General features: G+C 50.0%; 2 protein-coding genes and 1 long non-coding RNA gene across 3 annotated transcripts; 2 read left to right on the top strand and 1 right to left on the bottom strand.

Moving 5' to 3' along the window:
- Positions 1–36,561: 36,561 nt before the first annotated feature.
- On the bottom strand, positions 36,562–38,777 carry LOC122391186. Its single transcript, XM_043384862.1, has 2 exons — positions 36,995–38,777; positions 36,562–36,572 (listed from the first exon to the last, which is right to left on the bottom strand). The coding sequence occupies exons 1-2, from the start codon at positions 38,775–38,777 to the stop codon at positions 36,562–36,564; spliced, it is 1,794 nt and encodes a 597-aa protein (XP_043240797.1).
- A 12,306-nt stretch (positions 38,778–51,083) lies between these two features.
- On the top strand, positions 51,084–107,180 carry LOC122391177 (LRR receptor-like serine/threonine-protein kinase HSL2). The gene is made up of 7 exons (XM_043384858.1): positions 51,084–51,240; positions 97,746–97,883; positions 102,278–102,487; positions 103,233–103,370; positions 103,808–104,504; positions 105,048–105,190; positions 105,485–107,180. The coding sequence occupies exons 3-7, from the start codon at positions 102,283–102,285 to the stop codon at positions 105,550–105,552; spliced, it is 1,251 nt and encodes a 416-aa protein (XP_043240793.1). The 5' UTR covers positions 51,084–51,240; positions 97,746–97,883; positions 102,278–102,282; the 3' UTR covers positions 105,553–107,180.
- Positions 107,181–119,674: 12,494 nt separating this feature from the next.
- LOC122391178 lies at positions 119,675–131,549 on the top strand. Its single transcript, XR_006258300.1, has 3 exons — positions 119,675–119,728; positions 122,526–122,663; positions 131,492–131,549. It is a non-coding gene; the product is annotated as an uncharacterized LOC122391178 (long non-coding RNA).
- Positions 131,550–144,179: the final 12,630 nt, after the last annotated feature.

The raw sequence follows: 144,179 nt of genomic DNA, 5'->3' as shown, positions 1-144,179 counted from the left end.
TTCCGCGTATCGCTGCGTGGCCCAGGAGCCGAGTTAGAAGGGGGGGGGGTGTTCAAACACCCCCCCCCCCCAGCAGGGCGTGGAAATCCAGGACCCCCAGCCGGGCGCGGGTTAACACCAGTTTCGCTGCGCTGAGCGGTGGCCGTCCCGTTTGTTGGATTCTACAGCTGGCTGGTGGAAAGCGTTACCGGCCGCCCGTCCACCGCCCGCGGGCCGGACCGAGCGGTCCCGCTGACCCTACCTGACCTGAGCCCGGCGCGATATGGGACAGGCAGACGGGGGTTCGGCTCAGCGAAGGCAGCGCCCACTGGTGCTGGGGACTTTTTTAATAGACCTACTGTACTGTAGGTAATGCTGCCTCCCTCATCCAGATAAGACGGAAGCCATAAGCCATGGTATTTGGGAAGCCGTAGAATGACAAGTCGTGTGGTGAATGGTGGGGCATTCCACGATAGATCGTACCAGGCCCGTCACCCTCATCTCTCAGATTTGAATGAAAATTGGTACAAGGGGTAATCATAGGCTCCAAAAACACCTGCCAAAATATCAGACTTCTCAGATGAAAACTTTTTGAGTTACATTGCATAATATTTTCTTAACTTCAGATTGTAAGGGTGAGTTTGATGAGCTATAACTCAAAAACGAGCTAAGCAAGCAACAAACGGTAAACAGCTTTGAATTAACGATGAATCAAAGATAAATACAGTATTTTTAAAATTGGAAAGAAAAGCTTTACATATTGAAAAAAGTCGTAGTATTTTTTTAAATTGTCTATAATGGCCCTTGGGACCAAAATTTTTGCCATTTTTATTTCTTCAAAATAAACCTCAGGTCCTTTAAAATCGACATGCAAAAAATTAGAAAGGTGTTTTTTCTATAAGTTCCTCATTTAAATGTATACAAAATGGGTTTCCGGGGGGTCGGTACGACCCCAGCTCGCCGTTTCGCCTCTAATGGAGCTAGAACCTTGCGGAAAAAACGAGCATGTGCGCCGTTACAAGATGCATCGAATGATACCAAATTTTAAGGACTCGGGTTCATTGGTGACCCCTGAGGTCATTTCAAGTGACCCAAAATTACGGGTCCGGTTTTTGATAGATAACTTCGCAACAAATGGTCGCAGAGCCGCGATTTTAGCATCTTTGTGTTTGCCTAGCTCCGGCGCGTCGAATGGTATACTGTTTGTTCTGATGAAGTCAGCTTAAGTCGCTGACCTCGGGTAAGCACACTGCCGTGTATTTGGCTCCGCGCCCCGACCGGGCGGCCCAGCCGGCAGCCAGCCCCCGGGCATCACGTGACCGCCCCGAGTCCGCGGCAAAGCCAACCAGCGCAGCGCTGGACTAACAGCGCCGCTACAGAGATGGTTAACAGTCGGGTCAGGCCACGAAGCTGAGTGAATGAGATCATATTGCACATCATTCGATTCGCAAGGTCTTCCCGAGTCCATTGGTAGCCTTCCCGTCTCTCTAGCTCAATTTGATCGAGAGTTATTGACGAAAAACTCTTATGACCCTAGTGACGTACGAATGACGTCACGCAAGGTCAACAACGCAAAAGTGAGGCAAAAATGACTTCAATTGAACTTTCAGTAACCAGTGATGTCACTAGGCAGCTTTACCACACCATTTGTAGGCTCTCTTCCAAAATCACAATTCGAGACCATTACGGTGACGCAAAATAAGTACATTTATAGAAAGAACACCTTCCTAATTTTTTGCATACTGCTTAAAAATGATCCAAATATGTTTTTAAGCAAATAAAAATTCAAAAAAAATTTGGTCCCAAAGGCATAAAAATGCAAATGAAAGGAAACTCGAGGTGTTACATATAAAAAATAGTATATATTTCAAAATTTTAAAAATGCATATTATTCTTTGTTTCAATGCAAGTTCAATGCCGTATAGCATTTGGCATTTGGATTATCCGTCTTAGAGTTACAGCCCGCCAAACTTGGGGCTGCAACGCAAGATCCAAAACATGTTATACACTATAACTCAAAAACCACTCGTCTGATAAGCCTGAAATTGTTACAGGAGGATTCAGAGCCCCTGATTACCCCTTAGACCAATTATCGTTAAAATCCGAGAGATGAGGGTGTCAAATTGGAAAAAAGTGGTACGATCTATCGTGGAATGCCCCTGGTGCTGGTCAATAATTTGGGCCTGCCATGGACGTAATATTTACGCTACAAAATTTATAACGATACAAAGTTGAAATAATTAGCTACACATAATAGCTGAACAAAATACTTAAGTGAAAAGGATTCAAAAGCTGTCAGATTGATCAATTGACATCATGAAAATATGTCTTATTTCGGAATATAATCTACTAATTTAATTGCGATTTTTATTTTATATGTCAAAAACCCATTATCATTTTATATGTTGAATATTCTGTTATGGAAAGTCGCCGTAATTTATGAAATTCACATCGTTTTGATAAAGTACATATTCACTCAGACACGGAATTATCACAGCATTGTAGCCACAAACAGTTTTCACTTTGTGTTTTCTACACCTGTAGGTAAGTGTACTATAATTGAGCTAGACAAATGCCTGACATTGGTTCAATCACCTTCCCAGCACAAATTACTACTATTCCAAGTCAACTTCGTGGTGCCATCATCAGGGTGGAGCCAGACACTGTCATCCTTCCGGCCGGAGTCGGTGACAGCGAGCTGACGGAGCTGCGGAGCTCACGGGAGACTGTGAAACGCCTGTCAGTCTCCGCCGCCGACCTCCCGCGACTGAGGGAGCGGCTGCCAGAGGGCCTCGAGTGCCTCAATGTCAGAGGTGAGATACCACGGATCATACATGCAATGCCGGTATAATGGACAATGCATATAGATAAACAAATGGACAGGGAGACGGCAAATGGACGAATCGATCAAATTCAGCCAACATCTTACAGCCTTGTTTGTGTTATATGGTATTGTTAGAGCGATGCGATGCATGCATTTGCATATAATGTGAGCATCAAGTGCATGCATGAAATATTATCGTAGCAATTATTGTAATTTGAAATGGTCAGATTGCAACCACTGCGAACCATATATTTATGTAGTCTACCAACCTGATCCGTTACTATACCTTGACTGGCTGCCCAGTGCCTAAGCCAATGTGCCTTGCAAAAATCGTAGGTAATACTTATGTTGCTCATATTTGAATATTTACGTATGTATGCTGTTGGTAAAAATATCGTTGTGCAGCCGCACGGCTGTGTCAGTGCTGGCTGTGTCAGTGTCTGACACTCTGGTGTCAGTAGTGCACCGGGGAGCTGGCGGCAGCTCTGTCCGACTGCAGTCAGCTGACACAGCTCTGTCCGACAGGGCCGGAGGTGACGGAGCCGAGGTGGCCGGGATGGTACGGGAGTGGTCTGTCAGTGTCGCTCCAGGGGGTGGCTGCCGACACCATCAGTTACCTGGCTGACCTGGGACGGACGGTCACACTACTGGAGATATACGGTGAGCAGCGGCAGCACGGACAGGCCGCTGATATACGAGCTCAGTGAGTGGCCGTCGCCCGTCACCGAGTAACGGTGTGGTGTTATGACTGGACGTGTACATAGTGATATACGTGTAGAGACAGGTAGGTACAACGTAAAACATTGTCCCATTATGATTTTTTTTTTTCTCGAAATAGTGGAGTTAGTGCACTTGATATAAATTCAGGCAGACATATTTATGAAACCCACGATATATATATGAAGTCTCATACCACATACACATTATAATGCTGTTGCCGTTCGCGAGAAAACAGATTTCATTAGCTGAACGCATTGCATATTTTGGTCGTAAAAGCAGGATTGTGCCATTATATTGAGATCCGATGGAAGTCTGCGAAGTGCGAGGTGATTGTATTTTTCCATTTTATCATGCATCAGCCTTGGCGTCTGCTACATCACCCCAGTCGGCTGATCCTGTCTGTATGTGTGTCTGTGTGTTTTCCAGACTGTCCTGATCTCACGGCCGGCAGCCTGGAGCCCCTCACCAGGTACCCTGAGCTGTGGGATCTCACCCTGTCCGGCGGCGTCCCTGACACCGTGAGCCTGGAGCCCCTCACCAGGTGCCCTAAGCTGCGGTATCTCACCCTGTCCGGCGGCGTCCCTGACACCGTGAGCCTGGAGCCCCTCACCAGGTGCCCTAAGCTGCAATATCTCACCCTGTCCGGCGGCGTCCCTGACACCGTGAGCCTGGAGCCCCTCACCAGGTGCACTGGGCTGGAGCGCCTATCAGTCTCCGCCGCCGACCTCCCGCGACTGAGGGGACAGCTGCCGGAGGGCCTCATACTCCTCAATGTTAGAGGTGAGATAACGCAGATCACACGTGTAATGCCTCTTATGCAAATTTACAACGGAGACGGGAAATGGCCGAACCATTCAGCCTCAACTAGCAGGTTTCATCGTTAATCGTGTCTATTACTCGTATTGTGGTGAGAGGGGGAAGGGGTTCAATGCATGCCCTTCGATAGTGTTCATGCTTGTGGCATATGCGTGGAATATTAGTGTAACGTCACGGGATGATTTAAAAGTTGAGGTACTAGCGATAGTTGCATTATCACAAGCAGCAAATTTCCGAAAAAACGTATTGAGTATTAATCGACGACTGACACTGACAGACTACACAGAGAGCTCGCTGACGACGAGTCTGAGCAGACTGACGGACTGACTGGCCGCGGCCCTGGCGCGGCGGTTATACAGAGTATAGGTGGCGCCACGATCGAAGGCGGCCAGCACGGGAATGCAGGCATTGGCCATTGCTACAATTAGTGAGCAGTTATTCCAATGCGGAATGAATATACAGGGCGTTGCAGGTAAATCCGACACTTGAAAAAAAAACGTGTTTATTCGAGTGCTATGCTCACGATGAAAAGTTGGGCAGTATGTTACATCTCTACACTGGCGGATCCAGACTTGCGTTTGGGGGGGGGGGGGGCCAACTCCTGCAAGTAACCAAACCTAGGGTACAGGGCCTCCTCTAACATACCCACTGGGTGGGCAAATGCCCACCCAGTCACCACAATTGCCCACCCAGTGGCGTCGATTTGCCCACCCAGTAGCAAATGCAAAAATCCTGGTCCGGCCGGACGTCCGGTACTACCTTTCTGGTCTTAAGCAAATTGGATGCTGTTTGAAGGTCAAAAAAAGTTTTCTGGTTGCCCGATATTCAGGGGCGTAGCCAGGATTTCCTCAAGGAGGGCGCCAACCGCACAGGGGCCCAAGATAACCCCCTCAAAATCCAAAAAGCCATCTGGTTGCATCCAATATTTTTTTGGAGGGGGCCCAAATAAATAGGAAAAAAATATTTATTAACAAAAATATTAGAACTTAGGGGGTAAGCAGTCCATGGGCCCTGTTAGATAGGCCCACGAATAGCTTCATAGAGTCGCCAGTCGGTTTTGAGGGCGGTCTGAGGGCCCGTAGGTCGGATGAGGGTTCTTCAGACCGTCAGAGGCCCCTACAGCGCATGAGAGCCTCGTAAGCCGTCTGAGGGTCACTCATATAAGCCGCCTAAGGGCCACTAAGACCGACAAAAGCCCTCCTTGCACTTGCAGAGGCCCAGTCATGCCGACGGAGGGCTCTCTTAGACAAACTAAGGACCCGTTCAGGGCATTTGAGGGCTTCCTCAAACCGATAGGGCCCCCTCAAATCGACAGTGGATCCGATCCGAGCTCCCTCAAACCGATATAGGGTCAGACCAACAGTCGGAACGCATTGATTCTGTTTACACACCGTTGGACCCAAGTTGGACCCATCCCATCCAACTGGCCCCCTGGTTTCAATAGGGCCCCAAGGCTCTAAAATTGGGGCTCTCTTGGCCAAAGTATAACTACTCAGCTGTGTCAAAGGATCTGCCGCAGGGGCCTTTATGTCGCCAAGGGCCCACTGTGTCAGCCAGGGGCCCCTATAGAATAAGGACCCCTGGCTTCCAGGGGGGGCATGGTCCCTTTGGCCCCCTCCTTGGCTCAGGCACGTACCCAGGATTTCGGCCAGGAGGGGGCCACCTGCTTTCGAAGGGGCCCCCCACAGTGTATAGGGCCCCCCAGGTTCCCCGGGGCCCCCGGGAGTCATGAAGAACCTTTTGATGGTGGGGGGGGGGGGCATAGTGGGTCCGGTCTCTCCTGCAGACGTAGGTGAGAAAACGCCACGTGTGTGGGAAAACGCAATTCAGTTCTTTACAACCTAATGTAGCATTTGGCTGTGATTTCTCGCGTTCAACTTCATCAAAGTCAATTAAAACGGTCTCTGTAACGGTCTAAGCCTTGAGAAAATGTGGAAAATTGGAAAGTAAAAATATTTTTGCTTGAGGAGTGTGCATGAAACGCACGGCATTTTATGAGCGAGCGCCTCAATTACTGAACATCCTCCAATTCCGGATATGTAGGTATATAATATAATAGTGGGGAGTAAATGTCTCGTTATCGGAATTCCACTATCTGGCAACTAGCCCTATGTAAACGCGGCTATTATATGTTTCACTAGGAAACGAGCGCAATTGTACTTTTAGCCAGAAAATAAATGCTTGGGTAATTCTGGGAGACTCTGTATTAATTGGAGGAATAGGACTTACGAGGAAATGCGATTGCAAATCGACCCACATCCCTGTGTTAGCCAATGACACCTTTGGGGCCAAGGTTGGGGGGTATTCAGTTTAGCCTTTTTGTTTTTTCTGTGATATCTCCGGCACCGTGAAAGATATTGGCTCTATGAGACTGTAAAGTCATATTTAAACCCAGGTATATTAATGATAATAAATCGTTTAGCGGACTGACTCTGGGTGTAAAGAAGCTATTTTTCCCTGTACTTCGACCTTTATTGACAGGTCTTCAAAGGGGCAATGCGATTCAAAAAAACAAACAATAATCATGCTATACTGCCATCCACGAAATTCTCAAAATGATCGATGCTAAAACACGTGACACAACTTACAGACAGTTCGTACTCCAGTAGGTCTACTTTTTCAAAACACTATCCCATATAGGGCTAAGCGAGAACTTTCCGACACCCTGATTCAGTGATGGGTTGCATAATCGAGTCTCGATGGCCTCCCTTACGACACGGCGGGACCATGTTGGCTCGACCGCCAGCGTGCTAGCCTGACCTGGGTCAAATGGTTGGCGACACTGGAGCCAGTGTTCAGCTAAAGGGGATGTGTCTGACCTCCCATGCTTTATGGCTGCTACGTGTTCTTTAAGTCGCATGCTTTTAGGACGCCCGACGGGCTGCGACGGAGCAGCAGAGACAGGAGCTGACCGATGGCGATAACCGAGCCCAACCGACCGCTGGGCGACCCGACCGGACAGATCCGGCCGTACCGGACGACCAGACAACCGAACGACCCCGTAGTACGTACATTAGCATCCCCTACGTCAAAGGAACCAGCGAAAGAATTGCTAGGATTTTAGCGCCCCACCAGATTCGGTTAGGATATAGCTCGAAGCCAACACTCAGGGACAAACTAGTTAAAGCCAAGGACGTACCACCAAAGGATTTGCAAAAAGGTGTCATTTACAAGACTACTTGTGATCATGGGTGTAGGAGCGCCAAAAATATTGGTGAAGGATGTCACCTGAACCTTCGGAGAGGGTGCAGGACCTTACCGCAGTGGAGGAGGGGGGGAATTTCGCCAACTCCTCCTGTTTTTTTTCTCGCAAATGTCTCACGCCATTATCATCTAATTAACGCCAACTTTTCAGTACATGCCTAAAATTGAATTTTTAGGTATCCAAGCATACCTCTGGATACCTACCAAAGGTATCCACTATCCAAGCATACCTTTGGAACCTGAAGGTATGCTCCACTGCTCTTTTTTCGTGACCAAAGTCTTACAACCCTTACAACTTTCCCACGAGTAAAAACAAGCCAATATATTTTGATAATCACGGCATTTACTGAGACACATTTACACTTTTACCAACTTCAGTACAGTTTTCGGCTTTACCTATCATTACGGAGCGAGCGAAGCGAGCGAAGTCTTTCCTTAGATTAACGGAAATTTCTGAGTATGAGCCGCCGGCCGTGGTCACGATTCTGCGACGCTTATATCTCAGCAACCACTTGACCGATTTACACGCGGTAATTTTTGTAGGGTAGCTTCATTCCTTCTACCAAGTATTGGACTATTCCCGATGCATGTGGCTGACCCCTTATGCACATGCCACGTGCAAAACGAAGAGGTGTCACTTTTGTAATTGTTGCAATATTTCGGTAACTACTTGGCCGATTGCGCTGAAAGTTGGCATGTAGGTAGGCACCCACTAGGCAATGCATATCCATGTGCCAGAGTTGGGGTGCTGCTGCACGTGCGCACGTGCAGGGGTCGATTCCAGATCTCGAGAATGGCTGGACCGATGGCGCTCAAATTTGGTACACAGTTAGGGACCGGTTAGTAGGGTGCCGTGCAAAAGTCAGTTCGGGCCCATTTTGCACGTGCGCACGTGCAGGGTGCCGCTTCCAGATCTCGAGAACGACTGGGCCGATTGTGCTCAAATTTGGCACATCGCTAGAGACCGGTTAGTAGGGTGCCGTGCACAAGTCAGCTGGAGGTACCCCGTCGAAATTTCGCACGTGCAAAGCTCACCCTCTCGCTCGCTCCGTTAGTCGCCCCAAAAGGCGTTATACTGGTTTATTAAATGGCGTGAATTGTGAAGAAGGTGGGCATAACACTTCATAACTGAAAGGATGGGGTAATTGGGTACCTGTTGCCGTTTTAGCCTTTTTGTTCATCCCATTCGGCATTGCTTTTCTTTTTTTAACATTAAATCGACCGTCGAACCCAATCGTTCTAGCATTGGTGAAGACCCTCACCTGCATTGCTCAAGATTGGTGAAGGATCCTTCACCAATCTAAAACTTTGGTGAAAGGTATTCTTCACCAAAGAGATACGTTGCTACACCTATGCTTGTGATTGTGGTGCCACGTATGTTGGCGAGACCGGGCGTCCTAAAAGCATGCGACTTAAAGAACACGTAGCAGCCATAAAGCATGGGAGGTCAGACACATCCCCTTTAGCTGAACACTGGCTCCAGTGTCGCCAACCATTTGACCCAGGTCAGGCTAGCACGCTGGCGGTCGAGCCAACATGGTCCCGCCGTGTCGTAAGGGAGGCCATCGAGATTCGATTATGCAACCCATCACTGAATCAGGGTGTCGGAAAGTTCTCGCTTAGCCCTATATGGGATAGTGTTTTGAAAAAGTAGACCTACTGGAGTACGAACTGTCTGTAAGTTGTGTCACGTGTTTTAGCATCGATCATTTTGAGAATTTCGTGGATGGCAGTAGGTATAGCATGATTATTGTTTGTTTTTGAATCGCATTGCCCCTTTGAAGACCTGTCAATAAAGGTCGAAGTACAGGGAAAAATAGCTTCTTTACACCCAGAGTCAGTCCGCTAAACGATTTATTATCAGATATTGGCTCCTTCAGATGAGTGCCTACTCCAGTCACTACTTATATCCAGTAGCCAGTAGCCACTCAGATGATTTGGTATCAATCAGGTGATAAGCGTACTTTCAGACGACCAGGGGCCCCCAGTCGACCAGGGGTTCCCAGGCGACCAGGTCCTCCAGATGACTAGGGGCCCCATTGCCCCAGGCGACCAGGGCCCTCCAGGCGACCAAGGGCCAATGCGATCAGGTCCCCAAAGCGATCAGGGGCCCCCAGGCGACCAGGGGGCCCCCATGCGACCAGGGGCCCCATGCGACCAGGCCCCCGGCTACCAGGGGCCCCCAGGCGACCAGGGGCCCTCTAGTTGACCAGCGGCCCTCAGGCGATCAGGGGCCCCCCAGGCGACCAGGGGATCCCAGGCTACCAGGGGCCCAAGGCGACCAGGGTCCCCCAGGCGACTAGGGGCGACCGGGGGCCCCAGGAAACCAGGGCCCCATGCGACCAGGCCCCCCGGCTACCAGGGGCCCCCTGGGCGACTAGGTACCCCCAGGCGATCAGGGGCCTCAATATCATGCAACCAGAGGCCCCCCATGCGACTAGGGCCTCCTAGGCCGACTAGGGGCCACAGACTATCAGGGGCCCATACGACGAGGCCCCCGGCTATCAGGGCCCCCTAGGCAACTAGGGGCCCCCAGTCGATCAGGGGCCTCATGCGACCAGAGGCCCCCATGCGACCAGGGCTCCCTAGGCGACTAGGGGCCACAGGCTATCAGGGGCCCCCATGAGACCAGGCCCCCGGCTACCAGAGGCCCCCTAGGCGACCAGGGGCCCAGGAAACTGGGGGCCCTTGGATGACTGCAGGGGCCCCTCGGGTACCCAGGGCACATAAATGAAACTTTAATATCAATTTTTCTTCCGAGTAAAAGACGTTTTATCCAGTGTTTAAAAAATATCCTGGGGCCTGAGGGGCCCCCTGAGCGCCTTCGGCGCTCAGGGGGGGCCTTAGCCCCCGTGGCCCCCCCCCTTGGGTACGTCACTGCCTTGGCTATGCCACTGCAGGTGAGAAACGTTCTTCCAGGCGACCAGGGGGCAGGGGCCAGGCGACCAGGCCCCCAGGCGACCAGGGGCCCCCAGGCGACTAGCCCTCAAGCGACCGGGGCCCCCTAGGCGACCAGGGGCCCCAGAAAACCGGGGGTCATCGGATGAGTGCAGGGGCCCATTGGGTCATCAGAAGGCCAGAGAAATGAAACTTCGATATCAATTTTCTTCCGAGTAAAAGACGTTTTATCCAGTGTTTGAAAAAAATATCCCGGGGCCTGAGGGGCTCTCCCATGGCGCGTTTTGCGCTCAAGGGAGGGGCCATTGCCCCCGTGGCCCCTCCCCCTTGGCTACGCCCCTGCCGATATTGTTATTCATGGACAAAGCCAGCTAAATCTCTAAATACGGCTGAGCTGAACAAATAAGCAAGAATCATTACCGGTTCGGGTAGCCTTTACTACAATGTATTATGTTAGTTAGCCCTCGCCCGATGAGGGGGGTTGATGCACCCCCCTAAGGTTTTTCACAAATAACGTAAAAACGGCGGCGCTCAAATTTCGCATACCCTCTGGGGCAACCTTTTGGCACTTGTCCTGAAAATTTCAGGTCTCTAGTCTTTTCAGGTCAGGTCACCAGGTCACAAACCCGGTACAAGGTCAGGGGAAAATTGGACTAACAGTTTAGCGGCAACCGAATGCCAGAGTTTTTCGTTGATAGCGTGAGTTCTATAGCACGTAGCGCTACCAAATTTAAGACACGACTTGGAGCATCTGTTTGTCACTTGGCCTTGGAGTTTTAGGTTCCAGTGACCCGAGGTCAGGTCACAAGGTCACAAAAACTGGTGCACTGTCAAAATAGCAAGAATACCGAATAAGAATACCTACCTACCACGCAGTTTGCAGAGGGCTGTAAATGTAACTCTGGAACGAATCGCTCGAGCATTGCTAACCATAAAACATACGACAAACGTTAACTTTGCAAACTATCATCTTATTTGCAATAACGGCACTGCTTATTTCGCCTCACCCCCGCCCCCCCCCCGGTAACAGGTTATGAAATTGGTTGAACCCCAAAACAGTGGCTGGATCCACCCTTGGGCAGGGGAGTAGCGAAAATTTTGCCCACCCAGTGAAAAATCCTTAGAGGAGGCCCTGCTAGGGTACCCCCAAATCCTGTTTTCTCATCGGATTTAGGCCACTTATTTTTTCGTCACAGCCCTGAAACGATAATTTTTTTAACTAAAAAAGAAAAAGAAAAAAGAAATGGCAGCCCACCCAACCCGAGCCTTATATTACTTTGAAAACACTTCAAATTGCTTTTGTCGACCAGTTAGACCGCTCCGGGTCGGCGCTTGGCGCAGCCTTCGCGGGCTGGAAGGTGTCGGTTGGACTCCCTGCCGTTCGGCCCCTGATCAAGCTAGAGCTCGCGGAAAAAACAAGCGTGTTGCCCGTGAGTGACGAGACGAAGCCTATGATACCCGATTTTAAGGTCCTTGGTCATTGGTTGACCTTCCAGGGCGGTGTTTCACGGTCGCGCTGACGCCTGACAGCCGCTGCCAGCGCATTCCGCGAGCTAAGGTCAACCTTCGGTAGTCTTGTGGGTTTGGCTTGTTGATGTCTCCATTGAAACCAAAAGTGTCATCAGTGCTGGCAGCGGCTGGTAGCGTGCCGTGAAACACCGCCCAGGTCAGATCACAGACCCAAAAGACGGGAAAATCAGGACATGTCAGAACCTCCTAAAGTAAGGCTGTAATAGTTTTGTTTTGTGCTGATCAAGAATTTCATGTTAGTTTGGATCATAGATGATGTCTTCATGCGTTTAGGCCATGTCGGGGTAGGTCAGGTCAGGTCAACCAGTAGGGGTACTTTACTTATGGGCGTCCGTATAGCAGGTGTCCACTACCACTGGCAGCTACATACGAGTACGTAACATGATACGAAGGCATCAAAACTACTTCGTAAATGTTCAAATGGTTGCTAAATGCTAAATTCAAAATCAGCTAAACGAAACTATCCTATGAAACATGTTAAACTCGGAAAAGTGCACCGAGGTCATCAAAGGTCAATGACCTGACTTGACCGTAAGGTGACATTGACATCCACCCTAATGCATGTGAGCAACATCATATCACATGTTTGAGCAGGGACCGCGGATTCAAATTATCGTAGGGTGTGCAAGATGTGGCGATTGGGCCCCCATCTCACGCCGGGCCCCTTCCAAAAAGTCAGCGCCGCCACTGCTCCGGAATAAGCCGGTTCTAAGGAAGCGGGGCGGGAAAACCTTCAAAATTGACGGTCGTAAGATGACTGAGCGAGCATCTTACGGTCAGGAGATGCATTAGCAGAGTAAATGCACATGCATGCATGCAACGTGATCCAAATCGATCTCCGATTTTCCCAAACAGGCCCCTAAAGGCTTACAGTGACCTTCAAGGGCCCCTACGGGCCTTAGAGAGCCCTTTTGCACAGTTGATGTTGGTACACTTCTTTTTATCATGGATTACATGAATTAGTTTAAAAATAAAACACGGCCGGCAGGATGTTTGGGCCCATCGATTTGGCCCCTATGACCTATGGGGGTCTGGCCTCCGGCCCCCTTAGCTTCCCCATTGCTCTACGGCCCACACGCTGGCTTTGGAGCCCCATAAAGGCCGCACGCCAGCTCCTGAGACCCAACGCCGGCAATTCTAAGGGTCACCGGCGCACCGCACACGGTCTTTGAAGGTCCCATAACGGCCTCTGGAATACCTCATGTACATAGAAATATGGATGCCCACGCCGCTTCTTGGGCCTCCACACCGGGCTCTTTGACACCGTTCGCCGGCTCCATGGGGTACCAACTACTACCAAGCAAGCTCGCCTGGAGGTCCCCCACCGTCTCTTGGCGCCCGAGTAGCCTCGATGCCTGAATAGGGCCCCGAGACATCGACCTTGGCCAAAAAGTGTTCGTGTAGGCCCTCAGAAACTGGTGTGAGCCCTGAGATTACTGTGTGGGCTACTCAGGCACTTTTGTCGGGTCATCATGCATCGATTTGAGTCCGAGCTAGTGAGGGTTATCAAAAGCATCCTTTAGCCCTGCGACTTCAGAGGTTGGTGTGAGATCCTAAAAAAGAAAGTGAGGGCACTCCGAGGCTTGCAAAGGGCTTTTCCTCGGAGGTCGGCCTTGGCCAAACGGCGTTCCTCAAACTGGTGTAGGGCGCTGAGATTACTGAATGTGACTCTCGAGTATTGGCATGGGGCCCTCCCTCAACTATCAGCACGGAGCCCTCAGGAGCCGGTAAGGGCTCCTCTGCGGCATGCATAAGCCATCCGATCTCAGAGGCCGGTGTGAGATCCTAAACAAGAGCTGAGTGCACTTAACCCGCGCCGGGCCGGTGCTCTGAGATTCCGCGCCGGGCCGGGGGGGGGGGGGTGTCTGAACACCCCCCCTTCTAACTCGGCTCCTGGGCCACGTAGCGACACGCGGTAAGCGGCAATCGAAAGAACGTCCAAAATAAGGACGAAAACACTTCGGTCATTTTTTGGGTCAGGTCAAAGGTCAGGTCACCAGAGGTCACCAAAGGTAAAATGTTGACTATTTCAACATTTTGGAAACTGCCAACGGCTATCTCGGGAACCGATAGAGCTACAGCGCCGCGGAAAAGCGCATTCGATAGCCCTTTTACAGGCCTTTCTGAGTAATGTTCTCAGATTTGACCTCAGGTCAACGGTTTAGCCTCCAGAGGACAAAAACTCCAAAAATAGCCGTTTTTACGAAAATCGGTTTTTCGGCGATAACTTTTCACTCAAAAGAGCCATGACATTACTTTTGCCAGCATCGTGTTCCTCTCGTCGAGACGCGTCGAATGAACTATAAGTTGACCTTGAAAGGTCAACTTGAAAATTTGACCTCAGGTCAAGGTCATGACCTGACCGGAAAAGGTCATGTTGCATATCAGTCGATCCGCAACGTCGAGCCGAACACATCTAAGGCGTTTTCAGCGCTCTAGGACGCATCTATCAGAAGTTATTAGCGAAAAACTGTTAGATTCTGTTCGTGACCTGAGATGACCTCGGGGACATAACGAGGGGTCACAGTTGCCATTTTCTGGTTCAGTGTGTCAATTTTACCTACATCTCGATGTTTGAGAGTGTCTAGAATGGCGTTCGTGCAAAACAGACGCTTTTCAATTTTCTCCCATTGACTTATAATGGAGAGGCCGCAAAATTGACCTGACCTTAGGTCACCGATATAAAAATTCCGAGATATACATTTTGTAGATACTGTTGCTCTAATCAATCGCTGAAAGTTTCAAGGCAATCGATCAATCGGTGTAGCTATGACGAGTATTCTTATTTTTTTCTGAGGTGAGGTCATTTGGCGTGACCTGGTGACCTGACCTAAGGCGACCTGGGTCTGAAATTTTCACAACATGTGCGGAAAAGATGTACGAACAGGTATGCCAAAAACGGCGGCGCTCCGCGCCGCCGTTTTTGAGATATCTGCGAAAAATCGCAGGGGGGGTGTTCAAACACCCCCCCCCGGCCCGGCGCGGGTTAAAAACCTGCGTAGGGCCCTCAGAGATCAGCTTTGACCAGACGGCGGTCGTGGACGCCCTTAGAAACTGACGTAGGGGCCGCCTCAGTCGGTTGGCCCTCTCACATCAGCCTGGGGATCTCAGGAATCGGCCTGGGGCCCTCAAGAGCCGGTTAGGGTCCTCGGAAAGTGGCATTATACCTTGAGATAGCTGTGTAAGGCCCTCGGATAACGGCTTGGGGCCCTCGGGCATCGGCCTGCGCCCCCGGGCATTGGCCAGAGGTCCTTGGATATCGGTCTGGGGCCCCTCAAGAGCCGGTGAGGGCCTTCAGAAACTGGTATGGGGCCCTGAGATAACTCTGTGGGCTTTCAAGTGCTGATGCAGGACCCTTAGGCATCGGCCCCTAGCGGGGTTAAGGAGGGCAGGGTGCAAGGGGCCCTCAAGAGCCGGTTAGGGCCCTCAGGAACTGGCGTGGATCCCTGAGCTAGCCATGTAGGTACTCAGACACCGGCGTGGGACCTTTAGACATCGACTTGGGGCCCTCGGGCATCGGTTTGGGCCCTCAAGAGCCGGTGGGAGCGCTGAAAAATGGCGTGGGTGGGGTTCTGAGATAACCCCTGAGATAACACTAGAACCTGTTCACGCCTTCAGGCACCGGTGCGGGACCATCAGGCTCGCGCTGGGGCCCTCGAGAATCGGCTTGGGACACTCAAGCGCCAGGGCCGCATGGGCCCCCACAACGAACTGTGGGTGTGCAAAAATAGGTGTTTGCACACCCTCAGGATTTTCAGGGTGTGCAATTGCACACCCTGCCCCCCGGAAACCGCGGTCCCTGTGTTTGAGCGTTTTAAACCACGAAAAGACTGTAAACGCGCGGATAATGTGAGCCGACATATACGCCGAATCGCGATTCCGGCCAAACATGGCCTCAAACATGGCCAAATAAATGGTGCGTTCGGAGAGGCACATTCCACGTGGAATCCGTTGAATATTCCATGCGCGCGGAATATTCCCGGAGATTGCCGCCGTTCAGAGAGATATGCCTCCGAACGCGGCACGGGGAATATTCCCGGGGACGGTGAATATTACATGCTCTCCGAACGCACGGATAGTCTCGAGAAATAGGCCACAGGTCAAAGGTCACTTGGGTCAGGGTCATGAAGTTTTCAGACTTTGTCAACATGAGAGTACGTAAGTTTCGTCGCGATCGGCTTCATGATAACTTACACGATAACTTCACACGTCGATCGAGAGGTAAAGTATGCAATAAGAACTTCTTGGGTGAAGACAAGACCAACACTTTTATCAAGCTCACATATTTTTAATGATACGGTATTATCTCTCTACCTACTACGCTACCTTCTCACATTCATTTTTCTTAAGTGTTTTTGGGGACCAAAATATATGTTGCCCCCCTTTCAGGCTTGGGGGGCATGACCCCGTGGCCCCCCTGGATCCGCTAGGCCGAAACTAACTAGGCCGTTTTCAAACGGTCTGATATTTCAGGTCATGGTTTGCAAACGGCCAGTGTTTTCAGGCTGTTTCATATGGCCTGACTGGACCAGGCCGTTTGCAAACGGACCAAATTTTCATATGGCCTGTAACATATATTCATATTTCAACATCTGTTGTAGCATCAAATGCTGATGAGGTGCACTCAAAAGCTGGAATTGGTCCTCGGATGCCGTAAGGACCCTTTTAAGAAATAAGTGACCCGACTGACCCCATAGAGATTGGCCTGAGCTCTGATCGAAATAAGTCTTTTACTGTTTCGCAGGAAGGGACAAAAAGGTCCCTCATATGCTTCTTGTGCAATTACCAAACAAAACAAGGTTTTTTCAACGCAAACTCAGTGAGTGTTCCTAAAAAATTTATTGCGCATATTCCGTGAATGAAAAATTGCCGGGTCATGTCAGGTCAGGCTGCCAGAGCAAGTTTATTAACTTGACAGTTGTCAGTTCAATCGATATGTATGCAATAAGACCTTCTCGGGTGACGACAAGACATGACGACACTTTATGAAGGCAGCTAGTAAACCCGGTAGTTTCTCCTTAGGCGCGGGAACCGGGGGGAGGGGCCAGTGGTGGCAGCTTGCCCCCCCCCCCCCCCAACTCTGGGGCCGTGCGGGCGGTTCCCCCACAACTTTCAGACGGAATACCGCCCTTTTTTGCCAATGTTTTCTTTTTTGTTGAAAAAGCCAAGGGATGAAAAATAAGTGGCCTAAAATCGGTGAGAAAACTAGATTTGGGGGGACCCTAGGCTGATCTCTATTATGGTGTGCCCCCCCCCCCCCAGTCTGAAAGTAGTTCCCGCGCCCCTGGCTTTCTCTACGCTATTGAATCACGCTGCTGATTCTAGTAGGTATAATCTACTACGCAACACCTTCTTACATTAATTTTTCTTCAAGCGTTTTGGGGGGGCCAAAAGATATGTTGGCCCCCCCTTTCAGGCTTTTGGGGGGGCCATGGCCCCGGTGGCCCCCCCCCCTGGATCCGCCAGTGCATCTCTATGATCAATTGCCTCCCCCAAAACACAAACACAGGATCGCCAACGGACGCCCCCACGTCTTCCAGCAAGACTCCGCCCCGGCGCACAAGGCCAGGACGACGCAGGCGTGGCTGCTCAACAACGTCCCTCACCACTGGTCGCCGGACTTGTGGCCGCCCTCCTCACCTGACTGCAACCCCCTCGATTATTTCTTCTGGGGCGTGATCGAGGCCAAGACCAACAAGCACGCACACAATACCGTCGACTCTCTCAAGGCCGCCATCGTGGCAGAGTTCGCCGCCGTAGACAAGGACACGGTCGCCAAGGCGTGCGAATCATTTCGCCCTCGGCTTGAGATGGTCGTCGCCGCCGACGGCGGTTACATCGAGTAGAAGTGCAGCATATGACTCGAACTGGTGCTGAATAAAATGCCAGGCCTGTGTGTGCAATATTCATACTTTCATAGCCGATTTCGTATTTTGCCTCTCAAGTGTCGGATTTATCTGCAACACCCTGTAGATATAGTGCAAACAATGAGAGTAGCATAAGTAGTTTCATAGACTACTGTATTATGCATATACTTATCGCATATACATATTATGTTCATATTCACATTCTACATATGACTGCTGGCGCTAAAAATTGCTGTGCGGCCGCTCGGCTATGTCAGTGTAGGCTGTGTCAGTGTCTGACACTCTGGTGTCAGTGGTGCAGCGGGGAGCTGGCGGCAGCTCTGTCCGACTGCAGCCAGCTGACACAGCTCTGTCCGACAGGGCCGGAGGTGACGGAGCCGAGGTGGCCGGGACGGTACGGGGGCGGTCTGTCAGTGTCGCTCCAGGGGGTGGCTGCCGACACCATCAGTTACCTGGCTGACCTGGGACGGACGGTCACACGACTGTATATATACGGTGAGCAGCGGCAGCACGGACAGGCCGCTGATATACGAGATCAGCGAATGGCGGACACCGAGTAACGGTGTGCCGTTGTCGGACCTTATGGAAACAGGTGTGATACATAGCCAATGTGCTTTGCGAAATAATGAAGCCAACTGAGCTCCAAAATGGAGGATGACTGTTCAATCAGTGACATATTCGTTGAGACTTAGTTATATATACACATAATGATTGTAATGCAATGTTCAATGCAGTTCAATGCATTGGCTGAACTGATTGCAGATCATTAGTAGGTACCACTCTTTATCATCGTCTACCGTATTCATAAAACCATGCGAATTGATAGCTGTTTCGTTTTGTTTTTCCATATATCAACATATATTTCTACCAACTGATCCTGTCTGTATGTGTGTCTGTGTATTTTCCAGACTGTCGTGATCTCACGGCCGGCAGTCTGGAGCCCCTCACCAGGTGCCCTGGGCTGTGGAATCTCACCCTGTCCGGCGGCGTCCCTGACGCCGTGCTGGACAGTCTCAGAGGCTGCCCCGAGCTGTGGGACCTTACACTGGGGGACCGCCAGCGGCCGGCAGAGACGGCCTTCACAGCAGCAGCGGTCACCAGGTCAGTCAGCAGACACTGGCGAGGGGTGTCCTGTCAGACACTGATACTGACACAGTGATACTGACACATACACACTGACACACTGACACTGACACACTGACACGCTGACACACTGACACTGACACACTGACACTCACACACTGACACTCACACACTGACACTGACACACTGACACTGACACAATGACACTGACACACTGACACTGACACAAACACACCGACACAGAAATACTGACACACTAACACTGACTCGTACGTCCGGCCGGCTGGTGCCGCTGTGTTTGTGTGTGACGGCTCTGCTGCTCTGCTCTGTTACAGACTGGTGAAGTCGTGTCGGACCCTGGAGTATCTGTACCTTCACTGCACGGCAGACACCACCCGGGCCGTGCTGACCGCCCTGAAGGAGGCGGACCTGCGGCGCAGTAATGGCTGGCCCCGTACCATCCGTCTCAGTGTCCCCGGTAGGTGAGAGGGCGCCGCGCGCCGCGCCTCTGACCAGTCAGTCCCTCACAACAGACGCTGCACGGCGCCACCGGCCTCTCAGACACACACACTCGACCACCGCCGCAGGCCATGTCACGGACGGTGATGTGACGCGTCACGGCCACCAGGGCCGATGGTGACGTCACGTCAGCCGTCTGTCCTGTGTGTGACGTCACTGGCCGGCGGTGTGTGGACATGGCTGTACCGCTGTCTGTGTGTCTGTCTGTGTGTGACGTGTCCACCTCAGACGTGTCTCTGCTCTGTCCACAGGGGAGCTGTACGATCAGCTGAAGAGCCAGCAAGGCGGTGGGGTCAAAGTGTATCCGTGGGAGGATTGATGCGCTGCACTACCGACCGTGCAGTGATGATCAGCACTCAGCAGAGGTCGAGCCAGTCGGCCGGGGCCGCCAGCTGACTGCTGCCGTGTGTGCTGCACCAGCCGGCACTGAGAGCGGCGCCGGTCAGCCGGCACACGGCCCCCGTGTCCGCTCTAGTGTAGTGATGTAGTCGTAGTAGTAATAGTGTAGATGTAGTAGTAGCACACGGATGTGATGTAGTGGGTAATTACCCGGCCGGGTATTGTGGGTAGTTTACTGGACGGATATGATCTAGTGGGTAATTACCGGGCGGGTATTGTGGGTAATTTGACGAGAGATATGACCTAGTGGGTAATTACCGGGCGGGTATTGTGGGTAATGGGACAGTGAAAAGTGATGTGATTGAGTGTAGTAACTGATCGTGACATTGTCATATTTTGTATATGGAACCCACATCTTAGCTTAGCTGTATAAATGGGGGCCCTCCCGGACCGTCCGACTCGGTTCACCACGCCTGGTCCGCCCGGCGGCACGGCCGGCCTCGGTCACGTGACCGCCTCCCCCGGTGGAGTCGGACGGCTCGGTCACGTGACCGTCCCCCCCGGTGAAGTCGGACGGCTCAGTCACGTGACCGCCGTGCCGGGTCGGCTCGGCGGGCAGTCGGACGGGGACGCTGTCTCACCCGGCACCGAGGTGCACAGTAGTGATGTCAATTACAGAAAATCAGAATACCGATACCTAACTAAATACCAACGAAAATCCCGGGAAAATACCGAAACCAAACCAACTTGGGAAAATGAGGGAAATACCAACTTTTTACCTATTTCTTAGCCTCTTATACATAACTTAGGGTTCATGATACCAACAAAATACCAAACACATTACGATTGAAATACCAAGTACCAAGTTGGTATCGGTTTGGTATCGGTAGGTATACCAAAACGTTGGTATCCGATTGACATCTCTAGTGCACAGCGCGCCATGTTGAGTGCTCTGGATGCGTGTTGTGGCACTCACACGGACAGGTATATATCAATATACTACTGGATAGGCCGTCCGAGCTGTATAGGCGGTGTCAGTTGAGACGGCGGCTCACAGCCGCGCCCGCCCGGCCGCTCCGGCAAGCGGGTGTCTGTTCTACTCTCTGTCTACTATACATACACGAGAGGAGTTGCTTGAGCTGTATCATATATGTAGCCTTCAATAAACCAATGAGCAGTGTACCGAGTGTTTGTCCGGCTGCACCGTCCGCCTCGCCCCGCTGTGTACCGTCATTTTCCGCCCCGCCCCGCTGTGAGCCGTCATTTTCCGCCCCGCTCCGCTGTGAGCCGTCATTTTCCGCCCCGCCCCGCTGTGAACCGTCATTTTCCGCCCCGCCCCGCGCGGTCACAGACAGTCCGCCCCGGCGGAGCGGAGCGGCAGTCTCCGTACACCGTCTCCGTACCCGTCATATACGGACCGTACAGCGGCCGTACACACTGCAGACATTGCAGTGACACACACACGGAGACACACGGAGACACGGACAGACACGGAGGCACCTCGACACGGAGACACGGACATACGCGGAGACACCTCGACACGGACATGCACGGTCCCCGGCTTCTGTCCGGCCATATCCACTCGAGCTACAGCGAAACAGGTGATGAGTGAAAGTCAGAACTACTCGACTGATGTGGTATTATAATCAGCACCAAGTCCCCGGGTGAGACTAAATGCTTACTTCGAAATCTAAGCTGCGTTGCGGCATTGGCGGCTATGTGCGGCGTGTATGCCGCATGATTAGTAAGCGGCGACCACTAAATTAAAAATTCAATAGCTTCGACCTGTTTTCAATGGATAACACTGCATACCAAAAATGTCCATCGCTCTCGTCATAGGATATTTAGATTTAAATAACTAACTTATCTACATCATTGTTTTGAACCAAATTAATACTCAGCCGCGAACGTATAAGGTATAACCCCTTGCCGTTTCGCTCCTGATCAAGCTAGAGCTTCGCGGAAAAAACGAGCGTGTTGCCCGTGACGAGAGAAAGCCGATGATACCCAATTTTAAGGTCCTAGGTTATCGGTTGACCTTCCAGGTCAGGTCAATGACCCAAAAGGCGGGAAAATTGGGACCTGTTAGAACGTCGTAGTGTGGCTGCTATGGGGTTTTTCGGGGTGCTGATCACGAATATCATGCTAGTTTTGATCACAGATGATGTCTTCATTCATTTAGGCCAGGTCGGGTTAGGTCAGGTCAGGTCAACCAGTAGAGGTCCTGCCAGGTATTTGTAGTAGGTGTCAACCGCCTCTGACAGCCTCGTAACATGTTACGAAGGCACCAAAACTACTTTGTAAACGTTCATGTGGTTGCTTAAAGGAAGGGTGCCACCTTCCGAAATTTTTGTTCTATGTATCTATTTTACTTATTTGAATTTTTAGACGTGGTTAGCGCGTCCACAATATACAAAAAACCGAAACATTGCATTTAATACATTGGCCAAAAAAAAGATCGTTGTTTATATCACCACTACAACTCAAGGTCGTTTGATGTGGCAGCTAGGACGGCTGGCATATCCTGTTGTCATGGCAACATATCATTCTGCCATTTGCATTGATGGCGCAACTGAGACAAAAAGATGAACAAATAAAAAGAAAGAAGATAACATGATTTGAACTAAAGGTTTCATCAAAAGAACATCAGAAAGAACATCAGAAAAGAACATCAAATAAGTCGAGTAAAGGTTTTTCCTTTACAATGCTTAAGAGATCTATGGAACCCTTCACCCTTCATGCAACTTACTAGAAAAACTACCCAATTAAAATTTTAAAACTTAAGTGTATACCATAAAGAAAAAATATACCCTTTCAAAATGATAAAACATGCTTCAAAAGTATAACTTTTATACATACCTTTGCTGATTTCATGTTTTATAAAATACCCTTAACACGACGAGGAAATAGTGCTGAAGATTTTTGCCTGCTTATATGCTGGCAGCAAAACTGGCAAATGATAACTTCACGTGCGGATTCAATGCTGACCGTCTCGAGCATAGGTAAGTGAAGCCGGTTTTTAGGTTCATGTGAGGCTAATCTTGTAAAAACTGCGTTGTGTCCAAAAGGTGGCACCCTTCCTTTAATTCGAATTCAGCTCGAAAAAACTGACCTAGAAACATGTCAAACTCGAAAAAGTGAACCGAGGTCACCAAAGGTCAATGACCTGACCTGACCTTCAGGTGACCTTGACACCCACCCTAATGCATGGGGGCAACATCATATCACATGTTTGAACGCTTGAAACCACGAAAAGACTGCAAACGCGCTGCTAATGCGAGCCGACATACGCTGAATCGCGGTTCCGGCCAAACATGGTCTCGAAAAGTAGGTCACAGGTCAAAGGTCATTTGGGTCAGGGTCATGAAATTTTCAGGATGGGTGTTAAATTGATCAATGCGAGGGTACTGAAAGTTTCGTCGCGATCAGCCGCTTTTTAAGCGAGTTATTCGCGAAAAACCTTAGGGGGGTTGCATCAACCCCCCCCCCCCTGTGCGGGCGAGGTCATGTTTTGATAGCAAGACTGAAACAGACTTTTTTGGGTAGCCAGGAAATCGCATGCCAGAGCCTATTCAAATTCTTTTATCGGCCTTTATATGCACCAGTCGCATACAGGTACGGGATTTAGCATACGATTTCCAGACAATCGAACGACTGTTTGGAGACAACAAAGCAAGGAATGAGTGAGTTAAGTTGAAAGTATTAATTTGGTTCAAAATGATGATGTAGATAACCTAGTTATTTAAAGCTGAATATCTTATGACGAGAGCGGTTGGCATTTTTGGTATGCAGTGTTATTCATTGAGAACCGGTCGGAGCGTTTGAGTCTTTAATTTAGTGGTCGCCTCTTACTAATCATGCGGCATACACGCCGCACATAACCGCCAATGCCGCAACGTAGCTTAGATTTCGAAGTAAGCATTTAGTCCCACCCCAAGTCCCCCCGTCCCGTCCATGTCCGTGAAGTTAGCGTCAGCAACAGCAACGAATACAGCGTCGGATTCAGAATCGCTTCAAAAACTGCCATCAGGTCAATTGGGGGACGGGGAACACAAATATGACATTTATTTTGCCCTAGCTCCCTCCTTCATCCCTTAATCGTCCCTTAAAGGACGGGGCGCGTCAAAAGTGCCCCAAGGCTTCGTCTGATCGCCAAAATAATGTTCGCAATCGATTCCTCGGGTCAATATCTAACCTCACTCGAAGGTTCCAGACCTGTGGCTCCTATCCCTCATCCCTTAATCGTCCCTTAAAGGACGGGGCGCGTCAAAAGTGCCCCAAGGCTTCGTCTGATCGCCAAAATAAGTGTCGCAATCGATTCCTCGGGTCAATATCTAACCTCAGTCGAAGGTTCTAGACCTGTGGCTCCTATTCCTCATCCCTTAATCGTCCCTTAAAGGACGGGGCGCGTAAAGTGCCCCAAGGCTTCGTCTGATCGCCAAAATAAGGGTCGCAATCGATTCCTCGGGTCAATATCTAATCTCAGTCGAAGGTTGCAGACCTGTGGCTCCTATCCCTCATCCCTTAATCGTCCCTTAAAGGACGGGGCGCGTCAAAAGTGCCCCAAGGCTTCGTCTGATCGCCAAAATAAGGGTCGCAATCGATTCCTCGGGTCAATATCTAACCTCAGTCGAAGGTTCCAGACATGTGGCTCCTATCCCTCATCCCTTAATCGTCCCTTAAAGGACGGGGGGCGTCAAAAGTGCCCCAAGGCTTCGTCTGATCGCCAAAATAAGGGTCGCAATCGATTCCTCGGGTCAACATCTAACCTCAGTCGAAGGTTCCAGAATTGTGGCTCATATCCCTCATCCCTTAATCGTCCCTTAAAGGACGGGGCGCGTCAAAAGTGCCCCAAGCTTCGTCTGATCGCCAAAATAATGGTCGCAATCGATTCCTCGGGTCAATATCTAACCTCAGTCGAAGGTTCCAGACCTGTGGCTCCTATCCCTCATCCCTTAATCGTCCCTTAAAGGACGGGGCGCGTCAAAAGTGCCCCAAGGCTTCGTCTGATCGCCAAAATAATGGTCGCAATCGATTCCTCGGGTCAATATCTAACCTCAGTCGAAGGTTCCAGACCTGTGGCTCCTATCCCTCATCCCTTAATCGTCCCTTAAAGGACGGGGCGCGTCAAAAATGCCCCAAGGATTCGTCTGATCGCCAAAATAAGGGTCGCAATCGATTCCTCGGGTCATTATCTAACCTCAGTCGAAGGTTCCAGAATTGTGGCTCCTATCCCTCATCCCTTAATCGTCCCTTAAAGGACGGGGCGCGTCAAAAGTGCCCCAAGGCTTCGTCTGATCGCCAAAATAAGGGTCGCAATCGATTCCTCGGGTCAATATTGAACCTCAGTCGAAGGTTCCAGACCTGTGGCTCCTATCCCTCATCCCTTAATCGTCCCTTAAAGGACGGGGCGCGTCAAAAGTGCCCCAAGGCTTCGTCTGATCGCCAAAATAAGGGTCGCAATCGATTCCTCGGGTCAACATCTAACCTCAGTCGAAGGTTCCAGACCTGTGGCTCCTATCCCTCATCCCTTAACCGTCCCTTAAAGGACAACCCTTATTTTGGCGATCAGACGAAGCCTTGGGGCTCTTTTGACGCGCCCCGTCCTTTAAGGGACGATTAAGGGATGAGGGATAGGAGCCACGGGTCTGGAACCTTCGACTGAGGTTAGATATTGACCCGGGGAATCGATTGCGACCATTATTTTGGCGATCAGACGAAGCCTTGGGGCACTTTTGACGCGCCCCGTCCTTTAAGGGACGATTAAGGGATGAGGGATTGGAGCCACAGGTCTGGAACCTTCGACTGAGGTAAGATATTGACCCGAGGAATCGATTGCGACCCTTATTTTGGCGATCAGACGAAGCCTTGGGGCACTTTTGACGCGCCCCGTCCTTTAAGGGACGGTTAAGGGATGAGGGATAGGAGCCACAGGTCTAGAACCTTCGACTGAGGTTAGATATTGACCCGAGGAATCGATTGCGACCATTATTTTGGCGATCAGACGAAGCCTTGGGGCACTTTTGACGCGCCCCGTCCTTTAAGGGACGATTAAGGGATGAGGGATAGGAGCCACATGTCTGGAACCTTCGACTGAGGTTAGATATTGACCCGAAGAATCGATTGCGACCCTTATTTTGGCGATCAGACAAAACCTTGGGGCACTTTTGACGCGCCCCGTCCTTTAAGGGACGATTAAGGGATGAGGGATAGGAGCCACAGGTCTGGAACCTTCGACTGAGGTTAGATATTGACCCGAGGAATCGATTGCGACCCTTATTTTGGCGATCAGACGAAGCCTTGGGGCACTTTTGACGCGCCCCGTCCTTTAAGGGACGTTTAAGGGATGAGGGATAGGAGCCACAGGTCTGGAACCTTCGACTGAGGTTAGATATTGACCCGAGGAATCGATTGCGACCCTTATTTTGGCGATCAGACGAAGCCTTGGGGCACTTTTGACGCGCCCCGTCCTTTAAAGGGACCCTCCCACCTTAACATTAGTTTTGAGTTGAGATAGCCAAATTGGTGGCCATGGCCTGAAAATACCGGTTTGGGCACTCACAACATCGAAAAATGCTTTAATTCTGAGATATGGAATTTCAAACTTGCAGTTTTCGGATTCTAAGGGGCTAATGCATTGGTATGCCCCCTTAGAATTTGTGACGTCAGCGGAGGTCTAACGATTTTTAAATCTTTTACTAAAACGTTTGGTAGCACGCGGTGGTATATGCTGCTTTGCGCGCAACAAATGCCGCACTTTCAAATAAAGTCGCTAGGAACAGCGGAGATCCCAGAAAGTAAACAATAGTAAAAGTCTAATATCTTGAAAACCGGTGAATATTTTTCGATGAAATTTGGTAGATATTCGTTTTCGCTCTTCCTGAACCGAGCGACATCACTTTCATGCCAATTCATTAACTTTTTTGAAGGTGGGAGGGTCCCTTTAAGGGACGATTAAGGGATGAGGGATAGGAGCCACAGGTCTGGAACCTTCAACTGAGGTTAGATATTGACCCGAGGAATCGATTGCGACCATTATTTTGGCGATCAGACGAAGCCTTGGGGCACTTTTGACGCGCCCCGTCCTTTAAGGGACGATTAAGGGATGAGGGATAGGAGCCACAGGTCTGGAACTTTCGACTGAGGTTAGATATTGACCCGAGGAATCGATTGCGACCCTTATTTTGGCGATCAGACGAAGCCTTGGGGCACTTTTGACGCGCCCCGTCCTTTAAGGGACGATTAAGGGATGAGGGATAGGAGCCACAGGTCTGGAACCTTCGACTGAGGTTAGATATTGACCCGAGGAATCGATTGCGACCATTATTTTGGCGATCAGACGAAGCCTTGGGGCACTTTTGACGCGCCCCGTCCTTTAAGGGACGATTAAGGGATGAGGGATTGGAGCCACAGGTCTGGAACCTTCGACTGAGGTAAGATATTGACCCGAGGAATCGATTGCGACCCTTATTTTGGCGATCAGACGAAGCCTTGGGGCACTTTTGACGCGCCCCGTCCTTTAAGGGACGGTTAAGGGATGAGGGATAGGAGCCACAGGTCTAGAACCTTCGACTGAGGTTAGATATTGACCCGAGGAATCGATTGCGACCATTATTTTGGCGATCAGACGAAGCCTTGGGGCACTTTTGACGCGCCCCGTCCTTTAACCCTCGCCGGCCGAGGGGGGGGGCGGGTGCCGCCCCCCCCCATAGGGTTTTTTCGCGATAGCTCCGAACACGCTGGCGATAGAGAGCTGAAACTTGGCATACCTGACCTTTGATCCAAGCCGGATCTTTTGACACCAACTGCATTTTTGGGTCAGGTCAGGTCACTGACCTATGACGTCATAAGTGAACCTCTGCACGGTCCTCAGATGTCGCAACTTCGCAACGCCCTCACTGCCAGAGGAGATGTCACAGGGAAATGAAACTTGCAGGATCTAGTATCCATTATGAGTCCCACAACTTGTATATCTCGGATTTTTCCTAAAGGTCATATGAGGTCAGGTCATTTTCGTGACCTCACCATTATAAGTCAATGGGGAAAAATTCAAACTGCTATTCTGGCGCCGGGAACGATCTCCAACTATCTCAAGCACACAGAATCGTGATTTGATGCACTCCTTGCAAGGTTAGATGCGTCACTTTTGCAATGTTGACCTTGCGTGACGTCATTTATGACGTCATCAAGGTCAAATTAGTTTTTCGTCAATAACTCTTGATCAAATTGAGCTAGCGAGTCGGGAAAGGCACCAATGGACTCAGGAAGGCCTGCCGAATCGAATGATATGCGACATGACCTCTTTCGACCAACTTCGTGACCTGGGGGTGCTGACCTGACCTTGACCTGAGGTCAACACCCCAAGTTGACCTGACCCGGACAAAAAGTATATCATTCGACGCGCCTGAGCGAGGCGAACACGATGCTGCCAAAATCGGCGCTCTGCGGCCGTTTTTTGCGAAGTTATTCACCAAAAACTGAACCGTACCCTGAGGCACTTGACCTGACCTCAGAGGTCACCGGATGACCTAGGACCTTAAAATCGGGTACCAATCTCTGCGTCTCGTAACGGCGCACACGCTCGTTTTTTCCGCGACGCGCTAGCTCCACCAGGGGCGAAACGGCGAGGGGGGGGTCGTACCCGCCCCCCCCCCCCTCGGCCGGCGCGTATGTAGAAAACCAATAGGTCCGGCGAGGGTTAACCCTCGCCCGCACATGGGGGGGGGGGTTGCCACCCCCCCCCCAGGTAGTCTTTCTGCTCTGCACTCAACATTTTTAGAGCTAGAAAGCTGATTTTTCGTATAGCTGCTCGTCTATCCTTTCTTGATGTTCGCTGAAAATTTCAAGTTTCTGTGATTTTTGGTTTCGGAGATATGACCTTGTTTTTCAGGTCATGTCATGACCCAAATGACCAATTCTCAACATCTTGCGTTTGCCATGGGCCTTGTGAGCTTTTGACACCCTGATTTCGGCCTTTTTTGCCAGTCTTACCTCCCACCTATCATGGAACATGTTGTTCGACGATGTACAGGGGTCAAGGTCAGGGTCAAGGTCAACCTAGGTCATCTAAGATAATTGTGTTTTAGGCAAGCTGAATTTACTTTTTTTGAAGTTTTTTGACTGCATTTTTGGTAAAAGCTTCTCAGATCATGATTTCATGTAATATGGACCCAAAAATAATCGGTGCACACATCAGTATACACATAGACACACACAGATATACAAACACATATAATTGACCTTGACCTAACTTGACCTGAAATGACCTCAGCAGCAAAATTCTGGTCGGGTAGTGTGACAAAGAGGTTCTAGCTGGCTTGGCACCAGAAAACAGCATCGTCATCGGTATTTGATAAGCAGCGCACTTGATATCCAGCGGTGACCCAAAACAGCAACATTTTTTAGTTTGACCTGACCTGGAAGGTCAATGACTGACCTGAGAAGGTAAAACTGGGTATCATTGGATTCGTCTCTTCCCAAAGAATCTTTTTGGTCTTTACCGCTAAGCTCTATCTCCAACAGGAACGAAATGGCGCGGGGGGTGGCAACCACCCCCCCCCCCCATGTGCGTTCTAGGATGGGAAAATGGCATGTGCGGGCGAGGGTTAACCCTCGCCCGCACATGCCATTTTCCCATCCTAGAACGCACATGGGGGGGGGGTGGTTGCCACCCCCCCCGCGCCATTTCGTTCCTGTTGGAGATAGAGCTTAGCAGTAAAGACCAAAAAGATTCTTTGGGAAGAGACGAATCCAATGATACCCAGTTTTACCTTCTCAGGTCAGTCATTGACCTTCCAGGTCAGGTCAAACTAAAAAATGTTGCTGTTTTGGGTCACCGTTGGATATCAAGTGCGCTGCTTATCAAATACCGATGACGATGCTGTTTTCTGGTGCCAAGCCAGCTAGAACCTCTTTGTCACACTATCCGACCAGAATTTTGCTGCTGAGGTCATTTCAGGTCAAGTTAGGTCAAGGTCAATTATATGTGTTTGTATGTCTGTGTGTGTCTGTGTGTATACTGATGTGTGCACCGATTGTTTTTGGGTCCATATCACATGAAATCATGATCTGAGAAGCTTTTACCAAAAATGCAGTCAAAAAACTTCAAAAAAAGTAAATTCAGCTTGCCTAAAACACAATTATCTTAGATGACCTAGGTTGACCTTGACCCTGACCTTGACCCCTGTACATCGTCGAACAACATGTTCCATGATAGGTGGGAGGTAAGACTGGCAAAAAAAGCCGAAATCAAGGTGTCAAAAGCTCACAAGGCCCATGGCAAACGCAAGATGTTGAGAATTGGCCATTTGGGTCATGACATGACCTGACAAACAAGGTCATATCTCCGAAACCAAAAATCACAGAAACTTGAAATTTTTAGTGGACATCAAGAAAGGATAGAGGAGCAGCTATACGAAAAATCAGCCTTCTAGCTCTAAAAATGTTGAGTGCAGAGCAGAAAGACTGCCTGGGGGGGGTGGCAACCACCCCCCCCCCATGTGCGGGCGAGGGTTAAGGGACGAATAAGGGATGAGGGATAGGAGCCACAGGTCTGGAACCTTCGACTGAGGTTAGATATTGACCCGAGGAATCGATTGCGACCCTTATCTTGGCGATCAGACGAAGCCTTGGGGCACTTTTGATGCGCCCCGTCCTTTAAGGGACGATTAAGGGATGAGGGATAGGAGCCACAGGTCTGCAACCTTCGACTGAGGTTAGATATTGACCCGAGGAATCGATTGCGACCCTTATTTTGGCGATCAGACGAAGCCTTGGGGCACTTTTGACGCGTCCCGTCCTTTAAGGGACGATTAAGGGATGAGGGATAGGAGCCACAGGTCTGGAACCTTCGACTGAGGTTAGATATTGACCCGAGGAATCGATTGCGACCATTATTTTGACGATCAGACGAAGCCTTGGGGCACTTTTGACGCGCCCCGTCCTTTAAGGGACGATTAAGGGATGAGGGATAGGTGCCACAGGTCTGGAACCTTCGACTGAGGTTAGATATTGACCCGAGGAATCGATTGCGACCCTTATTTTGGCGATCAGACGAAGCCTTGGGGCACTTTTGACGCGCCCCGTCCTTTAAGGGACGATTAAGGGATGAGGGATAGGAGCCACAGGTCTAGAACCTTCGACTGAGGTTAGATATTGACCCGAGGAATCGATTGCGACCCTTATTTTGGCGATCAGACGAAGCCTTGGGGCAATTTTGACGCGCCCCGTCCTTTAAGGGACGATTAAGGGATGAGGGATAGGAGCCACAGGTCTGGAACCTTCGACTGAGGTTAGATATTGACCCGAGGAATCGATTGCGACCCTTATCTTGGCGATCAGACGAAGCCTTGGGGCACTTTTGACGCGCCCCGTCCTTTAAGGGACGATTAAGGGATGAGGGATAGGAGCCACAGGTCTGGAACCTTCGACTGAGGTTAGATATTGACCCGAGGAATCGATTGCGACCATTATTTTGGCGATCAGACGAAGCCTTGGGGCACTTTTGACGCGCCCCGTCCTTTAAGGGACGATTAAGGGATGAAGGAAGGGAGCTAGGGCAAAATAAATGTCATATTCGTGTTCCCCGTCCCCCAATTGACCTGATGGCAGTTTTTGAAGCGATTCTGAATCCGACGCTGTATTCGTTGCTGTTGCTGACGCTAACTTCACGGACATGTCCCGTCCCTCCCATACAGCGGTGCGGCGCGGCTGCCGAGCTGTCTGCCGACTGGTGCGGTGCCGCCGGCCGTGGCCGCTCGTCTGTCGGCGGGCTGGACTGCAGCCGGTGGCCGAGCTGCCGGTCCCGGCGACTCGCTGCCGGCTGGGCTGACCGCCGTCAGTCACCTGAGCGGTGCTGGCCGGCAGGAGCCGGGGCTGCGGCGCGCCGCGGCACCTCAGCGACGCACCCTCTGGGACACTGAGCGGCGCGCACCGGTGGGACGGTCCCTGCCGACTGTCCCTACCCCATGAGTGGGACCGGTGGGACTGTCTCTGCCGACTGTCCTACCCCATGAGTGGGACCGGTTGGACTGTCTCTGCCGACTGTCCCTACCCTATGAGTGGGACCGGTGTGACTGTCTCTGCCGACTGTTCACACCCCATGAGTGGGACCGGTGGGACTGTCCCTGCCGACTGTCCCTACCCCATGAGTGGGACCGGTGAGACTGTCTCTGCCGACTGTCCCTACACCAGGAGTGGGACCGGTGGAACGGTCTCTGCCGACTGTCCCTACCCCATGCGTGGGACCGGTGGGACTGTCTCTGCCGACTGTCCCTACCCCATGAGTGGGACCGGTGGGACTGTCTCTGCCGACTGTCCTACCCCATGAGTGGGACCGGTGGGACTGTCTCTGCCGACTGTCCCTACCCCATGAGTGCGACCGGTGGGACTGTCTCTGCCGACTGTCCCTACCCCATGAGTGGGACCGGTGGGACTGTCTCTGCCGACTGTCCCTACCCCAGGAGTGGGACCGGTGGGACTGTCTCTGCCGACTGTCCCTACCCCAGGAGTGGGACCGGTGGGACTGTCTCTGCCGACTGTCCCTACCCCATGAGTGGGACCGGTGGGACTGTCTCTGCCGACTGTCCCTACCCCATGAGTGGGACCGGTGGAACTGTCTCTGCCGACTGTCCCTACCCCATGAGTGGGACCGGTGGGACTGTCTCTGCCGACTGTCCCTACCCCATGAGTGGGACCGGTGGGACTGTCTCTGCCGACTGTCCCTACCCCATGAGTGGGACCGGTGGAACTGTCTCTGCCGACTGTCCCTACCCCATGAGTGGGACCGGTGGAACTGTCTCTGCCGACTGTCCCTACCCCATGAGTGGGACCGGTGGGAGTGTCTGCCGACTGTCCCTACCCCATGAGTGGGACCGGTGGGACTGTCTCTGCCGACTGTCCCTACCCCAGGAGTGGGACCGGTGGGACTGTCTCTGCCGACTGTCCCTACCCCAGGAGTGGGACCGGTGGGACTGTCTCTGCCGACTGTCCCTACCCCATGAGTGGGACCGGTGGGACTGTCTCTGCCGACTGTTCCTACCCCATGAGTGCGACCGGTGGGAGTGTCTCTGCCGACTGTCCCTACCCCATGAGTGGGACCGGTGGGACGGTCTCTGCCGACTGTCCCTACCCCATGAGTGGGACCGGTGGGACTGTCTCTGCCGACTGTCCCTACCCCATGAGTGGGACCGGTGGGACTGTCTCTGCCGACTGTCCCTACCCCATGAGTGGGACCGGTGGAACTGTCTCTGCCGACTGTCCCTACCCCATGAGTGGGACCGGTGGGAGTGTCTGCCGACTGTCCCTACCCCATGAGTGGGACCGGTGGGACGGTCTCTGCCGACTGTCCCTGCCCCATGAGTGGGACCGGTGGAACTGTCTCTGCCGACTGTCCCTACCCCATGAGTGGGACCGGTGGGAGTGTCTGCCGACTGTCCCTACCCCATGAGTGGGACCGGTGGGACGGTCTCTGCCGACTGTCCCTACCCCATGAGTGGGACCGGTGGGACTGTCTCTGCCGACTGTCCCTGCCCCATGAGTGGGACCGGTGGGACTGTCTCTGCCGACTGTCCCTACCCCATGAGTGGGACCGGTGGAACTGTCTCTGCCGACTGTCCCTACCCCATGAGTAGGACCGGTGGGACTGTCTCTGCCGACTGTCCCTACCCAATGAGTGGGACCGGTGGGACTGTCTCTGCCGACTGTCCCTACCCCATGAGTGGGACCGGTGGGACTGTCTCTGCCGACTGTCCCTACCCCATGAGTGGGACCGGTGGGACTGTCTTTGCCGACTGTCCCTACTCCATGAGTGGGACCGGTGGGACTGTCTCTGCCGACTGTCCCTACCCCATGAGTGGGACCGGTGGGACTGTCTCTGCCGACTGTCCCTACCCCATGAGTGGGACCGGTGGGGCTGTCTCTGCCGACTGTCCCTACCCCATGAGTGGGACCGGTGGGACTGTCTCTGCCGACTGTCCCTACCCCATGAGTGGGACCGGTGGGACTGTCTCTGCCGACTGTCCCTACCCCATGAGTGGGACCGGTGGGACTGTCTCTGCCGACTGTCCCTACCCCATGAGTGGGACCGGTGGGACTGTCTCTGCCGACTGTCCCTACCCCATGAGTGGGACCGGTGGGACTGTCTCTGCCGACTGTCCCTACCTACCCCATGAGTGGGACCGGTGGGACTGTCCCTGCCGACTATCCCTACCCCATGAGTGGGACCGGTGGGACTGTCTTTGCCGACTGTCCCTACTCCATGAGTGGGACCGGTGGGACTGTCTCTGCCGACTGTCCCTACCCCATGAGTGGGACCGGTGGGACTGTCTCTGCCGACTGTCCCTACCCCATGAGTGGGACCAGTGGGACTGTCTCTGCCGACTGTCCCTGCCCCATGAGTGGGACCGGTGGGACTGTCTCTGCCGACTGTCCCTGCCCCATGAGTGGGACCGGTGGGACTGTCTCTGCCGACTGTCCCTACCCCATGAGTGGGACCGGTGGGACTGTCTCTGCCGACTGTCCCCACCCCATGAGTGGGACCGGTGGGACCGTCTCTGCCGACTGTCCCCACCCCATGAGTGGGACCGGTGGGACTGTCTGACGACTGTCCCTACCCCATGAGTGGGACCGGTGGGACTGTCTCTGCCGACTGTCCCTACCCCATGAGTGGGACCGGTGGGACTGTCTCTGCCGACTGTCCCTACCCCATGAGTGGGACCGGTGGGACTGTCTCTGCCGACTGTCCCTACCCCATGAGTGGGACCGGTGGGACTGTCTCTGCCGACTGTCCCTACCCCATGAGTGGGACCGGTGGGACAGTCTCTGCCGACTGTTCCTACCCTATATGTGAGTGTCCGTTTCTGCGGCGGCCGCTGAGCCCCCAACCCTGTCCTTCTCCTCTCCCCAGTCCGCTGTGCAGGGTCGCTCGAGGTCACGTGGTCAACTGGGTGTCTTCTCCAATGCACCCTGTATCCGTCGATCGACCTTACACACCACCGTGCAGTCACATGGCTACGACCCGACTCCCCTCCGTGCCGTCCGACGCGCCGGCATGGCCCCACAACTGGGACAAACGGCCGCCGGGGACGCTCCTATGTCCGATGTTCGTCTCCGTCCACACCGGAGAGGACAGGGCAGGCGGCGGCCGGCCGACGCTGCCCGCGGCGCCGAGGTGACAGCCTCAGACCTCGCTGCTCCCAGTACGTTACACTGGTCAGGCCGGGCCGGCGGCGGCGTGCCATCGGCCTCCGGCCAGCCGGCCTCCCCGTACTGACCACTCACTCACATACAACACACACCCCTGTTTATCGAGAAACATACAGAACATACGCTCTGAACTATGTAATCAGCAGTCACGAACGAATAACGATGGTCTTCCATTGATCAATGGTCTCAAATGTCCCGCCCGCCCCCCTGATCATCCACCGGTGCCGTCCCAGTGGTCGGTCGGGGCTCGACCGGTGGTCGGTCGGCAGACAGACCGACCGGTCACCGCCAGGTCACGGCCGGCCCACTGACAAGCACGCCGTGCCGCCGCCGGGGCCGTGGCCGTGCTCCGGCCGTGCCCTGACCGGGCTCACCGGCTCTGACCCACCGGCCTCAGAGATCTGACACCAACTACCGGCTGGACGAGCCGCCGAGCGGCCTGCCGACCGACCGCTCCCGTATGGCAGCGGGCCGCCGCCAGCTGCACCACCAGACACCGACAACAAGCACCGACACACTGTCACAGCACATCCAGCAGCCGGCTTGTCTCGCTGTCAACCACGTGCCCCCGCCTGTCCATCAACGCACTCACAAAACCAACTAATCACCCTCGCCTGTCCATCAACGCACTCACAAAATCAACCGGTCACCTTTCGTGAAATACACACAAAATAACACCGAACTCACAACCATTCCCGTATTTATCGGAAAATCCCACCACAGCAGTCACCCCCGTTGCCGTCGTGTGGCCTTTCCGTTGCAGTGCGGGACGATTGTCAGCCCCCGTCGCTGCTGTGGCCAGCGGGCGGCTCCAGCACAGCGGCGAGCGTTACTGGCTGCAGCCGGTGTGTCCGTGCCCACAGCCGGGTGCAGCTGTTGGAGGCCGTGTTGGAGGCCAGTGTGGCGTCACACCGTCGTGCCGTCCCAGTCCGTGTCAGTGTCCGAGTGACAGTGGTCTATATATTGTGGCATTCAAACTTTGCGTCTATCGTAGACTGTATTTCTTCACCCTTCAGACATCTCAACGCGCACACCGACCCGTCCTCTCTCTCTCCCGCCCTGCTCTCCACTGCCCGCCCGTCTCCCAATGTCCAGCCGGGCCGCCCGATATACGGGCTGACGTGTCCCTGCTGCCGCGCACATGTGTGGCCATAGACCTCCATTTATGACCACTTATGACCCGACGCCGACCCTACGCGACAAGGCTAGAATACAAACTATGTGAACAAACAGAGAGACACATTCCCCCCTGTTCCTAAAGAACACATCTAACTACAGCTTAACTAATGGGGGATGGGAGCGCCGAAGAGTTGCGGCGCACGCCTGCAGCGCAAACCCCTTCTTAGCACGTCACTATAACTATCGATATTATCTACACTTTCCGCTGGCGCTCTACCTTCGTTCACACGGTCGTTTGACAATCCCTCAGTTTCTGTTTTTACAACTTTCACTGTATGGATCCGCTCCTCTGTTCCGGCACCGCCATCCGCCTCAGCTGCTGCTCGAGGGACCGGCTCGGTCTGCTCGGTCGGCGCGACAGCTGGGGTCAGCTCTGACGGCTCCACCGCCGCCGGCGCCTCAATGGCCAGCTGTCCAGGCACATGGGCGGTCGGAACCGGACAGGCGATCTCCTCTTCCTGCTCATCATCCGTCGAAGCAGCCATTGCGTCGTCACCGTTGTTGGCAAGACGATGACGAATGTTCCGCACGTGCCATGGGACTCCATCCACTTCAATCGTCTGAGCAGATACGACTTTGGTGACAGTGCCCTCCTTTGACACGGCGGTGCACCGATCGCCCCGTTTTCGGACCCACACCGCATCACCGGGCTGATACACACCAGGCTGGCCGGCCGTCTGAGGAGGAGCAGCTGTGTTTCCCTGTGACTGCACGCACAAGTCTCTGCCAGCCTGACGGTAGGCACCATGTATCGGGGCCGTGGTAATATCACGCCCGTCCTTGGGCGTGACATTATATCGGTGCACGGCTTCTGGTACGGTGCATCCCTGACGGGCGGCCATCACTTTGATGGTGCGGTGGTGGCGCTCGATGATGCCATTCCCACCAGGTTCATAGGCCGCGCGATACCTCAGCTCGACGTCCCACCGCACCGCGAACGCCTTCAGCTCGCGACCCTTGAATTCGGTCGCATTATCCATTAGAAGCTCGGCCGGTGCTCCTCGCTCCAAAAACAGAGCCTCGAGTTGTCTGACGATCTCGCTCCCGTCAGAGCGGCGGATCTCACGCCACATGGCGTATCGCGACGGCCCACAGTCAATCACGGTGAGATAGTGTTTTCCGCGGAAATGGGTTACGTCCATTGCCAGCCGCTCCCAGTTGCGCTCGACCGCCAAGGCACCATGCTTCCAGCGCGACGGGGCTGGGTCGATCGACGCACACACCTGGCACGATCCAACGATCTGACGAACGGCCGACTTCGTCACGCTCTTTCCCAGCTCTCGGCGCGCATACCACCACGTCTGCCGCACTCCCTGGTGTCCCACACTTTCATGCACCGCCATTATGTCCTCCGGTCGAGCTGTCCTAACGGCCGCCACCACACCTGTCGCCTGCTCGCTTCCGGTTCTGATCCACTCTTTTGGTACTCTCGTGAGCTCGTCTGCACGGTTGGCAGCCGACGGCACGAGCTCTACTGTCACGACGAGGTCGTACTCGCTGGAGAGCTGCTTGAAAACGGCCACCCGCCGCCGAACCAGCATTTCCGACTGTGCCTTCGTTCTCAGTCGGGCACGGCCTGTCAGAGCGTCGGTCAGCCAGCGCTGAACAGTGACAGAGTCTGTGCGGAGGATCACACGCTTGAATCCCCACGCCACCGCCATATTCATACCGTTCAGCGCGGCATCCAGCTCCGATAGGTTTATGTGCATGTCTGAGTCACTGTCAGATCGGAGCCACGCGGCGTCTTCGATAACCTCACCCGTGGTGGGGTCACTTAGCACTACGCCGCGGGCGATGGAGCTGGCATCAGTCCACACCGTCACCGAGTCTCCTGAGACGCACCACTGTCCTCGTGCCGGGTCACACTCTGCCAGCCGCCGGGCCACATCACTGACTTGTTTGCGCAGGTCATCGTCGGTGATCGGTGAGTCCCAATCTTTGGTGACCTTGTTCGCCGCCCTTTTCAGCCAGGCAGCGGCCGGCCGCAGCCACCCGGCGACGGGCACGTGTGAGGTTAGCTGACCCGCCCAGGCGAAGATTGACCGCCTGGTCAGCACCCCGGGTGGCTCAGCTGGTGTCACGCCGTCCCGAGACCATCTCAGTGTGCCGTCACCGCCAGACTGCCGTCTCACTCGGAGCCCCAGCATCCGGGCTCCGGCCTCATCCGCTACCCGTTCCGGTGGCTTACACGAGAGCCCGTATGCGGCAAAATGTTCGGCCACCCGCTCAGCAGAGATGAGCGTCTCGTTGACGAGCAGGTCGTCAGCGTACGGGAGCACTGCTTTTGCGATCTCTGGACTTTGATCCAAAACTTCCCGCACTACCGCTCGCATGATGCCGCTTGCAACGCTGAGACCAAATCCGACCCTTGTCAGACAATGTCGCTGGCCGTCCACGATTACCGTCTGAAACGGCCACAGCTCCTGGGCCACGTGCAGCTGCAGAAACGCCTTCTTCAGGTCGATGACGGCCACATCGTCGCCGTGTTGCCGCCACTTGCGGAGCTGGTCGCGGCACACATCAGCTTCAGCCGTATGAGCCACCAGGTGCTCATTCAGTTCACGGTAGTCGAGCACCGGCCTGACCTTGTCCTTGGCTTCCTGGGTGACCGCCATGAGCGGTCAATGAGCGTATTCCTGCTCATTGTACGGTTGCAGCCACCCTTCCTCGATCCACAGCCGTAACTCTGCGTCGAACCGCTCCTGCGACTCTGCCGGCACGCGATATTGCGGCACAGTATTCTTGAGTTGTTTTGGCTCCTTTCCGTCGGCCCACTTCCACCAAACTGTCCACTTTCCGTCGCTGAACTTAGCCACAAAATCAGCCGTCTCGAGCTGTCTGTCCACTGGACCACGCCCCTGAGACACCGCTGCCGACATACCGCTCGATTCTGCCTTTACACCGGCGCACCCCGAACGCTCCCCCGTCACCACTTTACCACCAAAACGCACCTCTCCACCACTAACAAACACACCACCCAGCGCCTCTAACCCGGTCATGCCCAACAGCACGTCAACACCCAACAACCTTTCCGCCACTACCACAGCACGGACCACCGCCCGCCGGCCTTGTGCCTCCAGCAGCACCTCTGCACTCCCGCAGCATCGCACGACACTCCCATTCACCGCGGTCAAGTTTGTCTCACATCGATCCCATTTATCGACACAACCCGCGAACACCACGGTCTCCTCGCAGCCCGTGTCCACCAGCGCGTGACACGGTCGCCCGTCGAGCAGCATCTGGATTACCGGCGCTCTGCTGCCGGCTCGGTGGACGGCGGAGGAGGTGCTGGCGCTGATGCAGCTCCCCCGCCGCAGCCGTTTGGGCACATCCGGGCGATATGACCTGGGCGACCACATATCCAGCATCTGATCGGAGCCGGCCGGCGACTTGACCTTGAAATGTCACGTGATGGCCCACTCGCCGCCGCCGCCGCCGCCCCCGCCGCCGCCGCCGGTGGCGCTGCCGTGACTGCTGTCCTGGACAGTACGGCTCTCGCTCGGTCCAGGACGTAATCGAGAGTGAGCTCGTCTCCGAGCCCGTCCCGAACCGCAGCTTGCGCAGCCTCCGGCAGCCCATTGACGAAGGTGATGGCGATAGCTCTCTCCGGCAGACCTCCCATCAACTCAGCGAGCTGCTGCAGCGCTGCTAAGTACACATCCGCCGTCTCTCCGGGATGAAGGCGACGCCGTGCCATTTCCGCCTGCGCGGTGAACGGGTCCATGGCGAAGGCCCTCAGCAGCTTAGCCTTCACGCTGGGCAGCTGATGACGAGTCGCTGCGGGCATTCGGGACCACACCGCGAAAGCACCGCCGCGCAGGCGAGTCGGCAACACAGCCATCAAGGACACTGATCGCAGCTCGCACAGGAGAGCAGCCTGCTCCAGCCACTCCACTACGTCTCCAGTTCCGTCGAACTCCGGAATAGTCCTGGCGTCGAACGCCGGAGTCACCTCCATCACCGCTCTTCCCGCGGCGTCACTGGTTTCCTCCTCGACACTCGGCATCTTCTCACCACTTGTCAGAAAAATGCCGAAATAGCTTGTGGCATTCAAACTTTGCGTCTATCGTAGACTGTATTTCTTCACCCTTCAGACATCTCAACGCGCACACCGACCCGTCCTCTCTCTCTCCCGCCCTGCTCTCCACTGCCCGCCCGTCTCCCAATGTCCAGCCGGGCCGCCCGATATACGGGCCGGCGTGTCCCTGCTGCCGCGCACATGTGTGGCCATATACCTCCATTTATGACCACTTATGACCCGACGCCGACCCTACGCGACAAGGCTAGAATACAAACTATGTGAACAAACAGAGAGACACATATATATACAGTGTCAGCTGTGTCCAGCTGCTGGTCCTCCGACTGTCAGCTGAACTGACACACTGACACTGCAGCCCCTGACAGTGTCAGACCGGCCCCCGGTCGGTGTCAGCTGCCGGCACGGAGAGCGGTCCGGTGACACTCCCAGCTGCAGCCCCCTCCCCGTGGCTGGTGCCGCTGCAGTCTTATTGTGCCGGTGGTCAGCTCCGGCAGAATCCACCACAAACAGCTGCCGTCACTCCTCTGCCGCCGCTCCGACACTCTATTCCGGCAGCCGGGCACCAAACAGCTGCAGTAGCTAGCAGTGCATTCACTCCACATGGACACACCGCTCGGAACGTCTCGCCAGACGGACCCGTCTCGGCCGGAGGGGTCGGTGAGGGGGACGCGGCCGATCGGACAGACGGCCACAGCGAGACGCGCCACGGCCGGCCCGGCCCGGCCGAGGGACTCAGCCCGCCGGAAACGGAACACACCGTGCACGGCTGGACGATAGCCAGACGCTGCACTGGTCAGGCCGGGCCGGCGGCGGCGTGCCATCGGCCTCCCCGTACGGACCACTCACTCACATACAGCAGGCTTAGCGAGCGGTAGATGGACTCACGGGCTACGTCTGATCGTAGTTGACATGCCCACTGCATTGCCTGTGGCATAACGATACACATCGCAGTTAAGGTATGAGACTGCAATTTGAAGGACGTCTATGCTTATGTAATAATCGATTTGTTTTCATATGGATGCGTCCCGATAACAATGAAATGCAGCCTCTGAAGATAAACCTTTCCTAAGAAGAGTCATATGAATAAATGGCATGGCTGTGCATATATTTGTATTGTTATTTGAATACCTACTGAAGAGCGGTACACATTACATGGATGCCAATTTTGAATTCATTATTATTAATCAACGAAAATGAATGATGCGAAAATTACTTTTTATTGCTGTAGTAAAAAGTCATTCTTTCAAACAAAGAAGTGTGATTTTTCGAACAAAAACACGGATTGGTGTCTCAAAACTATACGGACAGATGGGACCAGAAGCCGCCACTGGTCCTGCGGCTACGCTCGGCCGGCGCCACGTCCACTGACCAGGAGGTGAAGCGGCCCGGCGAAGGCGGCCAGAAGACGGCGCGGCCCAGGCAGCTGGCCAATCAGCAGACGGCGCCGGTGGCACGCGCACCACGCACAGACCAATCAGCAGACGCCTCTGCGGCTCGCGCGCCACGCACAGACCAATCAGCAGACGCCTCTGCGGCTCGCGCGTTACGCACGGACCAATCACCAGACGCCTCTGCGGCACGCGCACCACGCACAGACCAATCAGCAGCGCCTCCCGCGACTGGCTCCGGCCGGCCGCTGGAAAATGGCCGTAGAAAAGAGGCACACCCGCCGACACCTTAGGGCTTGTCAGTGGCGTTCGGTGGCGTGGTGGCAGCACGGCACGGGGTGGGGCCGGGATGACATGTCGTGGACGAGATGGTCTCCGAAACACCCGGGAAATCTGACGACCCAGCCGTCCCCAGCCGGTACGTCCCCAGCCGGTACGTCCCCAGCCGTCCCCAGCCGGTACGTCCCCAGCCGGTACGTCCCCAGCCGTCCCCAGCCGGAACGTCCCCAGCCGGTACGTCCCACATTGATACATAGGTAGTTTGAACAGCTACTTCTTTGTTCGTTTGGAAATACCTTGTTTTGATATGCAAGGTGACATGATTCGGTGTAAAATGTCACGGTCCCTGCAATACACAGTATCACTTCGCTGTAAGTCTGACATAACGCTGTAGGTGTGTCAGATTCTTCTCAATGCCAGATCATTTTTCCTAAATCGAGCGGCCACGGGGCGGGGGTATGACCCCCTGGCTTATATATGACTTATATATGTCGTAGGCATCGGGTGAAATCCGGCATTTCATGAAATGCCTAGGCATTACATGGAATGCCGGCAAAAACTGAAATCTTCGTAGAAATAGGCGCGTTACAGCGAATGCCTGAAAATTTTAGGCATTTCATGAAATGCCAGGCAAAGGCGAGGCACTCCCTGAAATATGGTCAAAATTAACTGAGTACACTCGTTGCCTAGGCATTACATGGATTGCCCAAAAGACGACCGGCACTCTCTGTAACAACTTTTCGTACGCGGACGGTTGTGTGCATATACACGCCGGCGGGCGGGAGGGGGAGGGACGTTATCGTATTGGTGTAAAATGGGCTAACACTACGAGATATTTCACGGATCGTCTCGTCTGCAGCGTGCCTACTTTATTGTTAGCTAGTACACAAATATTACACTGTGCAGTTATCGGGTTTCTCTGAAGTGTGGGGTCTGCTGTGTTGGTCCATAGGCAGTAAAAAAAAAAAATATCGTCTGGAAACTCTCCTATAGAGACCGCATTTTCAAACAAAAGGTTCCAGAACTGTTTTATTATTTGTTGACACATGGGAGTGCCGCGTGGCACCGACTCGTACACATCATTCCAGCCTTACGGCACTTGCACCTCTTGGTGTTGCACTGTTTGGCGCTGGCCCGGCATGCACACTGCTTCATCCCTTGCCCTCCAAAAAGCGACTGCTCTCGGAACGCCTCTCTCAGGCCAAGAGTGCGATCTGTTCCGACCACCCCAACCTCGTTTGCATTGGTTTCCCGCAAAGCTGAGCGCGGAAACCAGCCCTTTATGACCCCGGCGCGCGTACTCAGCTGATACACATCATTCCTTGCATCAGTGATCACTGCGTGGATGTTAGCAGGATCGAGCGGCCCACGGTCCACTTTGGGCATGGCCATTACTACGGGGGTCCCAACCGCTAGGGCTGGGAGGTTACGCACCTTATCGCCCATCTGCTTGGCCTGCCTGACTACTCCTTCGTAGGCCCCTGCCCTCTCCCGCAGGATATCAGCCTCATCTACGCAACCGTCACTCACTTCCACACCACGACGAGAAGGACCAGCGGCACTGCTGACAACATCATCGTCGCGGTGTGAATCGTCATCGGTAAAAAACGCGCCACTGGTCTGAAAAACATCCGCCTCCTCATCATCAGAAGATTCCTCAACGGGACGACTTTCTACGCCACTGCGTTCGTCACCTGAGGTGCCTTGGGTAGCTGCGCGGACACCATCCTCCGCGCTAACGATCGCTTCCAGGTCTTCTTCCGCATGGAGAGCTGTCAGGATGCTGGCTGGAAGCCCGGAGTTGCTGAGTCCGACTCGTGGATCGCAACCGAAGAGAGCGCGATACGGTGCTCGCCCAATCACGCGATGGAGGCTGGAGTTCTTCTGCCACTGTAAGGAAAAAAATAGCACACTTTGACGAATTGGGGCACAATAGGCGGGAGGAAAGGAAGGGACACCAGGAACGCGAGGCTGGCGGGGGTAGCATGGTAGCAAAGACGGGACAGCCGGACAGGCCGGCTGGTGGACTGACAGAACATATCATGCACTGAATTACAGATTGACTGACTGATGGACGGAAGATCATACGATCGGATGATCACCTAGACAGCTACCTAAGGAGAGAGAGAGAGAGAGAGAGAGAGAGAGAGAGAGAGAGAGAGAGAGAGAGAGAGACAGAGAGAAAGAGAGAAAGAGAGAAAGAGAGAAAGAGAGAAAAAGAGGGAGAGGGAGAGAGGGAGAGAGAGAGAGAGAGAGAGAGAGAGAGAGAGAGAGAGAGAAGAGAGAGAGAGAGAGAGAGAGAGAGAGAGAGAGAGAGAGAGAGAGATAGAGAGAGAGAGAGAGAGAGAGAGAGAGAGAGAGAGAGAGAGAGAGAGAGAGAGAGAGAGAGAGAGAGAGAGAGAGAGAGAGAGAGAGAGAGAGAGAGAAAAAAAAATTACGGATAATCCGAAAGATATTTGAAAACTGTAAAATGTCTCACCTGGACAAAGTAATAGCCCATCGACCACCTGGTACTCTTCTCGTCGTTCATCCAGGCTTTCAGCATGTTCTCCACGTCTTGATTGGCTCGTTCCACACTGCCTTGACTCTCAGGATGCCTGGGCCTCCCATGAACTATCTTGCATTCCGGCCACAGCTGTGACAGATCCTCGATAACGGCAGTGACAAACTCCCTGCCATTATCTGACTGTAGAATGCGTGGAGCCCCAACTTCCAGAAAGATTTTCAGCAGCTCCATGGCCACTTCAGCGGCTCTCTTGGACTGGAGTGGGCGGAGAAAGACGAACTTAGTGGCGTGGTCCTGGTAATTCATCAACCACTTGAAGTTGCCGTCACTTGCGCTCTGCAGGTCGATGAGGTCGACCTGACCTCTGCTGTTGAAATCCTTCGAGGTGATGGGCCGCACAACGAGACCCTTCTTCCCTATGGTCGCCTTCGCTTCGCAAACGGTACACGCCTTTACAAAGATGTTCACAGCGGCTCTCGGGACAAGTTGCTTCCTTTTTAGGCGAATGCAGCATTTTGTCCCTGCCTCCATGTCCAGTTTTCTTGTGGTGTACTTGGAGGACATTAAAGAAGTCTTCGTATGCAACCACATACTCTATTTTTTCCCGGTCGCTTTTGGGCTTTTTGATCAGGAACTTGTCGTCGGATATTTGCATTATGTCATACGTAGACACATAATGATACTGCATGCGAGTCAGACGTTCCCCGCGCTGCTTTCTTTGCTTCGCGGCCTGTAGATCTTCTATGATCCTCTGAATGTCCTCCCTGTACATAGCCTGTTTCTTGTTTTTCGTCTTGTAGTGCTCATTAAGCGCCTGATAAAATCTAGTCTTCATTGGTTCCGAGTCTTGTTCGCTGTCTTGAGTTCCCTGCCTGTCTCGTCCGCTGTCCCCTGAGCCCTCTCTGCCATCTTCGGCCTCCATTGCGGGCTACTCGGTACAATAAAATGAGACGACTCAGCAAGCTACTGACAAACGAAAACCACCCGCTACACCTCCAACGCAACTGACAGCCCAATGACAGCCAGCCGAAAACCCCTTCCCACGCCGCCGCTAAGACGCTGCACGCGCAGACAAGTCGTGGTTTCTATGGATACGAAAAAAGCGCGGGAAACCACACAGCTGCGGTAATCGTTTCAGAAAGTGCCGGCCGTCAGTCGGGCATTTCATGTAATGCCTAGGCAACGAGTGTACTCAGTTAATTTTGACCATATTTCAGGGAGTGTCTGGCCTCCGCCTGGCATTTCATGAAATGCCTAAAATTTTCAGGCATTCGCTGTAACGCGCCTAATTCTACGAAGATTTCAGTTTTTGCCGGCATTCCATGTAATGCCTAGGCATTTCATGAAATGCCGGATTTCACCCGATGCCTACGACATATATAAGCCCCTGACTTATATGGCATCTAGAAACACGATATTTAAAGGGTAGGTGGTAGCGATGTCAATTACGGAAAATCGGAATACCGATACAAATCGAAATACCAACCAAAACCATGGGGAAATACCGAAAACAAACCAACTTGGGAACATTAGGGAAATACCAACTTTTTACCAATTTCTCCAGCCTCTTATACGTTAGTGAGGGTTCATGATACCAACAAAATACCAAACACATTAGGATTCAAACACCAAATGCCAAGTTGGTATCGGTTTGGTATCGGTATACCAAAAAGTTAGTGTCCGATTGACATCTCTAGACTCTAGTAGGTGGACCAATAAACATGTCCCGCTTGTACAACATTGGTAAACCTAGGTGTTAGCGAGCGAATACGTTGGTATTTTTAGGTATTTTCGCAAAGACGGCCGGCGCTCGGAGCGCGGCGGTCGGTCCGCCGCGCCACGCCGGGCACATATGTGTCATCTGGCCCCTGTCCTGGTTCTCAGGACCACGTGTTGTGCTACCACGAGGGCTGAGACGGGACGGGGGCCCAACAGTCTTCGACGGGACTCCACCGGTGCGATACGGCCCGGTGCACGACGTGGCCGACGTGGCCTTACGTACGACGCGGCCGACGTGGCCCTACGAGAACGATTCAGTGAACCGCATTTGTGACCCCCGTATTTTGTGCATTTTAACCGTTTCCATTTCATTCAAGAATAGACTTTTACTTATTTATGTATAAAAGCTTTTCATTCTCCCCCCTCCCTCCCGCTTAACCCGGCACCGCATGGGCTATTTCCGACAGCCTGGGGGGGGGGGTCGGATCCGACCCCCTCCCCCTGTTATCTCGAGAACCAATGGTCGCATCGAGCCCCGCGAGGCGGCGTTCGAAAGGTCTCTACGATACCTTCCCAAAGCACTCTTAAGATTTTAAGATTGAGGTCAACTTTCGGGTCAAGGTCAGGTCAAAGGTCAAATTCTGGGGTTTTGCATGATTAGGCTTACGGACAGCGGAATCGACAGCTGCTGCTCGAAACTCACCAAAAATGACCTCAAAGACCTAGTGAAGGTACCATGTGCGTATAGGGGACATACTAAGTACGGTTCAAGGTCAGGTCAGGTCACGAAAGGTCACGGTTTTCACTTTCTGCTACATGGGCGTGCGACACATGTTTTATGGCTTATTTTTCACGCCGAATCCGATGGTAATGGTTATATGTGACCCCAAGTCACTGTGCTGGTGGAAAAGTGTGCATTGAAAGCATAAAAAATCGTTTATACCATACATAACTAAACGAGGGCTAAGAAAAAAGGTCAATTTTTCAACTTTGTATTTTTGACATGAAAATGCACTTTTGACTTTTCTAGACGAGCTTTGTCCCAGGAATCTAGTGGTGCCATTTGTGTTCACATGCAATGTTTAGAAGTGCCTATAATTCACGAAAATGCTTATGACGTCACCATGCCCTATGCATGTTGGAGCTATTTTTTAGAATTTGGGGGTCAAAATCAAGATAGAAAGTTGAAATTTGGGACATCTAATGTTCTAATAGAGCTCTATAACATATATTCCGGCTTTTTGGAAACTCTCAAAATTTTGGATTTTATTAGCTGTTTTCCAAAAAAATGTAGTTTTTTTCGAAATTTTAGGGGTGAAAAACGCATTTCATGGAAAATCAGAGATAGCCATTTTAAAGAACTCATTAAGCTGCGTCTACTCATGTCCCTAATTTGCAATTTGCTTAAAACCCTGATTTTTGGCGATTTTTTAAAACATTTACCACTTTTTGACTGAAAACGCCATGTAGTTACGTCACTAAAATCGATATATCTAAAAAAAAATTGATTTTTTTTTTCTTAAAAAAATGCACAGGAGACGTCAAATTGATGGGGAAGAAGGTATGCCAAGTTTCAAGTCGATAGCGTAGGCGGTTCATAAGTTATTCAAGAAAAACGGAGGGGGGTCGGATCCGACCCCCCCAGGCGGTCGCGGGTTAACCCTCGTCACCGTTGTCACCGTTGGTCACCGTTGGGTCACCGCTGGATATCAAGTGCGCTGCAAATCAAATCATATACCGATAACGATGCCGTTTTCTGGTGCTAAGCCAGCTAGAACCTCTTTGTCACTCACACTACCCGACCAGATTTTTGCTGCTGAGGTCATTTCAGGTCAAGTTAGGTCAAAGTCAATGATAAGTGTTTGTATGTCTGTGTGTGTCTGTGTGTATACTGATGTGTGCACCGATTGTTTATGTGTCCATATTGCATGAAATCATGATCTGAGAAGCTTTTACAAAAAAAATGCAGTAAAAAAAAAATCACGAAAAGTAAATTCAGCTTGCCTCAAACGCAATTTTTTTAGATGAACTAGGTTGACCTTGACCCTGACCTTGACATCTGTACATCGTCGAACAACATGTTCCATGATAGGTGGGAGGTAAGACTGGCAAAAAAAGCCCGAAAGGAAGGTGACAAAAGCTCACATGGCCTATAGCCAACGCAAGTTGTTGAGAATTGGTCATTTGGGTCATGACATGACCTGAAAAACAAGGTCATATCTCCGAAACCAAAAATCACAGAAACCTCACATTTTCAGTGGACATGAAGAGAGGATAGAGGAGCAGCTATACGAAAAATCAGGCTTCTAGCTCTAACAATGTGGAGTGCAGAGCAGAAAGACTACCTGGGGGGGGGTTGGAGGGGGTTACCACCCCCATGTACGGGCGCGGGTTAATCTATCTCCCCCTCCCCAACCCCTGGCCGGGCGAGGGATGAGATGTAGGTCCAACCCCTCCAACTTGTCGAGATATCCACTGCAGGGGCGTAGGCAGGGGGGGGCCACTGGGCCATGGCCCCCCCCCCCTTGGGCGCCGAAGGCGCCCTTTGCGATTGGAGGGCGCCGAAGGCGCCCTCCAATCGCAAATGCAATTGTGATATAATCGAATCGAAAAACAATCGCGACTGGAGGGCGCCCTCCAATCGCGAATGTGTTTACAGGGAAAATACGGATGGAGGGCGCCCTCGGAGGACGCCCATTCCAAATACGCCCTCCAAATACGGTTGGAGGGCTCCCTCGGGCGCCCTCCAACCACATTTGTAGGCTGTAGCTCTCTAAGCGTAACGGTGGTCGCCTATGTAAGCCGCTGTCCCGTAAATAAGCGCCCTCTCACCCGAAGGCGCCCTCCTGTAGGTCGCCACCCTGCTACATATTGCCGCCCTTCTGCTGATCGGCGTCCTCATAATTATTGGCGCTCTCCTACCTATTGCCCCCTCATGTGAAATTTTCAAGGCCGCCTTTCTCCTTTTTGGCACCCTATTGTTCAGTGCCGCCCTCCTACCTATTGGTTCCCTAGTCCTTCCTGTTGAATGTTAATCGGAGCCCTTCTCTTATTGGCGCCCTCGTGTTGATCGCCGCCCTCCTAACCACTGGCACCCTCCTGTTGATCACCGCCCTCCTATCCACTGGTACCTGCCTGTTGACCAGCGCCCTCCGCACAGACGCCCTCCTGTTCGTGTCATCCTCTTGAGCAAAGGCGCCCTCCTCACCATTGCCACCCCCATTTTAATCGTCACCCTTCCGCTCATTAACGACTTCCAGTTGATGACCGCCCTCCCACCTATTGGCGACCTCTTGTTGATCGCCACCCTCCTATTGGTGCTCTCCTGTTCCTCGCCACCCTCTTACCTGGTGGCGCCCTCCTGTTGATTGTTGTGATCGGGGCCCTCCTACCTATTGGTGCCCTCCTGTTGATCGCTGCCCTTCTATCCATTGGCGCCCTCCTGCTGCTCGCCAACTTCCTACCTATCGGTGCCCTACTATCGAAACTCGGGATGTTGATCGGGGCTCTCCTACCTATTAGCGCCCTCCTGTGGATCGCAGCCCTTCTACCTATTGGCAACATCCGTTGATCGCTGCCCTCTTATCATTTATTTACTCCTTTGGCATGTTTTTCAACTTAGTCGTTCTATTGCACATAGTTGATGTCTTGCCTGTGAAAACTGCCACAAATGAACGTGCATTCAGCACAATGAATGAAGTACCTATACCTACCAAAACTATCTACGCTCTACGATGCATAAAACACGTCTTTGGTCTTAACGGATTGATCCTACTTTACGTGCATCATGGCATCTATATGGATTACGATTAAGTATTGTCAACAGGTTCGGCCGCAACAGCAGGCATCTGAAGTTTCGGTGATTGAAACTGGTTATGTGGGTACACTGTATGCATCTGTGAGAAGGCTATGAAGGCTGGTCTGAGGTAATTTGGATGATGTTTACGCATCTCGCGCTCCGGTATCAATCCGATACGGTGATCTGGTGCGTAGATATGCCACCGCCAATAAACTTTTATACATCGACACCCATGAGCCAAGCTTTCTATACAGTTTGTGTGGCAGCGGCCCGACCAAACCTTAGGTATTTTTTACACCTTCAAATTTGGTAAAAGAGCGAGAGGAGCTTTGAACGGTGATCGTATAAAAGGCGTGCCTAAAAAGCGGAGGAAAAGGTTGTTTTCAAAAATTTCGCGCGCCTTCGGCGCAGCATTTCAAGAACACTTGACCTTTTGTGACCTGGAGTATAAAGAATACACACGATGCAAAATCAATGCAGCACGACCTATACGAGGTTACGCAAAAAAAAAAACTGGTGGCATGATAAAAAACGCCTCCCAACCCCCCCCCCCCACCCCGCTGAGCGATTTTTTATCTCGCGACCGTATGGCGCCCTCCTTGGGTGAGGTGGCGCCCTCCAAACCCTTGGCCCCCCCCCCTTCGCGATTTTCTAAATACGCCGCTGATCCACTGAGATCATAGACCCGCCTCTTCCATCCCTGCACATGTCTGCTGCTCACTATGTTTTACATTACCGAGTTGCAACCGGTGTCCGGAGGGATGGGGGAGTTCCAGACGGCCGGGGAGGGGGGGAGGGGGGGGGCTGCTGCACCGCCATCCGGCCCGTGTTATCACGAATCCATGGTGGCCTTCCGCTGACGTCATCAGTCTGGAACGCCGCGCCGCCGGCTCACTGGACACGCTAGAGTCTCCTCGCTACGGGACAAGGCCCATTGGAACCCGGACATCCAAGTCCTTGACGAATGTAGAGAGCTCCCATTTTATTTTGTTGTTGTTGCTGATTAGCCTTTACGAGGCAACTGTGCACTTACATCTCAAGTGTTCCATTAATGCTCCGGCTCGCCATTAGTTACAGTACGACGCCGGTGACCGGTAGGGGCGCTGCAGTCGCCCAGCGGCCCGAGGTCGGCGCTAACCGGTACCATGACTCAGCGGCGCCCCGCCCCGGGGTAATAACGTACTGCGCAGTTGCAGCGGTCCAGACCGGGACAAAGGCCGACGGAGGAGCACGAGCTGCGCTGCGTCCACCGGCCGGGTCAGTGGACAGAGCGGGTGGTCCGACAGTGTGTGGACGGTACTGAGCTCTGTCCACCGGAGCCGACCACGGCGGAGGCGGCGAATATCAGGTAAGCTTGGCCGACCTGTGTGTGGGGGGGGGGGGGGTGGGGGTCTGTGTGTCCCTGTGTCTGTTGTCTGAGTGTGTTTTGTGCGTCTGTGTCTATTGTCAGACAACATGTGTTTATGTAACGGTGTGTATGTGATTCTGTAAGTCTTTGTGGTCTTCTCTGTGTGCTAGGTACCCGTCTGAGTGTTTGGATGTCTGTGCTTACATGCATTAACTGGGGGGGGGGGGGGGGCACCGGGGAACCATATCCCTTGATTTCGGCATTTTAACACAAATCTAATCGGTCCTATCAAATCGTTCAGAGTCGTATCAAATCAACTCTGAACGATTTTATACAACCGAGACAACCGAGGTTGACGATACCAGTCGGGGAAACTATGGTAAAATCTGCCATTTTTAGCAGTCTGCTATTTTAACAGAATTCTGCCCAAAATGGGTACGAATCTGCTAAAAATTGGTACGGAAAAAAGTACTGTTTGAAAACTGGTCAAACATTCATCTTTCACTCAGAAACACACTGTTTTGCATGCAATTTCTATACTACAATTCTCACATTTTCAAATGAACCTATCATTTGCCTAAAAACCTAAGGAACAATGCTGTAAATTTTGCTGATTCAGGAAGCCCCAAATATTATTAAGAGTGCTATTTTTAGCAGCTGCATATGCTAATAAAAATAGCAGAAGATATATCTATGTATATTGTATCTATTGATTAATGGTGAAATGTACATGTATAACTGAGCTTTGGCACCCCACTCCATCCACCAGAGGAGGCAGTACACTGTTGCCTAGCAGCACCATCTTAACCCGCGCCCGGCTGGGGGTCCTGGATTTCCACGCCCTGCTGGGGGGGGGGTGTTTGAACACCCCCCCCCCCTTGTAACTCGGCTCCTGGGCCACGTAGCGATACGCGGAAGGCGGCGTTCGAAAGAGCGTCAAAAATAATGACGAAAACACTTCGGTCAATTTTTTGGTCAGGTCAAAGGTCAGGTCACCAGAGGTCATTGAAGGCAAAATTTCGCCGATTTCCAGGTCGAATGTCGAAAATTTCCAAGAAGCCAACGCATAACTCGAGAACCAATAGAGCTACAGCGCCGCGGAAAAGCGCATTCGATAGCCCTATTAAAGCCCTTTCTGAGTAATACTCTCAGATTTGACCTAACGTCAACGGTTTTGCCTGCAGGGGGCAAAAATTGCAAAAATAGCCGATTTTTTTTTGGAAAAAGTTTTTCTGCAATAACTTTTGACCCAAGCCTTGTACGAGCTTACTTGTACCGGTATTGTGTTCCTCTCGTCAAGACGCATCGAATGAACTATAAGTTGACCTTGAAAGGTCAACTTGAAAATTTGACCTCAGGTCAAGGTCATGACCTGACCGGAAAGGGTCATGCTGCATATCAGTCGATCCGTATCATCGAGCTGAACATATCTAAGGCGTTTTCATCGCTCTAGCATGCCTCTATCAAAAGTTATTTGCGAAAAACTGTTAGATGCCATTCGTGACCTAAGATGACCTCAGGGCATAAGCAAGGGTCACGGACACCATTTTCATGTTCAGTGTGTCTAAACCACTTGTAATCCGGTGTTTGGGAGCGTTTATAATGTCTTTTGTCCAAAAGAGGCGCATTTCAATTTTCTCCCATTGACTTATATTGGGAGGTCGCAAAATTGATGTCACCGACGAAAGTGTTCGGACCAACCCGCGCTACCGCTGTGCCGCCGTGATAGCCGGCCGGCCGCCGTGCCACCGCAGCGCCGCCGCCGCTCGCTGCAGCCGTCCCGCCGCCGCACCGCCGTCACCCCGTCCAGACTCAGGATGAGTTGTGAGGCATTGTGCAGGGCGGGGCCGCGAGCAGACGCGGCCGGCGGTCGGTACGCGTGCCGCCGACGCTGCCGAGCCGTAGCAGCGCCGCAGCCGCCACCGAGACCGAGATATAAATTAAAGACACGTCGTTTTAAGGCACGTAGGCCGCCAAGCTGGCGCCTTCAGCCACCTCCCCGCTGCAGTGCAAGTTCGCACTCGTTTTGCACACGTCTTAAGCATTGCGTATAAAATGTGGGTCACGTACGACCCCGGCAGAGTCTCACTTCGACCGTCGCGCTGTGCGCACGGACTGATCTGCCCCGCTCGACGCCTCGCCCGGCTGAGCGGGGACAGAGTACAGAAGCACGCGCGCAGACCGACTCTCCTGCGCGCAGCCGCGCCCGGCGGGGCAGTGTCAGTGCTTCAGATTGTACAGCGAAAGTGAATTGTGCTCCGTGTCTGCGTGTTTCATCTACCGGTTTCTTCACAACTGCTTCCGCTTCTTGCTTCGCGTATACTTCAATAAATCCTCTACGGGAAATCTTCACGTCTATCTACTACTGAAAATCGCCGAATATCAAAAACCCAGGAGCTCACATAGCAGGCGGGCGGGCTACGAATGTCGCACAAACTCACCGAACAAAATACAGTCCACATCCAACCAGAAAAGAACTCCGAGCGACAGTTTGTCGGCGACAATTGACCTGACCTTAGGTCATCGATATCAAAATTCTGAGATATACATTTTGTACATGCTATTGCTCTTAGCAATCGCTGAAAGTTTCAAAGCGATCAGTCACTCGGTGTAGCTATGACAGACATTGAAACTTTTTATGAGGTGAGGTCACTTCAAGTGACCTGGTGACCTGACCTTGAATGACCTTGGTCTGAAATTTTAACAACATGTGTAGAATTGATGTACAATAAGGTGTACCAAAAACGGCGGCGCTACGCGCCGCCGTTTTTAGATATTCGCGAAAAACCACAAGGGGGTGTTCAAACACCCCCCCAGCAGGGCGCGGGTTAACCCGCGCGATATTCGCGAAAAACCACAAGGGGGGTGTTCAAAGAGAGAGAGAGAGAGAGAGAGAGAGAGAGAGAGAGAGAGAGAGAGAGAGAGAGAGAGAGAGAGAGAGAGAGAGAGAGAGAGAGAGAGAGAGAGAGAGAGAGAGAGAGAGAGAGAGAGAGAGAGAGAGAGAGAGAGAGAGAGAGAGAGAGAGAGAGAGAGAGAGAGAGAGAGAGAGAGAGAGAGCTTTTTACAGCATTCATAAGTGTGGAAGGTTTCTTGAAAACAGTCTGATTACTGCAATGCGTGTCATCATGAACCCCACATATCAAAGTCCTAGCACGTCCAGACAAGACTGAGACAGTAGGTATGCATTTCAAACAGGCAAAAGCATGCAGACACATACAGAAATAACATCAGGTTCTTAAACCGTGAAGCCCCATATGGCCCTCGTAAGATCTGTGGTAGACTCACACCATGCAACATTCAATATTCATTTGGTCATGCAATGATTACGCAATGATAATGATCAACAAATAAACACACCCACACCAATGTTTTTTAAGGTTTGGCAATTTGATGTTGATTTTTGAAAATAAAAGTCATCTTGAGGAACAAAACATGTGAAAAAAATAGTAAATAATTGACCATCAGCCTGCAGCCTGACGTGTTTGACTGCTAGGCTGTGCCAAACTTCTACTCATTTCCCAAAAAAAAAGAATTGTCTTGATTCAAAATAGCTGGTCATTACATACACCTTAAAGTCTGGAGAATAAGATGGAGGTAACATCTTTTAACCAAAATGGATTATTAAACCACTAAAATGGCATCCTAACCATTAAGGTTGAAAAGTCGTGCTAAGACCCAGCAGGGTATAAGCTGCTGTTTGAACAAAACCAGGCAATGCTATGTGCCAAATTTACCATTATAAGAAACACTGTGGCCAGGGTCATCTTAACCCTCGCACGACCAGGCCATTTCTCATAACACGAACGACCAGGGGGGGGGGGGTTGTTACGACCCCCCCCCTGGCGTTTCGAAACGGAAGGTCGTAGAGCTTAGCGGAAAAAACCAACGGATTGCTCTCAACGAGATCTCGCGATTGGTGGTATATTTTTTGGTCCTAGGTCAACATTTGACCTACTTATGACCGGTCAAAGGTCAAATTTTCCGAAAAAATCAAACTTTTTCAACTTTCCGCGGCGATTGCGGCAAAACGGTGGGAGATATCGACTTGAAACCTTCACTATCGTGTTCCTTGATCAATTCTCTATCGTTTGGTATGTATTTCGTTTCCCTAGCTCTAAAAATGGCGCTTTGGGAGCGCCGGAAGTCGGCAAGGTCACAGTCGGCGGCAGAAATTCGAAAAATCAAAATTTAAATTTTTGAAATCTGATTGTATTTTTGGATTTGGGAGGTCCATTTGCTCCCTATAGAAGCTAATATTGCTGCATATTCCCATTGAGGTGACAAGAATTAGCAAAATAGTGGTTCGGGCGCTTTTCAAAAATAGTACCGGACGCTGTTCCCCTTGTGACGTCATAGCTCCGTAACCTGACCTGACCCGGTCAATTTCATTGCTCCACACGATAGCCAATGCTTGCCCCAACATGCATGGGAAGTTTCATCATGATCCATCAATTAATGTGGGTATCACCGGCAGAAAACCTAGGGATTCGGCGCACACGTTTGGTAACTGTCGGCCGGAGGCTGTACCTCTTATGACGTCATAACTCCGTGACCTGACATGACCCGATCAATTTTTTTCGGCAAAAGATGCGCAAAGGTTGCCCCAGAGGGTATTGAAAATTTCAGCCCGCTACGACAAGCCGTTTAGCGTGCACTTCGAAAAAAACCTCAGGGGGGGGGGGTTGATACAACCCCCCCCCCCCTTAGGCGTTCAAGGGTTAAGCCAGTGTTTCCAGTGTGTGTGAGTGGTTGTTATTGTCAGTGTGTGACTGCATCCGTAAGTGGGGCTTTGCCTGTGGACGCTATGCCAATAAATAAACAAATAAACAAATAAACAAGCTGATCCTCAAGTACCTATGTGTTTGTCTCTTCCTTATTCTCGTTTGATAAATTCCATTTATCCTACATGTATCAAATTCCCAAGAAGCCATCGCAGTACTAATCAGTGGCGAATCCCAGGGGGAGGTCACATGGGTCATGACTTAGGGCCTGGGGTCACCACATGCCTGCCAGGAGCACCACAGGCCTGACAGCCGACAGGGGCACCACAGGCCCGCCAGGGGTACCACAGGCCATAGCAGGGGCACCACGGGCCTGTCAGTGGCACCACAGGCCTGTCAGGAGCACCATCGGCCTAGCAAAAGCAAGCACTACAGGTCTTCCAGGGGCACCACAGACCTGCCAGGGGCACCAGAGGCCTGCCAGGGGCACTATCGGCTTCGCAGGGAAAGCGCCGGCCTCGCAAGGGCACCATGGGCCTGTCAAGGGCACCACAAGCCTGTCGTTGGCACTTGAGGATTGTCAGGGGCACCACAAACCTGTCAAGGGCACCTGCGTTCTAACAGGGACACCACAGGCTCGCCAGGGGCACCACAGACCTGCCAAGGCCCAGGGACACCACAGGCCTAGCAAAGACACCACAGGCCTGTCAGGGGCACCACGGGCCTGTCAGGGCCCATGGGCACCTAAGTTATGTCAGGGCCCACCGTAGGCTTGTCAGGGGGCAGGGTAGGTAGGTACCACAGTCTTTCCAGGGGCACCAGCGGCCTAGCAGGGGCACCAGTCATCACATGACTAACCAAAAATAAAGAAAATAAAAAAACTGAAAATAGGGCACTAACAAAATTAACCCGCGCCCCGTTGGGCTCTGCCGAGCAACGTTGGGGGGGGGGGCATTTTGCCCCCCCCCTAAGATCTCGAGAACCACGCAACCCAGCGACAAGCGGCAAACGGTGTTGGATAGCCCTATCAGGGAACTACCTTGTGACCCAATTTTATTGACCTAGGTCAAACCGATGACGTCACAGGTCAGGTCAAAGGTCCAATTTTCAACGTTTACAGGCATTTCAAGAAATGCGTTGTGAAATCGAGTAAAATGCATTTCATTGAAAATCATCGATTGGAAAATGTTCTTCAAACACATATTTTGCTATTTGAGGTCACTGATACCAGGTCTGGTCACAGAGGTCAGGTCACGGGGGGTCACAATATGAAAGTGTCGTGTGATACATGTTTTATGGTCCATTTTACATGACAAATGCGATTATGTGGGTCAGGCAGCCTTTGGGGCCAGCTTAGGTCACGTTTTGTTCAAGGTCAGGTCAAGGTCAGGTCAAATTAGGTCAATTTTCAAAGTTGATATTTTTGCATAAAGTGGGTATCGAATCGATGCAGCTCGTCACGGGGAGCTCAATGGTGGTCTTTGTTATGCCGTACGTGGTGTATAATCGCTAAAATTTGAGTTAAAAAATCTCACTCATTTTTAACAGTTTTTTCGCTATAACTTGGCTAAAAAACAAGATATCGATCTGAAATTTGGTACGTATATAGAAGAGCGCAGGGACTATGACTTATATTCCGTTTTTTTCGAAATTCGGAAAATTTTTGGATTTTTTAAAGTTTTTTTTTCTAAAAAAATCAATTTTTAGAATTTTCTGGGGTCAAAAACCCAAAATTTTGAAATCCGAGATAGCAGTTTTGTAGCGCCGCTTTTTTTCTACTAGACCATATAAAGAACTTTGAAATTGCTTGATAACTGTAGATTTGGTGAGCGTTTCAAGATTGCATGTTTTTTGCTCATTTTTGCTCGAACATGACCTCAGTTTGACCTCAATAACTCCTGACCTAAGGTGACCTAAGACTTGAAATTTGGTGTGAAAGTGTCAAATTGATGCCCTGGAAGGTACTGAAAATTTGGCGGCGCTGCGCGCCGCCGTTTTCTTGCTATCATGGTGTGTCAAAAGTGGAAATAGCCGCCCGGCTTTAGTTCGCCAGCCTTGTCAATAGATGGCAGTACCGCAATATGGGCAGCGGATCGTGCAATTGACGTCAAATTTTCGTTATCTGCTAAGAATTGAATGGCGGATCTTTTCATGCAAGAATCAAGTAAATCGGTCCACAACTTTTCTAGCAACAGAGATATGAAGTCAAACACCCTGCCAGAGCGGCGGCGCGGCGGCCGGCGGCAGCCGTTACGCGCCGCCTGGGACACTAGCGGCGCTGAACGGTTCCGAATTGGCACTGCACTAAAACCTGTTAACTGATTTGAATAGTTATTTGTAGAGTCTTCATGCAGCGTACTTCTGTATTCAGCGGCGATGGCGACAGTGTCACAGTCACAGCCCGACTCCCCGTCCGGCCGAGCCCACCCCAGCGTCTGGCACGGTCGGTCACGTGACCGGCCGGTCACGTGACCGGTCGCGGCCAATCGGGCCGCTCCCTCGACGGGTCAGCTAGGGTTACATGCACCACATCACCTCCCTTCCAAAAAAAAAACACGCTTATAATATAACCTCACTGTACACCTCACGGAACGCGACAAAACCAGACACTCTGGAAAAAGTCAGGAGAATTCCGCACACGACCGGATCTCCGAGGCGACGGCGCCGATGTTTGCGCACCCGGAACGTCCGGTCCGCCACTGGTCTCCGACGGCCCCCGGCGCGCACCGGCGGGCGCCGCCCGCTCAGGGGAACGCACCACAGTTTTTGGATTCGACGACTGCGACTGCGAACCCGTGGCAGCACTCGGGACTGGCTGCGGCTGCAGCTCCTCAACCGGCGGCCCAGCAGTCGAACGACGCGTGGCCATGTCGTTCTCGGCGGCGGCCAGCGCGGCGCCTTGAGAGACGGTCCCAGCAGTCGGTCGAGGGACGCCGCCACGGGAGATCTCGACATCAGTGGGCAGCGTCGTTACAGCCGGTGTGGTAGTGCATGCCGCACCAGCCGGTTGACCTGCCGAAGGAACAGAGCTCAGAAGCTGGTCCGCATGTCTGCGCCACGTCCTGCCGTCATCAAGGCGAACAACGAAGGACACTGGTCCGTCAGCACCAACGATTGTACCAGGTAGCCAAACGCTTCCAGAGCCATAGTTCCGTGCGAGCACGCGGTCGGTTACAGAGAAGAGTCTATGCCTCGCCGAACGATCATGATGGCTCTTCTGAGCGAACTGAGCCTCGGCCACTGACCTGTTCAAATCGGGATACATACGATCGAGTCGTGTATACTGTCTTGGGCTCGGGGACAGCCAAGATAGCCTTTACCTTGGAGGCGTTCGTGCGGACTCCGCTTGCGCTGATGAGGTGTCCCAGGTAGTCGACCTGACTCTGGAAGAGCAGACACTTCTCCTCCCTGACACGGAGACCAGCGTCTTGAAGACGTTGACAAACGACGTCGAGCAGCTTCCAGTGCTGCTCCCGGGTCTCACTGCTGAGCAGAACATCATCGAGGAAGACGACGACTCCAGGGATGCCCGCCAACAGCTTCTCCATCTCGCGCTGGAAGACGCCACTGGCCACGTTCACGCCGAACGGTATCCTGGAATATCTGAGAAGCCCAAGAGACGTGTTGATGGTGAGTATCTCGCGTGACTCTTCATGGACGACCAACTGATTGTATGCCTGCGCTAGGTCGAGTTTGGAAAATATATTTTTCCCACTCAAGGAAGACAGCATGTCCTCCGTCTTGGGCAGAGGGTAACGGTCCATGCGCACAGCAGTGTTAGCGGTTAGCTTGAAATTTGCGCAGACTCTGATCTTGCCATCAGGCCGAATCACAGGTACAATAGGGGCTGCCCAGCGACTGTCTTTCACTGGTACTAAAACCCCACTAGCGATATCAGCATCTAACTGCTCCTCTACCTTTGCCTTGTATGCATACGGAATCGAACGGGCCTTGCAAAACTTGGGCCTCACAGATTGGTCAATATCAAGGTGAACACGCACCCCCTTAAGCTCACCCAACCGTGGAAGGAACAGATCGGGGTACTTGCGTTTGATCATGTCCGTGGCCGGCTGTGACGTTGGAGAGCGTAGAGCGTGTACTTCAGACCAGTTGATCCTCATCAGGTGCAGCCAGTTGCGGCCCATGAGGCTCCGACCAGAGCCCTTGACCACGATCACGGGAAGATCCCTGTGCACAGAACCGTTGTACGATACATCAGTGGTGAACTGACCCAACACAGGAATGACATCACCTGAGTACGCCTTCAAGGTAGTAGAGCACGGTGTCAACTTGGGTCGACAGTTCAACCTGAGGTAAGTATGCTCGTCAATGATGGTGATCCCCGCGCCCGTATCCAACTCCATATCCACCCGCTGACCATGCATCTCGACGGGACACCAGATGGGCGGCACACTCACCCCAGTGCGTCTTACCATGTAGACGGGGTCAGAGCTGGAGAGATTATCCAGCTGCAGCGTTTCCGGTGACGCGGCAGGCTCATCTTCAGCCAGTCGGTTGGTGCGCTCGTCTCTGCCTCGCGTACAGCAGCGCGACAGATGACCGATGGCACCGCAGGAATGGCACCGGTAGTCCTTGAAGCGGCACGTACCGCCGTGTCTGGAACCGCACCGCCAGCACGGCCGGCCGCCGTCCCGCGGCGCCGCGGCGCGCCGCCCGCTGTCTGGGCCGGGGGACATTCATATGTGCAACAATTCAAATTTGCGACACGCACGCAGGTGCTACAAATCCAAAAGTGCATCAACGAAGAAAGTGCGATTCGACGGAGGACCTAATCGACAAAAGCTCTACAAAGTGCTGCACTTTCATTGGCTGGCGCAAGGCTGGAGCTGGGCGGAGGCGGGCGAAGCGCTGGCCAATAGGAGGGAGTGTCACAGCCACAGCTAACTCGGTACTCTCTCTAGCGGCCGGCCGGGACGGCCACGCCGGAGCGCGGCAACGGAGCTCAGACGGAGGGGAGGGGGACCGCCGCGCACAAAAATAGCCGCACCTGGCCGGTCCGCGCGCATACCTGGGACGGGGACGCCGGCGTGGACAATACACATTCCAGACGCCGCCGTCAAAACAGGGGGCCGGTCTCGGCCCTCCCAGGCTGCGCGGCGGCGGAAGGGTCAGGCGGCGCGGCCCGGTCAGGCCGGGCCCGGGCGGCCGGCGTCCTCGCGGCCGGCCGGTCTCGGCGGTCTACCTGGCCGGCTGCGAGCCACAGCCGGTGAGCATACATAAGCATTCATACATGCGGCGGTCACATGCTGGTTTGGACAAACGATTTCAGCGAAGGAAGCAGAAGACGGTGAATTCTCCAGAACCTGCTTTTTAATTCTGCATGCTATTTTTAACCCGCGCCCCGTAGGGCTATCGGCGGACCCTACCACCCGTAGGGCAGGGGCCGTTTCGGCCCCCCCCCCTAAGATCTCGGAAATTTACCGGCCGATTTTCAAAATTCAAACGGTGTTCGATAGCCCCACCGGGGACCTACCTTGTGACCAAATTTCATTGACCTAGGTCAAACCGATGACGTCACAGGTCAGGTCAAAGGTCGGATTTTCACCGTTCACAGGCATTTGAAGAAATGTGTTGTGAAATCGAGTAAATTGGTAATTTATTGAAAACCATCGATGGTACATTGTTCGTCAAACACATACTTTGCTATTTGAGGTCACTGATACCAGGTCAGGTCACGGCGAGGTCAGGTCACCGGGGGTCACAATATGAAAGTGTCGTGTGATACATGTTTTATGGTCCATTTTACATGACAAATGCGATTATGTGGGTTAGGCAGCCTTTGGGGCCAGCCTGGGTCACATTTCGGAGAAGGTCAGGTCAAGGTCAGGTCAAATTAGGTCAAATTTCAAAGTTGATATTTTTGCATAAAATGGGTATCGATTCGATGCAGCTCGTCACGGGGAGTCTAATGGGGGTCTTAATTCTGCTCTACGAGGTCTAGAATTGCCAAAAATTAAGTTTGAAAATTTGACGTCATTATTTTTGGACAGTTTTTTCGCTATAACTTGGCCAAAAAACGAGGTATCGATCTGGAATTTGGTATGTAGATAGAAGATGGTAGGTACCTACTATCACATATATTCCGTTTTTTTTTTTTCAAAACTAAAAAAAACACTTGATTTTTCGGCTAATATATCAAAAAAAAATGCTTTTTAATTTTTGGGGGTCAAAACTCAAAAATCTCAAAAATCCGAGATAGCAGTTTTGTAGTCTTGTAAATTGACACCTTTTATGTCTTGATCATTTTTCTATATCTGCAAAGCTGTAGGCCTGAGAGGTCTTCTCGCGGAGGTCTTTTTTCGGTCGAAAATGACAGAACATGACGTCATTCTGACGTGGTTTGTGGCCGACCTATCATAGACTCTGGAAAAATTTTTGATCACAATGTGTAAAATTGATGCCCGGAGGGGTCCTGAAAGTTTGGTGGCGATATCTCTAGCCGTTTAGGAGATATCGACGGAAAAGGACAGGGAGGGGCCGTTTCAGCCCCCCCCCCCTACGGGGCGCGGGAATTAATGCAAATTTGCAACGAAACGCCTTGGAAAGCACAAGAGATAGCTTCAGGCAAGATAAAAACATCTCCATTATGAACTTCAATATCATGATATGTACATATTTTAACCCGCGCACCGACGGGGGTCTGCGCCAACTTCGTACCGACGGGGGGGGGGCGGATGACCGCCCCCCCCCCCTGAGATCTCGAGAACGAAGCAAGATAGCGACAAGCGGTAAACGGCATGGGATGCGCACGGACAAGGTCTACAATTTTTATCCAGGCCATTTTCAGGTCAGGTCAAAGATGACGTCACAGGGGTAAAAAAATCAAAATGGCGGCGCTAGATATGGAGTTTTTCTCCAATAACTTTCGAACTAGTCAAGATCGGAACAAACTAAGGGCATCATCGTGATCCTCTCGTCAATCCGCATCGAATGATACATATGTTGACCTCGAAAGGTCAAGGTCAAAGATTGACCTCAGATCACGTGACCTCGAGGTCATCATGTATATCATTCGATGCGCCTTGACGAGATGAACTCAATGAGACCATCCGCACGGCTGTATCTTGTTCCTGTACGGAGTTATCGGTAAAAAAAACCTTTGGTGACCTTTGATGACGTCACATGACCTTACAGCTGTCCAACAGCAAAACAGACCTCAAGGTAGTGAAGGTTGATCGTATATGAAGCCATGTATGGTTATGGGGCCATTCAGACCCGTTTTAGTGGTAAAAACAGGGAGTTGCTTTTTCCCCCATTGACTTTTAATGGGGAGGTCGAGAAATTGACCTGACCTTATAGGTCATCGATATCAAAATTCCGAGATACACAAATTGTAGCTACTAATGACCTAATAACATCCTGCGACTTTCAAAGGCCTCCGACATCTACTGTAGCTGTGGCATGGTGTCAAAGTTGCAAAAAAGTGACTTGAGGCTGAGTCATTCAAATTGACCTGGTGACCTGACCTTAAAAGTTGGGCGGTTCAAACTTGCACACCATGTGTAAAATTGATGAGAGAATAGTCTGCCAAATTTCCGGCGCGTAGCTCCGCGGTTTTCCCGCTATCTACGAAACACCTAAGGGGGCGGATATCCGCCCCCCCCCCCTGTCGGTGCGCGGGTTAATAGAAACGTCCGGAGTTGGAGTCGGAGTCGGAGTCGATTTTTGAAGCCGGAGTCGGAGTCGGAGTCGGAGTCACCCTAAAATCCATCGACTCCGCAGCCCTGAGGCAAACAACTTTTACTAGGCAAAGCTTTGCTGCTGTTCACTGCACGGCAGTGAATACCAGGTCAAAATGCAAGCATTTTCATCAATTTGGAGAGTATTTATGGTATGCCCCCTTTGCTACGTCCGAGACCACCTTTCGGGATCCGTCTTATATGATTCAGGCACAGTTTCCTCGCTTGGAATTTGTCGAGAGGTGACGCCTGCTTCCGGACTGTTCAGAAGTGCCCCCTGTTCTGGGTTGTGGTGTTGCCCGAAACGGCACGAACCTTTCCCGATCGATGTATTTTTAGTAAATGGTCCACTGAGCGGCTTTAGTCCAGCGGCTTTTCCACAAGTCTAGTTAACTTTTTAATATTTTGTACCATCCATCATGTCTGATTACGGTGTAAAATAGAATAGGCATTAACTACCGGGTTCAATTACTAAACCAATTTACCTACTCTTCCAACAGGCTCGATCCATAGCCGATTATCCAGCAGGTGCAGGGCATTCCTATTCATCATGGTAAACGACGCATCCCTATGCACGTAAAATGTAGTAGGGCATTTCCTTTGTAATCACTTGCCTATCCGAGAAGACAATTATGAAACGGCAACTTGCATATAAGTTCCTGAGAAAACTGATCCTTTTTCCACTCACTGACAGACTAATCTTATCACGCGTCGATGAGCTATTAATGTTTGGGTACCGATTAACCCCTTGTCAGTTCTGTAAAAAGGAAAACGGTCAAGGAACGTGATATCCGCGGATATCACGTTGTTCAGTAAAAGGCACAATACGCGTATTGTGCCCTTTTCTGAACATTCATTTGGGCCCTGGTTCCTGGAGATATTGTGTCAAAATTTTTAGATCCTTCATTGGGCTGAGCCGTGTCCGAATAGCTGGCGAATCCATGGGGTGGATATGAGGGATTTGGGGGCTTATGTCATCGCCCTCCCCGCAGCCACAGCGCCGAACTAAATAAAATTTGCCGTTCATTTTAAAAGAGAAAAATTAAATAACTGTTATTAAACAAAGCTCGATTTAAAGGGAACAGCTATGCATGAGAAATCGAAATCCGATGATTTTTTTATTTGAAGAAACCATGTTGTGGCATGCAGGGCTGCGGAGTCGATGGATTTTCGGCGACTCCGACTCCGACTCCGACTCCGGCTTTCAAAAACCAGCTCCGACTCCGACTCCGACTCCGGGCAGAATTGTCGACTCCGACCGACTCCAACTCCCGACTCCGACTCCGCAGACCTAGCAGGGCTGCGGAGTCGACAGATTTTCGGTGACTCCGACTCCGACTCCGGCTCGGGTTTCTAAAATCGACTCCGACTCCGACTCCGACTCTGGTTACAACTGTCGACTCCGACCGACTCCGACTCCGACTCCGCAGCCCTGGTGGCATGCGCCATTCGTAACGTCCGAGACCGCCTTTCTGAATCTGCCTATGCCCTATGCTTCAGGGACAATTTCCCGGGAGCGTGTCTCCGCTTATCTTCGGCGCTTAATGACTGATTCGCCGCTGATACACAGAGTGTCTCCTATACATCTGACACTTTTTAAATGTATCTAGGTACCGAACAACTCAACATAAAATGTTTTCAAGCACACGAAATTAAAGCCCATGAATTTTTATTTTCATCCATGTCATTTAACTCACTTGCAGCCATCATGCTTTTCGATAGATAGCATAGAACCAATACCATTGATTTTTTCGCTTCTTAGCTGGTTATTGAAACGCAACGTAAATTGATGCGTCACTTTAAGTAGACCCAAGACTCCTTCAAGTGGCAAAATATTGCGGCAAGCTGATAGATTTAGGAATAAAGGAAGTTGAAAATCTCCATGGTATGGCTGGCTTTTGGCAATCACCAGAGAGAGCTGTTCACGAGATCAACGAGGAGACATGCGAAAGAGCCATCCCATCAGGTGTCGTTTTAATTCGACCAAAGCCTCCTTTAAATAGCAAAATATTGCGAACAGCTGATAGATTTAGGAATGAAAGAAATGTTGAAAATCTCAATGGTTCGGCTGGCTATCACAAGGGCTGTTCACAAGATCAGCGAGAAGACATGCAGAAGGGCCATCAGGTCTGTTTTGAAAAGAGTGTAGCTGTGCCTCGCTAAAAAATGGGAACATTTTGAGCACGAGCTCTTAGGAGCAAACGATGTCCGTGTGAAGATTGTGACACGTCTCACTTAAAATAAAACTGTTTTTGCTACATTATGTTGTCTTGCACTTGACCATTTGTCGAATGGTTCAAAAGTTAAGGCAAATAAAAAACTGTCAAATGCATAGGAGACACCCTGTAGACAGTTTTCTTCATTTGCATCGACGTAAAGTTAGGTACCTTATACGTACCTTACGTCCTATAAGTACCTCCCCACCTTTAGGTATCTTACGTCATACTAATGCTCCCGCCTCCCTGAAGTGCGTGACATACATGCCTCTTTGAACAGCACACAATTATAAATACACGTAGGTAATTATAATAGGTACTTTCCTAATATATATATATATATATATATATATATATATATATATATATATATATATATATATATATATATATATATATGTGTGTGTGTGTGTGTGTGTGTGTGTGTCCTCCATCATATACTCTCGCTCTATGATGGACGGCCCCTAGCACCAAGGTTTTAGGAAGGCTTAGGATCAGATATGAATGCAAATGAGAATGATTGTCATCTCGATTGAATGGTTATTTGTGTTAAAGATGTTGATGGACGATTGTGTTAAAGATATTTATGAACGATTGTATGTACGTTAATGACATCACGGACCGGTAGAATTTGTTCTCGATACCGCAGTGTGGAAGTGTAAGTGTAACCGGAGGTGCTACTGCTACAATTGCTTGCTCTCGTTGCTGTTTTATTTAGTTCTAGGTCACTGAAGAAATGGAAACCTGTTATCTAGCGACGCACGATCCGAACCATAGATGTACTTTTTTCTGTTTTTGTGCCTTATATGCATGTCTGAAGATGTTAACGGATATGTTGACGAAACGTTACCTGGCAATATAGGCACTATTTTACATGAATTTTCCTTAGATGATCGAAAAACTGTGAGAAGCCTAGAGAATTTTGGCAAGAAGCAAAACAACGCCCGTTACGCTGTCATTTTCATTGAAACATGTATTCGTGAAAACCTGCTTCCCAACTTCACTCATATATATATATATATATATATATATATATATATATATATATATATATATATATATATATATATATATATATATATATATATATATATATATATATATCTATATATATAAGTAATGCTCTAATGGCTGCTTAGTGCATTTCATATGAGACACAAACTGTTTTGCGTAAGTCGCAAGGATAGTGATGCTATGCTGTTGGAAAAATGTGCCTATATGTGCTTTACTGCGCAAAGATTTTGACGCTGCCACTCACCAGGTGGTGGAAAAGCATCCCCTTAGATTATGACAATTTTCCACCTCTGCCCGGTAGACGATTTGTATCAAACCTGTGCTCTGTAAGCTCCTATCTAATAGGCAGCGATTCGTTTTAGCGTTCAAAATATTCCCCACGAACAGGGATTTACCATGAACGCAATTTGGCATGCTGAGGCTGTGCAGCACAGACGGCTCGGTAAGAGGCTCGATTCGCACCACTGCTGGACCTTGGCAGAGCCATGAGCTGGCGAGCCGTCCTGCATAAAAATACATGTCGACCTGTCATCGACCGTCGAGGCCATGTGCATTGTGCGTTGACTCAGAACTGAGCCACTGGAGGTTCTCGAGGCTCGTGACTTCGTGCTGAAAAATCCTCGTCGCCAGTGTAGAGTCTTCATGCAGCGTACTTCTGTATTCAGCGGCGATGGCGACAGTGTCACAGTCACAGCCCGACTCGCCGTCCGGCCGAGCCCACCCCAGCGTCTGGCACGGTCGGTCACGTGACCGGCCGGTCACGTGACCGGTCGCGGCCAATCGGGCCGCGCCCTCGACGGGTCAGCTAGGGTTACATGCACCACATTATTATAGCAAAATTTTCATTCAAGTGAGGAATAACCAAGGGCAGGAAGTATGTATGCTTGTGTGCGTACTATGTAAGCCAAGAAACTGCATTAGCAGACACTCGCTAATATTAGATCCAGCCAAGTCCAAACGCATTCCAGGGAATGTGTTTCTGATGGGTCAACAATATTTATCGTTCGAAGGCGGATACAGTTTTAACAATACAAAAAATATTTTTGCACAGCTCTATTCCTTGAATAATTCTCTTCAACACCTCATTCCTAGTTAAGCGAATTAGCCCACCCTGGTTGAATAAATAAGGCGATTTCGCCACAAGGTCAGGGAAAACCGACCGAAAACGGCCGCGCTCAACGCTAATTTGGGCATGCAGACTCTTAAAAACTCGCATTGGGCGGGTAGAGTTTCCCAGGTATTGGCTCCAAAACACCGTATTCGGCTCCCGAATACGTCCAAGTGACCCGCCTCGTTCCTAGTTAACCCTATTCCTGGCGGGCTCCGCCGGGACAAGAAACTGGCGGGGGGGGGGGCCGATTCGGCCCCCCCCCCTGAGATCTCGAGAACGAAGCAAGATAGCGACAAGCGGTAAACGGCATCGGATACGCACGGCCAAGATCTACAATTTTTACTAAGGTCATTTTCAGGTCAGGTCAAAGATGACGTCACAGGGGTCGAAAAAGTCAAAATGGCGGCGCTTGATATGGAGAGAGTTTTTCTTGAATAACTTTCGAATCAGTCAAGATAGGAACAAGCTAAGGGCATCATCGTGATCCTCTCGTCAATCCGCATCGAATGATATATATGTTGACCTCGAAAGGTCAAGGTCAAAGGTTGACCTCAGGTCACGTGACCTCGAGGTCATCATGTATATCATTCGATGCGTCTTGACGAGCTGAACACAATGAGACCATCCACGCGTCTGTATCTTGTTCCTGTACGGAGTTATTGGCCAAAAACCTTTGGTGACCTTTGATGACGTCACATGACCTCACAGCTGCCCAACAGCAAAACAGACCTCAAGGTAGTGAAGTTTGATCGTATATGAAGTCATGTATGGTATATGGGGCCATTCCGACCCGTTTTAGTGGTAAAAACAGGGAGTTGATTTTTCCCCCATTGACTTATAATGGGGAGGTCGCGAAATTGACCTGACCTTAGGTCACCGATATCCAAATTCCGAGATATACAAATTGCACATACTGGTACCCTAACTAAACCCTGAAGAGAAGAAATTGATCGGTCAAAAACTCTAGCTCTGGCGTGATTGCAAACTTTTCTGAGGTATGGTCACCAAACCGCCTCTGGTGACCTGACCTGAGGTCAGATCAACTCAAAATTTTCAGACATGTTGCGTAGAAGCCTTTTAGGAAAAGTCAGAAAATTTGAGCTTCCTAGCTCAACGCGTTTGGGAGAAATAACCAAAAAACCTCAGGGGGGGGGGGGCTCCTGAGGCCCCCCCCGCCAGGAATAGGGTTAAGCTATAATTAGATCAAGTGACTCATAGGGAGCGAAAAAGCGACAAAAAGCATGAATTTCCCTATGGCGGCGGGCTGCCGGGCTGCCAGACGGCGCACCGGCTATTTCCACTTTTGACACAGCATGGTAGGAAAAACCACAGGGGGGGCCAAAATGGCCCCCCAACGGGGCGAGGGTCAAGTGGCCGAAATCCGTTGAGGTTTTAATTTTGGGTATAGGTAGGGGCACCACTTCGATTCATGACCTTCCCCTTTGAGTTTTCCCGAATCCGCCCCTGGTACTAATACCTACATCAAATTTAACCGCGCCCCACTGGGGTCCGCGTATAACACGCCCTACTTGTTGGGGGGGGGGGGCTCTCCATAGCCCCCCTCCTAACTCCGAAACTACTGGGTTGATCGTCAAAATTCAAACGGCGTCTGATAGCCCCGGAAAAACTGTTGAAGGAAACCTAATTTCATTGACCTCGGTCACCGATGACGTCACAGGTCAGGTAAAATAAAAATTATTAGCATTTCGGCTTGTTCACATTTTGGGCTCTGGCCGCCGTCTTACAGGTCAGATCAGGCTCATTTTGGGTTTACACACTCGTGAACAGATGCTCTAGATACCTTGAGGGTACCAAACTTGTACTTTGATTTTCAGGTCAGGTTCAGGTCATCACAGGTCACGGAAATATTATATCATGCGTCGGTCACGTGACACATGTTTTATGGTCCATTTAGGCCATTGATTTCGAATTTGATGTCGTCTGTGTCATTCGAGGTCATTTTGAGTCGAATTTAGCTTAGGTCAGGCAAGGGCGGATCCAGCCGGCCGTCTTGGGGGGGGGGGGGCAACCGGTTGGGACTAGCTAAACCTAGGGTACCTCCAAATTTTTTTCTCACCGGTTTTAGGCCACTTATTTTTCACCCTTCGCCTTTTTATCGAAAAAAACGAAACGAAAACATTTGCAAAAAGAGATATTTTGTCTCAGCTGAGTCAAGGAGCTACCTTTTTGGTAACGTAGAATAAAGGCTTAAATCTTCCACATGAGCTGTCAAGCCAGATAGAGAGGGGGATTTTTTTCTTCCCTTTAGTTTTCCTTTGTGACCCACAACCGCTAATTCAGGGAGGACAAGCTGCCCCGACGGTTCCAAGCCCTATGAAAAGTTGTGGGGCAGCGCCCCCACTGCCCCAGAGTTGTGGGGGCAGGCTGCCCTCACTGACCCCCAGCTCCCGCGCCCATGACCACAAAGTTCAGGCCCATGGCCCGGCGTCGAGCTCAAATTCAGACTCGGCAATGTTGATGGTGTGTCCGAGTTCAGATAAGCTGAACTTATGCTGGTTCATCTAGGACGATTGAAGAGGTATCCTGTTGGGCTAAATGCCGGACAATCTCAAGCTCTAATTTTGCATTTAATGCTTAATTATCCTAATTATCCTACTATGTTGAGTGAAAACTGCCCATGTGTCATTAACCCGCGCGGGGCTGGGGTCTCCAGCCGAACGCGCGGGGCTGGGGGGGGGTAAATTTTACCCCCCCCCCCCTGTTATCTCCCGGACTAATGGTCCGATTTGGAAAAATCAAACGCCAATCGAAAGATCTCATCACGAACAACTAAAAACATGTACTTTATTTAAAGTTTGAGGTCAACGTCAAGGTCAGGTCAAGGGTACAAATTGCAAGTTTCTACAGTATCGGCCTTGCACCGTAGTTGCCGAAGAATGGAGTCATCGACTGACACTGATTGCCCAAAACGTGTTCTTAGGCTACCAAGACAATATTCGTTACATACAATATCATTCAGAGGTCAAGGTCAAGTTCAGGTCAGGTCAGGTCAGGTCACCAAAAAAACAAAATATAGAAAGGGGCATGTGCGACACATGTTTTATGGGTCATTTTACTCATAGAATTCAATAGGCACACTCAATAAGTGATATTGACCACCTCTGGATGAATTTCAGGTCGAGGTCAGGTCGAGGTCAGGTCAAGTCAAAATTTGAAGTTGGTTTTAAAGGCCTAAAAAGGTGTCTATCTGATGCAGTTTTTCACGGCAAATCGAATGGTGCTATTTTTGTTCCGTAGGAGGTCTAGAACTTCCAAAAAAATCATTTTTTCAAAGAATTTGTGTGTCTTGACGTCATAAAATCTTGAATAACTCCCACATTTTTGAACCGATTCTTCTAAAAATTGGTAGGTAGGTGCACATAGACCACTTCTCTGACATATTTTCCGTTTTTTTCGATACACTCAAAATTTTGGATTTTATAATTCTTTTCCAAAAAATCAGTTTTTTGAAGAAACAAAATTGGGCCAAAATCAAAAATTTTCAAAAAACCGAGATAACCATTTGATAGACAAAGTAGAATTACGTATAACCTTTTTTGTTACGTCTTGATTCCTTGAAAAATGAAGATGTTAGCGGCGTTTGAAATTTTGACGTTTTTGAGGCGAAAATGGCGAACATGACGTCACTAAAACGTCAATTTCTCAAAATTTCCCGTTGGATTTCGCTCAAATTTTCAGGGAACGTGTCAAATCGATGTAAGAAAAGGTACTAAAAGTTTGGCGGCGCTGCGCGCCGCCGTTTTTGAGATATTGTAAAAATTCGCGAGTGGGGGTAAAATTTACCCCCCAGCCCCGCGCGTGTTAAGTATAACTTCAAATAGTGGGTTTAGTTAGTGACATATGGTGGAGCATTAGGGGTTTTGGGGGTGCACATGCACCCCCTAACTGAATAAAGCACCTTCTAAAACTGGCGCTTGAAACACTTCAAAAACAACTACAGGTACTACAGTTGTTTGTACAGGTACAAACAACTACTTCCTCTGTTAACCCTCGCCCGTATAGGGAGGGGAGGGGTCGAACAAACCCCACCCCCTCGGTTTTTCGCGAATAACTCGCGTAAAAACGGCTAATCGCGACGAAACTTTCAGTACCCTCGAGTTAATCAATTTTGCATCCACCCTTAATTACCCTGACCCAAGTGACCTTTGACCTGTTACCTATTTCTCGAGACCATGTTTGGCCGGGATCGTGATTCGGCGTATGTTGGCTCGCATTAGCCGCGCGTTTGCAGTCTTTTCGTGGTTTCAAGCGTTCAAACATGGGATATGATGTTGGTCCCATGCATTTGGATGGGTGTGAAGGTCACCTGAAGGTCAGGCCAGGTCATTGACCTTTGATGACCTCAGTTCACTTTTTCGAGTTTTACATGTTTCAAGGCTAGTTTTTGGAGCTGAACTCGAATTCAGCAACCATTTGAACATTTACGAAGTACTTTTGGTGCCTTCGTAACATGTTACGAAGCTGACAGAGACGGTTGACACGTACTACGAATACCCGGCAGGACCACTACTGGTTGACCTGACCCGACCTGGCCTAAATGCATGAAGACATCTTCTGGGATCAACACTAACACGATATTCGTGATCAGCACCCCGAAAAAGCTCAGCCACACTTACGACGCTCTAACAGGTCCCAATTTTCCCGACTTTTGGGTCATTGACCTGACCTGGAAGGTCAAACATGAACCAATGACCTTGGACCTTAAATTGGGTATCATCGTCTTCCTCTCGTCACGGGCAGCACGCTCGTTTTTTTTTTCGCGAAGCTCTAGCTCATCAGCGTCCAAACGGCAATGGGGGCAACCCCCCCCCCTTATCCCGCGCGGGGCTGGGGGGGGGGTAAATTTTACCCCCCCCCTCGCGAATTTTTGCAATATCTCAAAAACGGCGGCGCGCAGCGCCGCCAAACTTTCAGTACCTTTTCTTACATCAATTTGACACGTTCCCTGAAAATTTGAGCGGAATCCGTCGGAAATGTCTTGAGAAATTGACGTTTTAGTGACGTCATGTTCGCCATTTTCGCCTCAAAAACGGCAAAAGTTCAAACGCCGGTAACATCTTCATTTTTAAAGGAATCAAGACGTAACAAAAAAAGGATATACGTAATTCTACTTTGTCTATCAAATGGCTATCTCGGTTTTTTGAAAATTTTGGATTTTGGCCCAAATTTTTCCAAAAAACTGACTTTTTTGGGAAAATAGCTATAAAATCCAAAATTTTGAGTGTATCGAAAAAACCGGAATATATGTCAGAGAAGTGGTCTATGTGTACCTACATACCAAGTTTTAGAAGAATCGGTTCAAAAATGTGGGAGTTATTCAAAATCGTATGACGTCACGACACACAAAAATTTTGAAAAATGACTTTTTTGGAAGTTCTAGACCTCGTACGGAAACAACAATAGCACCATTCGACTCGCCGTGAAAAACTGCATCAGATAGACACCTTTTTAGGCCTTAGCAACCAACTTCAAAATTTGACCTCACTTGACCTGACCTTGACCTGACCTCGACCTGAAATTCATCCAGAGGTGGTCCATATCACTTATTGAGTGTGCCTATTGAATTCTATGAGTAAAATGACCCATAAAACATGTGTCGCACATGCCCTTTTCTATATTTTGTTTTTGGTGACCTGACCTGACCTGACCTGACCTTGACCTTGACCTCTGAATGATATTGTATGCAACGAATATTGTCTTGGTAGCCTAAGATCACGTTTTGGGCGATCAGTCTCAGTCCATGACTCCATTCTTCGGCAACTACGGTGCAAGGCCGATACTGTAGGAACTTGCAATTTGTACCCTTGACCTGACCTTGACCTTGACCTCAAACTTAACCCTCGCATGTGTAGGGGGGGGGGGTCGGATGGACCCCCCATGGTTTTTCGCGAATAACTCGCGTAAAAAGCTGCCGATCGCGACGAAACTGCAGTACCCTCGCATTGATCAATTTTACACCTACCCTGAAAATTTCATGACCCTGACCCAAATGACCTTTGACCTGTGACCTCTTTTCCGAGACCATGTTTGGCCGGAATCGCGATTTCGCGTATGTCGGCTCGCGCTAGCCGCGTGTTTGCAAGCTTTTCGTGGTTTCAAACGTTCAAACATGTGATTTGATGTTACTCCCGTGTGTGTCAAGGTCACCTGAAGGTCAGGTCAGGTCATTGACCTTTGGTGACCTCGGGTGACCTCGGTTCACTTTTTCGAGTTTTACATGTTTCTAGGCTAGTTTTTGGAGCTGAATTCGAATTTAGCAACCATTTGAACATTTACGAAGTAGTTTTGGTGACTTCGTAACATGTTACGAAGCTGTCAGAGGCGGTTGACACGTACTACGAATACCCGTCACAACGCCTACTGGTTGACCTGACCTGACCTGACCCGACCTGGTCTAAATGCTTCAAGACATCATCTGTGATCAAAACTAACACGATATTCGTGATCAGCACCTCGAAAAACCCCTTAGCAGCCACACTTTACGACTTTCTAACAGGTCCCGATTTTCCCGACTTTGGGTCATTGACCTGACCTGGAAGGTCAACCAATGACCTAGGACCTTAAAATTGGGTATCATCGGCTTCCTCTCGTCACGGGCAACACGCTCGTTTTTTCCGCGAAGCTCTAGCTCGATCAGGGGCCAAACGGCAAGGGGGGGGGGGGGGTCCAACCGACCCCCCCCCCCTACACATTAGAAGCTGGCAAACGCCGCACACATGCGAGGGTTAAAATTAAGTACATGTTTTTTGTTGTTCGTGATGAGATCTTTCGATTGGCGTTTGAATTTTCCAAATCGGACCATTAGTTCGGGAGATAACAGGGGGGGTAAAATTTACCCCCCCCCCCAGCCCCGCGCGTTCGGCTGGAGACCCCAGCCCCGCGCGGGTTATCGGTCGTGGCTGACAAAACGCCAATACGGGCGAGGTTTAAATACATATACATTCAAGCATGAGACAAGAAAGCTCCTGGGTAATAGTGTTAATGAACTATGAAGAAGCTTCAGCTATTAACCCTATTATTGGCAGGGGGGGGGGTTGTTTTTACCCACCCCTCAGGTTTTTCGGGTATATCTCCGAAACCGCTGAAGCTACGATGCTGAAATTTTCTGACTTTTCCTAAAACTAAATTGGGCACATTCCCTGAAAATTTCAATTTCATAACTTTACCAGGGGCGGCTCCAGAGCACTGGGAATTGGGGGGTCCTATTCGTGAAGCGGGTCATTTGGGCGAAGATCACGACTCTGCACCAGTTTTACGAACAGTGAATGAAAGGTATCATGTGATAACATATACAGTTATTGTGCATCCTCTTTTGACACGTTTTTGCTATAATAGGCGGATCCAGGCGTCCAAAAAGGGGGGTTATGTTTTACCTCCCAACATAGGGTGCCCTGACACCGCCTATGCATGACCAATACAATTGTAGTCGTTCTCTCATAAGAAAATTGTAACATAACAAGACCATTACCACCCTTTTTAGAAACAGTACCAACAAAAACCTTATTTACTATACTTTTTGTGTACCCCCAATTTCAATGATCTGTATCCGCCTATGATTTTTGAAAATGCATATTTTTAGGATCCATGTGAATTCCTGGTTCATTCTCTATCGATCGGCAAAAGTTGCGTTAAGATTGGTTCAGAAACCTGGCCGTGATAAACAGTCTAAAATGTATCTGCAATTTGCCCGTTTTTACCCCCCTCTACCCCCCCTATTGACATTTTTTAATTTTTATTTTTTAGAAATGTAGATCACGTTGAGCGAAATCGAATGCCGTTTGAATTTTGAAAATCGGCCCGTTAGATCTCGAGATATCAAGGGGGGGTCGTAAACAGCCCCCCCTGCCACTAATAGGGGGTAGCCAGGAGCCTGCCACTAATAGGGTTAAGAGGCTTCTGAAATCTCTTAAGCTGAAGTTGATTATACTCAGTGTTGCTATGATCATTCCTCAGTTTTCTGACAAGAATCACACATTTGGCCATGGCAAACGTTGAAAATACCTTTTTCTTTCAAAAAGTGCCTAATGACAATCTTATTTTCCAACAAATTTGCAATTAAAACCAACCAGTACACAATACAGAACACGTGCCTATGAATGCTAATAAAAATGTGATATCATGTCGATTTCTCCTACATGTTACCCGCGCCCCGTAGGGGGGGGGGGCGAAACGGCCCCCCCTGTCCTTTTCCGTCAATATCTCCTAAACAGCTGGAGATAGCGCCACCAAACTTTCAGGACCCCTTCGGGCATCAATTTTACACATTGTAACAAAAAATCCAGAGGCTATGATAGTTTGGCCACAAATGACGTCAGAATGACGTCATGTTCTGCCATTTTCGACCGAAAAAAGACCTTCGCGAGAAGAGCTGTCAGGCCTACAGCTTTGAAGATACAAAAAAAAAAACGCTCAAGACAAAAAAGTGTAGAATTGACAGGGCTACAAAACTAATTTCTCGGATTTTTGAAATTTTTGAGTTTTGTACCCCAAAAATCAAAAATGCGATTTTTTGGATATATTAGCCAAAAAATCCAAAAAGTTTTTTTGAGTTAAAAAAAAACGGAATATATGTGATAGTACCTAGTACCTACCATCTTCTATCTACATACCAAATTTCAGATCGATATCTCGTTTTTTTGGCCAGGTTATGGCGAAAAAACTGTTCAAAATTAACGAGGTCAAATTTTCAAACTCAATTTTTGGCAATTCTAGACCACGTAGGGCAAAACAAAGACCACCATTGGACTCCCCGTGACGAGGTGCATCGAATCGATACCCATTATATGCAAAAATATCAACTTTAAAATTTGACCTAAAATGACCTGACCTTGACCTGACCTTCACCAAAACGTGACCTAAGCTGGCCCCAAAGGCTGCCTGACCCACATAATCGCATTTGTCATGTAAAATGGACCATAAAACATGTATCACACGACACTTTCATTTTGTGACCCCCCCCAGTGACCTGACCTCTGTGACCTGACCTGGGCCTCGTTTCATAAAAGGAATTACTTACGGTGTTCCGTCAATTATGCCAGATTTGGCGTATTTGATGCCAATTCGGTTTCTTAAAGCCGGAGACCGGAGTAATTCACGCCATCGAAACTACGGAGCTTCATTTACGGCAAATGCTCGATTCTGGACCAATTGAATTGATGCCATTTGGGTTTCATAAAACGACGTAATTAACGCCATATATTTTATCAAGTTATTGATGTCAGTGGTGTAAACTACGCACAAAAATGCTGCGTGAATTTGAATTAATGTGAAGATTCGAAGCTAATTTTTACTATATTTATAATGTTGAGCCCAGTGAGGAAGAAAGAACAGCCAAAATAAGAAAAAGAAGCTGCAAATCTTCTGAACCAGTCGCTTTTCGTGGCCACTATCGGAATTTTGTTTATTCGCCGCGCCGCGCCACTTTCGTAGTTAGGCACTTCTGCTTAGCTGGCTTTCTGCTGTTTTCAATATATTGATTTAATCACAGGGGAGCACTGCCGCTTCAACCCTATTGGCCGTGGTGTCTAACGGTGGCGGCCATATTGCGCAGACCAGGAACCGGCTGCCGCCTGTGTTGAGGAATAGGGAATTCGGGACCTCGATTTACGTTTGCGGCCGCCGCATCCGTTACGTTCAAGTTATGTAGATACGGAACCCGGCATCTTACGCAGAATTGAGTGGGGAACACGATCGTATCTTCAAAATTCCTCAAATTCACTCGCCGGACCTACATTTGCCCCGGCCGTGGGGGTTGATTGAACCCACCTCGCTAATGCGCCGCTAATTAAACTAGAATTAAGCGGTAAAGTGGTCGTATGCGGCAAAGTATAATGCAGAGTGACTGGTAGGAACCCGCTGTAAAGGTCTCAGGTCAACCGGTGACCTCTGAGGTCAGGTCAAGTGATCTAAGGCATGGGTTCGGTTTTTGGTAAATAACTTCGCCAAAATGGTCGTAGAGCGATTTTGGCATCATCGTGTTCAGCTAGCTCAGTCGCATCGAGTGATATACTTTTTGTTCGGGTCAGGTCAACTTAGGGTGTTGACCTCAGGTCAAGGTCAGGTCAGCACCCCCAGGTCACGAAGTTGGTCGAAAGAGGTCATGTCGCGTCGCTTATCATTCGATTCGGCAGGTCTTCCTGAGTCCATTGGTGGCTTTCCCGACTCGCTAGCTCAATTTGATCGGGAGTTATTGAAGAAAAATTGTGACCCTTGTGACGTCACAAATGACGTCACGCAAGGGCAACAATGCAAATATGAAGCATAGAATCATGATTATATATGCTTGAGATAGTTTCAGATCATTCTCGGCGCCAAAATAGCAATTTTCATATTTCCCCATTGACTTATGAGGGTTTAACGTATCAGTTCCTTGTAGCTAAGAATTTTTTAGGATTCCATCTTGTTCTCCACTCAATTCTGCGTAAGATGCCGGGTTCCGTGTCCACATAGCTTGAACGTAACGGATGCAGCGACCGCAAACGTAAATCGAGGTCCCGAATTCCCTATTCCCCAACACAGGCGGCGGCCGCTTCCTGGTCTGCGCAACATGGCGGCACCGTTGGACACCATCTGGCGGACGATGCGCCTTCCACAATTACCGGGGTTACATGAGCGATCCGTTCCAAATACGCACTACGCTAATGCGCATCAGCTCCCCACAAACGTATCTACGGCACCGGTTACATGAGACTAATTCGTTTTATCTACGTCAAACGGATCTTGTTTGGCTCACCCGGGCTGACTCCTCGACGGCCGGTAATTCGTATCACAAACGGAATAGGATTAGCGTACAGTCATGGCGCAGTTGCGGCATTTACCGGGACGACTGAACTAAATTTTAAATACTTATATCATTTGATAGGCTCAAAAACATTTAAAATTAAAATGAAATCAAAAAATGAAAACAAAGTTTTCTTGTTTTAAGTCAGTGGGCACTGATTCGCCATGCAGCGACAGCAGGGTGGTCAGGAAAAAATTATTTATCAAAATATTTCATTCATTTTATTTCACATGCAAAGACTAAACCAAATTACCAACATTTTTTTTGCTATTTTCTACGAGGCAGCCAATAAAAAATGCTTATTATTTTGCATTTTGACGCTTCCAGTCAGCAAAGAATAGTTCTTGTGAAATACGGCCCGAATCGAGTGCCTCCATAGATATAAAGACGCCTCGGTTACATGAGCGATCCGTTCCAAATACGCACTACGCTAATTCGCATCAGCTCCCCAAGAACGCATTCAGTGCACCGACTACATGAGCAAATTCGTATCAGTGACGTCAAACGGATCTAGTTTGGCTCTCGGCCCGATGCGCATTACAAACGGAATAGCATACAAATGTGGCGCACTTCCGTAGCAATAGAGGTGACTGAATTAAAAACTTAATATCTTATGTCTTTTTTGCATTTAATCTGCTCAAAACATTCTTAATTAACTTAACAAAAAAAAAGTTAAACATAAAGTTGTCTTGCTTTGACTCATTAAACACTTGCCTCTCTTGATTCGTCTGTAGTGCTGTCAGAAAAATGTTTCAACTGAAAGTACTTTGATATTTTCTTTTTGGTTTTCACTATATTTATTTTTGAAAACTTGACAAAATACCGACATTTTTTTTTAATTATTATTTTAAAAGAAACAAATGAAAAATACCTATTATTTTGCATTTTAATGTTTCTTTTTGGAAAGAAATTGTTCCCGTAATACGTATCTTGGTCCTATTCGCTTCTAAGCCTCTTTCCCTGCGGATTTTGTTCGGACCGCCGATTCGTATTAGCAGGTGGATACATGAGTCGGTAGTACGCTCCTGATTCGCATTAGCGGTGAATCCGATCGTGATACGTATTTGCTTTGCTCATGTAACCGCGGATCGGATCGCCGATTCGTACTAGCAGGTGGCTACATGAGTCGGTAATGCGTTCCTAATTCGAATTAGCGGCTAAATACGTATTTACTGTGCTCATGTAACCCCGATAATTACAGTGTTCAGTGGATTTAATAAAGGATGGTCATTAACCCGCGCCCCACTGGGGTCTGCGTATAACACGCCCTACTGGGGGGGGGGGGGGCTATTCATAGCCCTCCCTCCTAACTCCGAAACTACTGGGCCGATCGTCAAAAATCAAACGGCGTCTGATAGCCCCGGAAAAACTGTCGAGCGAAACCTAATTTCATTGACCTCGAGGTCACCGATGACGTCACAGGTCAGGTCAAAGTAAAATTATTAGCATTTTGGCTTGTTCACGTTTTGGGCTCTGGCCGCCGTCTTACAAGTCAGATCAGGCTCATTTTTGGATCACACACTCGGGAATAGATGCTCTTGTTACCCTGAGGGTACCAAACTTGTACTTTGATTTTCAGGTCAAGGTCAGGTCATCACAGGTCACGAAAATATTATATCATGCGTCGGTCACGTGACACATGTTTTATGGTCCATTTAGGTCAGAGATTTCGAATGTGATGTCGTCTGTGTCATTCGAGGTCATTTTGAGTCGAATTTAGCTTAGGTCAGGTCACTTTCAGGTCCAAAAAGGTCAAATTTTGAAGTTTAAATTTTTCAACAAAACAGGTGTCTATTGGATGCAGTTTGAGCTCAGGAACGCGATGATGCTATTTATATTGGCGTACGATGTCAAATACGTGCTGAAAAAATGATTTGAAAAATTAATAATTGTGAATTTTTGCAATAATGCGTAAAACTTGGCCATTTTTGAAGATATTTAGCTAAAACTTGCTAGAGTTAGTCATAATAATGCGTTCTATCACATATATTCCGGTTTTTTCGAAATGTCAAAAACTTTTTGAAAAAAAAATGTAAAAATGTAAATTTTGAATTTTATTTTATAAAATTTTCGAAATTCTCAAAAATTTGAAAATCCGAGATAGCAGTTTGATAGCGCAGTCTATTCTTAGTCTTCCCATGCAAAGAAATTGGATCTAGCTTAAAAACTGAGCCCTTGGGAGCGATTTCCGTGGTTCAATGTTTTGCGTCGAAATCGGCCGAACATGACGTCACTCTGACGTCATTTCCGGCCTACCTATGGTAGCTACGAAGTTCAAATTTTGACACAAGGTGTCAAATTGATGCAGCCTAAGGTACTGAAAGTTTGGCGTCGATACGTCAAGCGGTTTGGAAGTTATTGCCGAAAAACGGGAGGGGGGCTATAAATAGCCCCCCCAGTGGGGCGCGGGTTAATGTCAATTTTGTTTTTTCATTAATAATTTTTAAGATTTAAATTCAACATATTTGTTTTATAATTTCTCGTAAAAAATCAGCGTTGACATGAAATTGTAATTTGAAGGACGCTTGATAAATTACGGCGACTACGCAAATGTGCTTAGTTACGGAGGTGTAAACAATTCCAGTTGTGGCTTTGTGAAACGGATTCATTTGCGCTCCGTAGTTTGAAAGGGTGTGAATTACGGAAAGGTGTAAGTTACGGCAGAGCTTTATGAAACGAGGCCCTGGTGTCAGTGACCTCAGATAGCGAAGTATGTGCTTGACGAACAATTAACCATCGATGGTTTTCATTAACTTACCAATTTACTCGATTTCACAACACATTTCTTGAAATGCCTGTGAACGGTGAAAATCTGACATTTGACCTGACCTGTGACATCATCGGTTTGACCTAAGTCAATGAAAATTGGTCACAAGGTGGTTACCGGGTGGGGCTATCGAACGCCGTTTGAATTTTGAAAATCGGCCTATAAATTTCCGAGATCTTAGGCGGGGGGCCGAAACGCCCCCCCCCCTACGGGTGGTAGGATCCGCCGGTAGCCCTACGGGGCGCGGGTTAACCCTCGCCGGCACAGGCTATTTTGACTCTGGTTGGCAGAGTTGTTCACGTTTGCCCCAAGGTCACGCAATCATCAAAGCAATATTTCAGTTTTTCAGCTTAGGAACTTTGAGAATGTATATTTTTTAGTTTTCTTGACTTATGTCTTGGGGGGGGGGGGCAAAAGATAGTATGGCCCCCCTTTGACCGTCTTGGGGGGGCCATGGCCCCGTTGGCCCCCCTGGATCCGCCCTTGAGGTCAGGTCACTTTCAGGTCAAAAAAGGTCAAATTTTAAAGTTAAAATTTTTCAACAAAAAGGTGTCTTTTGGATGCAATTTGAGCTAAGGAACACGATGGTGCTATTTATATTGGTGTACGATGTCAAATACGTACTGAAAAAATTATTGAAAAATTAGTAATTGTGAAGTTTTTGCAATAATGCGTATAACTTGGCCATTTTTTAAGATATTTAGCTAAAACTTGCTAGAGATAGTCATAAGCATGCGTTCTGTCAAATATTTTCCGTTTTTTTTTCGAAAAATCAAAAACTTTTTGAAACAAAATAAAAATTTAAATTTTGAATATTATTTTATACATTTTCGAAATTTTCACAATTTTGAAAATCCGAGATAGCAGTTTGATAGCGCAGTCAATTCTGAGTGCTCTCATGCGAAGAAATTGGATCTAGCTCAAAAACTGAGCTCTTGGGAGCGATTGCCGTGGTTCAATGTTTTGCGTCGAAATCGGCCGAACATGATGTCACTCTGACGTCATTTCCGGCCGACCTATGGTAGCTACGAAGTTCAAATTTTGACACAAGGTGTCAAATTGATGCAGCCGAAGATACTGAAAGGTTGGCGTCGATACGTCAAGTGGTTTGGAAGTTATTGCAGAAAAACGGGAGGGGGCTATGAATAGCCCCCCCCCCAGTGGGGCGCGGGTTAAGGGGGGGCACCTTGCTATTGGTGCCCCCTTGCAGAATTCAAGGGGGCACGGTGCCCCGGTGCCCCCCGTTCCGCCGCCTATGGACGTCATAGTACAGACGGAGCCCCAGTCATCGGCAGTCAGTGACGTCACGGTACAGACAGAGCCCCGGCCAACGGTCGCCAGTGTATTCAAAACGCTTGAGGAGTCGCTCGGCCTTGTAACCATGACGACGTTCGACGCTCCGTCAGCCCTTGGCGAGAATCAGCTGACGGCGCTCCTGCAGAGTCTTCCCCGCTTGGAGGAGCTGACCGTCAGGGTCCCGTCCTTCGGAACGGGGCGGTGGCTGCGGCTGCTGCCGACGTCATTGAGGACGCTATACGTTGCCGGTGAGAAATAGTTGAGGAAACGCGTACTATTGCTTCTGAGTGGTGGTACTTACATAGCACATAAAGGAACAGTTTCAGTGATAAACTTTTTTCAGGCGTGCCACTGCGGCAACTAGGTGATAGGCTACGGCATTTCTGCGGCTGCTTTCAGCTTTTAGATCCCCGGCTGTGTGCGCCCGTCTTTATTAAGACGGGCGACACACCGGCGGCGCTTAAGCCCCGCATAGAAGTGCTCGTAGTAGGCAGGTAGTTTAGGATCGTTTTCGTTTTCTTTAATTCCCTCTCTTCTAGGGACATCCTGTCCCCCCCCACCTCTTTCTCTGATCTTTCGTTGTTGTTTGGGGGCCTCCGAGGTTTCCGGCAGCACCGGCCCTCTCGCCCAATTTTTTATCCGGATCGGATTAATTTTGCTATCTGCGGTTCTGCCCGCTACTGGTTCGTAATTGTTACTTATCACATCTCTGCACCAAGTTTCGTTTTCCTTTACGTTCACGTTCTCATGGCTCCGACCACCGACCCCGGTGAGCGGGAGCCACCAGCTGTGCTCCCCACCCCCAAGGATCCGCCCGACGGCCCCTGCTTCCTCCTGATCAAAAAAGACAACGGCGATTTTACGAAGTCCAATCCATTTGCTCTGAAACGGGCACTTGACACTCTCTGCGGCCCTCTCATCTCTGCCAAAACCAACAACACAGGCGCACTCCTCGTCGAAACTACCGACAAAACCCAATCCATCAACATTCTCCGCACTAAAACTCTGGGTGGCCTCCCGGTCACAGTAACTCTCGCCAGCCGCATGCGGATCACCATGGGCTGTGTCCGCAGTGATGCTCTGACGTCGCTCACTAACGAGGAACTCCTCCAGGAGCTTGAGTCCCAGGGGGTCTGCCGCGTTGAACGTCTGCGCTCCCGGAACGAGGCGGAGTGGGGCCCCAACCCTACCGTTAAACTGGGGTTCTATGGGGATGCTCTCCCTTACCACATCTCCTGCGGCTACCTGAGGGTCCCAGTCAACCCGTGGATCCCGGCGCCGACCCTTTGCAGCCATTGCTGGGAAGTCGGCTCCCACACCGCGCGCTCATGTCGTCGCCGCTCCCCCAAGTGTGGCCGCTGTGGCCGGTCGAACCATGTGGCGGGCGACTGTCAGGCAGAGACCCCATCCTGCCCCTCCTGCCGTCAGGCCCATCCGGCGTGGGACTCGAACTGTCCAGTACGTGTCGATGCTAGGGACTGGCACCGGGCCGTTCAAAAGAGCGTCGTGATGCCCACCGCGCCGCGAGTCGCCAAGTCCCTCCCGTTCAATGGCCGTTGAACCCCGCCGAGTGGCCACTCCCCTCTGAAGCCCTTCCCAGGGCAACAGAGTCCCGCTCAACAGCGAGGCGCGATCCACGCACACCCGAACGCGAAGACGGAACCGGAACACGCCCGGCCATGGAGCTCGCCCTTCCGAGCTGGGTCAGCGAGACGCCAGCGCCCCTCGCGGCTGCCCTCAGCGCGCCACCGATCAGTGACTCGCCTGCGTCCCCTACGGCGGTCCCGAGCGACAGCGAGACGCCCGCGTCGGCCCTCAGCGCGCCCACAGCCAGCGAGACGCCCTTGTCCCCCGCGGCCGACCCCAGCGCGCACACGGAACACCCACCGACCCCGGCGCCCCAGGTTGCTAAAGCGGGTGAGACCCCGGATCGCGAGGGGAACGATTCCCTTGCCGAGGCCTCAGCGGAAGCCTCCCCGTTGCTTGATCGGACGATCGTTCCCTCCACCCCAGAGACTGAGTACTACAGCGAGTCAGACCTCTCGACTGCGACCTCAAGCCCGGCCAGCCCTAACATTAGGCACCCGGTGGCACCGCCGCTCCCCAGGCCCAAGTCAGGCGAGCCGCACCCGTCAGCAGCCCCAGGTACAGTCGACACCGACGACGAGTGGCCAGAGTCTGCGCCGGAATGGTGGAAAACGAGCCCTGCGTCGCACAATCGCTCCCAGTCGCGATCCTCTTCGACAGACCGCCGTCTGACTCGCTCGGCGGTGCGCAGCCTTAACCCTCGCCGGACCTATTGGTTTTCTACATACGCGCCGGCCGAGGGGGGGGGGGGCGGGTACGACCCCCCCCTCGCCGTTTCGCCCCTGGTGGAGCTAGCGCGTCGCGGAAAAAACGAGCGTGTGCGCCGTTACGAGACGCAGAGATTGGTACCCGATTTTAAGGTCCTAGGTCAACCGGTGACCTCTGAGGTCAGGTCAAGTGCCCCAAGGTACGGTTCAGTTTTTGGTGAATAACTTCGCAAAAAACGGCCGCAGAGCGCCGATTTTGGCAGCATCGTGTTCGTCTCGCTCAGGCGCGTCGAATGATATACTTTTTGTCCGGGTCAGGTCAACTTGGGGTGTTGACCTCAGGTCAAGGTCAGGTCAGCACCCCCAGGTCACGAAGTTGGTCGAAAGAGGTCATGTCGCATATCATTCGATTCGGCAGGTCTTCCTGAGTCCATTGGTGGCTTTCCCGACTCGCTAGCTCAATTTGATCAAGAGTTATTGACGAAAAACTAATATGACCTTGATGACGTCATAAATGACGTCACGCAAGGTCAACATTGCAAAAGTGACGCATCTAACCTTGCAAGGAGTGCATCAAATCACGATTCTGTGTGCTTGAGATAGTTGGAGATCGTTCCCGGCGCCAGAATAGCAGTTTGAATTTTTCCCCATTGACTTATAATGGTGAGGTCACGAAAATGACCTGACCTCATTTGACCTTTAGGAAAAATCCGAGATATACAAGTTGTGGGACTCATAATGGATACTAGATCCTGCAAGTTTCATTTCCCTGTGACATCTCCTCTGGCAGAGAGGGCGTTGCGAAGTTGCGACATCTGAAGACCGTGCAGAGGTTCACTTATGACGTCATAGGTCAGTGACCTGACCTGACCCAAAAATGCGGTTGGTGTCAAAAGATCCGGCTTGGATCAAAGGTCAGGTATGCCAAGTTTCAGCTCTCTATCGCCAGCGTGTTCGGAGCTATCGCGAAAAAACCCTATGGGGGGGGCGGCACCCGCCCCCCCCCTCGGCCGGCGAGGGTTAAGCTCTAAACATGAATCACAACCACCCCGAATTCTTTCTTCAATGGAACACTTGCTCACTAACACACCATTGGGCTGAATTCAAAAACTATATATTGCATAACAAACCGTTGATAGCCGCAATCCAGGAAACCAGATTTTTGGATTCAGACTCTATAAACTATAATTACAATATCCGGGACTACTCTCTATATACTAATAACGTAAACGTTCACCCTCGCCAAGGCGGCTCGGCGCTTTATATTTCCAATAACCTTTTGCATCACCAAATTTCACTCCGCACAGCGCTTAACGTTGTCGGAGTCAAAGTCAAAATTGCACAACGTGACCTAACTATCCTCTCTATTTACCTTTCCCGTTCCTTTCCTTTCAATCCTTCTCAAATTTCAGAATTGCTCTCCCAAATCTCCCCTCCATTCATTGTGATGGGAGACTTCAACGCCTACCACCAGTCGTGGGGTTGTGCATTTAACCCGGCACCGCCTGGGCTATTTCCGTACCCACGACAGCCTGGGGGGGGGGGGGTCGGATCCGACCCCCCCCTGTTATCTCGAGAACCAATGGTCGTATCGAGCCCCGCGAGGCGGCGTTCGAAAGGTCTCTACGAGACCTTCCCAAAGCACTCTTAAGATTTTAAGATTGAGGTCAACTTTCGGGTCAAGGTCAGGTCAAAGGTCAAATTCAGGGGTTTTGCATGATTAGGCTTACGGACAGCGGAATCGATAGCTGCTGCTCGAAACTCACCAAAAATGATCTCAAAGGCCTAGTGAAGGTACCATGTGCGTATAGGGGTCATACTAAGTACGGGTCAAGGTCAGGTCAAGTCACGAAAGGTCACGGTTTTCACTTTCTGCTACATGGGCGTGCGACACATGTTTTATGGCTTATTTTTCACGCCGAATCCGATGGTAATGGTTATATATGACCCCAAGTCACTGTGCTGGTGATAAGTGTGCATTGAAAGCATAAAAAATCGTTTATACCATACATAACTAAACGAGGGCCAAGAAAAAAAGTCAATTTTTCAACTTTTTATTTTTGACATAAAAATGCACTTTTCTAGACGAGCTTTGTCCCAGGAATCTAGTGGTGCCATTTGTTTTCACATGCGATGTTCAGAAGTGCCTCTAATTCGCGAAAATGCTTATGACGTCACCATGCCCTATGCATGTTGGAGCTATTTTTTACAATTTGGGGGTCAAAAATCAAGATAGAAAGTTGAAATTTGGGGCATCTAATGTTCTAATAGAGCTCTACAACATATAGTCCGGTTTTTTGGAAATTCTTAAAATTTTGGATTTTATTAGCTGTTTTCCAAAAAAATATACTTTTTTGAATTTTTAGGGGTGAAAAACGCATTTTATGGAAAATCCGAGATAGCCATTTTAAAGAACTCGTTGAGCTGCGTCTTTTCATGTTCTTAATTTGCAATTTGCTTCAAACCCTGATTTTTGGCGATTTTTTAAACATTTACCACTTTTTGACTAAAAACGCCATGTAGTTACATCACTAAAATCGATATATCTCGAAAATTTTTGGAATTTTTTTCTTAAAAATTGCACAGGAGACGTCAAATTGATGAGGGAGAAGGTATGCCAAGTTTCAAGTAGATAGCGAAAGTGGTTCATGAGTTATTCAAGAAAAACGGAGGGGGGGGGGGTCGGATCCGACCCCCCAGGCGGTCGCGGGTTAATGACACGCGCGGAACACAACTGTTTAACGTAATTGACTCACTTGATTTGATTCCACTGACAAATCGCGTCCCCACGTGTACACGCATCAACAATGGCGTCGCGTCACACACCGTCATTGACTTCGCCATCACTGACACTAACACCGCACTGCTCTTCACACAGTATACTGCGGACGACCCACTTTTTAGCGATCACTACCCACTTCATTATTCCCTTGACGTCCCTTCAGGACAATCTAACTTCAATTTTCTTCCCAGATGGAACTTTCGCAAAGCCGATTGGGCTGAATATCAAAACCATATTAACGTTAACATCCAAACTCCCCCTAGAGATATTAACACTCTTCTAGATATAATTCTTAACGCCGCCCGTAAATCAGTCCCACTTTCAGGCCCTCCCCGCCCCTATAATAATGCTCCATGGTGGAACAGTGAATGCCAGAGAGCGGTCGCCCTCCGGAGGCGGGCACTACGCGCCTTTAGGCGCTGCCTATGCTCAGCACATGAGGAGGAAGCGCGTAAGGCTCGTTCTCACTCCCGGAAAATTATTCTTAGTGCAAAACAATCGAGCTGGCAACTTTTCTCGAACAACTTTAATCGTTTTACCCCCCTATCGCAAATATGGTCTCTCATAAAATGCTTCTCCAATAAACAACCCCGAAATTATAAAATTCCACACCTACACATAAACAACACCCACTATCTCACACCACTAGAAGTAGCCACACAATTCGCCATACATTATGCTAACATTTCATCAGCACAACAGTATACTCCACAACTAACCACAACACTCGATTCCCAACTTGCTTCCCTTTCATTTCACTCCAACAACACCGAAATATACAATGCACCATTCACAGCACATGAACTACAATCAGCACTCAACAGATGTGGCAACACATCTGTTGGTCCAGATCAGGTCGCCTACGCTTTTCTCAAAAATCTCCCTGAATCTGGACAGCAAACCCTCCTGGAAACTCGAAATCACCTTTGGGAAAACAATTCGTATCCTGCTTCCTGGAGCGAAAGCACCATTATCCCTATCCTCAAACCTTCTAATCTTCCCTCAAACCCTTCTAACTATCGACCTATATCTCTCACCAGTTGTGCCTCTAAACTAACAGAAAGAATGGTTAACCCTCGCCCGCACATGGGGGGGGTGGTTGCCACCCCCCCCCCCAGGTAGTCTTTCTGCTCTGCACTCAACATTTTTAGAGCTAGAAGGCTGATTTTTCGTATAGCTGCTCCTCTATCCTTTCTTGATGTCCACTGAAAATTTCAAGTTTCTGTGATTTTTGGTTTCGGAGATATGACCTTGTTTTTCAGGTCATGTCATGACCCAAATGGCCAATTCTCGACATCTTTCGCTTGCCATGGGCCTTGTGAGCTTTTGACACCCTGATTTCGGCCTTTTTTGCCAGTCTTACCTCCCACCTATCATGGAACATGTTGTTCGACGATGTACAGGGGTCAAGGTCAGGGTCAAGGTCAACCTAGGTCATCTAAGATAATTGCGTTTTAGGCAAGCTGAATTTACTTTTTGTGAAGTTTTTTGACTGCATTTTTGGTAAAAGCTTCTCAGATCATGATTTCATGTAATATAGACCCAAAAACAATCGGTGCACACATCAGTATACACACAGACACACACAGACATACAAACACATATAATTGACCTTGACCTAACTTGACCTGAAATGACCTCAGCAGCAAAATTCTGGTCGGGTAGTGTGACAAAGAGGTTCTAGCTGGCTTGGCACCAGAAAACAGCATCGTCATCGGTATTTGATAAGCAGCGCACTTGATATCCAACGGTGACGCAAAACAGCAATATTTTTTAGTTTGACCTGACCTGGAAGGTCAATGACTGACCTGAGAAGGTAAAACTGGGTATCATTGGATTCGTCTCTTCCCAAAGAATCTTTTTGGTCTTTACTGCTAAGCTCTATCTCCAACAGGAACGAAATGGCGCGGGGGGGGTGGCAACCACCCCCCCCCCATGTGCGTTCTAGGATGGGAAAATAGCATGTGCGGGCGAGGGTTAACGGACGAATTAGGGCGTATCTCGAATCAAACAATCTTCTTTCTACTTACCAAAACGGATTCCGACCTGGTCGGTCAACTGCTGATTGCGTTACTCACATAATTGACACAATTCAAAGAGGATTTCAAAGAAGGGAATACACGATCGCCGTCTTCCTTGATTTTAAAAACGCCTTCGACAAAGTCAATAAATCCGCTCTTTTGATTAAACTTCATCGAACCGGTATTCGCGGCCATATGGCGAACTTTATACAGAACTTCCTTGCTAATTGAACATTCAAAGTCCGTTGTGGCCACACCTACTCTCCACTCTTTACGCTAGATCATGGCCTCCCACAGGGCAGTGTAATTTCTCCTACTCTCTTTTTGATCATGATCAATGACCTTTTCAACAACACACCTAGCAATATACAACACTCTCTTTACGCCGATGACGTAGCCTTTTGGGTTTCTCATCGTGATCTTGATCAAGGCATAACAATCATGCAACACGTTCTTGAAGACATAGAAACATGGTGTAATCAATGGGGACTCGTCCTCTCATCAGACAAATCAAAATCGGTCATTTTTTCAAGACGACTCCCCAAAACCAATCATCGTAACCTTAGAATCAACAATTGTAATCTTCAATTCGTTTCACACTTCAAATATCTAGGCATAACACTTGATTCCTTGCTTAATTTTAGTAAACACTTCGAAGACATTCAACAACGATGCGCCAGACGACTTTCGATTATGAGATGTATAGCCGGAAGGGAGTGGGGAGCCGATCGGAGAACCCTCCTCCGTCTATACACCTCCCTAATTCGTCCTGTCCTGGATTACAACGGTTTCTTATACGATGATATAGCTACTAAAAAAATTGATTCTCTCCAAGTGATTCAGAACACCGCTCTTCGTATCATCACCGGTGCAATGAAAACTTCCAATATTGACAATCTTCACATTGATGTCAACATTCCTACACTTGATCGACGACGCAAATATCTTCTTCTCCGCTTTTATCTTCGTTGCTGCGCGAACCCCTCGAATCCCTCTAATCAAATACTTACAAATCGATATTCTTCGTCTCCTCCAAGCGATCCTGAAAGGAGATTCCCAGTGATCAGTTATCGCGTAGAGAAGGCTCTTAATCATTTCAACATTTCTTTCCCGTCCATTTTGCCTATTACCCCTCTAACCTCATTCTGGCTGGCACCCATCCAGAACGTAGATCGTCTTTTCTCAGAAAATAAGAAGCATATCTCCTCACAAGAAATCTCTCAACTCTTCATACAATATGTAAATCAATACAACGATCATACTTTCTTTTATACTGACGGATCACTATCAAATGGCAAAACAGGCGCTGGTGTTACATCAAAAGTCTACGAAAACTCCATTCGCCTGCATAATCTTTTTACGGTCTTTTCAGCTGAACTATCAGCGATTCTGCTAGCTATTATCTATATCAACAAGCAACATATCCAAAAAAGCGTAATTTGCACTGACTCAGCTTCGGCAGTCAGTGCCATCTCAAGCAGAAAAAAAGAAGACAATCATATAATATACATTATCAAGAAACATATAATTACAATTCAGAAAAAAAGGATTTGAATTCCGCCTGTTGTTGATACCAGGCCACGCGGGGATTCCCGGTAACACAAGGGCGGATCTCCTAGCGAAAAATAGCCTAGACAAACCGGAAAGAAACACACTTCGTTGTCCGCACAAAGATATTGCTAATCATATTCAAAATGCTCTTCTCGACCTTCGCCAATTCGACTGGAATAGTTTCCCAAATCAACATCTACACCCGATTCACCCAAAAATCAAATCATTTGCTTCTTCCAATCAAAGTAATCGTCTTAGAGAAACAGTATTGGCCAGGCTGAGAATTGGACACACCAGTGCCACTCACCGATACATCTACCAGCACGAACCCCCACCCACATGCCCACATTGCACATCACTAACACGACTTAACCCATTTACGCCCTTCGTTGCGTTTTCGCAACACAAGCAAGCGTCGACGTGATCAAATCTTGAGAAGTGTATAATGGCGTCTCACCGATGAGACAAATTTCAGCGCGTTTAGCATGGTTGCGCGCATGATGCTACGCAGTTACAAGTCTGTGCGGCCGGTAACTTACCGTCCAGAGCTCCCAGAGGGAAGTCGTAGGTCCCGTCAGTGATGACGTCACGAAAACCAAAATAAGTAGATTAAGTGATTAATTATATCGTAATGAATAATGTGTGAACATATTCTGCAGAGTCCCTACAATAGCTAGAATATGCATTTCATTAACAAATTCTGCTGCAAACAGGGTTTGTGACTATTTTCAAATATGACTACAGTCGTGTTGCGGTAACGCAACGTTGGGCACATCGGAAAGACAGGGGTGTTGCGAAAACGCAACGAAGGGCAAATTGGCAGGGCAGCGGAAGTATAGGAACATCAAATAGACTTCACTTGTGATACGTTGTGGGTTCTTTCCTTCTCTCCCCAATCTTCCTCCCTCTCTTCCACGCTCCCCCAACTCTCTCTCCTTCCCTCCCTCTCTCTCTCTCTCTCTCTCTCTCTCTCTCTCTCTCTCTCTCTCTCTTTCTCTCTCTCTCCCTCTCGTTTTGTAGTCGTGAGGGATGTGTAGGTATGTAAAGTGCAAGGTGCATTTGCACGTGAATGTTGCGACACGTTTCACATTAACTCACTTAAACAGCTATCAAACACTCATTTCTTTTTCTCTCGCAGATTATCGGGCTGTTCACTAAGCAATGGGTTTTCGAGCATCTGAAAATCGCATGGTAGGAAAAGAACCTGCATCAAACGGTCGACGATGCTAACGGAGCTGAGAGATAGCGAGGTACTTTGAAAATTGGATCTACTTTGCACTAAATAATGGGGACGTAGTCTCGTATCAGACGACAGATAGGCATTGTCATTCTTTGGATACAATCCTCTGGCCCTTACGTTAGAAAAGATAACTCCCAGAGTCGGCAATGTGGGATATGCCCCCTGGGGGGGGGGGCAACAGACCCCTTCGGCAGGGGTGATGAGGGCGTCTGGAAAATAATAGTTTATTTTTAGAATTCATGGTTTGCACGGATTGATAAGGTGGTTGATGTGAAGCATTGCTTGTTTGTTTACTGAGGGTAGGCCTTTTGTCTAATTAGACCATTTTAGAGCTGGAAGCATTATTGGAATTACGGAAAACATTGGTTTGAGCGGGCATGGTGAATCGTCGAGGCTGAGCCCATCCATCCAGGCACCCATGAACCAGCCCCCCCCCCCCCCTTCCCAAGCACTTTCTGTATCCGGCTACAGACCTGTGCTCCTATGTGAGCTGCTCGAATGCGATATAGTTGCCCGTCCAGCTCGAAACAGGGGTTGAGGCATGAACGAGAAGGATTCTACTATCCTGAAGATGGGAAGGACGGATTGACGGATCACTTGGAAACTGTGAACTGCGTCGAATCACCAGTCTGCCCTGGCATTGTCTCGAGAAAGAGGTTACAAGTGTGAAGGTCGCTGAGAGTGGGACAATGAAAATTTTGGATTAGGTGTAAAAGTGATAAATGGGTCCTGGGAGACACTTCAAACCGAGTTGTTATGACGCGCTACGCCTTACGCGGGTAATTCGTGAAAGCCGGATAGGTTCATTTTTTGCTAAGAGTGGGCACGACTACCCTGCATTTGAATTTGTCTTTACTCCTAGGAGGGTGGTTAACAATGGTATTGCGGATAGGCGCTTAGGCGAGGCACTGGTTTACTCCCAATCCTCGGTTAAATTGTTTTCAGTTTGGGGTCCTCATATGAGAGGGTAATGGGCTAATAGCTCTGTCTAACTTCCAAAAAGAAAGCACCGCGCAGGGTACGTGCCGACCACTAGGTACTTTAAATGGACAACTGTTGTTGATAATGACCGTTTGTTGCCATCTACCCGTTCGCGAACCCTTAAGTTATGCTCCCTCATTGAGGCTCTTAAACGGGTAATAAAGCATGAGGGATGTCGGTTCCGCATTCTCAAGCAATATTTTTCAACAGTTGGTGAAATATATGTTAAAACAAACTAGCATATACGGCGGTTTAGTGTACTTTATGTCCGTCTGATGTGCCCGTCGTTGCGTTTTCGCAACGCTGATGGCGCCCGGTGTGCCCTTCGTTGCGATTTCGCAACGCACGTTTTTTACGTTTTTCTCGAAAAACTTTTGCTGCCGGCAAAAATTATTTTCGATTCCATGCAAGGCCCTGGTAGAAGCGTAATATATCTTGATTTCATCGATTTTCATGATGGTCAATATTCCTGGGCATAAATGGGTTAACATTGCCCACCTCCTTCTCAACTGCCCACACTACGACCAATACCGTCAACCCATCATTCACTACACAGACACACACAACCTCAGCCTGGACCTCCCAACTCTCCTGGGTGATGATCATCCAGATCTAATTGAACTTCTCTTTACCTTCCTCAGTGATTCGAATCTCATTAATAGCATATGATCGCAACCCTGCACACAGTATTTAGATGTTCTCATGATCAGGGTTGTATACCAATCAAGTCGATTGAATTGATTGATTTGATTCAACGCGTATTTTGAGTTGATTGGATTGAGTCGATTGACTTTTCAAGATGACTGGTTGACTGACTCGTTTGACTTTAGCGACTGGTTGACTGATTTGATTCCCGAAAATTAGAGTGACTCGTATGATTGAGTCGATTGAATGGAAAGTTCAAATAAGTTTTAGTTACGAAAAATAATGACACCAATTGATGACATCAAAGATCACAAAACTACACTGAAAACTGCTTGTCATCACAAGTGCAATATGGGGTAGATGGCCAAATAAAGAACAGGGCCTAAACATGAACAGCCAACTTTGACTTTCAACTGCAATAACTGCTCCAATCCTGGTGACAGAACCTGGTGATGCACCTACCTACCTTTCTGCACTCAGCAGGAAACGTTTTTTTTAATCCAGATGATAAAGTGCAAGGCCCTATATACTAATAAAGTGTGATTAATTAATAATTCACATCTCCACATCTCCTCAGAAACAACCCACTGAACTCTATAAATATCTGAAACCCCTACAAAAATAACTGAAACAAAAGCGCCGTTTTCGTCTCGCTAATTACGTTTACTAATTTGCTGCATTGTTTAATTTGCAGCAGAACGTTTGTTGATCCTTTTCTCCTGAGAGCCTAAGCATAACATATTTAATACATTTCATTTTCCTTAAAATATTTTACCGAATATTATTAAGTGGTTCAATTTCAAATGAAATAATAATTAAAACGAAATTGGTGTTGTACAACCGATTTATTTTATGATGATCTACCATACTACATGATAATCAATGACGTCATCTTACCAAAAAATCAAAAGACGTAGAATAAGGATTTATAAAAGCTTAGCATACTTATTGGCGAAACGTTTTCTTTGTATTTTTTTCGCAGTCGCACCGTGCCGTTTTCGCGTTTTAATTTTCTTTTTTCTTCTTCCTTTGTCCTTAACTTATCCTGTGGTTCCAGAGTCCCTGTCCTCTCCATTTCCTTTTAAATATATTTTTGATGCTCATCCCTATCCCCCAGTCCTAACAGTTTCAAATTGTATTGCAATAAAATGTTTTGAATTCTTCACACATAACCTATCTACCTTCGTTGGTACTGTTGGTAGCCGGTGACACATCTAGGGGGTAAGTAGGTACCTACCTGCTTTCCGGCTGTCTTCATAAAGCATACCTAATGAAGTCAAATTTGTAGCACATTGACATTTTCAACACCTTCATATGGTGTCAGTGTGGCGTGAAACCTAGCTAGGTTCATTATGTTCAGGGTTCAATTCAGAGGAGCTCCGCATAACTCACATAAGAGGCAGACAGGGGCTTTACATGGGGTAGATGGCCTGATGACTTAGCTGGAATATGGCCAAAATTAAATTGACAACTTTTAGGTGAAAGGTGGTCATTTGGGTTAAGGGGCGTTCAGTTTGTTGAAGTCAACTTAAACTACTGGGTTATTTTGCACCCATTAAATGAAACTTCTGCTCCAGCCTCCAATTCTACCCATTGAACCTCAATATCATGATCCACCTGTCCATCACTAGGTATCCTTCCTTATTACATAGAAACTTTGAATGGCATGGCAATTTATAATTTTAAATGGCAATATTTTTATGTTTCTTCTGTAGGTAGGTAGGCAGGTAGGTAGGTACACCAGACTGCTATGGACACTTTTCCAAGTTGGTGGGGCAAAAACCTAATGTATGTCTTGGTTTGAGTCGTTTGATTGAGTTGATTGATTCCTTTCATTGTCGCGTTTGAGTCGATTGAATCAATTCCCGAAAACTGCTCTGACTTGATTGATTTGATTGGTTTCCCAAATTTGTCGTGATTGAATTGATTGCTATTGATTGAATCGTATACAACCCTGCTCATGATCTTCCATCGTTGTCTCCATCCGCTTCGTTTTGCTTCCATTCGTTTTGCTTCCATTCGCTTCCATTCGCTTTCGTTCTCCTTTGTCTACACACGGGTCGCCTTTTCCAAATGTATATATATATATATATATATATATATATATATATATATATATATATATATATTATATATATATATATATATATATATATATATATATATATATATATATATATATATATATATATATATATATATATATATATATATATATATATTATATATATATATATATATATATATATATATATATATATATATATATATATATATATATATATATATATATATATATATATATATATATATATATATTATATATATATATATATATATATATATATATATATATATATATATATATAAAGTAAGTATAAAGTATAAAGTATAAAGTAAAGTATATATATATATAAAGTTGAACCCCTAAGACGGGCGGGACATGGCTGGCGGCACCCGGTTAACACCGGCTGCCATAACCCGCAGAGGAGTCGCCGGACTGACCGGTTTTTATTTGGTCAGTCCGAGCACACCTCTTGCGTGCAAATCCACATACAATGCCACTCCTAGTGATATAACGTAACGTAATCAAAAGAAAGGGCTTTTTACTGTGTACTTTGGCTGAACGCACAGGTTTTTGCCCTCTTGGATAGGCACCAGGTTTTTTCTAGTTAGGACTTTTCCTGGTAAAGTTCATCCCACAACAACACACACCAAACAACAGCACACAAATCAGCAGCAAGTCTCAGCAGCAAGTTCTATGTAAGTAACCAAATTTATTGGTCTCGCCTATCAGGCACCTTTCGGCCTTCCCTTTGCTTTGTAACCCACCGGACGCCACATGAGCCGGTTTAACGTAGTCTTTTGCCTTTGTCTTAGTTCTTGGGCCGGAATTAAATAGCCGGCATTAACGTAACGTAAACGGAAGACCTGGCCAATTGCCAGCTAGTAACTTTCCCCCTCCCCCGGCTATAGCCACTTGGCTTGCCGGGAGGACAAAAAAAAATGATAAACTTTCAGCGGACATATGTGTGCCATGCTACCTACCAGCTACCTGCTACACAAACATTAGCCACTGTATTGTATGTATGTACATACCTACTTTATACTCTTGCAAACGAATATGACCTGTATGTACTGAACCTGTATGACCTGTATGTACTGAACTGTATTAATTAACTGACGCATTTATAGGCGTAGTGCATGCATGGTGCACAATGTTCAATTACTGTCCAACAGTGCCGATTGGCTCTGGCTTTGTCAGTGTCGTCTGTGTCAGGGTTTGACACCACAGTGTCAGCCGCCTCCCGACCCGGCAGCAGCTCCGTCCGACTGCAGTCAGCTGACACAGCTCTGTCCGACAGGGCCGGAGGTGAAGAAGTCGAGGTGGCCGGGACGGTACGGGAGTGGTCTGTCGGTATTTCTCCAGGGGGTGACTGCCGACACCATCAGCCGCCTGGCCACGGAGCTGGGGTCACGGATTACCCTACTAGTCACGGATGGTGAGCAGCGGTTGAAGTTACTCATATATGAATGGCTAGGAAGGGATAAACAACAGTAGCTGTTCCGGCGCTCAGCATTCGCTGGCTGTGACGTCACGGCTAGTGGTGTCAATTTCAGAAAACGTATGTCCAAAGTCCGTCCAATGTCCAATGCTTACGTCGATTGTCCGTCCAAAAAGGTCCAAACTAACCATTTGTCCAAAGATGTCCGACACCTACGCAATAGTTTACACTCAGCACTGTTATTTAATTTGCTTTTCATGTACCGTTACAAGCTCAAAAGTGTCAATCATATCGAAAGCTGAGCTTTCTAATAGCCAATCAATGTTAAACAAGACTACCTTTAAAAATGTTGAGGTGTAGCAAGCGATTGTCCAAAGTTGTCCAAAGCCTGCTGCCATTGTCCAACCGAATTCCGAATTGGACATTGGACAAAATCGGAATTCCGAAGATTCAAGTTCCGATTGACACCACTAGTCACGGCCACGCCGGCGGGCCGCGGCCCGGCTGACCTCCAGTGACCTTGAGACGCGCCGCCGGCCGCGTCAGCTGATTGTCGGCGGCGACCCCAAACGCTGCCGGACTGGTCAGGTGCAGGTGGCGCTGCCGGGCGCTCCTGAACGGGGCAGTGGGGCTATATGAAGACATGAAGAACAGGAAAACAGGAAAATAACAGGAAGACAGGAAAACAAAAGAACGGCAATACCTTTACTTGCTTGTGATTTTTGCTCTAAGGTACTGTCTATTTTTTCTAGCAAATGTTCATAAATAATGTGGGGGAACAGTTTATCCCTGACACTCGGAAGCATAATTCAAACCAAGAATAACTGGATCCAACACATTTACTGTAGGTAATGCTGCCTCATCCTAAGGTAAGACGGAAGCCATAAGCCATGGTAAGCCGTAGGATGACAAGTCGTGTGGTGAATGGTGAATGGTCAATGATTTGGGCTATAAGTGATGTCAATTACGGAAAATCAAGATAAGATACCGATACCAAACCAAATACCAACAATATCCATGGAAAAATACCGAAACCAAACCGACTTGGGAATATGAGGAAAATACCAACTTAACCCGCGCCGTGCTGGTGGCCTGAACTTTCCGCCGAGTGCTGGGGGGGGGGCGTTTTCACGCCCCCCCCGTCTAACTCGGCTCCTGGGCCACGTAGCGACACGCGGTAAGCGGCAATCGAAAGAGCGTCAAAAATAAGGACGAAAACACTTCGGTCATTTTTTGGGTCAGGTCAAAGGTCAGGTCACCAGAGGTCACCAAAGGTAAAATGTTGACTATTTCAACATTTTGGAAACTGCCAACGGCTATCTCGGGAACCGATAGAGCTACAGCGCCGCGGAAAAGCGCATTCGATAGCCCTTTTACAGACCTTTCTGAGTAATGTCCTCAGATTTGACCTCAGGTCAACGGTTTAGCCTCCAGAGGGCAAAAACTCCAAAAATATCCGTTTTTACGAAAAACGTTTTTTCGTCAATAACTTTTGACTCATAAGCGCCATGACATTACTTTTGCCAGCATCGTGTTTCTGTCGTCGAGACGCGTCGAATGAACTATTCGTTGACCTTGAAAGGTCATTTTGAAAATTTGACCTCAGGTCAAGGTCATGACCTGACCGAAAAGGGTCATGTTGCATATCAGTCGATCCGTATCGTCGAGCTGAACACATCTGACGTGTTTTCACCGCTCTAGCACGTCTCTATCAAAAGTTATAGCCAAAAAACTGCTGGCGACCGTTCATGACCTGAGATGACCTCAGGGGCACACAGAGGGGTCACAGGTGCATTTTTCCTATTCAGTGTGTCATGTTTACCTATGAACCGATGTTTGAGAGCGTTTTGAACGATATTCGTCCAAAAGAGGCGCATTTCAATTTTCTCCCATTGACTTATAATGGAGAGGTCGCAAAATTGACCTGACCTTAGGTCACAGATATCAAAAATCCGAGATATACATTTTATACATACTGTTACTCATATCAATCGCTGAAAGTTTCAAAGTGATCGTTCAGTCGGTGTAGCTATAGCGAGCCTTTGAACTTTTTCTGAGGTAAGGTCACTTGACGTGACCTGGTGACCTGACCTTGAACGGCCTAGGTCTGAAATTTTCACAACATGTGCGGAAATGATGTAGGAACACGTGTACCAAAAACGGCGGAGCTGCGCGCCGCCGTTTTTGAGATATTTGCGAAAAACCTGAGGGGGGGGGGCGTAAAAACGCCCCCCCCCCCCAGCACGGCGCGGGTTAATACCAAATTCTCAGCCTCATTTACATTAGGGAGGATTCATAATACCAACAAAATGCCAAATTCACTCGCCTTGAAATACCAAATACCAAGTTGGTATCGGTTTGGTATCGGTATACCTGCCAAAAGGTTGGTATCCGTATGACATCTCTAATTTGGGCCTGTATTGGACGTTATATTTACGCTACAAAATTTATAACGATACAAAGTTGAAATAGGTACCTACGTACAGTCTGTCTTAAAAGTACCGCGCAAAGTGACGGTGGATCCATCATGCCTGACCGAGGAAGGGCCTACTAAATTTGAGTCACCGAAGCAATTCACATCCTCGTCCATTCCCTAGGTCAATTGGTTCGGTAACTTTCAAATTCTAGCAGGCCCTACCTCAGTCAGGCTCGATGAATCCACCGTCACTTTGCGCGGTACTTTTAAGACAGACTGTACACCTAAGAGCTGAACAAAATACCTTTGTGAAAAGGTTTCAAAAGCTCAGAGGCGGATCAAGCTCAGAGTTTTTTTTTGGGGGGGGGGGGCAAACCATAACAATTTATAGATTCTTTCCATGCCTCGTCCATAGGCGTAATGTTAAAATTATGCCGTTTGGGAGGGGCAAATGCCCATTTTGCCCCCCCCCTCTGGATCCGCCACTGCAAAAGCTGTCAGATTGATCAATTGACATTATGACTATGAGAATATGCCTAGTTCGGAATATAATGTACCTACTAATTTAATTGTGTTTTTTGTTTTACCTATATGTCAAAGACCCATTATCATTTTATTCGTTGACTATTCTGTTAACCCACGCCCTGTTGGGGTCTTTTTATACCGCGACCTGGTGGGGGGGGGCTATTTTTTGCCCCCCTCGTATCTCCGAAACTGCTGGATGGATCCGCAAAATTCAAACGGTGCTCGAAAGGCCTGTCAAATTTGTCGAAGGAAACCAAATTTCATTGACCTCGGGGTCACCGATGACGTCACAGGTCAGGTCAAAGATGAAATGTTTCACCGTTCACGGGTCTTCTAGGGAATGCGCTATAACACCGAAGAAAACGCATTTTGTCGAGAATCAGCGATAGGGCGTCAGTTGACTAGTACATGTGTTGCTATGAGAGGTTACTGAAAATACCAGGTCAGGTCACAGGTCAGGTCACAAAGGGTCACAGGTCAGGTCAAATGAACCTAACTAGGTACTAAGGTTGTGCGATGCATGTTTTATGGCCAATTTTTCATTTCCAACTCAATGGTGTTGGTTATAAGACTATCAGGTACGGCTTAGGTCACTTTCTGGTAAAGGTCAGGTCAAGGTCAGGTCAAAAAAGGTCAAATTTTAGAGTTGATAGTTTTGCATAAAATGGGTATTGATTCGATGCAGCTCGTCACGGGGAGTCTAATGGTGGTCATTGTTTTGCGCTACGGGGTCTAGAATTGCTAGAAATTGAGTTTGAAAATTTGGCGTCATTAATTTTGAAGTTTTTTTTCGCTATAACTTCGCCAAAAAAGAGGTATCAATCTCAAATTGTTTATGTGGATAGAAGGCGGTAAGGACTATCACATATGTTCTGGTTTTTGCGAAATTCGGAAAACTTTTGTGATTTTTCGGCTATTATATTAAAAAAAAATCTTCTTTTTTATTTTTGGGGGTCAAAATCCAAAAATTTCAAAAATCCAAGATAACAGTTTTGTAGCACTGTTAATTCTACAGCTTTTATGTCCTTATCGTTTTTCTGTATTTGCAAATAGGCCTGACAGCTATTCCCGTGAAACTCTTTTTTGGGTCGAAAACGGCAGAACATGACGTCACTCTGACGTCATTTCCGGCCAACCTATCATAGTCTTTGGAAAAAAAAATTGAAAGTTTGGTGACGATCGGCGCAGCGGGTCTGGAGATATATCGAAAAGTCTGGGGGGGGGGGGCAAAAAATAGCCCGCCCCCCAACCAGGGCGCGGGTTACGGAAAGTCACCTTAATTTATGAAATTCACATCGTTTTGATAAAGTACATATTCATTGAGACACAGAATTATCACAGCATTGTAGCCACAAACAGTTTTCACTTTGTGTTTGCTGCACCTGTAGGTGAGTGTACACTTATATTTGAGCTAGACCAATGCCTGACATTGGTTCGATCACCTTTCCAGCACAAATGACTGCTATCCCAAGTCAACTTCGTGATGCCATCATCAGGGTGGGCCCAAACACTGTCATCCTTCCGGCCGGAGTCGGTGACAGCGAGCTGACGGAGCTGCGGAGCTCACGGGAGACTGTGGAGCGGCTGTCAGTCTCCGCCGCCGACCTCCCGCGACTGAGGGGGCAGCTGCCGGAGGGCCTCGAGCGCCTCAATGTCAGAGGTGAGATAACGCAGATCACACATGGAATGACCCTTATGCAAATTGACAACGGGACGGCAAATTGACGAACTGATCAACCTGAACTAGCAAGTTCCAGCGCTGATCGTGTACGTTATTGTATGGTGTGTGTGTGTGGGGGGGGGGGGTCACTTGCATAGGGTGCACATGCTGGTAGCGCATGCATGGTATATTAGTGTAACGTCGCGGGTTGATTTAAAAGTTGAGGTACTAGGAATAGTTGCATTGTCACAAGCGACAAAGTTCAAAACAAAAGTAATGAGTCTGACACCACGACTGCCATTGACTGACTAAATAGAGAGCTCGCTGACGACGAGTCTGAGCAGACTGACGGGACTGACTGGCCGCGGCCCTGGCGCGGCGGTTATACAGAGTATAGGTGGCGTCACGATCGAAGGCGGCCAGCACGGGAATGCAGGCATTGTTACAATTAGTGAGCACGTATTTCAAAGGGGAATGATTATTATTTATTAGACATAGTGCGACCAATGAGAGTAGCATAAGTAGTTTCATAGACTACTGTATTACGCACATACTTATCGCATATACTTATTATGTCCATATTCACATTCTACATATGACTGCTGTTCCTAAAAATTGATGTGCGGCCGCTCGGCTATGTCAGTGTAGGCTGTGTCAGTGTCGACACTCTGGTGTCAGTGGTGCAGCGGGGAGCTGGCGGCAGCTCTGTCCGACTGCAGTCAGCTGACACAGCTCTGTCCGACAGGGCCGGAGGTGACGAAGCCGAGGTGGCCGGGACGGTACGAGGATGATGGTCTGTCAGTGTCGCTCCAGGGGGTGGCTGCCGACACCATCAGTCACCTGGCTGCCCTGGGACGGACGGTCACACGACTGGAGATATACGGTGAGCAGCGGCAGCACGGACAGGCCGCTGATATACGAGCTCAGCGAATGGCGGACACCGAGTAACGGTGTGCCGTTGTCGCACCTCATGGAGACAGGTGCGATACATAGCCAATGTGTTTTGTGAAATAATGTATTTGAAATAATGTATTGATGAAGCTAATTGAGCTCCAACATGGTGTGAATCAGTAACGGAAGGGAATCAGTGACATATTCGTTTAGACTTAGTTGAACGTACCTACACATAATGATTGTAATGCAATGTTCAATGCAGTTCAATGCATTGGTTGAACTGATTGCATATCATATATTATCATTGTTATATCATCGTCTGTGTCCATAAAACCATGCGAATTCATAGCTGTTTCGTTTTTTCGTATATTTACATATATTCCTGCCGACTGATCCTGTCTGTATGTGTGTCTGTGTGTTTTCCAGACTGTTCTGATCTCACGACCGGCAACCTGGAGCCCCTCACCAGGTGCCCTAAGCTGCAGTATCTCAACCTGTCCGGCGGCGTCCCTGACGCCGTGAGCCTGGAGCCCCTCACCAGGTGCCGTGAGCTGCGATATCTCACCCTGTCCGGCGGCGTCCCTGACACCGTGAGCCTGGAGCCCCTCACCAGGTGCCCTGAGCTGCGGTATCTCACCCTGTCCGGCGGCGTCCCCGACACCGTGAGCCTGAAGCCCCTCACCAGGTGCCGTGAGCTGCGATATCTCACCCTGTCCGGCGGCGTCCCTGACACCGTGAGCCTGGAGCCCCTCACCAGGTGCCCTAAGCTGTCCGATCTCACCCTGTCCGGCGGCGTCCCTGACACCGTGAGCCTGGAGCCCCTCACCAGGTGCCCTGAGCTGTACAGTCTCACCCTGTCCGGCGGCGTCCCTGACACCGTGAGCCTGGAGCCCCTCACCAGGTGCCCTAAGCTGTCCGATCTCACCCTGTCCGGCGGCGTCCCTGACACCGTGAGCCTGGAGCCCCTCACCAGGTGCCCTGGGCTGTACAGACTCACCCTGTCCGGCGGCGTCCCTGACGCCGTGCTGGACAGTCTCAGCGGCTGTCCCGGGGTGCAGATCCTTATACTGGGGGACCGTCAGCGGCCGGCAGAGACGGCCTTCACAGCAGCAGCGTACACCAGGTCAGTCAGCAGACACTGGCGAGGGGTGTCCTGTCAGACACTGACACTGACACTTGATACACTGACACACTAACACACTGACACTAACACAGTGACACACTGACACAGTGACACTGACACACTGACACACTGACACTGACACACTGACACTGACACACTGACACTGACACACTGACACTGACACACTGACACTGACACTGACACACTGACACACTAACACTGACACACTGACACACTGACATCAACACACTGACACTGCACACTGACACTGACACACTCACACTGACACTGACCCACTGACACTGACACACTGACACTGACACACTGACACTGATACACTGACACTGACACACTGGTACTGACACACTGACACCGACACATTGACACTGACACACTGATACTGACACATTGACACTGACACATTGACACTGACACCAACACACCGACACTGAAATACTGACACACTGACACTGACTCGTACGTCCGGCCGGCTGGTGCCGCTGTGTTTGTGTGTGACGTCTCTGCTGCTCTGCTCTGTTACAGACTGGTGAAGTCGTGTCGGAAGCTGTGGTGTCTGTACCTTCACTGCACGGCAGACACCGGCCGGGCCGTGCTGACCGCCCTGAAGGAGGCGGACCTGCGTTACAGTAATGGCTGGCCCCGTACCATCTGTCTCCGTGTCCCCGGTAGGTGAGAGGGCGCCGCGCGCCGCGCCTTTGACCAGTCAGTCCCTCACAACAGACGCTGCACGGCGCCACCGGCCTCTCAAACACACACACACTCGACCACCGCCGCAGGCCACGTCACGGACGGTGACGTGACGAGTCACGGCCACCACGGCCGACGGTGACGTCACGTCAGCCGTCTGTCCTGTGTGTGACGTCACTGTCCGGCGGTGTGTGGACATGGCTGTACCGCTGTCTGTGTGTCTGTCTGTGTGTGAGGTGTCCACCTCAGACGTGTCTCTGCTCTGTCCACAGTGGAGCTGTACCGTCAGCTGGAGAGACAGGGAGGCGGTCGGGTCGAAGTGTGCAAGTGGGGGAAATGATGCGCTGCACTACCGAGCGTGCAGTGATGAGCTGACTGCAGAGAGGCCGAGCCAGTCGGCCGGGGCCGCCAGCTGACTGCTGCCGTGTGTGCTGCACCAGCCGGCACTGAGAGCGGCGCCGGTCAGCCGGCACACGGCCCCGGTGTCCGCTCTAGTGTAGTGATCTAGTTGTAGTAGTAGTAGTGTAGATGTAGTAGTAGCACACAGTTGTGATGTAGTGGGTAATTACCGGGCGGGTACTGTGAGTAATTGACTGGACGGATATGATCTAGTGGGTAATCAATTACTGTGCGGGTATTGTGGGTAATTGGACGGGAGATGTGACCTAGTGGGTAATTACCGGGTGGGTATTGTGGGTAGTTGGCTGGAAGGATGTGACCTGGTGGGTAATTACCAGGCGGATGTTGTGGGTAATTGGACGGGAGATGTGATGCAGTGGGTAATTACCGGGTGGGTATTGTGGGTAATTGGGCAGTGAAAAGTGATGTGCTGGAGAGACTACCAATCGTGGCATTACGCTATTCTGTATGTAGAGCACACGTCTGTGACCGTCCGACTCGGTTCACCGCGCCTGGTCCCGGCGGCACGGCCGGCCTCGGTCACGTGACCGTCCCCCGGTGGAGTCGGACGGCTCGGTCACGTGACCGCTCCCCCCGGGTCTGGCTGCACCTCGGCTCGGCGGTGCTGAGCGCCGTGCTGAGCGTGTTGTGACACGTCCCACACGGACAGCTCTACTCGACTACTGGCTAGCTGCCGTCCGAGCTGGCAGTATCCACGCGGTGCCAGTTCAGACGGCGGCCGGCCGCGCCGCGCCCGCCCGCTCCGGTCCCGGCCGGCGGCCGTCACCCGGCCCGGGGCGGGGACCATTGGTCAGTCAGCTGACCATTGGTCAGCCAGCTGACCATTGGTCAGTCAGCTGACCATTGGTCAGTCAGCTGATTGGTCCGTCAGCTGATTGGTCCGTCAGCTGATTGGTCCGTCAGCTGACTGGTCCGTCAGCTGACCATTGGTCAGTCAGCTGACCATTGGTCCGTCAGCTGATTGGTCAGTCAGCTGACCATTGGTCCGTCAGCTGATTGGTCTGTCAGCTGATTGGTCAGTCAGCTGACCATTGGTCCGTCAGATTGGCCAGTCAGATGTCTACTATATACACGAGAGGAGACGCTTAAGCTGTACTATCTGTAGCCAAAGGTAATTAGTTACCGGGCGAGTATTGTGGGTAATTGGATGAAGTGATGCGATGTAGTGGGTAATTACCGGTCGGGTGTTGTGGATAATGTAACCCTGGGTATGATATAGCCGGCTATTCGACGGTCGGATATAGTCAGCTGGATGCTACTGAATTATGTAGAGCTCTGACGGCACCGGTCATAACGAGTGTCCTCGCGTCTGTCCGACTCGGTTCACGGAAGCACGCCGTCACGGCCCGGGTGTGCGCCGCCATGTTTTGTGTCCTCTGCTTCGTACAGGGGGGTAATTGGGCTACCGACCGATTGGGAGTCGGAGTCGGAGTCCGTGTCGATCAAGCTGCCTTGACTCCGACTCCGGAGCGCCTTTTTAGATTTTAGTTATCACTTGGCCATGCTACTGATAATCGGCTGCGCTTTGACTAATACATTTTACACATGTCCAGTCTTTGTCCTGGAAAACAGCTACCTTCGGAGCTTACCTCATCATCTGTGCTAATGTCCTGATGACCTGAGTACAGTTTGGCTCCACCAGAGGGGGGGGGGGTGTTTCTGCGCCGCTGTGCCGCCGCTGCTGTGACCTGCCGAGCTGCGGTCCCGGCTCCAGAGCACACCGTCGGCCGTCGAGGCCTGGTCCTTCTGTTCCGTGCACATCATCAACAGGTGTCGTATATATCTATAATACGGGCCCAGCGTGGCAGTTCACCGTTAACCCTCGCCCCGTTGGGGGGGCCATTTTGGCCCCCCCTGTGGTTTTTCCTGAATAGCAAGAAAACGGCGGCGCGCAGCGCCGCCAAATTTTCAGTACCTTCCCGGGCATCAATTTGACACCTTCACACCAAATTTCAAGTCTTAGGTCACCTTAGGTCAGGAGTTATTGAGGTCAAACTGAGGTCATGTTCGAGCAAAAATGAGCAAAAAACATGCAATCTTGAAACGCTCACCAAATCTACAGTTATCAAGCAATTTCAAAGTTCTTTATATGGTCTAGTAGACAAAAGGCGGCGCTACAAAACTACTATCTCGGATTTTCAAAATTTTTGGTTTTTGACCACAAAAAAATCAAAAAATTGATTTTTTTAGAAAAACTTTGAAAAAATCCAAAAAATTTCCGAATTTCGAAAAAAACCGGAATATATGTGATAGTCGCAGCGCTCTTCTATATACATACCAAATTTCAGATCGATATCTCGTTTTTTGGCCAAGTTATAGCGAAAAAACTGTTCAAAAATGATGACGTCAAATTTTTGAACTCAATTTTTAGCAATTCTAGACCTCGTACGGCAAAACAAAGACCACCATTGAACTCCCCGTGACGAGCTGCATCGATTCGATACCCATTTTATGCAAAAATATTAACTTTGAAATTTGACCTAATTTGACCTGACCTTGACCTGACCTTGACCTGACCTTGACCTGACCTTGACCAAAACGTGATCTAAGCTGGCCCCAAAGGCTGCCTGACCCATATAATCGCATTTGTCATGTAAAATGGACCATAAAACATGTATCACACGACACTTTCATATTGTGACCCCCCCGTGACCTGACCTCTGTGACCTGACCTGGTATCAGTGACCTCAAATAGCAAAATATGTGTTTGAAGAACATTTCCCCATCGATGATTTTCAATGAAATGCATTTTACTCGATTTTACAACGCATTTCTTGAAGTGCCTGTAAACGGTGAAAATTGGACCTTTGACCTGACCTGTGACGTCATCGGTTTGACCTAGGTCAATAAAATTGGGTCACAAGGTAGTTCCCCGTTGGGGCTATCCAACGCCGTTTACCGCTTGTCGCTATGTTGCGTGGTTCTCGAGATCTTAGGGGGGGGGGCCAAAATGCCCCCCCCCAACCGGGCGCGTTGCTCGGCAGAGCCCAACGGGGCGCGGGTTAACCCTCGCACGACCAGGCCATTTCTCATAACACGAACGACCAGGAGGGGTTGTTACGACCCCCCCCCCCTTGGCGTTTCGAAACGGAAGGTCGTAGAGCTTAGCAGAAAAAAAAACAACGGATTGCTCTCAACGAGATCTCGCGATTGGTGGTATATTTTTTGGTCCTAGGTCAACATTTGACCTACTTATGACCGGTCAAAGGTCAAATTTTCCGAAAAAATCAAACTTTTTCAACTTTCCGCGGCGATTGCGGCAAAACGGTGGGAGATATCGACTTGAAACCTTCACTATCGTGTTCCTTCAATTCTCTATCGTTTGGTATGTATTTCGTTTCCCTAGCTCTAAAAATGGCGCGTTGGGAGCGCCGGAAGTCGGCAAGGTCACAGTCGGCGGCAGAAATTCGAAAAATCAAAATTTAAATTTTTGAAATCTGATTGTATTTTTGGATTTGGGAGGTCCATTTGCTCCCTATAGAAGCTAATATTGCTGCATATTCCCATTGAGGTGACAAGAATTAGCAAAATAGTGGTTCGGGCGCTTTTCAAAAATAGTACCGGACGCTGTTCCTCTTGTGACGTCATAGCTCCGTGACCTGACCTGACCCGGTCAATTTTCTTGCACCACACGATAGCCAATGCTTGCCCCAACATGCATGGGAAGTTTCATCATGATCCATCAAACAATGTGGGTATCACCGGCAGAAAACCTAGGGATTCGGCGCACACGTTTGGTAACTGTCGGCCGGAGGCTGTACCTCTTATGACGTCATAACTCCGTGACCTGACATGACCCGATCAATTTTTTTCGGCAAAAGATGCGCAAAGGCTGCCCCAGAGGGTATTGAAAATTTCAGCCCGCTACGACAAGCCGTTTAGCGTGCACTTCGAAAAAACCTCAGGGGGGTTGATACAACCCCCCCCCTAGGCGTTCTAGGGTTAACTCTGCTCATGTACCCCCGAGCAGTGTCAGTTGTCGATCAGGCGTGCGTTCGACATCCGGAAAATGAGGGATAATTATCCGGGATCACCGGTAATAATTTGGTATTGCAAGGACTATCGATGCAATAAGTCATATTTTTATATTGCTTTTGCTTCAGTAATGGCTCTTTTACTCATTGGCATGTGCGTTGTGCACGGTGTCAGCCTAAAACACCGAATGATCCCGTTGATCCCGGAAAATTATCCCTGATTTTCCGGATGCCGAATTCGCACTAATACTCAATACGTTTGTTCGGAAATTTGCTGCTTGTGACAATGCAACTTTCGGTAGTACCTCAACTTTTAAATCACCTCGTGACGATACACTAATATTCCACGCATATGCCACAAGCATGGACACTATCGAAGGGCGTGCATTGAACCCCTTCCCCCTCTCACCACAATACGAGACGAGTTATATACTAGTACACGATTAACCCTCGCCCTGGCAGGGGGGGTCGATGCGACCCCCCCTAAGGTTTTTCGAAGAAAGCGTAAAAACGGCGGCGCGCAGCGCCGCCAAATTTGGCACAGCCTATGGGGCAACCTTTTTACATATGACCTGAAAATTTCAGGTCCGGGTGACCTTGGGTCAGGTCACCAGGTCAGAAAAACCGGTACAAGGTCATGGTCAAATTTCAATTTTCTTTTTGCACCTGTCCAACTCACAGTTTTCGACTGATTTCCTTCAAACTTTCAGGATGTCCTAAGTTCACCGAGTTGTATAACATATAGTCCGGTTTTTTTTAGGTCACTGACCTGAGGTCAGTTAGAGGTCATTACGTCGTAATGTTAAGCCTATGGGAAAATACTAAATTCGGGAAATACTGGAGATATCCGCTTCGTTTGATCTTTTTTGTGCTTTGAAACCACGGTACTTAACAGCAGGTCACTTGGTGCTTCTTTGTTTGGTGTACTTATCCATGGGTCAGGTCAAATGAGGTCAACTGAGGTCAAATGACGTTTTTGCCAATAACTTGGCATATAATGACGCTAGAGCTTAACCCGCGCCCTGCTGGGGGGTGTTTGAACACCCCCCCCCCCCTTGTGGTTTTTCGCGAATATCTCAAAAACGGCGGCGCGGAGCGCCGCCGTTTTTGGTACACCTTATCACACATCAATTCTACACATGTTGTGAAAATTTCAGACCAAGGTCATTCAAGGTCAGGTCACCAGGTCACTTGAAGTGACCTCACCTCATAAAAAGTTTCAATGTCTCTCATAGCTACACCGAGTGACCGATCGCTTTGAAACTTTCAGCGATTGCTAAGAGCAATAGCATGTACAAAATGTATATCTCAGAATTTTGATATCGATGACCTAAGGTCAGGTCAATTTTGCGACCTCCCCATTATAAGTCAATGGGAGAAAATTGAAATGCGCCTCTTTTGGACGAAAGACATTATAAACACTCCCAAACACTGAATTACAAGTGGTTTAGACACACTGAACATGAAAATGGTGTCCGTGACCCCTGTTTATGCCCTGAGGTCATCTTAGGTCACGAATGGTATCTAACAGTTTTTCGCAAATAAATTTTGATAGAGGCATGCTAGAGCGATGAAAACGCCTTAGATGTGTTCAGCTCGACGGTACGGATCGACTGATATGCAACATGACCCTTTCCGGTCAGGTCATGACCTTGACCTGAGGTCAAATTTTCAAGTTGACCTTTCAAGGTCAAGTTATAGTTCATTCGATGCGTCTTGACGAGAGGAACACGATGCCGGTAAAAGTAAGCTCGTACAAGGCTTGGGTCAAAAGTTATTGCAGAAAAACTGTTTCCGAAAAAATCGGCTATTTTTGCAGTTTTTGCCCCCTGCAGGCAAAACCGTTGACGTTAGGTCAAATCTGAGAAAATTGCTCAGAAAGGGCGTTAATAGGGCTATCGAATGCGCTTTTCCGCGGCGCCGTAGCTCTATTGGTTCCCGAGTTATGCGTTGGCTTCTTGGAAATTGTCGACATTCGACCTGGAAATCGGCGAAATTTTGCCTTCAATGACCTCTGGTGACCTGACCTTTGACCTGACCAAAAAATTGACCGAAGTGATTTCGTCATTATTTTTGACGCTCTTTCGAACGCCGCCTTCCGCGTATCGCTACGTGGCCCAGGAGCCGAGTTAGAAGGGGGGGTGTTCAAACACCCCCCCCCCCCAGCAGGGCGTGGAAATCCAGGACCCCCAGCCGGGCGCGGGTTAATACGCATTACAAACGGACTACAATGGTGAGCGAATAGGAAAATCCGTTCCTGATACGCATTTACTTGATCATGTAACCCCGGTAATTGACTGACTACATAGATAGCTCGCTGACGACGAGTCTGAGCAGACTGACGAGACTGACTGGCCGCGGCCCTGGCGCGGCGGTTATACAGAGTATAGGTGGTGCCACGATCGAAGGCGGCCAGCACGGGAATGCAGGCATTGTTACAATTAGAGAGCAAGTATTTCAATGGGGAATGATTATAGACATAGTGCAACCAATGAGAGTAGTATAAGTTGTTTCATAGACTATTGTACTACGCATATACTTATCGCATATAGGTACTTATTATGTTCATAATATTCACATTCTACATACCTACCTATGACTGCTGAGTGCTGGTGCTAAAAATTGCTGTGCGGCCGCTCGGCTGTGTCAGTGCTGGCTGTGTCAGTGTCTGACACTCTGGTGTCAGTGGTGCAGCGGGGAGCTGGCGACAGCTCTGTCCGACTGCAGTCAGCTGACACAGCTCTGTCCGACAGGGCCGGAGGTGACGGAGCCGAGGTGGCCGGGACGGTACGGGAGTGGTCTGTCAGTTTCGCTCCAGGGGGTGGCTGCCGACACCATCAGTCACCTGGCTGACCTGGGACGGACGGTCACAGGACTGGAGATATACGGTGAGCAGCGGCAGCACGGACATGCCGCTGATATAAGAGATCAACGAATGGCGGACACCGAGTAACGGTGTGCCGTTGTCGGACCTCATGGAGACATGTGTGATACATAGCCAATATGCTTTGCGAAATAATGAAGTCAGTTGAGCTGAAAAATGGAGGACTGTTTACTCAGTGACATATTCGTTCAGAGTTAGTTGATCATACTCATAACAATTGTGTTGCACTGTTCAATGAAGTTCAATGCATTTGCTTAACATGGCATAACGGGTGTCTGCATATAATGAGTAGACAGGAAAAAAGATCCATCTTAAATTTGCCTTAAATGCAAGCTTCCTTACGTCAGCATTATGAATGACGTACCTACGTTTACAATTTGGTAGTTTTGTATTCTATTGGCTTTTGCTGGGTACCAGAATTCTAATATAGATATGAAAGTTGATAATGCTCTACTTTGTTCTTATTACTCTTGAAAATAATGTAATAATTTACGATAATAATATTTCGAAATGTATATAGCATTTGCATTAGAAATCACGCTTCAATTTGATTGAAAACATGCTTTAAATGATTTATTAACCTCCTTGACATATCGTAATTTGATATCGTAACAGAATATCAGCTGACTACCAGCGACAAATAATTTCCGTCCGAAGTCGGCTGGAATTTTTTGTTGGTGAAACTCGTGGCTGTGTGGCGTCTATTTTTTCGGCTGGATATTTTATTTCGGCGGCCGGCTGGTATTTTTTGGTAAAACTGGCCTGAGGTCAGAAAAACCGGTACAAGGTCATGGTCAAATTTCAATTTTCTTTTTGCACCTGTCCAGCTCACAGTTTTGGACTGATTTCCTTCAAACTTTCAGGATGTGCTAAGTTCACCGAGTTGTATAACATATATTTCGTTTTTTTTAGGTCACTGACCTGAGGTCAGTTAGAGGTCATTACGTCGTAATGTTAACCCTCGCCGGCCGAGGGGGGGGGGGCGGATGCCGCCCCCCCATAGGGTTTTTTCGTGATAGCTCCGAACACGCTGGCGAGAGAGAGCTGAAACTTGGCATACCTGACCTTTGATCCAAGCCGCATCTTTTGACACCAACCGCATTTTTGGGTCAGGTCAGGTCACTGACCTATGACGTCATAAGTGAACCTCTGCACGGTCTTCAGATGTCGCAACTTCGCAACGCCCTCACTGCCAGAGGAGATGTCACAGGGAAATGAAACTTGCAGGATCTAGTATCCATTATGAGTCCCACAATTTGTATATCTCGGATTTTTCCTAAAGGTCATATGAGGTCAGGTCATTTTCGTGACCTCACCATTATAAGTCAATGGGGAAAAATGAAAACTGCTATTCTGGCGCCGGGAACGATCTCCAACTATCTCAAGCACACAGAATCGTGATTTGATGCACTCCTTGCAAGGTTAGATGCGTCACTTTTGCAATGTTGACCTTGCGTGACGTCATTTATGACGTCATCAAGGTCAAATTAGTTTTTCGTCAATAACTCTTGATCAAATTGAGCTAGCGAGTCGGGGAAGGCACCAATGGACTCAGGAAGGCCTGCCGAATCGAATGATATGCGACATGACCTCTTTCGACCAACTTCGTGACCTGGGGGTGCTGACCTGACCTTGACCTGAGGTCAACACCCCAAGTTGACCTGACCCGGACAAAAAGTATATCATTCGACGCGCCTGAGCGAGGCGAACACGATGCTGCCAAAATCGGCGCTCTGCGGCCGTTTTTTGCGAAGTTATTCACCAAAAACTGAACCGTACCTTGGGGCACTTGACCTGACCTCAGAGGTCACCGGTTGACCTAGGACCTTAAAATCGGGTACCAATCTCTGCGTCTCGTAACGGCGCACACGCTCGTTTTTTCCGCGACGCGCTAGCTCCACCAGGGGCGAAACGGCGAGGGGGGTCGTACCCGCCCCCCCCCCCCCTCGGCCGGCGCGTATGTAGAAAACCAATAGGTCCGGCGAGGGTTAAGCCTATGGGAAAATACTAAGTTCGGAAAATACTGGAGATATCCGCTTCGTTCTATCACTTTTGTGCTTTGAAACCACAGTACTTAACAGCAGGTCACTTGGTTCTTCTTTGTTTGGTGTACTTATCCATGGGTCAGGTCAAATGAGGTCAACTGAGGTCAAATGACGTTTTTGCAAATAACTTGGCAAATAATGACGCTAGAGCTGAAAAATGGTATCATTGTGTTCCTGTTGATCAGCCGAATCGAATGATATGCAACATGATGCAATTTGGTTAACTTGAACTTAATTCATTAATTTAAGTTTACTTAAAATCTAAGAAAAACTTTAAGTACACTTAACCCTCGCCGGCCGAGGGGGGGGGCGGGTGCCGCCCCCCCCCCCATAGGTTTTTTTCGCGATAGCTCCGAACACGCTGGCGATAGAGAGCTGAAACTTGGCATACCTGACCTTTGATCCAAGCCGCATCTTTTGACACCAACCGCATTTTTGGGTCAGGTCAGGTCACTGACCTATGACGTCATAAGTGAACCTCTGCACGGTCTTCAGATGTCGCAACTTCGCAACGCCCTCACTGCCAGAGGAGATGTCACAGGGAAATGAAACTTGCAGGATCTAGTATCCATTATGAGTCCCACAACTTGTATATCTCGGATTTTTCCTAAAGGTCATATGAGGTCAGGTCATTTTCGTGACCTCACCATTATAAGTCAATGGGGAAAAATGAAAACTGCTATTCTGGCGCCGGGAACGATCTCCAACTATCTCAAGCACACAGAATCGTGATTTGATGCACTCCTTGCAAGGTTAGATGCGTCACTTTTGCAATGTTGACCTTGCGTGACGTCATTTATGACGTCATCAAGGTCAAATTAGTTTTTCGTCAATAACTCTTGATCAAATTGAGCTAGCGAGTCGGGGAAGGCACCAATGGACTCAGGAAGGCCTGCCGAATCGAATGATATGCGACATGACCTCTTTCGACCAACTTCGTGACCTGGGGGTGCTGACCTGACCTTGACCTGAGGTCAACACCCCAAGTTGACCTGACCCGGACAAAAAGTATATCATTCGACGCGCCTGAGCGAGGCGAACACGATGCTGCCAAAATCGGCGCTCTGCAGCCGTTTTTTGCGAAGTTATTCACCAAAAACTGAACCGTACCTTGGGGCACTTGACCTGACCTCAGAGGTCACCGGTTGACCTAGGACCTTAAAATCGGGTACCAATCTCTGCGTCTCGTAACGGCGCACACGCTCGTTTTTTTCCGCGACGCGCTAGCTCCACCAGGGGCGAAACAGCGAGAGGGGGGTCGTACCCGCCCCCCCCCCCCTCGGCCGGCGCGTATGTAGAAAACCAATAGGTCTGGCGAGGGTTAAGCCTATGGGAAAATACTAAATTCGGAAAATACTGGAGATATCCGCTTCGTTCTATCACTTTTGTGCTTTGAAACCACAGTACTTAACCCTATTAGTGGCAGGCTCCTGGCTACCCCCTATTAGTGGCAGGGGGGGGCTGTTTACGACCCCCCCTTGATATCTCGAGATCTAACGGGCCGATTTTCAAAATTCAAACGGCATTCGATTTCGCTCAACGTGATCTACATTTCTAAAAAATAAAAATTAAGAAATGTCAATAGGGGGGGTAGAGGGGGGTAAAAACGGGCAAATTGCAGATACATTTTAGACTGTTTATCACGGCCAGGTTTCTGAACCAATCTTAACGCAACTTTTGCCGATCGATAGAGAATGAACCAGGAATTCACATGGATCCTAAAAATATGCATTTTCAAAAATCATAGGCGGATACAGATCATTGAGATTGGGGGTACACAAAAAGTATAGTAAATAAGGTTTTTGTTGGTACTGTTTCTAAAAAGGGTGGTAATGGTCTTGTTATGTAATAATTTTCTTATGAGAGAACGACTAAAATTGTATTGGTAATGCATAGGCGGTGTCAGGGCACCTATGTTGGGAGGTAAAACATAACCCCCCTTTTTGGACGCCTGGATCCGCCTATTATAGCAAAAGCGTGTCAAAAGAGGATGCACAATAACTGTATATGTTATCACATGATACCTTTTATTCACTGTTCGTAAAACTGGTGCAGCATCGTGATCTTCGCCCAAATGCCTCGCTTCACGAATAGGACCCCCCAATTCCCAGTGCTCTGGAGCCGCCCCTGGTAAAGTTATGAACTTGAAATTTTCAGGGAATGTGCCCAATTTAGTTTTAGGAAAAGTCAGAAAATTTCAGTATCGTAGCTTCAGCGGTTTCGGAGATATTCCCGAAAAACCTGAGGGGTGGATAAAAACAACCCCCCCTGCCACTAATAGGGTTAACAGCAGGTCACTTGGTGCTTCTTTGTTTGGTGTACTTATCCATGGGTCAGGTCAAATGAGGTCAACTGAGGTCAAATGACGTTTTTGCAAATAACTTGGCAAATAATGACGCTAGAGCTGAAAAATGGTATCATTGTGTTCCTGTTGATCAGCCGAATCGAATGATATGCAACATGATGCAATTTGGTTAACTTGAACTTAATTCATTAATTTAAGTTTACTTAAAATCTAAGAAAAACTTTAAGTACACTTAACCCTCGCCGGCCGAGGTGGGGGCGGGTGCCGCCCCCCCCCCCCATAGGGTTTTTTCGCGATAGCTCCGAACACGCTGGCGATAGAGAGCTGAAACTTGGCATACCTGACCTTTGATCCAAGCCGCATCTTTTGACACCAACCGCATTTTTGGGTCAGGTCAGGTCACTGACCTATGACGTCATAAGTGAACCTCTGCACGGTCTTCAGATGTCGCAACTTCGCAACGCCCTCACTGCCAGAGGAGATGTCACAGGGAAATGAAACTTGCAGGATCTAGTATCCATTATGTGTCTCACAACTTGTATATCTCGGATTTTCCCTGAATGTCATATGAGGTCAGGTCATTTTCGTGACCTCACCATTGTAAGTCAATGGGGAAAAATGAAAACTGCTATTCTGGCGCCGGGAACGATCTCCAACTATCTCAAGCACACAGAATCGTGATTTGATGCACTCCTTGCAAGGTTAGATGCGTCACTTTTGCAATGTTGACCTTTCGTGACGTCATTTATGACGTCATCAAGGTCATATTCGTTTTTCGTCAATAACTCCCGAGCAAATTGAGCTAGCGAGTCGGGAAAGCCACCAATGGACTCAGGAAGACCTGCCGAATCGAATGATATGCGACATGACCTCTTTCGACCAACTTCGTGACCTGGGGGTGCTGACCTGACCTTGACCTGAGGTCAACACCCCAAGTTGACCTGACCCGAACAAAAAGTATATCATTCGACGCGCCTGAGCGAGGCGAACACGATGCTGCCAAAATCGCGGCTCTGCGACCGTTTTTTGCGAAGTTATTCACCAAAAACCGAACCGTACCTTGACGCACTTGACCTGACCTCAGAGGTCACCGGGTGACCTAGGACCTTAAAATCGGGTACCAATCTCTGCGTCTCGTAACGGCGCACACGCTCGTTTTTTCCGCGACGCGCTAGCTCCACCAGGGGCGAAACGGCGAGGGGGGTCGTACCCCCCCCTCGGCCGGCGCGTATGTAGAAAACCAATAGGTCCGGCGAGGGTTAAGCAAGCTTAAAAGTATATCATTCGACGCGCCTTGACGCGTTGAGTTCATTGGTGCTTTTCTTTTTGCTCTAACTTTATTAGATCAAAAGTTATAAGCGAAAAACTTTTGACCTATTTTTAGCGAGATTTTTACATTTATACCCCCCAAAACCCCCCTAAATATTGACCTAGAGCAACCAAATTTGCACAGGGGCGAGATTTCCAGGGGGCCCACCTGCCTACCAAATTTGGTGTTTCTAGGTGCCATAGGAGCTAATCGCGAGGGGGGTCGCATCGACCCCCCTCCCTGCCAGGCCGTGTTATGAAAAATGCCCTGCCAGGGCGAGGGTTAACCCGCCCACCGACGGGGGGGCGGATATCCGCCCCCCTGAGGTTTTTCGCGAATAGCGGGAAAACCGCGGCGCGTAGCGCCGCGAAATTTGGTATGACTATTCCTTCATCAATTTTACACATGGTATGCAAGTTGGAACCTCCTAATATTTAAGGTCAGGTCACCAGGTCACTTTGAATGACCCAACCTCAAGCCACTTTTTTGCAACTTTGTCACCGTGCCAGAGTTACAGTAGATGTCGGAGGCCTTTGAAAGTCGCAGGATGTTATTAGGTCATTAGTAGCTACAATTTGTTTATCTCGGAATTTTGATATCGGTGACCTAAGGTCAGGTCAATTTCGCGACCTCCCCATTTTAAGTCAATGGGGGAAAAATCAACTCCCGTTTTTACCACTAAAACGGGTCGGAATGGCCCCATATACCATACATGACTTCATATACGATCAACCTTCACTACCTTGAGGTCTGTTTTGCTGATGGGCAGCTGTAAGGTCATGTGACGTCAGCAAAGGTCACCAAAGGTTTTTTGCCAATATCTCCGTACAGTAACAAAATACAGCCGCGCGGATGGTCGCATTGTGTTCAGCTCGTCAAGACGCATCGAATGCTATACATGATGACCTCGAGGTCACGTGACCTGTGGTCAACCTTTGACCTTGACCTTTCGAGGTCAACATATATATCATTCGATGCGGATTGACGAGAGGATCACGATGATGCCCTTAGTTTGGTCCTATCTTGACTAATCCGAAAGTTATTCGAGAAAAACTCTCTCCATATCTAGCGCCGCCATTTTGACTTTTTCGACCCCTGTGACGTCATCTTTGACCTGACCTGAAAATGACCTTAGTAAAAATTGTAGATCTTGACCGTGCGTATCCGATGCCGTTTACCGCTTGTCGCTATCTTGCTTCGTTCTCGAGATCTCAGGGGGGGCGGTCATCCGCCGCCCCCCCCCGTCGGTGCGAAGTTGGCGCAGGCCCCCGTCGGTGCGCGGGTTAACTGATTGCACATATCATATAATAGCACTGTTTTACCATTGTCTACTGTGTCCATAAAACAATGTGAGTTATTAGGTGTTTTTTCGTTTTGTCATATATCGACATGTATTACAGCCAAATGATCCTGTCTGTATGTGTGTCTGTGTGTTTTCCAGATTTTACTGATCACACGGCCGGCAGCCTGGAGCTCCTCACCAGGTGCCGTGGGCTGCAGGACCTATCAGTCACCGCCGCCGACCTCCCGCTACTGAGGGGGCAGCTGCCGGAGGGCCTCAGGTGCCTCAATGTCAGAGGTGAGATACCGCAGATCACACATGTAATGCCGGTATATGCAAATGAACAGGGAAGACGGCAAATGGACGAACTGATCAGCCTCAACTAGCAAGTTTCATCATTAATCGTGTATATGTATTACTCGTCTCGTATTGTGGTGAGAGGGGAAGGGGTTCAATGGATGTGTAGCACGTCGTAGTTCACGGGCCCAGGGCTGGGGCACTGCGGGCAGGTGTTAGCCCTTGCACACTCCAGCTCTTCGGCACCGGTGTATTGGGAGTCACACACGATTCAGGCACGACACGTCTGGTCTCAGTGACGGCCGAGGGTCTTCTGACCTCACCCTCTGCAGGGTGGTCAGAGCTCTCCTCGCTCGGCCTAGTTCCTACTTTGGGCGGTGGCCCTCTAACCCTGCGTGGCGGCTCGCGACTGGAGCTAGCATTATATAAGATTTGCACACTGTGATTGGTCGTCGCAAGTCGAACCATCGGGAAGCCTCCAGCAATCACGCGTCACGTGAGTGTGGGTGTCACGCGCTGGTCCCGTGGTGTTAAAAGCATCCGGCTACGCACCGTTGCAACGACATGAGACGACACTTAGCAGACAGCAACCGACTTTTAGGTATAGAGGCCCTAGAGTGCGTTAGACAGAAGACAGGCTAAAAGCTGACGTTTGTAGATAACACACCGGCGGCGCGGCGCAGAGTGCTGGAGACGGTGAGTCACCTCGTGAATAAACTATGACACGTCTTGAGCCGGCCGCGGCGTCGGCTGCGCTGAGCTGAGCGCGAGCGCGGAGCGGTTGAGCGCGAGCGGGGAGCGGTAAAGACGATGAGCGTTGAAAATGCGAAAATGAAATATAGCCACCACGCAGGTATAATTAGACTACGAACTAATTAATCATAAACCCATAAAAATATAAGCAGTAATTTATGCAAGGCAACGGCGATAAACAATGACACACACTTTACAGATGCCCTTCGATAGTGTTAACCTTCCAGGCGGTGGGGGGGGGCATTTTTTTGCCCCCCCCCCCTTTACTTTTTTCGATATATCTCGAGAACCGCTGCGCTGATCGTCACCAAACTTTCAGTACCCTCCCGGGAGTAGCTAGCGCACATGGTGACCAAAAATTTTTCCAAAGGCTTTGATAGGTTGGCCGCTAATGACGTAAGAGTGACGTCATTTTTGCCATTTTCGACCCAAAAAAAAGGTTTCGCGGGAAGAGCTGTCAGGCCTACAGCTTTAGAGATACAGAAAAATGTTTTAGACATAAAAGGTGTGGAATCAAAAGGGCTACAAAACTTCTATTTCAGTTTTTCGAATTTTTTGGATTTTGACCCCCCAAAATCAAAAAATAGATTGGCCCACCGCCTGCCGGGTTAATGCTTGTGGCATATGCGTGGAATATTAGTGTAACGTCACGGGGTGATTTAAAAGTTGAGGTACTAGCGATAGTTGCATTCTCACAAGCAGCAAATTTCCGAACAAACGTATTGAGCATTAATCGACGACTGGCACTGACTGACTATATAGATAGCTCGCTGACGACGAGTCTGAGCAGACTGACGAGACTGACTGGCCGCGGCCCTGGAGCGGCGGCTATACGACAATTGTGTTACTTACGCTATTGTATTATTAGGTCGTTCAATAAGTAACGAACAATCGGTCATAACTTCTTTATTTCTTTATTGAACACTTTCAAACTTTCACAGATTATAGATCAGACATTTCTGAATGCAGCCTATGTCTCAAACCAGCCGGAGCCCGCCTGCACACACTTCTCCCAGCGTTCCGGCCAACGCCGGAATTCCGCCCGGAAAAACGCGTTTTCCGTCTTTTTCACCCAGTTCATGACAGCGCACATGACTTCAGCGTCGGTCTCGAAGTGTTCACCATGGAGGCCATCCTTTAGGGGACCAAAGAGGTGAAAATCTGAAGGAGCCAGGTCCGGACTGTAGGGCGGCTGGGGCATGATATTCAGCCCTGTCACGCGATCTCCTCGCGCGTGGCGTGAGACAAGTGCGGTCGGGCGTTGTCATGGTGTATGGTGATGTTGTTGACATCCGAGCCGCGCCTCTTCTTCAGGATTGCTTTTCTCAGTCTCCTGCAGGACTGTGATGTAGCGGCCCGCTGTCCATCGTCCGCCCAGGTACAAGAAAGCCCACCAGGATGACACCATGACAACGGTCGTCTGCACATGTCTCACGCCACACGCGAAGAGATCGCGAGACAGGGCTGAATATCATGCCCCAGCCGCCCTACAGTCCGAACCTGGCTCCTTCAGATTTTCACCTCTGGTCCCCTGAAGGATGGCCTCCGTGGTGAACACTTCGAGACCGACGCTGAAGTCAGGTGCGCTGTCAAGAACTGGGTGAAAAAGACGGAAAACGCGTTATTCCGGGCGGAATTCCGGCGTTGGCCGGAACGCTGGGAGAAGTGCGTGCAGGCGGGCGGCGACTGGTTTGAGGCAAAGGCTACATTCAGAAACATTTGATCTATAATCTGTGAAAGTTTGAAAGTGTTAAATAAAGAAATAAAGAAGTTATGACCGATTGTTCGTTACTTATTGAACGACCTAATACTTATTATTACGCATATACTCATCGCATATAGGTACTTATTATGTTCATATTCACATTCTACATACCTAGTGACTTATGACTGCTGAGTGCTGGTGCCAAAAATTGCTGTGCGGCCGCTCGGCTGTGTCAGTGCTGGCTGTGTCAGTGTCTGACACTCTGGTGTCAGTGGTGCAGCGGGGAGCTGGCGACAGCTCTGTCCGACTGCAGTCAGCTGACACAGCTCTGTACGACAGGGCCGGAGGTGACGGAGCCGAGCTGGCCGGGATGGGACGAGGATGATGATCTGTCAGTGTCGCTCCAGGGGGTGGCTTCCGACACCATCAGTCACCTGGCTGACCTGGGACGGACGGTCACACTACTGGAGATATACGGTGAGCAGCGGCAGCACGGACATGCCGCTGATATAAGAGATCAGGGAATGGCGGACACCGAGTAACGGTGTGCCGTTGTCGCACCTCATGGAGACAGGTGTGATACATAGCCAATGTGCTTTGTGAAATAATGAAGTCAATTGAGCTGAAAAATGGAGGACTGTTTACTCAGTGACATATTCGTTCAGAGTTACTTGATCATACTCATAACAATTGTGTTGCACTGTTCAATGAAGTTCAATGCATTTGCTTAACATTGCATATATCATATAATAGCACTGTTTTACCATTGTCTACTGTGTCCATAAAACCATGTGAATTATTAGGTGTTTTTTTCGTTTTGTCATATATCGACATTTATTACAGCTAACTGATCCTGTCTGTATGTGTGTCTGCGTGTTTTCCAGATTGTACTGATCACACGACCGGCAGCCTGGAGCCCCTCACCAGGTGCCCTGAGCTGGATAGTCTATCAGTCACCGCCGCCGACCTCCCGCGACTGAGGGGGCAGCTGCCGGATGGCCTCTGGCGCCTCAATGTCAGAGGTGATATACCGCAGATCACACATGTAATGCTGGTATATGCAAATGAACAGGGGAGACGGCAAATGGACGAACTGATCAGCCTCAACTAGCAAGTTTCATCGTTAATCGTGTACTAGTATATTACTCGTCTTGTATTGTGGTGAGAGGGGAAAGGGGTTCAATGCACGCCCTTCGATAGTGTCCATGCTTGTGGCATATGCGTGGAATATTAGTGTAACGTCACGAGGTGATTTAAAAGTTGAGGTACTAGCGAAAGTTGCATTGTCACAAGCAGCAAATTTCCGAACAAACGTATTGAGTATTAGTGCGAATTCGGCATCCGGAAAATCAGGGATAATTTTCCGGGATCAGCGGGATCATTCGGTGTTTTAGGCTGACACCGTGCACAACGCACATGCCAATGAGTAAAAGAGCCATTACTGAAGCAAAAGCAATATAAAAATATGACTTATTGCATCGATAGTCCTTGCAATACCAAACTATTACCGGTGATCCCGGATAATTATCCCTCATTTTCCGGATGTCGAACGCACGCCTGATCGACAACTGACACTGCTCGGGGGTACATGAGCAGAGTTAATACGCATTACAAACGGACTACAATGGTGAGCGAATAGGAAAATCCGTTCCTGATACGCATTTACTTGCTCATGTGATGTAACCCCGGTAACTGACTGACTACATAGATAGCTCGCTGACGACGAGTCTGAGCAGACTGACGAGACTGACTGGCCGCGGCCCTGGCGCGGCGGTTATACAGAGTATAGGTGACGTCACGATCGAAGGCGGCCAGCAGGGATGCATGGGCATTGCTACAATTAGTAAGCACTCGAGCAGTTATTTCCAATGAGGGATGATTATAGACATTGTGCAACCAATAAGAGTAGTATAAGTAGTTTCATAGACTACTGTATTATGCATATACTTATCGCATATACATATTATGTTCATATTCACATTCTACATATCACTGCTGCTGCTAAAAAATTGCTGTGCGGCCGCTCGTCTGTTTCAATGCTGACTGTGTCAGTGTCTGACACTCTGGTGTCAGTGGTGCAGCAGGGAGCTGGCGGCAGCTCTGTCCGACTGCAGTCAGCTGACACAGCTCTGTCCGACAGGGCCGGAGGTGACGGGGCCGAGGTGGCCGGAACGGTACGGGAGTGGTCTGTCAGTGTCGCTCCAGGGGGTGGCTGCCGACACCATCAGTCGCCTGGCTGACCTGGCACGGACGGTCACACGACTGGAGATATACGGTGAGCAGCGGCAGCACGGACAGGCCGCTGATATACGAGCTCAGCGAATGGCGGACATCGAGTAATGGTGTGCCGTTGTCGCACCTCATTGAGACAGGTGTGATACATAGCCAATGTGCTTTGTGAAATAATGAAGCCAACTGAGCTCCAAAATGGAGGACTGTTCACTCAGTGACATATTCGTTCAGAGTTAGTTGATCATACTCATAACAATTGTGTTGCACTGTTCAATGAAGTTCAATGCATTTGCTTAACCCTCGCCGGCACAGGGGGGGGGGTTGATGCAACCCCCCCCGTAAGGTTTTTCGCGAATAACTCGCGTAAAAAGCGGCAGATCGCGACGAAACTTTCAGTACCCTCGCATTGATCAATTTTACACCTACCCTGAAAATTTCATGACCCTGACCCCAATGACCTTTGACCTGTGACCTCTTTTCTGTGACCATGTTTGGCCGAAATCGCGGTTCGGCGCATGTCGGCTCGCATTAGCCGCGCGTTTGCAAGCTTTTCGTGGTTTCAAACGTTCAAACATGTGATTTGATGTTGCTCCCATGCATTAGGGTGGGTGTCAAGGTCACCTGAAAGTCGAGTCAGGTCATTGACCTTTGGTGACCTCGGGTGACCTCGGCTCACTTTTTCGAGTTTTACATGTTTCTAGGCTAGTTTTTGGAGCTGAATTCGAATTTAGCAACCATTTGAACATTTACGAAGTAGTTTTGGTGCCTTCGTAACATGTTACGAAGCTGTCCGAGGCGGTTGACACGTATTACGAATACCCGTCACAACCCCTACCGGTTGACCTGACCTGACCTGACCCGACCTGGTCTAAATGCTTAAAGACATCATCTATGATCAAAACTAACACGATATTCGTGATCAGCACCCCGGAAAACCACATGGCAGCCACACTTTACGACTTTCTAACAGGTCCCGATTTTCCCGGTTTTCGGGTCATTGACCTGACCTGGAAGGTCACCCGATGACCTAGGACCTTAACCCTCGCCCGCACATGCCATTTTCCCATCCTAGAACGCACATGGGGGGGGGTTGCCACCCCCCCCGCGCCATTTCGTTCCTGTTGGAGATAGAGCTTAGCGGTAAAGACCAAAAAGATTCTTTGGGAAGAGACGAACCCAATGATACCCAGTTTTACCTTCTCAGGTCAGTCATTGACCTTCCAGGTCAGGTCAAACTAAAAAATGTTGCTGTTTTGGGTCACCGTTTGATATCAAGTGCGCTGCTTATCATATACCGATGACGATGCCGTTTTCTGGTGCCAAGCCAGCTAGAACCTCTTTCTCACACTACCCGACCAGGTTTTTGCTGCTTAGGTCATTTCAGGTCAAGTTAGGTCAAGGTCAATTATATGTGTTTGTATGTCTGTGTGTGTCTGTGTGTATACTGAAGTGTGCACCGATTGTTTATGTGTCCATATTGCATGAAATCATGATCTGAGAAGCTTTTACCAAAAATGCAGTCAAAAAACTTCACAAAAAGTAAATTCCGCTTGCCTAAAACGTAATTATCTTAGATGACCTAGGTTGACCTTGACCTTGACCTTGACATCTGTACATCGTCGAGCAACATGTTCCATGATAGGTGGGAGGTAAGACTGGTAAAAAAGGCCGAAATCAAGGTGTCAAAAGCTCACAAGGCCCATAGCCAACGCAAGATGTCGAGAATTGGCCATTTGGGTCATGACATGACCTGAAAAACAAGGTCATATCTCCGAAACCAAAAATCACAGAAACTTGAAATTTTCAGTGGACATCAAGAAAGGATAGAGGAGCAGCTATACGAAAAATCAGCCTTCTAGCTCTTAAAATGTTGAGTGCAGAGCAGAAAGACTACCTGGGGGGGTGGCAACCACCCCCCCCCCATGTGCGGGCGAGGGTTAAAATTGGGTACCATCGGCTTCGTCTCGTGACGGGCAACACGCTCGTTTTTTTCCGCGAAGCTCTAGCTCCATCAGGGGCCAAACGCGAGGGGGGGGTCGTACCAACCCCCCCCCCCCCCCTTGTGCCGTCGAAGGACTCAAAATGGCCTGTGCCGGCGAGGGTTAACATTGCATATATCATATAATAGCACTGTTTTACCATTGTCTACTGTGTCCATAAAACCAGGTGAATTATTAGGTGTTTTTTCCGTTTTGTCATACATATATAGACATGTATTACAGCTAACTGATCCTGTCTGTATGTGTGTCTATGTGTTTTCCAGATTGTACTGATCATACGGCCGGCAGCCTGGAGCCCCTCACCAGGTGCCGTGGGCTGCGGGACCTATCAGTCACCGCCGCCGACCTCCCGCTACTGAGGGGGCAGCTGCCGGAGTGCCTCGAGTGCCTCAATGTCAGAGGTGATATACCGCAGATCACACATGTAATGCTGGTATATGCAAATGAACAGGGGAGACGGCAAATGGACGAACTGATCAGCCTCAACTAGCAAGTTTCATCGTTAATCGTGTATATTACTCGTCTCGTATTGTGGTGAGAGGGGGAAGGGGTTCAATGCATGCCCTTCGATAGTGTCCATGCTTGTGGCATATGCGTGGAATATTAGTGTAACGTCACGGGGTGATTTAAAAGTTGAGGTACTAGCGATAGTTGCATTGTTACAAGCAGCAAATTTCCGAACAAACGTATTGAGTATTAGTGCGAATTCGGCATCCGGAAAATCAGGGATAATTTTCCTGGATCAACGGGATCATTCGGTGTTTTAGGCTGACACCGTGCACAACGCACATGCCAATGAGTAAAAGAGCCATTACTGAAGCAAAAGCAATATAAAAATATGACTTATTGCATCGATAGTCCTTGCAATACCAAATTATTACCGGTGATCCCGGATAATTATCCCTCATTTTCCGGATGTCGAACGCACGCCTGATCGACAACTGACACTGACTGACTACATAGAGAGCGTACTGACGACGAGTCTGAGCAGACTGACGAGACTGACTGGCCGCGGCCCTGGCGGGGCGGTTATACAGAGTATACATAGGTGACGCCACGATCGAAGGCGGCCAGCACGGGAATGCAGGCATTGCTACAATTAGTGAGCACGTATTCCAATGAGGAATGATTATAGACATAGTACAACCAATGAGAGTAGTATAAGTAGTTTTATAGACTATTGTATTACGCATATACTTATTCCATATACATCTTATGTTCATATTCACATTATACATACATTTGACTGCTGGTGCTAAAAATTGCTGTGCGGCCGCTCGGCTGTGTCAGTGCTGGCTGTGTCAGTGTCTGACACTCTGGTGTCAGTGGTGCAGCGGGGAGCTGGCGGCAGCTCTGTCCGAATGCAGTCAGCTGACACAGCTCTGTCCGACAGGGCCGGAGGTGACGGAGCCGAGGTGGCCGGAACGGTACAGGGATGATGGTCTGTCAGTGTCGCTCCAGGGGGTGGCTGCCGACACCATCAGTCACCTGGCTGACCTGGCACGGACGGTCACACAACTGGAGATATACGGTGAGCAGCGGCAGCACGGACATGCCGCTGATATAAGAGATCAGTGAATGGCGGACATCGAGTAACGGTGTGCCGTTGCCGCACCTCATGGAGACAGGTGTGATACATAGCCAATGTGCTTTGTGAAATAATGAAGCCAATTGAGCTCCTAAATGGAGGAGGACTGTTCACTCAGTGAGATATTCGTTCAGAGTTAGTTGATCATACTCATAATAATTGTGTTGCACTGTTCAATGAAGTTCAATGCATTTGCTTAACATTGCATATACAGGGTGGAAAGTAATTACGCGAACATGTATTTTCTTACAATTTCGCCTGTCAGTGGAGATTTTGCATGAGCGCGGGCTGTTATGGAACATGACTGGTCGTGTTTGTTGTCGCCTCATCTAACAAAAGTGACCTTACTTTGAAAAATGACTTGGAAGGTCTACAACACCTCTCGGCTTCGAGTGGTGCTGACGCCATACGCTGCTCAAGACCAAAATGGGCAAAGAGATCAATTTGAAGTTGCCAGGGAAAGCGTTTGTGATTATTTTGGCTGGATTGGTGCGGAAGGGACTCGGAACGGTCTCGGCACCAGCATTACTCAATTACACGTTTGGTTGAAGCATAATAAAACTTAAGAGGACTTAAAAAGCAAAGCCGTTGGCGGCAGTAAAACCTCGGCGAATTCAGGCGCCGAATGGGTGGTCACCATTTCCGCGACCAAACGACAACAGTCGACCCGAAAACAGGCGAAATGGTTTACTTTGGCCGGGTACCCCATCTAAGATATCACGATTCATACATAAATCAGTGAAAATTCGAAAATCAAGCCGTACAAACAATCGAGATGGCCAAAATTCATGAATTAACAGCAGGATTGTCAATTTAAGTTTTCTTAAGACCGCCAAACCTGAACAGAGGAGGACAGGCAGCTGGCTTTGTGGTTGGGTGAGACATCTTCGAAGCTATTTCATCCGTCAAACCTGCAGAACAACGCGTTGGGGGCTGCTGATGCGTCCGACGTCCCGCCCGTCCCAACCTTCAAACATCCGGCAAAGGAACACACATCAGCGTGTTATGAGCGCCCGGATGGTGTCAGAATTGCATGTAGTGACCAACAAGGCCACAAAAAATAAAGTATACAACTAGTGGAACATCCTTCCAGACGAGTCTCTTTATCTAATCCATCAATGCACCAAAAGGGGCAAAATGATTGAGCGCACTTTTGTGCCCGACGCAAAGAAACTCTTCTTCATGATTGATAAAGTCCTTCCTCTCACGGCCAAAAAGACGCAAGACTGGTGCTTTGAGAACCCGTTCTTCTTCTGGGCATATAATGGTCAATCTGGGAATAGCCCAGACCTCAATTTGATCAAAAATATCCAGGCGACTCTTCAGGAGAGCGTCTAAGAGCTGCTAGTAGCCACTAACATCGATTGCCTCACCAGACAGCTCCAGGAGGCGTGGACTAAGCTTTGGCCAACAGTGCTTGACATGCTCATGTCAATTATGCCTGAACGCCTTTGTCAGTGTATCGCACATAAATAGGAATATATGAAAAGATGAAATTTTCATGTCACCGCCGCTTTTTCCATTGCTATAAGACGAAAAAGTATGTTCGCGTAATTACTTTCCACCCTGTAGGTATCATATAATAGCACTGTCTTACCATTGTCTACTGTGTCCATAAAACCATGTGAATTATTAGGTGTTTTTTCGTTTTATCATATATCGACATGTATTACAGCTAACTGTTTCTGTCTGTTTGTGTGTCTGTGTGTTTTTCAGATTTTACTGATCACACGGCCGGCAGCCTGGAGCCCCTCACCAGGTGCCGTGGGCTGCAGGACCTATCAGTCACCGCCGCCGACCTCCCGCGACTGAGGGGGCAGCTGCCGGAGGGCCTCATGTACCTCAATGTCAGAGGTGAGATACCGCAGATCACACATGTAATGCCGGTATATGCAAATGAACAGGGAAGACGGCAAATGGACGAACCAATCAGTCTCAACTAGCAAGTTTCATCGTTAATCATGTATATTACTCGGTGGTGAGAGGGGGAAGGGGTTCAATGCATGCACTTCGATAGTGTTCATGCTTGTGGCATATGCGTGAAATATTAGTGTAACGTCACGGGGTGATTTAAAAGTTGAGGTACTAGCGATAGTTGCATTGTCACAAGCAGCAAATTTCCGAACAAACGTATTGAGTATTAGTGCGAATTCGGCATCCGGAAAATCAGGGATAATTTTCCTGGATCAACGGGATCATTCGGTGTTTAAGGCTGACACCGTGCACAACGCACATGCCAATGAGTAAAAGAGCCATTACTGAAGCAAAAGCAATATAAAAATATGACTTATTGCATCGATAGTCCTTGCAATACCAAATTATTACCGGTGATCCCGGATAATTATCCCTCATTTTCCGGATGTCGAACGCACGCCTGATCGACAACTGACACTGACAGACTACACAGAGAGCTCGCTGACGACGAGTCTGAGGAGACTGACGAGACTGACTGGCCGCGGCCCTGGCGCGGCGGTTATACAGAGTATTAGGTGGCGCCACGATCGAAGGCGGCCAGCACAGGAATGCAGGCATTGCTACAATTAGAGAGCAAGTATTTCAATGGGGAATGATTATTAGATATAGTGCAACCAATGAGAGTAGCATAAGAAGTTTCATAGACTACTGTATTATGCATATACTTATCGCATATACGTATTATGTTCATATTCACATTCTACAGACTATATATGACTGCTGCTGCTAAAAAATTGCTGTGCGGCCGCTCGTCTGTTTCAATGCTGACTATGTCAGTGTCTGACACTCTGGTGTCAGTGGTGCAGCGGGGAGCTGGCGGCAGCTCTGTCCGACTGCAGTCAGCTAACACAGCTCTGTCCGACAGGGCCGGAGGTGATGGAGCCGAAGTGGCCGGAGGTGACGGAGCCGAGGTGGCCGTTCGATCGTGATCTGTCAGTGTCGCTCCAGGGGGTGACTGCCGACACCATCAGTCACCTGGCTGACCTGGCACGGACGGTCACACTACTGGAGATATACGGTGAGCAGCGGCAGCACGGACAGGCCGCTGATGTACGTGCTCAGCGAATGGCGGACACCGAGTAACGGTGTGGTGTTGTCGGACCTTATGGAGACTGAGACAGGTGTGATACATAGTCAATGTGCTTTGTGAAACAATGAAGTCAATTGAGCTCCAAAATGGAGGATGATTGTTCAATCAGTGACATATTCGCTGATAGTTAGTTGAACTACATATTGCGATTGTAATGCAATGTTCAATGCACTTCAATGCATTGGCTGAACTGAATGCATATCCATAGATAACATGAACATTCATGTTATCATGTTCATTCATTCATGTTATCACATTCATTCATGTTTATATGGCATATCATATAGTACCACTATTATATCATGGCTTACGGTGTCCATAAAACCATGCAAATTCATAGCTGTTTCGTTTTTTTTTTCATATATTTACATATATTCCTGCCGACTGATCCTGTCTGTATGTGTGTCTGTGTGTTTTCCAGACTGTCCTGATCTCACGGCCGGCAGCCTGGAGCCCTTCACCAGGTGCCGTGGGCTGTGGCGTCTCACCCTGTCCGGCGGAGTTCTCTATATACCGTGTCCGGCGGCGTCCCTGACGCCGTGAGCCTGGAGCCCCTCACCAGGTGCCCTAAGCTGCGGTTTCTCACCCTGTCCGGCGGCGTCCCTGACACCGTGAGCCTGGAGCCCCTCACCAGGTGCCCTAAGCTGGAGAGTCTCACCCTGTCCGGCGGCGTCTCTGACACCGTGAGCCTGGAGCCCCTCACCAGGTGCCCTGGGCTGTGGTATCTCACCCTGTCCGGCGGCGTCCCTGACGCCGTGCTGGACAGTCTCAGCGGCTGGCCCGGGCTGCAGACCCTCACACTGGGGGACCGCCAGCGGCCGGCAGAGACGGCCTTCACAGCAGCAGCGGTCACCAGGTCAGTCAGCAGGGGCGTTCCACGACAAATCGACAAATAAAAAATTAAATTTGCACCCTCATATTTTATTTTTCGTTGAAAACTGGTGTATGGGGTTGTGATGGGCGGGGAAGCCAGCTGTGGCAAGGATTTTTTTCTCCGAACAACGGTTTCCGAGATATAGCCTCGGGCAATTCCTGGAGGTCGCGCTGCAGCCCTATGTTTGGCGGCCTATAACTAAAAAACTATTGGTTTTCTACGATAAAGACTTTATATGGTTCAACTCACAATCAGACAACAAACATTTTGGCTATCTCGGATTTTCATTTTTTGAAAATTTTGATCACGTGACCTTTTGACCTATTTTTCAAAGAGTGACCTTGATATTTTCCCCACTGAAAGTTGCAATTTTGTCTGATGACGATTAAAGCCTTATCGATCGTAATTCATATGCGAAAATAAAAAAAGTGGATATCGCCCTGCGTTGACCTCAGGTCAGGTCATTTTTATGACCTGTCCATTATTACGAGCGGGAGCGACAGTGAGATCTCGAGAATAAAGCAAGATAGCGACAAGCGGTAAACGTTGCAGGGTACAAACGGATAAGGTCTATAATTTTTACTGAGGTCATTTTCAGGTCAGGTCAAAGATGACGTCACAGGAGCAAAAAGGAAGTCAAAATAGCGGCACTACATATATATGAAGTTTTTCTCGAATAACTTTTAAGGTATCCCAGCTAGGAACAAACCAATAGCACCATCGTGATCCTCTCGTCGATCCGCATCGAAACATATGTATGTTGACCTCGAAAGGTCGAAAGGTCAAAAGTTGACCTTAGGTCACGTGACGAGCGGGAGCGACAGCGAGATCTCGAGAATAAAGCAAGATAGCGACAAGCGGTAAACGGTGCAGGGTACACACGGATAAGGTCTATAACTTTTACTGAGGTCATTTTCAGGTCAGGTCAAAGATGACGTCACAGGAGCAAAAAGGAAGTCGAAATTGCGGCACTAAATATATATGAAGTTTTTCTCGAATAACTTTCAAAATATCCCAGCTAGGAACAAACTAATAGCACCATCGTGATCCTCTCGTCGATCCGCATCGAAAGATATGTATGTTGACCTCGAAAGGTCGAAAGGTCAAAAGTTGACCTTAGGTCACGTGACCTAAGGTCAACTTTTGACCTTTCGACCTTTCGAGGTCAACATACATATCTTTCGATGCGGATCGACGAGAGGATCACGATGGTGCTATTAGTTTGTTCCTAGCTGGGATACCTTGAAAGTTATTCGAGAAAAACTTCATATATATTTAGTGCCGCAATTTCGACTTCCTTTTTGCTCCTGTGACGTCATCTTTGACCTGACCTCAAAATGACCTCAGTAGAAATTATAGACCTTATCCGTGTGTATCCTGCACCGTTTACCGCTTGTCGCTATCTTGCTTTATTCTCGAGATCTCGCTGTCGCTCCCACTCGTAATAATGGACAGGTCATAAAAATGACCTGACCTGAGGTCAACGCAGGGCGATATCCACTTTTTTTATTTTCGCATATGAATGACAAATGATAAGGCTTTAATCGTCATCAGACAAAATTGCAACTTTCAGTGGGGAAAATATCAAGGTCACTCTTCGAAAAATAGGTCAAAAGGTCACGTGATCAAAATTTTCAAAAATTGAAAATCCGAGATAGCCAAAATGTTTGTTGGCTGATTTTGAGTTAAACCATATAAAGTTTTTATCGTAGAAAACCAATAGTTTTTGAGTTATAGGCCGCCAAACATAGGGCTGCAGCGCGACCTCCAGGAATTGCCCGAGGCTATATCTCGGAAACCGTTGTTCGAAGAAAAAAAATCCTTGTCACAGCTGGCTTCCCCGCCCATCACAACCCATTAGACCAATTTTAAGCAAAAAATAAAATATGAGGGTGCAGGGCACTTGTCGATTTGTCGTGGAACGCCCCAGCAGACACTGGCGAGGGGTGTCCTGTCAGACGCTGACACTATGACACAGTGACACTGAGACTGGACTGACACTGACACTGACACACTGAGACTGACACTATGACACACTGACACTGACACACTGACAATGACACACTGACACTGACACATTGACACTGACACTGACACACTGAGACTGACACTGACACACTGACACTGACACACTGACACTGACACACTGACACTGACACACTGACACTGACACACTGACACTGACACACTGACACACTGACACTGACACACTGACACTGACACCAACATACTAACCCCAACTCATTGACGCTGATTCACTGACACCGGCTCTGACACAATGACTGACACTCTGATGCAGGCACATTGACATACTGACACTAACACACTGACACTGACACACAGACACTGACACACTGACACTGACACACTGACACTGACACTGACACACTGACACTGACACGGAAGTGACACATTGACTCTGACACACTGACACTGACACACTGACACCGACACATTGACACCGACACATTGTCAATGACACCAACACACCGACACTGAAATACTGACACTGACACTGACTTGTACGTCCGGCCGGCTGGTGCCGCTTGTGTTTGTGTGTGACGGCTTTGCTGCTCTGCTCTGTTACAGACTAGTGAAGTCGTGTCGGACGCTGCAGGGGCTGGTCCTTCACTGCACGGCAGACATCGTCCGGGCCGTGCTGACCGCCCTGAAGGAGGCGGACCTGGGCCGGGACAGATATGGCCGGCCCCGTACCATCCTTCTCATTGTCCCCGGTAGGTGAGAGGGCGCCGCGCGCCGCGCCTCTGACCAGTCAGTCCCTCACAACAGACGCTGCACGGCGCCACCGGCCTCTCAGACACACACACTCGATCACCGCCGCAGGCCACGTCACGGACGGTGACGTGACGCGTCACGGCCACCACGGCCGACGGTGACGTCACGTCAGCCGTCTGTCCTGTGTGTGACGTCACTGTCCGGCGGTGTGTAGACATGGCTGTACCGCTGTCTGTGTGTCTGTCTGTGTGTGACGTGTCCACCTCAGACGTGTCTCTGCTCTGTCCACAGGGGAGCTGTACTGGCAGCTGAAGAGCCAGGAAGGCGATGGGGTCAGAGTGTGTCAGTGGTAGTATTGATACGCTGCACTACCGACCGTGCAGTGATGAGCTGACTGCAGAGAGGCCGAGCCAGTCGGCCGGGGCCGCCAGCTGACTGCTGCCGTGTGTGCTGCACCAGCCGGCACTGAGAGCGGCGCCGGTCAGCCGGCACACGGCCCACAGTGGGCCAGGCGCATCAAAAAAGCGGAATTAAGTCGAAAATCAACTTCGGTGAAATTCCTGTAATTATGGGATAGAGTATTGTAAAAATGTCCAAAGTTTCCGAATAAGCAAGTTTCCTTTCCCCAATGTTAAGGCAGATAATGCTATAACGTCGCAAAGTAGGACTTACCGACTGGAGATGGAAATGACTGCTGTGTACCATATTCCGTTCCCCCGATTCAAAAGCTCTCAGCGTAAAATCATTAAAGTTATTCCGTACAAAATAGCTTTAAAAAAACAGCCGGTATTTCTGCGCATGTTTCTCGTACTCAAGTTCCCGGGAACTATTTCATGCTTACTAGTAGCGGTGGGGTTTACAGTGCCTGTTCGGAACCGTGGTAGTGCAACGACGCAACGAATTTATATAAGGATATAAAGAAAACGTCACCGAACAACACGAAGATATTTGCTGCCTGACTTTCCTCAAGGTGTATAGCTTGCTGCCCAATGCAAATATTTTGCGCATTTTTGCGCGAAATGGACAAATAAGGGTTTAACCCTCGCCGGCATAGGCCGTTTTGCATCCCTCGACGGCACAGGGGGATGCGACCCTCCTCGCGTTTGGCCCCTAATTGAGCTAGAGCCTCGCGGAAAAAACCATCGTGTAGGTCGTCACGAGACGAAGCCAACGGTACCCGGTTTTAAGGTCATAGGTCAAATGGTGACCTCTGAGGTCAGGTCAATGGCCGAAAGTCGGGACCTGTTAGAACGTCGTATAGTGTGGCTGCTAAGGGGTTTTTCGGGATGCTGATCACGAATATCATGTTAGTTTTGATCACAGATGATGTCTTCATGCATTTAGGCCAGGTTGGGTCAGCTCAGGTCAGGTAAACCAGTATGGGTCCTGCCGGGTATTCGTAGTAGGTGTCAACCCGCCTCTGACAGCTTCGTAACATGTTACGAAGGCACCAAAACTACTTCGTAAATGTTCAAATGGTTCCTAAATTCGAATTCAGCTCCAAAAACTAGCCCAGAAACATGTAAAACTCGAAAAAGTGAACCGAGGTCATCGAAGGTCAATGACCTGACCTGACCTTCAGGTGACCTTTGCACCCACCCTAATGCATGGGACCAACATCATATCACATGTTTGAACGCTTGAAACCACGAAGAGACTGCAAACGCGCGGCCAATGCGGCATAGTGCCCGCCTGTCCCAGGCATATGTGCAGCGCAGAAACTAAATAATGACATCATAGGTCAGTGACCTAGCGTAACCAATCAAATTTGAAAATGGATATCGGATTCGGCTTTAGCATGATATTTTACCCTGTAACGAATCATTTTTGGCACCGCAGCTGTGCTCAATGATTTAATTCCGCTTTTTTGAAGCGCCTGGCCCACTGTGCGGCCCCGGTGTCCGCTCTAGTGTAGTCATGTAGTTGTAGTAGTTGTAGTGTAGATGTAGTAGTAGCACACAGTTGTGATGTAGTGGGTGACTACCCGGCGGGTATGTGGGTAATTGGACGGAAGATGTGATGCAGTGGGTAATTACCGGGTGGGTATTGTGGGTAATTGGCTGGAACGATTTGATTTAGTGGGTAATTACCGGGCGGGTATTGTGGGTAGTTGGCTGGAAGGATGTGACCTGGTGGGTAATTACCGGGCGGGTATTGTGGGTAATTGGGCAGTGAAAAGTGATATGGTGGGTAATTACCGGGCGGGTATTGTGGGTAACTTGACAGTGAAAAGTGATGTGCTGGAGAGACTACCGATCGTGGCATTACGCTATTCTGTATGTAGAACACACGTCTCTGACCGTCCGACTCGGTTCACCGCGCCTGGTCCCGGCGGCACGGCCGGCCTCGGTCACGTGACCGTCCCCCGGGTCTGGCTGCACCTCGGCTCGGCGGTGCTGAGCGCCGTGCTGAGCGTGTTGTGACACGTCCCACACGGACAGCTCTACTCGACTACTGGCTAGCTGCCGTCCGAGCTGGCAGTAGACACGCGGTGCCAGTTCAGACGGCGGCCGGCCGCGCCGCGCCCGCCCGCTCCGGTCCCGGCCGGCGGCCGTCACCCGGCCCGGGGCGGCGACCGGTCCGTCAGCTGACCATTGGTCAGTCAGCTGACCATTGGTCAGTCAGCTGACCATTGGTCCGTCAGCTGATTGGTCCGTCTGCTGATTGGTCCGTCAGCTGATTGGTCCGTCAGCTGATTGGTCAGTCAGCTGCCCCGCTCTCCACCGGCGGAGCCCGGCGCACGCCGAGACTCGAGACGTCAAACACAATGTCTACTTTATACACGAGAGGAGACGCTTCAGCTGTACTATCTGTAGACTAGGGCAATTAGTTACCGGGCGAGTATTGTGGGTAATTGGATGTAGTGATGCGATGTAGTGTGTAATTACTGGTGGGGTAATGTGGATAATGTAACCCTGGATACGATATAGCCGGCTATCCAACGGTCGGATATAGTCAGCTGGATGCTACTGAATTGTGTAGAGCTCTGACGGCACCGGTCATAACGAGTGTCCTCGCGTCTGTCCGACTCGGTTCACGGAAGCACGCCGTCACGGCCCGGGTGCGCGCCGCCATGTTTTGTGTCCTCTGCTTCGTACAGGGGGATAATTGGGCTACCGACCGATTGGGAGTCGGAGTCGGAGTCCGTGTCGATCAAGCTGCCTTGACTCCGACTCCGGAACGGCTTTTTAGATTTTAACCCTCGCCCGTAAACGGCGATCTGCCACCTTCGCCCATGCAGGGGGGGGGGGGTTGGTGCGACCCCCCCTTGGCGTTTGAAAACGGAGCGTCGTAGAGCTTAGCGGAAAAGACCAACGGATTGCTCTCGCCGAGATCTCGCGATTGGTGGTATATTTTTTGGTCCTAGGTCAACATTTGACCTACTTTTGACCGGTCAAAGGTCAAATTTTCGGAAAAATAGACTTTTTTCAACTTTCCGCGGCGATTGCGGCACAACGGTGGGAGGTATCGACTTGAAACCTTCACTATCGTGTTCCTTGATCAATTCTCTATCGTTTGGTATGTATTTCGTTTCCCTAGCTCTAAAAATGGCGCGTTGGGAGCGCCGGAAGTCGGCAAGGTCACAGTCGGCGGCAGAAATTCGAAAAATCAAAATTTAAATTTTTGAAATCTGATTGTATTTTTGGATTTGGGATGTCCATTTGCTCCCTATAGAAGCTAATATTGCTGCATATTCCCATTGAGGTGACAAGAATTAGCAAAATAGTGGTTCGGGCGCCTTTCAAAAATAGTACCGGACGCTGTTCCTCTTGTGACGTCATAGCTCCGTGACCTGACCTGACCCGGTCAAGTTTCTTATACCATATGATAGCCAATACTTGCCCCAACATGCATGGGAAGTTTCATCACGATCCATCAACCGATGTCCGTACCACCGGCAGGAAACCTCGGGCGTTGGCACTCAGTTTGTGAAAATCCGGCCTGAGGCTGTTCCCTTTGTGACGTCACAACTCCGTGACCTGACATGACCCGGTCAATTTTTTTTATTAAAAGATGCGCAAGGTTTGCCCCATAAGGTACCCAAAATTTGGCGGCGCTGCGCGCCGCCGTTTTTGCGCTATTTCCGAAAAACCTCAGGGGGGGGGGGGGGTTGCACCAACCCCCCCCTACATGGGCGAGGGTTATAGTTATCACTTGGCCATGCTACTGATAATCGGCTGCGCTTTGACTAATACATTTTACACAGTCCAGTCTTTACCCTGGAAAACAGCTACCTTCGGAGCTTACCTCATCATTTGTGCTAATGTCCTGGTGACCTGAGTACAGTTTGGCTCCACCAGAGGGGGGGGGGGGTGTTTCTGCGCCGCTGTGCCGCCGCTGCTGTGACCTGCCGAGCTGCGGTCCCGGCTCCAGAGCACACCGTCGGCCGTCGAGGCCTGGTCCTTCTGTTCCGTGCACACCATCAACAGGTGTCGTATATATCTATAATACGGGCCCAGCGTGAGAGTTCACCGTTAACCGGCGGCCACACACTGACTGGCTGGATCGCCACTCCGATAGGCGTTATCACAAGTGTATTCGCGGCCATTGGGGCGACATAAGAAAAGAAGAAACTAACTGGCCCCAAGAACTTTAAATTATCAGTTAGCATGCATTTTTTCCTTGATGTGTAGAGAATTTACCATTATTTGTTACAGAAAATTGCATTTAAAATTTTCCATTTATGCTTTTTTCATCGTTTGCACAATATGTTCTTTTACTAAGCTAGAAACACTAATTAGAAATAGTTCCCGCATCATCAAGAACAATAGGGAAGGCTTGAAGTGAATAAAATAATTTAAACGGTTTTGTAATCTATGTGAAGGCACTTCTAAAATTGCCTGTAGAAATATTGAAGGCAAAAGTTCAACTTTTTCACAAGACGGATGTCTATAAACCTATTTAACTTGTGACAACTCAGCCGGTATTTCGTCGCCTACAGCCCAGCTTTCCCTAGTGACCGATAGAGGCGCTGCTATCGATGTCCGCCCGTGCCGCCTAACGTCGCCGTATTTCACCGCCTTCCCCGGTGCCAGGCGGGCGATAACCTGTATACGACACACCGTTTTACCCGCCGTCATTTGGAATCAGGTCTGAGAGCCGCCTCTGGTAAATCAGCTGCCGTCTCCAGCCATTTGGCTGGATCTAGGATCCCATCGGATCCGATATCAGGATAACTACGTGGGATCAGATCACACATATACCTTTTCTGAGATTCCTGCACATTGTACATGTGTTTTGGCCACTCTGACTGGTGTCATGTAAGCAGTTCCCTGTTGCAGTTCTGTGTGTGTTGTATGGCCTGCACCCGTCCCCCTCACAACTGCAGTGTTCGGTGCTGGTCAGTGACCCACAGCTGACACCGGGCCTCCCACCGCCGGCGGATGAGCCGGCCGGCCCGTGCCCGGCCCTCCATTCCAGCCGCCACGGCCGGCCAGCGGCACTTGTCCAACACCGGCTGGACACACTACCGACTCGGAGACACACACGGCTCGGGAGACACCCGTGGCGTGTTCTGGGGCCATACACGGACACTGCAGTGGCCACTGGTCAGAGGTGCGGACCGGACGTACCGCCCGCCCCTCCGACTGGTCAGAGGTGCGGACCGGACGTACCGCCCGCCCCTCCGACTGGACAGAGGTGCGGACCGGACGTACCGCCCGCCCCTCCGACTGGGCAGAGGTGCGGACCGGACGTACCGCCCGCCCCTCCGACTGGGCAGAGGTGCGGACCGGACGTACCGCCCGCCCCTCCGACTGGGCAGAGGTGCGGACCGGACGTACCGCCCGCCCCTCCGACTGGGCAGAGGTGCGGACCGGACGTACCGCCCGCCCCTCCGACTGGGCAGAGGTGCGGACCGGACGTACCGCCCGCCCCTCCGACTGGGCAGAGGTGCGGACCGGACGTACCGCCCGCCCCTCCGACTGGGCAGAGGTGCGGACCGGACGTACCGCCCGCCCCTCCGACTGGGCAGAGGTGCGGACCGGACGTACCGCCCGCCCCTCCGACTGGTCAGAGGTGCGGACCGGACGTACCGCCCGCCCCTCCGACTGGTCAGAGGTGCGGACCGGACGTACGGCCCGCCCCTCCGACTGGTCAGAGGTGCGGACCGGACGTACCGCCCGCCCCTCCGACTGGGCAGAGGTGCGGACCGGACGTACCGCCCGCCCCTCCGACTTGTCAGAGGAGCGGACCGGACGTACCGCCCGCCCCTCCGACTGGGCAGAGGTGCGGACCGGACGTACCGCCCGCCCCTCCGACTGGGCAGAGGTGCGGACCGGACGTACCGCCCGCCCCTCCGACTGGGCAGAGGTGCGGACCGGACGTACCGCCCGCCCCTCCGACTGGTCAGAGGTGCGGACCGGACGTACCGCCCGCCCCTCCGACTGGTCAGAGGTGCGGACCGGACGTACGGCCCGCCCCTCCGACTGGTCAGAGGTGCGGACCGGACGTACCGCCCGCCCCTCCGACTGGGCAGAGGTGCGGACCGGACGTACCGCCCGCCCCTCCGACTGGGCAGAGGTGCGGACCGGACGTACCGCCCGCCCCTCCGACTGGTCAGAGGTGCGGACCGGACGTACCGCCCGCCCCTCCGACTGGTCAGAGGTGCGGACCGGACGTACCGCCCGCCCCTCCGACTGGGCAGAGGTGCGGACCGGACGTACCGCCCGCCCCTCCGACTGGGCAGAGGTGCGGACCGGACGTACCGCCCGCCCCTCCGACTGGGCAGAGGTGCGGACCGGACGTACCGCCCGCCCCTCCGACTGGGCAGAGGTGCGGACCGGACGTACCGCCCGCCCCTCCGACTGGGCAGAGGTGCGGACCGGACGTACCGCCCGCCCCTCCGACTGGGCAGAGGTGCGGACCGGACGTACCGCCCGCCCCTCCGACTGGTCAGAGGAGCGGACCGGACGTACCGCCCGCCCCTCCGACTGGGCAGAGGTGCGGACCGGACGTACCGCCCGCCCCTCCGACTGGTCAGAGGAGCGGACCGGACGTACCGCCCGCCCCTCCGACTGGGCAGAGGTGCGGACCGGACGTACCGCCCGCCCCTCCGACTGGGCAGAGGTGCGGACCGGACGTACCGCCCGCCCCTCCGACTGGGCAGAGGTGCGGACCGGACGTACCGCCCGCCCCTCCGACTGGGCAGAGGTGCGGACCGGACGTACCGCCCGCCCCTCCGACTGGTCAGAGGTGCGGACCGCCTCGGACGTACCGCCTGCCCCTCCGACTGGGCAGAGGTGCGGACCGGACGTACCGCCCGCCCCTCCGACTGGTCAGAGGTGCGGACCGCCTCGGACGTACCGCCTGCCCCTCCGACTGGGCAGAGGTGCGGACCGGACGTACCGCCCGCCCCTCCGACTGGTCAGAGGTGCGGACCGCCTCGGACGTACCGCCCGCCCCTCCAACTGGTCAGAGGTGCGGACCGGACGTACCGCCCGCCCCTCCGACTGGGCAGAGGTGCGGACCGGACGTACGGCCCGCCCCTCCGACTGGTCAGAGGTGCGGACCGGCTCGGACGCCCGGCCCGCCCCTCGGCGCGGCTGCACGGCTCGCTGCTCGCTGCACGGTCCGGTCGGTCCGAGACTCTGTCGGAGCTCTACTGGTGACCGTCCGGCGCGCCGCCGCCGCCGCCACCGCCGCCGCCGGCCAGGTCACGGCCCAGGTGGGGCGCGGCGGGGCGGTGCGTCACCAGCCGCGTGTCCACGGGCCGCCACTGGGTAGCTGGGGGGGCGGCGCGCCGCGGCACCTCAGCGCCGGCCCCGTGGGTCACTGAGCGGCGCCGACGGCCGCCACAAGAGAGCTGCCGGCTGGCTGTCGGCCGGCGGTAGCAGAGGGCAGCGGGAACAACCGTCGGCCCGGCGGGTCACCGACGGTCCCATCACCCACCGGGGACTGGTGGTGGGAGTCGCCCACCGGCCTCTGAGGGCGGCACCGGTGGGACTGTCTCTGTCGACTGTCCCTACCCCATGAGTGGGACCGGTGGGACTGTCTCCGCCGACTGTCCCTACACCATGGGTGGGACCGGTGGGACTGTCTCTGCCGACTGTCTCTACCGGCCATGAGTGGGACCGGTGGGACTGTCTCTGCCGACTGTCCCTACCCCATGAGTGGGACCGGTGGGACTGTCTCTGCCGACTGTCCCTACCCTATATGTGAGGGTCCGTTTCTGCGGCGGCCGCTGAGCCCCCAACCTTGTCCTTCTCCTCTCCCCAGTCCGCCGTGCAGTGTCGCTCGAGGTCACGTGGTCAACTGGGTGTCTTCTCCAATGCACCTTGTATTCGTCAATCGACCTTACACACCACCGTGCAGTCACATTGCTCCGACCCGACTCGCCTCCGTGCCGCCGCCGGGGCCGTGGCCGTGCTCCGGCCGTGCCCTGACCGGGCTCACCGGCTCTGACACACCGGTCTCAGAGATCTGACACCAACTACCGGCTGGACGAGCCGCCGAGCGGCCTGCCGACCGACCGCTCCCGTATGGCAGCGGGCCGCCGCCAGCTGCACCACCAGACACCGACAACAAGCACCGACACACTGTCACAGCACATCCAGCAGCCGGCTTGTCTCGCTGTCAACCACGTGCCCTCGCCTGTCCATCAACGCACTCACTAAATCAACTAAACACCCCCGTCTGTCCATCAACGCACTCACCAAATCAACTTATCACCCTCGCCTGTCCATCAACGCACTCACAAAATCAACCAATCACCCTCGCCTGTCCATCAACGCACTCACAAAATCAACCAATCACCCTCGCCTGTCCATCAACGCACTCACAAAATCAACCGGTCACCTCTCGTCAAATACACACAAAATAATACCGAGCCCACAACCATTCCCGTATTTATCGGAAAATCCCACCACAGCAGTCACCCCCGTTGCCGTCGTGTGGCCTTTCCGTTGCAGTGCGGGACGATTGTCAGCCCCCGTCCCTGCTGTGGCCAGCGGGCGGCTCCAGCACAGCGGCGAGCGTTACTGGCTGCAGCCGGTGTGTCCGTGCCCACAGCCGGGTGCAGCTGTTGGAGGCCGTGTTGGAGGCCAGTGTGACGTCACACCGTCGTGCCGTCCCAGTCCGTGTCAGTGTCCGAGTGACAGTGGTCTATATATATACAGTGTCAGCTGTGTCCAGCTGCTGGTGCTCCGACTGTCAGCTGAACTGACACACTGACACCGCAGCCCCTGACAGTGTCAGACCGGCCACCGGTCAGTGTCAGCTGCCGGCACGGAGAGCGGTCCGGTGACACTCCCAGCTGCAGCCCCCTCCCCGTGGCTGGTGCCGCTGCAGTCTTATTGTGCCGGTGGTCAGCTCCGTCAGAATCCACCACAAACAGCTGCCGTCACTCCTCTGCCGCCGCTCCGACACTTTATTCCGGCAGCCGGACACCAAATAGCTGCAGTGGCTAGCAGTGCATTCACTCCACATGGACACACGGCTCGGAACGTCTCGCCAGACGGACCCGTCTCGGCCGGAGGGGTCGGTGAGGGGGACGCGGCCG

The sequence above is a fragment of the Amphibalanus amphitrite genome, unplaced genomic scaffold (genome assembly GCF_019059575.1).
Source record: "Amphibalanus amphitrite isolate SeventyFive unplaced genomic scaffold, NRLGWU_Aamphi_draft 000425F_arrow, whole genome shotgun sequence".
NCBI lineage: Eukaryota > Metazoa > Arthropoda > Thecostraca > Balanomorpha > Balanidae > Amphibalanus > Amphibalanus amphitrite.
This window is presented reverse-complemented; position numbering and strand designations above follow the sequence as displayed.

Coding starts and splice junctions, on each gene's coding strand:
- LOC122391186 (XM_043384862.1), bottom strand. CDS start 38,777: ATGGCGGTCACCCAGGAAGCCAAGGACAAGGTCAGGCCGGTGCTCGAC.
- LOC122391177 (XM_043384858.1), top strand. CDS start 102,283: ATGACTGCTATCCCAAGTCAACTTCGTGATGCCATCATCAGGGTGGGC. Junction 103,371..103,807: donor CACACGACTGGAGATATACG/GTGAGCAGCGGC, acceptor TGTGTTTTCCAG/ACTGTTCTGATCTCACGACC. Junction 105,191..105,484: donor CATCTGTCTCCGTGTCCCCG/GTAGGTGAGAGG, acceptor CTCTGTCCACAG/TGGAGCTGTACCGTCAGCTG.